Raw genomic sequence first — 144,179 nt, 5'->3', positions numbered from 1 at the left:
TAACGCGAGGACGGAGGCCTCCCAAAGCCCTCCAGAACCTCACAGACAACCAGTCGTTTTCTTGAAAAGTGCTGAGCACTTGTAGGTTCAGCACTTCTGAGAACAAGTCCATTGCTTAGGAGACTTATATGGATCCCGAGGAAGCTCCACTCGTGCTTGCCATGCTCCTGTGTACTTCCATCGGCACCTGTGGGTCATTATTCAGAAGAGAAACCCAGGGTCAATTGGACCTCTAGCCTGACCTTTTCCAGCCTATGGTGTTTAATGATGTTCTTGTGGATGTTTATATGTCTCAAGTCTGCAGTTACTGGAGACTGTGAGACATCTAGTCCCCTTCCAATCAACTATTACACAAATGTTACTGAGAAATAATTACATGGCTCCTCACACTGAAGAGTTCTCAAAACAAGAGTGATTCAACCAACGTGTTTTAATCTTTCAAAATCTCTATGGGATCCTGCTATCTGATGAGATGAATTTCAGAAATTACTGTTATCTTTAAAAAGATAAGCAAGGTCTGTAGGATCTTAGTTATTTGTGAATGATGTAAAATGAACTTTTAATTTAAAAAATCTGTGTACCTTCAGTGAATTGCTCTGAAGTGACCTCTCTCTCTTTTCATGACACGTGGACCACTGGAGATCATTTGATTTGAAATGTGTCCCACAGAGTTGTCTGGCTTGCCAGAAAACAAATTAAAGTCAACAACAGTTAGCAAGCTGGGTATTTACACTGACAGCAGTCCATTTAATAGTATGTAACCTTTTTTTGTTTAATTCTAAGGTTATTATGAAGCAATGACTGCTTTTACCACCAAACCTCCTGTATGCAGCTAGCTAAAGGACAGACTGCAGGCATAATTATGATCAAGCCCCCTCTGTGTGCTTCTTAACTGTGTTGACCTTATGCGTTGTAAATGAGAGCAGATCTTGGCCCTATTTTCAGGCTGCTGACATGCGACTGTAGCACTCTGTGCAGTTCATAAACGGCGGATACCTATTTACGCTGCTACAGCTATCCATTTATACCAAGACCATGAATGATATCTTTTGAAGCACCCTGTGGACAGCTAAGCTATCGTTATCACTAAAATTTATTTCATGCTTTCAGGAAAAAATAGCCCAGAACTAGGTGCTTACAATTCTGTTTCTGTTTGAGGCCAGAAGTGCTGTAGTTTTGACTGAGAAGAGCAGCACTTTGCACACAGCTTTGACCCCCAGCCCATCAGGATCCATAGACCAGGAGTTCCTCTCCCTCTGCCATTGGGGAGCTCCTCAAAGCAAGCCTCACAGATCAAGTCCTCACACAATGCAGCGGCAGCTTCTTCCTTTTAAATTTCGCTAGGATGGTTTTAGCTTCATCTTGCCAAGCAGTTCCAGGCTGAACCTTAACCTTGAGAAAATCACCGGTGTGCTGCAGCTCACCAGGTCCCCCTCCACGCTGCATGCTCCCGCTCCCAAGCCTGCCACTGCTGCCTCCAGGTGTGGCTGCTGCTGCTGCTTCATGCTCGTGTTGCTGGAAAGGAGCTGGGTCAGCCTGCTGGATGCAAATGACTGCCCAGGGTAGTTTTACATGACCCTTAGTATCCAGCAAAAGCTTATCTGGTGTAGTTTCTCTGTGGATGAATCCCAGCTGGTGAACAACAGCTATGGCCAGCATGGTTTTCTGATAAGGTGTCTTGTTTCATTAGTAAGGTCATCATGTCACCTCCAAGAACTCCATGATGAGGTAAAGATTTCTTTTAGCCTGAAAACTGTAAAACATTTTCACTGCCTAGATTCCATCTGCTCCACCAAAATGCCTCCTTCTGCTGGGTTATGAGGCATCTGCTCTCACTCAGCTGCCTGTGTCTTTCTCCTAATCCCAAGATCACTGTGCAGAGGCACCTGGCTAGCCTCATGCAGAGCTCATCTGGGTCCAAAAAACCTTGAGCACTTAAACTCTTTGGTGTGCCTAATCTCTAATGTGCTTGTGGCTCCCTCAGGAGGTACCCCTCGCTCTTATTCACCCTTTGCAGGACAACCACAAGGTTAGAGTCGTCGCCTGGGGTGTGGGAGAGACTGGACTCTGTTCTCTCCTCTACCTCAGGGACGTCAATCCCATGTCAAAATTGACAAATCAAAATTCTCAGCTAAGAGAGCACTATAGTTATAAGGGTACCAGCAGGGAGTCATGCAAATCATCCTGTTGAATCTGTTCCATTTTTCAGAGAAAACAGGCTAGAGATTCCCTGAGAAAAGGAGTGAATGCCTGAGCTAACCTAATGGTTAGGGTTCTCACCTGGGAGGTGGGGTCTTTGCCCCCCTTCTGCCCATCTCTTTATGCATTTTACTCAGTAAGTATGTAATGTGAAATACTCACCAACCCGTGGCAGAGGCTGCCTCCTTCCCACCAGCCTGGATCTGCCCAATATTTTTCTAATTGCTCTTATGGTCTTTAGTCTTACTTTTTTTGGTCTCCTGTCTTAAGAAAAGTACTGCTATTAGGAGAGGCAGCAAAGAGAATTGCTCTGTAATAACCTTGTGGTGTCCACGACCCTGGCAAGGCAGATGACTATCGATTGCTGAAGTATTTGATTACATTAGCTGAGGCATAGCAGCCACAGACTTTGTACTCTTTTCTCCCCTCACTTGCATCTTTGTGACCCCGCTAACAGGGGTTTAACTGAGGTTAGAAAATTAGCAGCCATGGAAGCAAATCAAAATACTTGTATATAGCCCAATATAAAAAAAAGAAGAAATCCCTATCCAAAACTGTTCAAACTGTTCATCTGTATGTCTTTTGTAACAAATTGGAAGCATGCTCAGGAGGTTATACTGGATCTTTTCAGCTGCATAACACTAGGTCAACATCAGAAAGTGGCATTGCTCTGCAGAGTCCTCTGAAGACGTACTGATATACTGCTCATGTTACAGGAGTTCAGAACCGGGCAGAACGAGCTGGTTGCCCCTGTTGTTTTATACTTCTTTCCCACTGAATATCAATCCATAGGTTACGGGTCCAGTCGTCCATTAAGAATTGCTATCCCAGCAACAGAGGAGGGATGGGGGGATGAGTGGCGAGGGCTGCACTCCCGCAGGAGTTTGGGCAGGAGACCCTGAGCCACCCCTGCGGGACCCTGTGTACGGTCTGGCAACAGTGCTGGCTTCTGCCAATTTACAGTGACTCTGCAGTCAAGGCATTGGACTTGAGTGGGATTGATACGGACCCTCTTGCCTGCCTCTTCTGTGGCTTGTTAGCTTGGGAATGGTCTCGCTGCCTCTGCTAGGAAACCTTTGAATTAGCTCTCCAGGAGAGCAATGCAGGGTGTACTAAAGCTGGCCATTTAAAAGTATGCAGATCTGTGTTGTTATTATTACAAGATAGTTGTGTTGCACGAACGTTTGGGAGCTCAGGCCATTCCTTAGTCATATCTGCCCTAGCAGGAGTATATCTCTTTTCCATTGGACTTGGATTTATTAAGATTTCTTTGAAAAAGAAACTTTGTACTGTACATATTGGATTAAATAATTTCTAAAGCAAAGTTGTTCATCATGTGCATCAATATGTATTACAAATTACAAAAACCAGTTATTTTAATTGCAAATAAACTTTTAAGAGCATCAGTTTAGATTATTTCCATTAGAAATTTGTAGGGATTTATGTAACTTGCAGTGAAGCACTTTTTGTTCTAGAATGTCAACAGTTTTAGCATTGACTTCAAAGCCAAACATAAATTTGTAAATAGCAGTCCAGCCTGACAGAACTTCACAATTTTTATTTGCTTGCATTTCATCTTCTTGGTGCAAAATTGGCTGAAGGCTATAGACAAAACCTAACATATTTGTAGCATTTATCTGGTACATTCTGAACATTAAAGACTGATCTAATCCTCACTGAAAAAAAACAATATGAACAAGTATACATCAAACAGAAACTGAATCTTCTCCCTGTATGCCTGCTGCAATGAAAAATGTGGCATGGTTCCCCGTAGCTGAACTTCTAGTTAAAATGCTGAAGCCCCTATGAAGGGATTGAAGAACCAGATTAACCACACCGGTACCTTTCCTAATACCCTCTGTAGATCTGCCCATGTGGCAAGTACCCAGAAGGAATGAAAAAGGAATATAACAAGGGGAAGATTTAGTAGTTGAGGGAAGAGTGGGTCTCAGAGTCCCAGGAAAGAAAACAGGCATCTGCCCTAATGCACACACTGTCAGCATAGGGGGGGAGACTGGGTAACGAGGTTGGGCCGGTGAAGCAAAGCCCCGAGAACAGAATTCCAGTAGACCAGGGTTATCACACAGCAGGGGAAGGAGGAAGAAGTGCCAAGTAGTCAATGCAAACATGGAGATGCTGGCTTTTGTATCTCCTGTGCTGTCTCTGAGAGCATCGACACGTGGGAATAAAGCCAGTAGCCTCCCCACAATGTTCAGAACTTGATTTTAATCTGCGGGGTGAATCCTGTGGTGTTTTTACCTTCCCCTCAGTTCTCTACTGTTGGTATTCCTTGGGTAGCTGAAAGTCAGATCAGCTCTAGAAGCTACTGAATACTTCAGTTTCTCATAGACCAAGGAAGCTGAAAGAAAACATTAAACCACGGTCAGAGCAGTCTGGAGCAGTCAGTTTGAAGGAGACAAGAGGATGTAAAAGAAGGCTTCATTTTCCAGGGAACCTAGAATTAGTTTAACAGTCGTCACCTTATCTTTCGTTATCTGCTGTTGTAATTCTGTGTTGAATTCCTTCTCATCAAGGAAGGGTATTTGGCTTAAAGCATTGCATAGCCTTGCTGCCCTCAAAAACTGTTGATTTAAGCAGGATTTGTTTAAGAAGGGCGGAGTAGGTACTCTAATCGTAATAATATGTGCCAGGGTACATGTAATTATGATAATGTCAGGCTTTCATGTGCTCTCTGAGTCAGTGCTAACTTACATTGAATGTGCTACAATTTATATAAATCATACAAAAATATAATTAACAGAAGTATGAAAACAAGCTGTACCTAAAGACTGGATACTTCTCTTACCAAGGGAACCAAAGTAATAGTTCAAAACCACTTGCATTATACATAATCATTTAATATTATAGGTAGTGCAAATGGCAATGAATTGGTGTTCTCTGTTCTCCTTTGAAAATGAAAAAAGATTAAATAAAATTACAAAGACAACGCACAGGTAATAAATAATCACACACTACAGAATCTTTTTATTTACCTTTGAATATTTAGCACAGTGGATAGTGAGAAGAGAAACGCATACATAATTTAAAGTGGTTCTGGGACTCAGTCCAAAATTCCATGTTTAGGAAGAGCTCTATCAGCTAGACTGGATGACTTGCCAGAATGTGAAATTTGAAAATATCTAATAGTCCTGTATCTCGTGTTCTGTGATGAGGTTTACTTTTGAGTCAAGGACAAAAGGTCAGACCATAAATGCTTTGAAACATACAAAAACAGGATAACAACAATATTTTAAGTCTATTTGTTCTTTTCATTGGTAGATGATAAGAAAGCTATCTCTTTCAGCCTGAAGATGTTTCAGTAAAAAATGGACTTTTGTGACATCTATCCATCCATCATTTGCAGCAGAAAAGGACAGGGATGTTACAGAGAACCAAATTATATTATCCCTGGAACAATTGTTCTTACGGACATGCCACCACTAAAAGTGAAATGTGTGGGCATACTACCCATGATAACTTTAATGGAATTAGACTAGGAAGACTTAAGGAGTATGACCGATGGAGGCTTATGGAAATACGGAGTTCAGAGAATGGTGCAAAATCCACTGGTGAATATATGGTGGCTATTTATTTATCTCCATATTGGCGTTTGAGCTGGCTAGTTTAAAGCTGGCTTAGGTGGCTTTGGCATAAATCTTTGAGAATGTTAAGACATTAAAATGACAAACAGTTTGGAGATGCATTTGGTTCAGCCAATATCATTTATTTTAATACAGTTAAAACTTTCTGAAAAGTAGTATATTACAATGAATATAATACAAGTTTTGCAGTTTCACTAGAACGTGAACATTTTTGTAGATTTTCTTCAAGTCATTTTCTAGTTTTTCATAAAACCATAAAGGTACTTCCCCAGGAAACTCTCCCCACCACAAATCTGCCTTTATACAACAAAAATTTTATTTCAGCTGTGAGCAGAACAACCATCCCCAACATTTCAATTATAAAAAAGAGTAAGTTTTAACTGTAGTTTAATTTTGACAATCATTGTGAATTAGCTAAGGAAATTCTAACTCTGGGAAAGGATTTCCTGACAGAAAAAAAAAAACAAAACACAACTACTGTACATGCGCAATTCAGAATCTTAACTTGCATTTCAAAGTGGTTGGTAAAAGGGGAAACATTTGTATCAACACAGTGCATAAAACCCACTGCATGCTGGTACCATAATGGTATCCATTATGCATTTTCCATTAGACTGATGAATTAGCATCTTCATATAGATTTTCCCCCAAGACTTGCAACATTTCATTTGCATACATACATAAAATGTATATAAAGAATATGTTATATAGTGTAGTTATATAGTACATAGTTTATATGTATAATATAAAATATATATTCATAGAGATTTCAGTCTATACCTGAAATCAATGTCATTGGCTGGTTGCAAAATGCCCAGTCCTGCACGGGATTGATCTAAAGAAGGACATTGCACATTACTGTCCATAAGCTCTATCTCAAAATATGAAAATATCAAAGCCAAAAACTGTTTAATTTCATGGACAGCAAATAACCTGCCAGGGCATTTTGCTATGCCTGTCCCAAATGGCATGTAGTAATACTTCAACTTGCGACCGTTGTGGTAGAAGTCAGTCTTTTCTTCTCCATTCTCACTGAGAAAGCGATCATATTTGAATGTCTGTAATAAAACACACAAAAGAGTTACTTGACATTTGAATACCTCCAAAGACTAGATAATGCCATTAAGATGCAAAATGCAGGCTGGGAAAGAAGAGCCTCTAGCAGTAAGCATTGTACAGTAGCACCAGGTCCCATGGTGCTGTTTTGGAGAGGGTAGCCCTGAGAAGCTCTGGTATGTGGGACATGATCCCAGGTTCTTTGCTGATAACTCTCCTTTTCTGACTTCTTAAAATAAGGATTATAACCAGCATCCTTGTTCATGCAGCAGAACTGGAAGATTTCTCATTCTGTGCCTTTGGGAAAATATTATCTTTATCCTTGTCCTCCCTCAAACCCCCCCGTAATGGTGATCTTTCCTCACTGAGGAAGGCAGTAAGGAGAAGGCGCTCTTGGGCTGGCAGCACTCTTTTTGGTTACACTAAAACCTGTTTTGCAGATAGTGCTTGCACTGACTTTATTCTTTTTGTTGCCTATTACTATGTCTCCGGGTGTAAGAACAGACTGTCTGGAGTACAACAGAAAACCAGCTGTGGGGGCACCCCTGGTAAATGCTCTATTTAAAGGCATATTAGCTTCTGCTAGAGCTCAGAGTTTAATGCACTTTGATAAATACTTACCAAGGGATCAGCATAGATTTCTGGATCAAAATGCAACAGTTGAGGATAAAGAGCTACAATATCATCCCTGCGAATGTTGTAAAAATCATTCTCTAACTGCAAAGTGAAATCTTCCTTGGCAACTCGGAAAATCATGGATGCACTCGATAGCCTCATTGCCTCTTTGATGATGCTGTCTATAGGTAGAGGAAAAGGAACGATTACCATGGAAATAGTATGTCTATGTCCTCGGGGGAGGTCATGCATTTTGAACTATTTCAAACCCATTATCACACCCTGCATTTATTAGAAGAAATATTTAAACAAGAACTTTCTAAATGCCTAAGAAAGTATCTTCCTCATTTCTTTTTAGCATTATTATCCCTTCTGCAGATAACACTGAGAACATAATCCACTTTTCCCTAGAAAAATACTTAAGAGTTGATGCAACAGAATATTTGAAAGTGAGACACGTTTTCACTGTGAGATAAAGAACAAACCAGTCAAAACTGGAAACAACAAAAAAAAGAAACAGTGCAGTGATCAGGATTTTCTGAAACTTCAAGAGGTGATGCATAGAAACCAGTACTCAGAAAAAGTAACTTGAGGGTTTTTTTTTTATTTCAACATAAGCTGATTATATTTTTTTTAAAAAGCAACAGTAGTTAAAGGGTGACATTTTCAAAACTCTCTAGAACTTGGACACTTTTGAAAAATGTGCCTATAATTTGAAAAATATTAAGAAGAACTAAAAGTAATGGTATGAGAAGATATTGCTTCACATCATAAGAACTGGGATATAAAATTTGGCAACGTCCTTTTATGTGATCTAAAGTCATTACTAAGCAAAATATTGTTCTGAATTATCCATGCGTCTCCAATACTATGTTATGTGGGTGTGTAGCTGTATTGAGACATGCTATTACCCATGAAAAAGTGCTATGCATGTGAATTTTGATACTCTCAGTACCACTTGGGACACTGGGAAGACTGATGCTGTTGGATATTGCTAAGGAACATACAGGGTTTTGTTCTAGTTTGTGTTGGCTAATTCCGTAGTAATTCCTTAGCAAGCATTTATGTGGTAACAAACAGAAGACTGTGAAAATTGTGGGATGATTTCTGGTACTCCTGCATACAATAATCATACCTAGTATTGGCATATTATCCAGCTGTTTTCGGTTCAAGGAAATATGTTTGCCATCTAAGCTGATCTTCTCTCCAGCACTTTCCAAAGTACTTTGCACTTCTTTGATAGCAGCTCTCATTGCTTCTGGACTCCTAAGATCGAAAGAGCAGAAATAGAACATAATTTTACACTTAAGAATGCTTTCAAAAGGGAGTTTGCCATTAACTTTCTTCCTGACTAAAATTTAGTTTGTTAGCTGACAAGTACAACCTTCTAAAATGAAAATGTTGCAGCAAAATGCTGCAGTTAGTTACACTTTTTCATGTCTTGGCAAAGGTACGATAGCTTCAAAAAAATGGAAAAGACTCCCAAGTATTTGATTCTGTCTCCAGTGACAAGTGGGACAGAACTGATGTGCATAACCCAGGTGATAAACAGTAATGTCACTAAAAAGCAATGCCAAGAATAAGAAATAAAACAATCAGTTGTAGATTAGGAAATAGCCCCACTGCGGGTAGAAAGTTTAGGAACAGGATCATAGATCAGTTTTATAACATCACTTATCCTGGATGATGTCCTATTACATGGCAATATTCTGTCTAGCTGAAAAGAATCTTCCTAATACTAAAAGTCCACATAGAATCCTTCACTGTCTAGACTTTCTTACAGACACAGAATATATGAGCTATGGTGAAATATGTATAGATAATAATACAGGATGCAATAGTGTCTTGATGAAGGCACAATCAATCAGGGTATTAAAAGACTCCAAGGCCAGAGGACATAAAGCCAATGCATTCCTGGAATGAAAAGTACTAAAGAACCTCAGATATTAGCATTGGCAGGTAGATATGAGGGTGCAAACCACTGGCTAAATAAAAATGTCAGCAATTTAGATACAAATTATAATAATAGAGTTAGTCATGCTGAGGTAGATTATACTCCACAGAGGCCCACTCTAAAATGGATATTTAATAGTATTATCTGAGCTGTGCACTCCTCTCATGAGTAATAAGCTCAGCAGCCGCAGTCTACACTGCAGCCTCAGTAGGATCTATTAACGTATAAACTATTTTGTCTTAAGTATCTGTGAAAACAATAATGAAGCTAAAGCTCATTTTGCCTGCTCTAGTGAGATGATCTAAAAATGTCTGATTATATTGGGAGCCTTCAATACAATTAATGTTCTGACTGCAACCAGCACTTTTAATGTCATATCATATAGATTTACTCCAAAGCTTTCTTGACAAAGTGTAGCATTGCCCTGGAGTGGGTTTTTTTTGGGTTTTGGGTTTTTTTAAGTTTCTACAGAATTGCTCTGTGGTACCACTACTTTGTCTCAGATGACTGAAGGGGGTTTCTGTGGAAGTCCAGAACAACATGCCACGTCTGTTGTAATCAGTAAGCTTTTTTGACACTGATGAGGTATCAAGCAGTGGAATTTGCCTGTATTAATGAACTGGTTTCTGAAGGATAACAAACGTTTTTCTTGTTTGGAAACAAGAGGCATCGGGACTTACTTAAGAAGATAGAACAAGCTCCAAAACGTGGCAGGAATGGTGTTGGCTTGTGAGGCCCAGAGCACTGCCACGTGGGTCTTTGCTTTTTCCATGTCATCGAAGGTTGACAGAGTGTCATTCAGGAACATGCGGAGGGTGACAAGCTCAGAGAGGTTGTCCCTCTTCAGGAGGTTCTTGTGGAGGAGTGCCTCTCCCAGCTTCTCACGTGCGCTGTGGGCACTCTTGAAGAGGTGGATAGGCAGCCCTGCCACGAGGGCTGGAAAGATCCTGTCAAACTCCTTGAAGTTTTCGAGGGCATTTAGGATATGAGCTCTTTCAGTTTCCTGCTTTGATGATAGATTTTTGTCGTGATTTGAATTAAATTCTTTACCAAAAAGTGTTAAAAAGCCAGACTCGAACATCACCTGGCAACAGAATGTATAAAGTCCTTCTGTCACCCAGGCATTAGACCGAAGTTTGGATGTTCTTGACTGCAGCATGACGTATTGTAGGTTTTCCATCATTGCTTCAATGAGGGCATCTAAGGCATTACCTTGAAGGGTTCTAATGAAAGTCTGATGAAAATTTTCAGTGGTGTTTCCCTCCGCTGGGTCAATGCTACCATGCCCAAAAGCCTGCCACAAAATAAATCATATGCATGATAAATAAGGCCTGCCATAACCTTGATGATAAAGTCTAACAGAAATTAAAACCAAAGTATAACTTCATAGCTTACTAGAGGGAAGCATAATAAGGGCTATTAAAACTAGAACTGATACTTTCTCAGTGAACCATAGCAGTTAAGTAGGCAAATGAAAATAGATTCGAATAGATGCTTGCAAATAAATGGGCATGGTTACCTAGACCTTCATTCACCTCCCATTGACATCAACAGGAGACTTTTTGCTTACTTCAGTAAGAGTTTGACTGAGCTCCTACTGTGTTGCATCATTTTTTTAAGGCATTAGGACCAAATCTTCCATAGTGCACCTCCTGAGGAAGGTTTCAGCAAGCTGTATTATCATTTTGCAGATGGTGCTAATTGTATTTCTACTTTAGCAATTTGGGATACTACATGATTAAATAATGTCATTCTCGGACAATCCAAATCACTGAACATTTCCTTTCCATTAAGGAAAGGGAAAAAAAGACCCCAATATTTTAAACCAACAGAAGTGCAGAAATGTGAACCCAATGATATTTCAAAGGCATAGTTATGCTATAGGGATTATTAACTGGGTTCATCTGTCTTGCCAGCAGACACTTTGCATGTTAGATATTAAAACCATTTTTAAAGCGGTACCTTGGCAGACGTAGCAAAATGGAACTTTTTCCAGTCCAAGTGTTTTCCCTGGCGTATCAATGAATGGTATGAAAAAGGGTCAGTGAGGAAATGAATGTATTTCCCTGCTACTCGGCAAGTGAAAATGTGGCCATGCTTCTTCTGCTTTTCTCTGAGGAATTCAAGGGGGTTGGCACCGAACTGCAAGGCGCAGCCCAGGTATGGGAGGAACCCGTTTTCAAGTGGTGGCTCACCTCGTCGCCTACAAAACACAAACAAAAGCTGAATTTAGAAGTATGTATAAAGCTCTCTCCTCCAGGACTACGAGGTAAGTAAAATGCTGGTGGTAGGCCTTTTGTAATGTGAAAAAATGTAAAAAACACACCCAAACAAATTGTATATTAACAAAGAATTTTTTCCCCTTTAAGGAGTAAGCCTATAGTGAGGTCTATGGCATACAAGAAAGAATAATAGCCTGCATTACAATAAACATAATAAAACACAGTTTGATTATGTCATTTTTCTTTTCCCTAGATCAGGAGTATATTTTTCACTTGTTTAAATGCAACATTTTTGCCACTAGCTAACATGCACAGTTACATAATTGTCCTATAAATGAATAATCCATCCCACTAATATTGTCTGATACATTTTTGGGCAGCAGTATTCACAATTCAATTTGAATACCAAGGGGAATAGCTTTTTGAATGTAGAAAGGTTGTTATTATTGGCATATTTCATTTGGACCAGATCCTGCTGAAAACAGTGGGAATTTTGCCATGATCTTCAGTAAGCATAAGAGTTAGTCTTTCAGGCATAGTGCCATTAAGCACATGCTTTGAGTTAAGCATGTGCTTAAAGTGAGGCATATGCTTAAATGATATTTTTTATTCTCAGTCAGAAAACTACTTTCCTGCATAAGGATACCATAGCTGCTAAAATAACTTTCAGATAATACTTTAGCTTTTCTAGTGAATTCCTGATGGTTATTATCTGAAGTTAACTATTTTCACCTTTTTTATTAAACTTTTTAAAGTAAAACAAGAAGATGACTGCTGGAAAATACAAAATTACAATAAGTAAGCAAATTACTTGCCCCTTATGTAAATGTGCCAGTAGGATAAATGCTTTTAAGGAGCATGTATTCAACACAGTAAGGTACATAAATATTATCTGTATTAAACCGTGTAACTGGACATAGACTGAGAATATGAAAATTTTTGTAAGTAGGTATTAAACTATAATTAGATATAAGTAGGTATTAGCTGTGATTACAATGCAGGTAAAACTATAGCCCAGTACTTTAGGAAATCAGAACATGCATATTCATATTTTAATTACCTCATTTATGCATAGATTTGTATCTACAGCTATTACTAGGCATTACCTCACTATTATTAAAAAGCCTGTACACAAAATTTCTGTTGTAAAATAAATCTCAAGACAAAACTACAGCATTGCCCATGCTCTCCTGCATCTGTCCATCTGATAGTCTTAAGATTACACTTCTTTTAGTTACGTACACAGTGTATTTGACAGAAATAAAGGCTAGGTTCACTGAGATGCATTTACAAATATATTCCTTACCTCCTCCTCCTCCCTAGAAGAAACCAAAACCCACAACAGAGCATTATCACTGTTCCCCAGACCCATGGTGCTGTGAACATTTCTGGTAATGCCCAAAAACTTCCAAGTGGAAAACTGGTAACTACCAGTATGGCAGGAGAGGTGACTGAGAATGATACAGAAGACAAGTCACGATTTATATACAGTAGGTGCACCACTGTATCTAATGGCATTCAGTCAACCTAGCAAGCTATTGATTAACCATTTCTGGAGAGAGCCTGTTTTGTCTCTGTTCTGACATCTTTCTGCAGAGAGCTTTGCAGGATTGATGTAGACAGTTGCAGACATAGCCTTGAGCTGATGTCACATATCAGTAGCAGGTCCAAAGTAATCAAACAGCTGTAATAGTTGACAATTTGAAGGTCTGCCAGGTGCTTTTAGATCTATCCTGCAGATTTGCCAATTGCAGTTTATAGTTCAAGTTTAGCAATATAAGAAATGGCTACTGACAGATGTCCAGAGGATTCAGACTGGGCTAAATGGTGGCTGGATTTCATGTTGTCCTTTAGCTGCCAGCCTGCTCATCCCCTCCCTTCTCCTTCTTGTGGGACTGCCCTGGCTCTGGTGTGCCACTGCAAGAGGGAATGGTGGGGGGTTTGGCTGCAGGTAAAGGGATGGCTGCAGTGATGGACTTACTCTTTCTAACAACGTTTCTCTGGTAGAAAGGGAAAAATGGGCTTTCTATAATGCAATGTATAAGAGAAGAAAGCAGGATTAGACAACCATACTGTTTTTTTCTTCAATGTCCTTGGATCACCTTTTACTCTCCCATTTAAATCTTCCGCTTTCTGCCTTTGTTCCAAGCTGTACAGCACCTATTCAGTCAACTTTGCAGCCTTGGAATATCGTCTCTGGTCCTGTGTCAGGAAAACTCTGAAAAATGTATTGAATTTTCAGCACCTAGAGGACCTAGCTCCTTTTTTTTCCCTCTAATTCAGTCCTTTCTCCTTAAATATATCCCTATGTACCCATTTTCTCTTATCATCCACATTGAGTTCTGCAATGCCCTGTCCATACATAGCTAAGTCGTTTCTAATGTGCTGTGTAGGCATATTCCTAGCCCTGAAGAGGTGCCACTTCAAGTATTAGTGGTGCAGAGTGGCCAGGAGAACAACAGGAGAGACAAATACTGCTAATTCAGGGGGAAAATGATCTAGATGGGAGAAGGAAGGAAAGGAGTAAAGAAGACTTGTGTGGGCGAGAGGATTGGGTTAAGTGGGAGACGAACTGCAAAGGGCCAAATGGGAGATGGGAACAAAAAGTCTACTAGCTGTGGGCTGGAGATAATCCAGGCATAAAGTAACTGCAGGAGGTATTGCAGCTGCCCAAAGGTCAGCGCTGGGAGTGCTCCTGGACATGCTCCTGTTTCGTAGAGAGTATAACAAGCTTCTCCTTGCTGTTTCGCCTCAAGACTAAGCTGTGGGGAATAGGAGAGCCCTTTTGGTGTTCAGAAGAGGGAAAAGGGTAATCTGGGATGAATTCAGTACTCATTAAGTAGATATCCCCTCTTGTGTTTCGATTAAAGACTTCAAGAAAAGTTAAGGAAAACATCATGAGGGTTATGCTGCTTCTTGTTTGAAATGAAGAAGTACCATGACTAACTTGCATAGTGAAGGTTGTTGGATGGCCATTGAAAAAAAAGGCAATGGCTATGTTATTTCTCTTCTGATGCTAGTTTAATCACTTAAGATTAAACGTTTTTCCCTTTCTATTTCTAACTAGAGAGACTTCGAACTTTGGCTTGCCCCTAGCATCTGGTATTAAGCCATTGAGGAGGCAGCTCAGATAGCATATAGTGATGTCTCATTAGTCGTTCAGGCCTAATGTGTTACTAAGAGAGAAACTGATGGGTTTTAGTCACGTTTTCAGGCTCACTTTTGTACCAGTTTTTGCTGGTGTCCCTACAGCTGTATGATAAAACAGTAAAGATTTGGACTTTTCACCAAAGTCTGCCACTTCAAGCACTACACTGAAGGCATTGAGCTGCAAATCTGGTAGATGGGAATATTGTCCTGGCTTCAAACCAACGAAGGCAGTGAGGTATGGGATAGCTCTGTGCACATGCCATTACATTTGAGGAAATTTTTAAGTTTCTATACTGAAGAATAAGCTTTTTACGGCATTGGCGTTTGCCCTCACTTAATCTAATAGCCAGCTCCTTTTGTGTGTCAGCTCAATATCCAGTCCCCCACCCCATTTCCATTTAAGCACAGGTATTTCTTATATTTTCCTAGAAAAACTACTCTTTCATCAGCTGTATTTAACCCCTTATAACAGAATTGCTTCATAAAATCCATGCTTTCCCATTTCCTGCTTGTTCCCATTACAGGAAATTTCAGTTCTGGGGGTCATCTTTGACTACCTCCTATCTTCATCCTAAACAAGTGTGATCATTTAACTGTGCTTGTGCCTAATTCTTATTGCATGTGTAGATCTCAGCCTTTTTATGTCCAAACAACACTGAATGAGAAACTTGAAAGCTTCTGTCAGTTTTGTATCTAATCCACAGGAATAACGTTTAACAAGCAACAGATACCTGTGGCTCCTCACACTATCATGTGTTGCATCAGGTAAAGCTGCCAGTCACGCTTGCTTTTTCCTTACATGCTTTGGGTGGTTGTGCTGCAGTGTGATGATAACATCATTCATAAACGGCATCCTGCTGCCACAACAGGAGTAACTTCTCTAAAGCTGCCCACCTTCTTTCTCTTTTTGATTTGTATATATGTAATAGTACTAAAAGTGAAACCAGAAGTAGGCAGAGAACAGAAGCTGCTTGGCAGCCTACCTTAAATAATTGCTCTTTCTGTCAGGAAAATCAAATGTGCCCCCTCTTTTCCATTTAAGAGACCTTTATGTGGCAGCGCCCTTGATAAATAACTATTATGACAGAATAGAGTCACTCTCACATAGTTTGAGGTGCTTCCTAGTCGTAGATTATCTCCCACCTAGTTTCTTAAATAGGCCAATCTGTAGCCCCAAAGCCAGCCAGTACTATAGTAGGCGGGAGCCTGTGACATATGTCCGTGTGATAACTGTGAGCAGGAGAGGTGTCTGCCACAGATACTCCCCCAAATTCAGCAAATGAGAAGTATGAGTCTCCTTTCATTTATATCAGTGGGCATTAGGCTTCCCTGATTTTTCAGCAGCACCAGTTGGGTGCCCTGACTTTCTGGATATTGGCATTCTTCAGTTCCAGACAGAGGGAGACATGACATCTGGCTGGGTCCCATTTCCCACTGCCAAAGCCCAGGCAGTTGTCACCAATCTGAGCAGCAGGGCTTGAAGGCACCTGCTCAGATTGGTGACAACTCAGAAGTGTTGTCCCACTGACTGATTGACAGATATTACATTTTCTGCAGCACATTGTGTGTTGTGTATGAGGTTGGCTTTCTTGCCCCAGCCCTGAAGAGAAAGCCATAGAAGTTATGGATGCAGTCAGAAAAAACACACTCATTTGTTTTGCCTTGGCTTTGTGAAGCAGACTCCTGGCAAAAATGGTAAGAAGAATATTAGTGCGAAGAACTGACATGACTTGGGCTCAAGACTCACCTCAGGCCAATGACACCAGCAGGAATAAAGCACCACATATCTTTGAATGTATAAGTCTTTGTCATTGCAGGCTTGAATATGGGTGTTCATCTCTTAAGAACAGTGGAGAAACTCAGCAATGCATTGAATGGTAGTTAGAAAATGGAAAACATTTTAACAACTGTCATTTGATCTTTTAGTTAAGCTCTAGTGCATACTAAGTTAGAACCAGTCCAAAAAGAGCAATTCAAGAGAACAAAGCAGCATGCTGACATTTTACCCCATAAGATGTGTTTAGCACCCACTTCCACCTCAACCCAGCTGCCCACACCAGCTGAAAGGTCAGCAGAGATACGGCTCTGCTTATGTTTTCAGGGCCAGGACTTGTGTCAAGACTGATGCAGAGTTACATTGCACCACTTTCCCCAAAAAGGCACCAAACCGTTTTTCACCTAGATATGCCCATTGGCTGTGGGCAGAGGCTGCCAGGAGCACTCCTATCTATCACCTCTGCTCCAGCTGGTGAAGTGTGTTTGGTCATGGCCTCCATGGAGCCAATACTGTTCCCAAAAATCAAACGGGCCCAGCTTACTTCTGAAGAGGACCTGCGATGATTCCTCAAGCCTAAGAGAAGCCTTCTGGTTTACTTCGTACAGCTGCTTGGAAACAACTCACTAACCATCCAAACCCCAGCTTCATCTCATGTGTTGTAGCTATATGGCTTTCATTAGTCATGACCCACACATGATATTTAAATAGACAAGAATAGATAGGCCAAGCTGAGGTGAATCATTTTTTCCAGGGTTACTGATGGCTTCGTAACTCGGGATCACTGGTGTGCAGAAGGATGTGATGGAGTTACGAGAGGCTGCTTATTACATTTGGCAGCAAACAGCAAATTTGCACACAAGTAACTATAAAACCTGTTTATTCACTGGAAGTAAATAAGAGGTACACCCTATAGAGAAATGATTGACTTTTTTCTCTTGCGTGTGTTGCGCGAACTGGGTTCCTATCTGTCATCAAGAGATGAAAAACATTGAAACCCCACAAAAACCAGCTCAGCAATGCGAAGGCAGCCCTGCAGTTCACAGAGCAGGAGCAGTCTGACGTGTTATGGCCAGGAGACACAACTGCAGCTATTAAACATTTCTGTGAAACATGTAAAAGCTATCTCAGAAAGGTGGAGCAATATAAAAGGAAAACTTAACAAAAAGTTGCACAGCATAGCTTCCTGTAGCTCAGAACCTTTTGCAGCCAGAAAATTGCTAATAAATAATTATATGTCACCACCTACTGGTAAACCTCTTTGAATGGCACTTGTGCACTGTGGTCTACAGCAGTCATTGAACTGTGCTAATCACTATTTGTTTCTTGTTTCTATAAAACGAAAATGGTATTTATTCTACGTGCCCATGTATTTTTCTTTGTATTTACATAGAAGTATAGCTTTTATGAAAGTTATCATACCACTAGTTTCTGGGGAAGAGTGACTTAGGGTTGTTCAGAGTATGGGTGTTTTGGAGGCTGTGGATTGCTGTCTGTGCTGATGTGCTGGGTGAGACCGCTGAGGTTCCTGAGGGCCGAGCAGAAAACCTGGCTTTTCTGGGGTCACTGTGAATGTTGCCATTGACTTAACAGAATCAGGGTTTTACTCTTCTCCAGCCATGAGTAGAACCTATTTTTAGAGAGGAATGACAGCTGTCATCACACAGGATCCTGTACTGAGGGGACAGTACAGAAATTGAAGTTCCTTGTCCAGCATCAGTGTTGACTTGACACAGCCACCCAGTTCAGAGCATAAACTAGCTGCCGTTATCAAGTGATCATGCCAGAAATGTAGTATCTTCCCCAGAGAGGCTGTAATCCCCAAAACAAATCCAACAGATCCTTAGCTGGGTTCATATTAAAGATGCTGTAGAGAATAATGCCATTCAGTTTAATTATTCAATGATCTACACAATCTATAATAAATTCATACTACTACAGTATCACTCTACAGCTCTATTTTAGCAACTGTCGTGGCTGTTCAAAGGGCACATTTTGTCTACATTGTACTCTATCTTCTGCAAAATTTGTGAGTCATCTGGCTCCAGGAAAGTAGTGTGCTCAGATTTCTTTTCTTTTAATTATTATTTATTTTTCCGTAGATTGTTTGAATGTAGTATGGTAGAAATAATACAGCTCTTTTGTAATCTAATATCTTTGTGATATCTTTGACCCTGTCTTTTTTTTTTTTTCATTACGAAGCACTCTGCACATACAATGCCTTGTATTTGCATTAGGATAATCAACATTGGTGGGTTATAAAGTTGGACAGGCTTGGAAACTGGGTTTATTTGCATCCTGTTTCAGGACAATTGCCCCTGAGCATTTAAATAATAGTATGGACAGATGTTTCCTCTAATGATGAAGTTAATATTTACATATTTATCTCAAGAGTATCCTCTGAATGTGTTCATATATCAAATAATGGACTTTGCTTGTTTACACCTTATCAGTTCATTTTCTCTCTGGAATTTTCTTTGTTCTTTTGGAATGTCAATTCAAAATTTAGTAACCTTTCCATCAAAACTTGGAACTTACAATGCCACTATCTTCCCTTTAATACAAAGCATTATAAACTAAATCTCATTAACATCCTTTCATTTGAATGAGAGTATTTTAATAATATGTTGCATTCTGGCATGACAGGTTTCCTTAAAACTGTAGAAAAGGGAACTACTAAAGCTATGGTTGCTGGTAACAAAGGAGAAAATTAAGATTTAAGTAAAAGTTACTTTTTTCTAGCTATTGCAGAGAAGAAACTGTAAAGAAAGAGAGCAATTATGAAAGCAGAAACAAAAGAGAACTGAGATGGGAACCCAAGCAGGGAAAGGAAATGGATGCAAAATAAACCATGAGGAGTTATTACTGTTCACTCAGTGCAGCAAACTGCATCTTCTTAAAGCAATGCTTTTTTAAAAACTCTAGAGTTGAATCGTATCCTTTGATAACAAAACAGCAGCTTCTATATTAGCCTATTACATCTCAAAGCCTAATTGCAGGCACTCAAAACACTGAACAGGGAGAAATCAAAGCTCAGATGTGATTACAAAAATGATGCAGCTCATCACCACCAAATAATTACTTGGAGAAAGGAAGCTAGGTAACAAGCCAGTAGAAGATTACTACAGTACAATTGTCTGGATATGACAAGCTATTCTGGGCTGCCCCAGCAGATGGAGCAGGGAATGTAACAGCACCTTCAGCCTCTCTTTGCTTTCCTTTGCTTTTCTTAAGGTGCTGCTTTCTCTTTTTTTTTTTCCTTTTTGTTTTTAAAAATAAGAGCACTGTCCTGTCCCCCACATACCAATGTAGCTTACTAGTTGCTCTTTTGCATCTTGTTGCATGGATTCATCTGCCTGAGTTAGCATCCATTAAGTGTAGCTCTTAATTCATGTCCCCTACTTCATCACACTCACAACTCACTTTATATCTCCATTTAGAAGCCATGGAGATTGTGATGGTGGAAGGTCCCTATACATCCAAGCTTATGTCAGCAGTAGCAAGTGGTGTGAGACAACAGGAGCAGATATGTAGAGTGAAATGGTGCTGAAGACCCGATGTCCACTCTATCCATATTTTTTTTGTTTTTTTCTTTTGTCTTCACACTAGCTCTCTGGCCCAGTGGACTGAATACTTGCCAGAAGAACAGACTAGTTGTCGTCCTGTATTGCAAAGGTTTACATCCATCTAAAATAAAAAAATGCACTTTGTGAAGTCCAAGCCTGCCTCACCAAATGCAAACCAAAGCATTATAAGAGGGAACATCTAGAAGGTTTGCTTTGCACTCCTGATGCAAACTAAAATGCTAAAATATGTATGCCCAAGTTTATTTCTACAAACATATGTAAGACCTTCCCCCTTTTTACTTACATATCCAAGTAAGATGCTATTGTGTGTGTCTTGCTGGACATCTACATCTCACGATTGTCAGGGAAAAGATAAAAAGCTGGCCAAGCAAGTCCAAACAAAGGCTCCAAATCAGCAAAGAAGCTCAACCACCAACAAGAAAGCACTGAACCCTTTCACAGATACCTCGGCTGTTGGTTTAGCAGACACCTTAAATGGAGACTGAAGGACAGAAAGAGAAGGGTTGTTTTGCTGTTCTCCCCTCCAAGGCAGCCATCTAGATGAAATCAATCTGGTTTTAGCTTTAACAGACTGGAAGATAGCTGCAAGGCTTTGGCGACATAATAGGAGAAGGCAGACTGGCTGGCCAGTTTGTAAAGGACTGGGCGGACATGTAAGAAAATATTAAAAATAACCAGTGACACTAGTACTTATTCTGTGAGAAGGATGGCATCTTCAGAACCCCTCTGTGGTTTACAGCTATTTTCATCCTCTCTGCACAAGTGCTGGTATCCTTCTGGTCCTGCAGCTTGGGTTTGTGCCAGTTCAGCAAACCTCGCTTCAGGCTGGCTGCGCGCTCCTTTTGCTCCTGAAGCGATCACCCTGTGCAGCGGCATCCCCCCATCGCTGCAGTACAGAAGGGAATCAAAAGGCCACCACCTTACCGGCAGGATGCCATTTTGGCTGGGAGCCAGCTTGGGACCTGTAGTCACAGTGGGGACTCTTCTTTCAGGCTATGGCCATTGCAGATCTAAGGGGAGACAGAGGCCAACAGGGAACCAGTAGTTGGAAACCATCAGTGATTTCCCCTTGATGGTGATTTCAGTGGCTATTATGGCCACTTTGGGACTTGAGAAGTCTCCAGAAGTTTGGGGAAAATGGAGAAGCTGGATTAACAATGCCAGCTGGAAAGGATCCTCAGCCTGGAAATGCTGGGGGCTGCCTGGTGGGCAGAGAGAAGTTATCATCACAGCTTTCCTCAGACAGCTTCTCTCTTGTTTCAGGATCCTCTGTCATTTTTCCTTTGGATCTATATACGAACACAGGGATCGTTCTCTGAGAGCATCCTTGGTGGATTGCTGCTAGCCTGTTGCCTAGGTATGGGAAATTTTGCTTAGAACAGTTGTACATAAATGTGTCTTTTAATGTAGATCCAGGCTTCATTGGACTGCAAAATGCAAAGAACTAGATGAAGTGTGGGGCACACAGTCAGTGTGACTGACTGACCCACATTTTACTCTTCCAAGGGAAAATACACGTGTCCTTCTGCTACTAGAATTACTTGAATATTATATTTTCCCCATCTCTATGTGCTACTTTTTATATTACAGTACTTATTGGAAGATACAAACAAAGAATTGAAGAGCGAGTGCCTTTCTATATTGCAGCAGAAATCTCCCAGTCATAGCTTCATTCCTTTTCTGTGATATATTCCTCTTCATGATCATATTGCTATGCAGCCAAATCTTTTTTCTTTTTTTTTTTTTTTTGCCTAAAGGGAACTGTGGCAGTGAACAATGTCTTCATTGTGCAGAAGAAAGGAAAAATAAGGCATGGTGTTCTAATAGACATAATATGAAAGCAACTTCAAAGTGTGAGGCTGCTCAACTGTCAAGATTAGATTAAAAAGAGATGAGTATGGGACTACATAAACAAGTTGTCCAAAGCACAGCCCACTAGCTTTACATGTGAATCAGCCTTCTGGCCTGAGAAAATTGAATTGCAACTGAATTCAGATGGCTAATTTGAAAAAACTATCTATCTGTGCTGATGTTTAACAAGTAATTCTTGATTTTCCACTACCAGAATTCCTGTAATATCGCATTTTACCCATTTCTTTCTATATGTTTTCATATTATTTTTTAACTTAAATAGGCATAGACCAGAGATCTACCTCTTATGGCTTTGCTTTGCAGATGAAAAGACTTAAACCACAAGTAGAAAGACAAAAATGAAAAACAAAATACACAAAAAGAACACGGTAATGTAGGAAGAAAAAAACTGATGGATGAGGGATGGCAGGTAGATGTTGCAGAGAATAGGAGCTGAGGAAGATAAAGACAAAACACAAGGTAAAAGACAGAAGCATTGAAACAGCTAGAAAGTTTACAAATGGGAACAAATGATTGCTTTTCTTAACAAATTGACAAGTATCGGTGCTCCTGAAGCCATATGACTCAAGACTCTGATCTCATAACTTAAACAGGTTTGGTGTAGTCAGAAATGCGGTGGCAGACTTCCAAAAAAACCACTCCTGAGCTACTGAAAGCATTTGACTTGCTGAGTCAGTGCAGAGACAGCTCCCCAGAAAAGCAAAGGCACGATGCCAACACTAATACATGCCTTCTGATCACTCATGGCAATTCAAGTTCCCACAACAGTCTCCCCCAACATTTTCAGATTGGTCTAAAGACTTCCAGTGGTGACAGACATGAACGGGAAATTCTAATTCTAACTGCTCAGCTGTGGTAATTTGTGACCGAGGAATGATCGGGGATGGAGGGCAAGGAGGTTCAGCTGCAAGAAGGGGTTAAACTATCTGGAAGCAGGAATGCCAGAGACAGACTCCTTGCAAGGGAGTGAAGTTTCCCTGGTGATGATATAAGAAACAGCCTCAGCATGGTCTTGTAGCCATCCTGGAATGGGAGCGCTCAGGGGCCCAAGCTCAGGGGCCACCTTTGGGCAGCAGAACTGGGCTGGGGAACGGACCCGCGGCGGCTGAGGTGCCCCATGCAACCGCTCTTGGGATTGGTACTGATGCAAGTGTATATAAGGAATCTGCTTGTGACGCATCTTTGCAGACTCCATGTAGAACTGCGTATTGTGGTAGGACTCTGCCCAATGCATAGTTCATTACATTTTTCTTTTATATTTAAGCGCAAAGGTGTGTTTAATTCACCTCAAGGGGTACCATAAGAATTCTCCAGCAGACGCCACTGGTGAGCCTTGCTGAGGTGGTTGACATGGCTGTGAGCCCCAGCTCTCCTTCACCTCTTCTGCCAGAGGTTACAGCCCCAGTAGCCAGAGCAGCACAAGAGAGGCACCCAGCCCCATCCCACCACCGCAGCCCACAGGCTGGTGTCTGCTCAAATTTATCCTTGGTGGCATTTTAAGACAAAGCGCCAGGTTCCCACTGAAGCATCAGAGCTCATGTTTCCTCATGCCGCTCTTGCCACAAGTGTTTGTGCCCTGTGCTTGCAAAGTGCGAAGAGGAGGTGGCCGGGGTGCCTCCTCGAGCGTACCGTTTGCCTCATGACCTCCGTGGAGCTTCTTGGGCAGTGGCATTCAGGCCCATCTAAATTCCTGCTGCATTTTCAGTTTCAGCTGACTCCAGTGTATCACTGCAACCCACTAAAGGCAGAACACAGAGGTATGCTCCACCAGGCTATTTTATTTACGCATTTTGAGGGCAGAGGGATCTGTCTGTAGTCCTCTAGTCTGGGTTCATGCTTCATCTAGCCCACAGAGTGTCACATAAATCAAAGACCATAACCTCAACCTGAACCAAACTGTATCTAATGTGAATGTATAAAATGTTGATTTAGAGACACTGAGAGAAAGGAAAAAATACTGAATCCCTGGGGAAGCAGTTAAACAGTAAAAATAAACCTTACTGTGAAATATATGCCTTATTTCTACTATGCCTACCTTCTTTTCTAGTTTTTACAACATGAAAACAAAGAATACAGATTTTTAAACATTGAAATGTGTACGTCAGAGATAGGAAAGAGCTGTTCAGGCTATTTAAGTCTTTTCCAGTGAAGTCCCACTTGTGGATTAGGCACAGGAAGAGCACGGTCACCCCTCCCGCCTGCCCACAGAGAGCTCAAATCCACCCTGTCCTTGGCTCTTTTTCCTGTCTCCTCTCTCCTAGGACTGACTCAGGGTCGTGCATGAAGAAGCCTGTTGTCCGCAGGATCTCTGCTTCATCTGTTGTAAAGGTTGGAAGGTGTCTAATGAATGAGGGGGTGAGAGGAACATCTTACCGCTCACGCCCTGGACCGGCGGGCTGCAGAGTTGGATGCTGTTCCCACCTCTGCCGCAGAGCTCCCCTGCAGTGATAAACAAGTCCTCTCACCAGGCTCTCCACAAGCGGTTCCTGTGTTTTCCTCATTTTCCCGTTGCCCCACAGAGGCCCTAGAGTCTAATTTGCAGAAGTGTTGGGCGCACGCAACCGTGAGTGAAGTCAGGAAGGTGGCGATTTAACAAAAAATCTTCTGTATTCTCACAAACATGAAACACAAGTTTGTAGAACTGAGAGCTCAAGATAATGCGTTATGAGCATATTCCAGTTAAGTGCTTGAATTCCCCGTCTGTATCCTGGGAATTATGGTAGAAAATAAATGAGCGATTGTTTGCACAGCACTCGGACACTAGAGTGTTACTTAGAAAAGGTGGTGACAACATTAGTATTTCCATCTTTAGAGCGGAGTTTGAATAGCAGGCAGGAAATCAGGCATGAAACTGCCAACTGAACAGTGGAAAATTATACACTCACGGAGCACCATCCACCCTGCGGGCTGAGGAGGGGACAATGAAAGCAATACGTTATATTGACCTTAAAAGATGGTCTCAAACATACCTGAACAGGGAGTCAGAAGCAAAGTGCCCCACGCAATTTTAATTCCAGCAGTTTCTCATGTTAAGTACCGTACTGGAGCAAAGCTCCTGTAATGTAATTTCTTCTGTATAACAGGGTTTTATGATGAAATTCTTGTTTCTATATGCAAACTCCAAAACTTCTTGTTTACAAAGTCTAGAGGTGCTCAGTGCAATGCAGCACAGTTACCTAAGCTGGTTTGGGGCGGGTTTGTTCTAGAAATACAAACAATACATCAGGACACTCCCTACACCTGGCTGAGAGCAGGACCCGTTAACTCCCTCATAACTACACCAGGTACAGAACCGCTTTAATACAACTACACTACTTCCAGTACTGACAGGGTGCTATCTTGCACAGTTTGTACATGTTTTGAGTGACCATTGATAACTTCTCATTGTTGAATGGGTGGAGAGTTTCCTAACGGACAAAAGCACGATTTGTTTCCAGCTTCAAAGGAGATGTAAATTTTTGGGTAATGACTGTGTATTATTTTATGAAGATTTTTGCAACTGCTGAGGCTGATACCGATCAGTAGGTGGTTTCTATTATTCTTTGAAAGTTGGCACAAGACTAGTAAAAAACCCAAAAATAGTATATTGACAATGGAAAATTGCCATGGGTGTTCTAATTTAAACAAGCAAAATCTGATAACTTGGCCATTTGTTCCACCTCTCTCAAACAATAGATAATCTTTCTGCAAATACCTCGGGAACTAATCAAGAGCCATTTGGTTGGGTGATTGACCTCTGACTCCTTAGAGCTCCCCAGTCTTGGTGAAGTTCTTAGAAAGGTACAGCTGGGCCCTTCTGCTGCCCCCGCTCCGAACTCGGGGGCAGGGATTTATCTCCCTTGTCCCAGGTCCTCAGTTCATGTCACCGAGAGACTGAGGCATGTGCCATCCCCTTCCAAGCTTTGGTTTCCCTGGGAAGGAAACTCAGAGCTGTGGGTTAGACTAGAAGAATAGCTGGAATTGCCTTTGGTCTGTGTGTTCGAAGGATGAGGGCCCTGAGACATGCCAAACTGCACTGGCTGCACAGATTAGACATAGCCATTTTCCAGCGATTATCTTTCTGTTTTACTATGTTTTGTTCCTACATTTAAATGAACAATAACTTTGAGAAAGCTTTTCGGTACAACAAGGTTAATTTTCTCTGCCCAAAAGCTGTTTCTAGCAAGGATGCATTCTCATATTATTCTTCAAAATCTTTACTGAAATTGTGTTTCATGATACGTTTGGAGGTGAAGATGATGAGACTCACTTTTGTTACCAAGGTGGATGTCCCCCAGGCGGACATGGTGCCAGAGCTACTGCCTGTAACCTGGACTTTGCTTGCTCTTAGATTACGTATTGTTAATAGTGCACACAGAGTATGCCCAGCAAGTAATAGACTATATGAAGCCACTTTCTTTATGATGATGTCCTAGTGAAAATGAACGTCCATCACAGTCCGGTGGGTAAAATCATGAAATGTGCATTGGCAGTGCTGGTCTGACATGCACTGACAAATGCTGCTACTTTGATAGCAGGCTGTCTCGAAAGACTATGACAAGAGATAAAGTAATGCAGAAATAGCAAATAACAACCTAGCTTTCTGAGGAGAAGAGCAGTGTCTTCGCAATGAGAGGGGCATGAGAGGGGCATTCAGCGTCAGACCAAAAGAAAACATTCCCCTTCAGCTGTCAGCACCAGCGTCCAGCAGAATTGCACCACCTGGACAACTGTCAATTGCGCACCTACAATTTCCATGCTATACGGACACTGCAGTGGTCTTGATTCTCCAGGGCGGGTACAGGGCTTCACCGCACTGAACTCATTGCAGGATGAAGAGTAACACCCTCCTTCTGAGCATGCAAATTTTTAAACCTTTTGCTGCACTTATGTTAAAAATCACTTTTGGCTATGCAGAAAATGTAACACTACAACAGCAGTAATCATCTGCTGTTGTTAAACCAGAGGTAGATTCCCTCCCTCCCGGCCCAGAAGGCACCTAACACAGGGGTTTTGTGAACTCCTACCCTAAGCCCAGAATTGCACTTCATATATATTTAATGACCTGTAGTTGCGTGGCTCAGTTGCCAACGGTTCAGATGCTCATGCAGGAAGGTGCCAGGCTCAGTTGATGGTTGGATATAGGAAGAGTAGCCTTCTGAGCAGCCGGAGAGAGGCTGTACCTCTGTATTCAGCACTGCTGCAGCTGCCACCCCAATCCTACGCACCCCTGTGGTGCTCAACCAAAGATGCTGGCAACTGGAGAGGATCAAGAAACTTATGAGGACTGGAAAACATACATTGCAACAAAATTTCTGTTTAGCTCAACTAAGGTTATAATTGCGCAGGCAGCTCAAATGATGAAACAGCCTGTTAGTGCCAGAAGGAAGGGAATCACCCTTCCCTCTCATTCCCATTTCTCCTTCCTCCTCCTCCTTTCTCCGGTTTCCAGTCGCACCCTCCCTTCCCTCGCTCCGGCTGGCACTGGTGCTTGTGAGATCCTTTCGTTCCTGGTTTGGCTCGCTAACCCAGCAGAAAAACATTCATGTTTTTCAGTGGATTTGGTTTCTGCTGGACTAGTGAGTTGAGCTGTCCCATGGAGGAGCCTGACAAGTGCTGGGACTGGCTGAGGACAGGAGAAAGAGACTGGAGGTAGGAGCAGACCTCCTTCCTCGGTGCTGGCGGACTGCTGAACTCTTTTAGTGAACGTGCTGGTTTCTTAGCTGAAGAGAAGCTTTAGGGTGCTCAGCACATTTAATTACCTAGATGATGAACAAGATTTGACAACAGGCAGTCTAGCGCAGAAGGATTTTAAAGACTGAAAACTGACGCTAGAGAAGTTCACGCTATAAATAAGGCAAATGTGGAATAAGTATGGTTAATTGAGTATGAAAGCCTCTTTCCGAGCTCGCTGCGGGACTTCCCTGCCACCGTACACCTTACACCATGGTTTCTCCAGGGGAGCTTCTCCAGGGGATGTGGTCCGCCTCAGGTGGCACGCTGTCACCCGGCTCTGGCGCCTCGCAACTCGCCAACGCCGGGCCGGCAAACGCGCAAAACAAGGCTGACACCAAACAAGTTACCAGAGCGTGCTTTATTACAGGGGGGGAAAGAAAAATAAAGAAGTTGGAAAATGAATAGAACGGGATACTTTTTCCTTCGTGAAGATGGCAGCTGTGAACCAAGAAGGGCAAACGAATGATGAAAAGGCAGTGCCAAAATGAAGAATGCCAGCGGCCAGCCACCGCAGGAGTACAGCGAGGGACCAGCGGGGAGCGTTGCCGGCCGCCGTGGGGAGCGGGGCCGTTTCTAACGCAGCGGGGCCTCCGCCGGCGGCTGCGGGCCGCAGGGGCGGGAAGCCGTGCGGCGGTGACCGGCGGTGGCCGGTGGTCCCCGGCCCCGGCCCCGGCCCGGGCCCCTTCCCCCGCGCCGGGCCCGGCCCCCTCCCGCCGCGGCCGCCGCCGGAGCATGCGCGGGGCCGGGCCAGTTCCGCCGCCGCCCCTGCTCCCCTCATAGCGGCGCTGCCGGGATTTTCGGGAGCCGCCAGCGCCGCCGCCTCTTTCCGCGCTGAGGGCCCCGACGAACGGCAGCCGCCGCCTGGGACGGAGGTAAAGGAAGGGCTGGGGCTGGGGCTGGGGCTGGGGCCGGGGCCGGGGCCGGCTGACGGGGCCCTCTCCCCCGCGGCCCTTTGTGCCGGGGCCCGGGGCGGCGGCCCGTCCCCGGCGGGGTGAGGGGAGGGAGGAGAGGGGGGCTACGAGCGCGGCGGCCGGGCATGGCGGAGCGGGGAGGGGGCGTGGCGGGGGAGGCCGGTGCCGGCTGCGGGGAGAGCCTGGAGGAGGCGGCGGTTTCGCTCTCCCGCTTGCGAGGGCAGTGTTCGTCCCCGGAGCCGGCCGGGCCCTGGGGCGACCGCTCCCCGGAGCCGGGGGGGGCGGCCGCTGCCGGGGGAGAGGCGCTGCCTCCCCGCGGGGCCCCTCCGGCCGCGGCCGGAGACGACAGCGAGTGAATAACCGCCTGCGTGCCTGCCTGTGTCCGCGTCCCCCCCGGTGCGGGGCCTGGGGGTGTCTGCTGACCTGGCGTTCGGGCCCCGGGGCCGTTGCACAAGGACCCTGCTTCTCGGCCAGCTCCCCTCAGGAGCCTCGGGCATTTGTCATACTTTCTTTTTAGGCTGACTGAATATTGCTGCAGGGGTGGAATGGATGTGACGTGCCTTTTCGGGCAAGCGAGCCCTGCTTCGGGTCTGAAATGGAGGCAGCAGATTTCAGAGCTAAATGCATAATGAGAGCCGTTGCTCAGAGGCTAATTAGATAGGTATCGGGAGGGAAAGATGGAGTTATTAGTGGAGAATGCGTCTTGCAAAACAGTCGCCCAGTTCCTGATGTCTCAGCCTGACCTCCAGCGAGTTTTGTCCTGGATCTGCTTTAAAGATGAATTTTTAGGTTTACAGGTTTCTAACTCCTCAGGAAGTGGAAACCAATGTTTCAGTATAGGTGCTGGCTTTTGTGACCTGCTGTAATCTCTTCATGGGCCACAGGCAGAAAACGCTTGTGGGTGGCTGTTTTGTTTTGTTCCTCCCCCCGCCCCAGTATTGGCTGCTGCTGCTTTCAGAGACAGCAGTTGCTACAGGCTGGCCAGGCTTGGGGTTGAGCTGGATCCCACACTGCCTTCAGCTCCGTGGTTTCTGACCCGGATGGTGTTATGGGGGAGCCCATCTCCTCCCAGCCCTGCCACCGAGGGCAGTTCGGGATCCCTCCCGCCTGCAAGACTTCCTCCTGGCAGCCCCGGGCTGTCACGAGTGCTGCCTTTCCACGGGCCTCTGGCCGGTGGCCCCGCACTTCCCCCTGGCAAACGGGATCTGCTGAGTGGGACACGCTGGCCGGGGCCGGCGGTTGCACTTCTCTCCCCGTTTCTCAGTCCCCTTGGCTGGGGTCTTCACCGCCGGGTTTCGCGGGCCGCTAGCTGAGTTACGGCTGTCCCGCCTGCCCCACGCTCTTCCTTCGGTCTTCGCTTTTGCTTTCCTGAACACTTGTGTTCCTCACAAGACGTAGGAATATGGAAATGGTCAAGGACAATTATTCTGGTGTCAGTGTAGATTTTTAAGAGTGAAAAGGAGGTTATAGTGACTCACGTTTTGTGGTAGCCACTCCTCAGTGCCTAAAGCCGTTACAGTGCCTGCTGAAAGTCTTGTTTATACTGTGAATAACATTGCACAGAGGTCGTGAACAAATTCTTCCTGCGATTACTGGTGGTCCCTGACAGTGGCAGTTGTTATTAAAAAGTTATATTTTAAACTAAATACAGTATTTTTGCAGATCTTGCTTTACCTAATGAGGATTACTTGCTACAACTGCCTGTGCAGAAATTGAAAATGCTGTATGCAAAGTTAGGAGCTCGCTGAGTGCGATTACAGTGGTGACAGTTACTCTGGCTGTTCAGTTGGAAAACCAAAAATAGTAACTGGTGAGATTACAACGAGGGACCTGGCCCAGCCGCTCCTTGGTAGCGGTGACAACTGCTTAGGTTTGGGAGCCCTCGGATAGGGAGGGGAGGTGGCCAGGGGGTTGTAAAGTGGTGGGATAAGCTGCTGGAGTGTCATCTTATGTGATCTGAGAACTAATATATGTTTAGCTTTGCTAATACTTTCCTACAGAAAGCACTATGCTTCTGTTTGTAAACTAGATGAAGGTTGAGATTGCCTGTCTGTTACAAATGTCACGGGTAATTGCGTGCAGAGTGAGACTGGTCTGTGGAGGAGTACTAAAGCTGGCCGAGGTGTAAACACGCGAGGGTTTGCGGTGTGGAAGTTGGTCTCTGGAGCCAGGGACCCAGCGGACCCCGTGCTGTGCTCCGCAGCTGCGCGGATGTCAGCGCTCGCCATCTGCAAAATGCTGCTTCTGTGCCCCTCATCACCCTGAAACGGGGTGACTCCATTGGGAATGCGCCATCCTTGGCCTGCCCTCTTTTTCTGCCTGTGTGCTGCCGGGGGTGTGCTGATTTTGAACGTGTGCCAGCGCTTGGACCAGCACCTGAATGTACTAGGGCAGCTGTAGCCTAGAAGGAGATGGCGAGCCTGATGCTGCGTGGGACTTGGCTGGCGTTAGCAGCAGAATGCAGCCTCCGGGCACCGCTTACCTGAGCGAGGGGTTTGCCGGGCTTGGGCTTGCATTTGCTATTACCCATTTTGGATGAGCAAAAGCACTTGATTGTTTCAGGTCAATGCTGGTTTAAAACAGAACTTTAAACTGGTTTTAAATATGTACGTTTAACCTACAAAGCTTCCAGGCTTCAACTATGTTTGGTTTAGTTGCAACAAACAGTCAGAAATGTCAGTGGCTATTAATTATTACAACATAACAGGCCACGCGTTCGCAGTTTAGATCTCTGTTGCACTTAGGGCACGCTTTTTTGAAGTTTTAATTGCGGTCTGATATGATACTGGAGCTGTCAGCCACTCTGCTGAACAAGTAGAGAAGCTGTTGATGACCTTAGTGTAATATGAAGAGACGTCTATTGTGTTACTGCAATATCACATTAGGCATCAGTGTGTGTGTTTTTTGGTTTTTGTTTTTTTTCAAAACAGCTTAGTATCTGCATGCAATGAAGCAGTAGCTCAAGGATTTGTGTAATGTCACTTTTAGTCTGGAATTAGTGTGAAGTTGTTACACTAATAAGGACCTCTAAACTACTCTTTGGATGAGAAAATGAATCCCCAAACTGAAAGCTTTTAGTAGGGCTGCCTCATTAACTGAGTTCTCAGTGACTTGTATAACTTCCAAGACTGTATCAGATTTTGTTGTCTTCTGTTTCTGTCCCTCTTCTCCCCCCTCATTAAGATATTCCCATATGTTGGTGCGAAATGTTTTATTATGGTTTTGAAAAGTTCAGCTGACCTCGGTGAGAATGTGAGTGAAGGAGCTCTGGAAAATGAGATTTCCCAAAGCCGCAGGTGCCCGGCTCTAGCATAGCTGGTTGTCAGCGTGATGCCTTAGAGGATCATGTGAAATTTTTCTTTTTTTTTTTTTTTTTCTTGTTTTCTTTTCCTTGGCTTTTTTGATTTTATTACTTCCTGATAAGTTGTCACAGGGCTCTCCCAACATCACATGAGAGCCAGCCTGAAGCCTCTGTGTGTTTTGAAACTCACCACTGACTGAGTCTGGCTGCTTTGTGATCTGTTACTGCAATTCATGTGTTGCAAATGGACACGGGAAGCCAGTTCTCTTTAGTGGCCTCTTACTGGAACATCAGAACTGATGAAAGTCTTCAGATACTTTGGATAACAGAGTGAAAGCTTTTGCAGTTACGTGTATAAAATACTGTTCCAGTTGGGAGGAGGAGTAGGAGGAGGGTGATTGGATTTTTCCTCTTAACCCTCATCATCATTGCGTCCTGGCCTCCTAAAGTCTGTCTTTGCAATACTTCTTGTGAAACAGTTTCTCTGTATAGGCTTTCTCATTGTTGAGACCTAAACTTTGACAATGCTAAGTATATTAAATAAAGCCTATTACACAAAGGCTATTACTGATAATAGATTAAATGGGTAGTCTTAATGGAATTTATCTGCAGTGCCAGGTATCTGTAGTGCGAAGACTTGCGGGTCACAGATCAACTGGCTTGCAGGTCACAGATCACTTATTTAATGCTCTATGTCTATTTTCTTTTTCTCTTTTATTTTTGTGTGGTGTGTTTTTTTTAAGTTGTAGTCCTAAGTAAATATCTCTGATGGCTAACCCTGTTGTTTGTTTGCTCTCCCCTTTTTTTGTCTTCCCTCTACCCAGTGAGACTGCATCGAAATGTCTCTCTATCCTTCCTTGGAAGATCTGAAGGTGGACAAAGTTATTCAGGTATGGTGGGCTTTAATAAGATGAGTTTTAGTGATGATAATATATCTGATGATATTTAATCCAGGGAAGGGGAGACTTTTATTGTAGGTGAGGGTTTGTTTTACCATCACACTCTAAAAGGGGAAAGACAAACTGTTTACTTTGTAGCTTGATATAATATGATTAATGCTTATTTTAGCACTGTTGGGTATATTTATTTTTTTTTAATATATTCATTTATAGTCATTTGTCTTTTAATGTGTTGATATGTTTGGTTTTTTTTGAAGTGTAGATACTTGGTCTCAAGTAGACAAACATAGTCAGTCTCTTCTTATATTTCAGCTCTGATGTGATGAATAGGTATTGATTGAACTAATAAACCTGCTGTGTCTTACTCCCTGTGGCAGAAAGCTGTCATGGTCAGTTGGGCGCAAGAAAAAAAAAAAAAAAAAAAGCACTGGCTCTTTTAGCGTTATCTGGAATCACAGACTTGTCCTCTAGCTACTTCATGGTAGTGACCAGTTCTCTCAATACTTCCAAGATAATCACATTTGCGTAAAACCCTTTATGTGGAAGAATACTGGTAGCTTTATTATTAGACAGGATGAGGATGAAAAAAAGATCTGTTACACCAAATAATGAAAACCATTTTAATGGATAAAAACTCCATGAGAAATTTGACATCAATGTATTTTACAAGGAGTTTCCTTGCTTTCTTCAGCATTTTAGGTAGCTTCCATTTTTCTTTTCTAAACTTAAACTGGATTCCCTCCCAGTTTAAACAACAGCATTAAGTTATACTGCATTTTAAGGTGGTTGCTGCCTCTGTCCTTGTCCTTCTCATTGGGAAGCAATCAAGCAAACTGCACAGAACAGCTTATTAACTCTCCTGTGCTGTCCCAAAGTGGAGTGCCTCAGTCTCACCTGTATTTGTGTGTGGGGGGTGGGGCTTTTGAAGTTGTGGGTGCTGTGTTGGGATTTCACCTTATTGTGTCTGCCCACCCCATTCTTCTTATCTTACCAAAGTCCTTTAGTAAGTCAGGTAATGCTGAACTGTCAGGTAATGCTGAACTGGAAAAAAAAAAATAGCCTGGAGCCAAGAATGTGCTCCTTTGACCTTTTAAAGACCAACTGCTAGAGTTTATATATTACAATTAAAAATATATATGTGGTCTTTCTGCTGCTTAACTTTCGTGAACACTGAATGAAGCAGTGAGGAAACGGAAATGGGGTATCTCTATGCTGAGTCCTGTAAACCTTGAACCACAGATACATGTTCTGTCATTTTATAGAGCAGGGACTCTTCTTGTACGTTGTCTTGCCCATATGCTCAGCAGGGTTTATGAACTTGGGCAGAGCGCCTTGTTCCTGTGATTATACCTGTAGTCTATTGTGGTGCTTCACAGACAAATAAGTGTAAACCCTATAGAGGTTTCCATAGGGAGCATGACAAACTGTTCTGTTAAGCTAGTTCAATCGTTGGTGACACTGTAGTCTCACAGGTCGGTTTTCTAGAAATCACTTCATGCAGGACAGATGCTTAAAGATGACTGTCCGCTCAAAGTTTAAATTAGGATTTCACAAAGTTCTGCCACTTGTTGAGTAGGATGTCAAGCAAGATGGCCTATGAGAAAATTCATGTGGGGGTGGGAGGGAAGGGAGGTGGGTTACAGATCCCCAGCGTAGAGGCTTGGGTGTTCTTATTGCCATCATCATGGGGAAGATTGCCCTTCAGCAGTTACGTGACAGCATCTCTCTCCTACAGACCATAGTAGGAACTAGGAGGGTAATGAGCTATCTACTGAGTATAGCTCTGAGAGAGGGCAAGTAAATACTGTTGTTGCTAAATACCATTATTTCAAGAGTAGCCATTCCCTTTTCACTGATATTTTTGGTAGCAAAGGCTAAATTATTTGCCTCTCCCAAAAAGTGCATTATAAAAATGCTGTCTTTTTAAATATGTCTGAGAGCACTATTAGGAGAAAGGGGGCAGAGCACTGAAAGACAAAGTCTGTATACACAAGTGATTGAGATTAAAATGACTGCTGGTTAAAACAAACGGACTTGTTACATTAAATATTCTAACCTGTTCTTTTTGTCCAGCATTTGAGTTGGAGGCTATTCTTCTAAATAGGTCTGATATTGATAAATAATGAGTCATTCTGGCTCTGAAACTTACTTCTAAAAGCAACTTCCTGGAGAGTGCAGGACTACGAAGTCTTCTATTTTTAAGCCTCATTTCCTTAAAAACATTAAGTAATTTGACTGTCATGTTGCGTTAGATGATTTATGTGTCCTGTTCGGTGTAATGTTTCACTATGCATTTAGTGATTTCCCCCCCACCTTTGACGTTCAACCTCAGGAAAGCTATTGGGATAGCTATTTCCATCACACTTAACAGGCCTCTGTAAGGCAATGTTTTTCACTGGTCATGATTACACAAGGCCAAAAAGTAGCAGCTGAGGTATTGAGAAGGAAGGAAACTGGCTTACTTTAATGCAGTCTCTTATATTTGTGAGTCAATAAGCAATACAGAGACTAAGGTTAGTGTGTTCACTGTAGTGGTAACTTCTGTAGAAAAATCATCTTAGAAGGTCCATTTCTTTCAGAAGGTATTAAACTAGTAGCATTGGACTGTGTGGAACTGAACTTGCAACCTATAAGGGACTGTGGCAGAACTCATGTATAACGTCTGTAAATGGCGAAGAGATAAAAATGACTGCTATCCAGCTGAAAAAAGTAATCACAAAACACTCTGCCAAAGGCCATGCCTTAAAACTTAAAGTGATAAAGCTTTGTCAGCCAAGTTTAATATGTCATTTAAGGAAATCTTATGCTCTTTAACTTGCTTAATGACAAAACCAGAACACGTTGACAGTAAAACCTTTCTGCATTATTACTGTAGCCTTGTCTCTGAGGAGAGTACCAGTTGATCTACCGAAGTAGTTTGATACTATTACAGCATATTGTATTGCAGCTATTTATTTCAAAGAAAAAGATTGACTTCAGAGCTTCAAGATGAATAGTAACTAGCGTGTACGAGAAAAAACAAAATACTTAGTCTTCTGGCTGCGTAATAAAGATTTCATAGATTTTTCTTGTACAAGATAACATATGTGAGTTTCTCTTGTTTTTAGGCTCAGACTGCCTTTTCTGCAAATCCAGCTAATCCAGCAATCTTGTCTGAAGCTTCTGCTCCTATTCCTCATGATGGAGGTAAGCTCATGTACTGTATGGTATCCTAATGTTCTGAGAAGCTGTTATGAAAGCCTAAAGTTGCAGTACAGTCAAAAATACCTATAAATATGTAATCCTATTTACTAAGGGTAAGACCATGCCTTTCTGGAAAGGCCAACACCCACCCACACGACCCCCCCCCTTGCCCCAAACCACCTTGGTAGAGGTGCTATAGGGGTCAAAATACAGAGTTTGCTTATAAAAGGAAGTTGTGGCAAGCACTAATCCTTCTCCTAACTTTTTGAAACTTTTTCCAAGTGAGCCTAGCATAGCAAGATCTGTTGTTGGTACCATTTGAGCTCTTTTTAACTCTTACCTCAAAAACTTAGTTGTCCTTATTTATTAAGTGTATTTTTTTGTAAGCTTTAGAGAGCAGCATGAGGCTGAGTGCCTTTCCTCTCCATATGAGCTTGCTTAGGAACAAACACACACCAATCTCTGTCAATATAGAAATGCCCAGGAAGGTAGAACTTAATCTTGTCAGGCTATCAATATAAAGCTTCCAGCAGATGTTGGGATCAAATGTCTGGTGGGAAATCCATCAGACCTAAAGCTGAATGACTTTTACCCATTTCTCCTCCTTTTCTCCCATGCACATGTACATCCACGAAGGTGCACAGGTATTTTCTGAGTTCAGAGCTCTGGACTAGTGAGTTACGCCTGGTCTAAGGCCTAAAACCTCTAACTAGCATGACCCGCAGCAGTGCTGGAACAGCTGTGAAGAATGCTGATGGGTCGGATATTAGAGCTTGGTGGGTGTAACTTTGTCTCCAGTTCTCCTCTTGGCACTGGTGTGTCCAAGATGACTTTACGGCAGGAGTTTGTGTCGCTCACCAGAGAGCCACCTCTTATAGATCCTTTCTGGAATAGATACTTACCTGACCTAACCTCACAGACCAGATTTAAGTTTACTTCCGCAGTCCCTTCTTGGCAGCATTCTTTCTGCTGTCCAGAGTTTGAATTCCTCTGCAATTTTTGTGTGTGCTGGCCAAATGACATCATTTTGACATCACCTTGTGTGTGAATTGCTCAGGAGCTGTGTGTGGCTGAAGAGTGATTAATCACTCAATATATCCCAAAGGAAGGGAGGCCTACACCGTCTATAGGATGTGCCAAACCTGCTGGGAATACCTCTGTCCTGGCAGAGGTAGGAGAATATACAACATCAAGAGCTTTTGGATGTTTTCTGCCATTTGGAGGTGTCTCTGTTTTGAATGAGAATGTAATACAGCCAGCAAAGATGCATCTTACGCTGTGGTCCTCAATGAAGAACAAAAAGAGAAAAATTGAGTAGCTGCAGAAGTCTTCTGCAGCGTTATGTATAATCCTAGGGGCTTGGAAATGCAAGCAAAAATAGAAGTAGTATTCATTAAAAGCTTGTTAATCAATATTGTGAAACTACAAGCTGATAGATCAATCCAGAAAGAAGATCAGACAGCTCTCATGTGAGGCAGCATGCAAATGTGACCCCTGAAAGTATTAAGGAGCAAAAAAGTCTCTCTTTTATACTGGAATTCACCTTGCAATGACCTTTGTTCCTTCCCAGAAAACTTACTTTCCATTTCTGGTCAAATGTGGATTCTTACAACAGCTGGTTTTATACATGTACCCATAAATGAACACGCGAAACTTGAGCTTTGTGAACTGGGGAGCCTGCTTGCTTCCAAGGCCATCCCTTGCACCACCTTGCTCTCCGAGCAGCCTTTTTTGTCCCCACTGATTCGGTGAGAACGGTGAGTGGACTCTTAAAGAGTTCTTTAACTGCTGCTTGTTAAATGGCACCAGTTAATTATCTGTGGAATGTCAAGAGCAATATCAAGCTTATTTCCAGAGTGCTTTGACTCAAGGTCTGACAAGTCTGTCAGTTTAACTTCCTTTCCTTCCACTCCCTGTGCCCTGCTCCTCTCGGACATAGAGGAATCTCCTGCTGGATATTTTAAGGGCCGTGTTTGTTTTATCTTGTTGTGAGAAGCATGTCTAAACCAACTTTATTTTGAACCTATGAGAAAATGACAGATACTTTCTTATGAAGACTATTAAAGAAGACTGCACTGTGGACCTTACAGCCAGGAGGCTGTCTTCTGCAGAAACTGGGATCTGCAACATCCTTGGCATGGATGCCTCTTGCGAGTGCTGTCTTGTACTTGGTGGAAGGTCACTTTGTGCATGTGTGCGTGTGTTCTCCAGCATATCTGGTTTGGGGGTGGGAGGGAGAGCAGTTCCCCACTAATTGGCCAAAAGCTTTGGAGCAAGGGCATGCCTTCATGGACTGCAGCACAACGTTTTTGGAACTTATCACCATGGGTCTAATGTTTGGCCTGTAAAGGATGAATTAAGAAAATGAAACTAAAAGTTATCTGTAAGCTCTTTATCTGTACTGCTTGGCTGGTTACTTTTCTAAGCTGGGCTAGAATGACAGTCCTGATTCAAGTGGGTCTTCCATCATAATTTTCAAATTAAGTATGTTACAATAACACAAGATTTGTTGAAGTAATTGAACATATGAAAGCAGTAACTCCTTGTTCTGTTAAACCAACAATTGTATTGATGGTTTTTTTTGTTTTTGTCCTATAGGCTTATACCCCAGACTGTATCCAGAACTTTCTCAGTATATGGGCCTCAGCCTCAATGAAGAGGAGATGCAGAGAAACTTACCAGTGGCAGCAGCTGCTCAGCCGCAGGGTGTAGGTACCAGTCAAGCATGTTTTAGAAAGGAAAAGTATAAAGACTAAATGTATATCTAGCATTCTAGAAGGTAGATTACTATTTGTCTTAAGTACCATACTTGACTGATAAATTTATTGTTTTAAGTAACAGTGCCTATTTTAATCTGGTCTTAAACTGAGCAGTGTATTTCCAGTGTTGGGAGGGTGGGGTGGGGAAGAGCTGGTGGTATGACTTAATTTGTGGTGGTGGTTTTTTTTTGGTTTTTTTTGGTTTTTTTAAATATCACTTTATATAAACTGACATATAGCTGTTTAAAAAAAGTTGAAACTAAGTTTTCTGGCTATTTTGTTTTAATCAGCAACTGGTAACACGACCTTCTACTAATTACATGGTAGCTCCAGTGACTGGAAATGATATTGGAATTCGCAGAGCAGAAATTAAGCAAGGCATCCGTGAAGCAATTTTATGTAAAGATCAAGATGGCAAAATTGGGCTTCGCCTTAAGTCTGTTGACAATGTAAGTATAGAAGCTTGGTTTTGCCTATAGAGATCTTACTGCTGTATTAAATTAGTAGTGGAGTTGGTGTATGGTCACAAAATTGTCTTCTGTATAATGCTTGCTTATCCATTATCAGAATTTTAAAATCCTTCATTAGATCCATAACTAGATTTCCAGCTGTCTGGCCTAGGATCTAAATTTACAGTGGCAATTTATGTCCATGTGTTTTATAACACCTGAAAAATACTTTTAATTTTTTTTTCCACTTTAGAGCATGAAATTGTCCTTGCAGAGCTGCTGTGGTACTTGTTAGCAGTTCAAGACTTCTTGTCTCTATCTTTGTGGAAACACTGGGCAGTACTTAAAAGTTCAGCAGTATGCAGAGAACTGCCCATGGCTTAGAAGTAGCTCCTCTTTTATAGGTTCTTGCGGTGTGTTGCTGGTGAGAAAAGTAAGGGTAGTGAGGGTGTCATCTTACCTACAGGTAAAGAGTAATTTCAGAGTACGCTTTTTTGAGTTTCTCTTAACGTGAACATAGCTGCAGGAAGATCCTTAAACCTGCTCTGGAGGGTCTCTGTTTCAGTATGTTTTGATTCTCAACATGGAGAATGCTACTCTGTTCTTTTTGGTTTTCTTTGTTTTGGTTTTTTTTGGCAAGGCCATTTAATCTGAATGTTTAAAAAAAAAAAAAATTGTATTCAAAGTTTCATGTAGGGTTAAGGTGCTTTTTGTATTTCTCCTAACCCAGGAAATGCTGGGGTTTTCTTAGAGTAGGATGGTTTTTGGTTTGGTTTTGTTGGGTTTTTTTGTTTGTTTGTTTGTTTGTTTGTTTTTTGTTTTTAATGCCCCCCAGAAGGTATTATCTACAGTTTGCCTTGATATGCTTTACTTGGTTTTTAGGGGTACTTTGACTAGAAATATTTTTTAACACCTCAATTTTTTTACCTGAGGTGCTAGCAAGTCATAATTGATAGAGTTGAAAACTAATGGGGTTGTGAAAGAAGGAAGAAGGAAAAATCTGCCATAGAGTTCCTAGCATTGCTGGTCTATTTCTCCAGCTATATATAGACTCTGTCTGGCAAAGGAATTAGGAGTTAAATGCACAAGGAGATATACAAATTTACCACTAGTCTGTCTTGATCCAGTTGTTCAGGTTTCTTGCAAAAACAGAATAGTATTTATGCCTTCAAGTAAGGCTTTAATGTTATGCTTGTGTCTTTAATGTCTGGAGATCTAGACAGAACAGATTTGCCCATTTCCGAACTTTATTCTAGCATTAATTATCTGTCAGTCTCTTAAAGACATCTAGAAACAGATTGAAATTTCAAAAATGCCTCTTAAGGAGAGATAATTAGCAAGTCCTTCTGTCCATTTTGTTGGTATTACATAGAGAATGGGAAACTTTAAAGGGCTGTGTGTTCTGTTACTGGTCTTCATCTTTAAGGAAGAACTGCCTCTCCCCCTGCCCTTTTTCTCTTTTGTAGGGTATATTTGTCCAGCTAGTTCAGGCAAACTCTCCAGCATCCCTTGCTGGTCTGCGGTTTGGGGACCAAGTTCTGCAGATCAATGGTGAAAACTGTGCAGGATGGAGTTCTGATAAAGCGCATAAAGTTCTGAAACAGGCTTCTGGAGAAAGGATTTCAATGATCATTCGGGACAGGTAAAGTTAACTGCAGATATGGATTGTCGTTATCCATCTTGGAATAGTTCTGTGGGGTTTGTGTCTCCCCTTGCTTGAGCAGGAATGCAGGCATATGACAAAATCTGTTTGGTCATGTACTTCAATAGTAAAGATCCTCAGAAATGTTCCCCCTTGTGGGGAACAGTCAAAACAGTTGTTAACTTGCAAACTTCCAGTGCATGCTTGCCTGGGCATGATGAGCCATCACATTTTCCAAGGTAAACTAATGAGTGATAGCACAAGTCAAATTTAAACTCTGAATTCAAAGACTTCCGTGCTTTTTTTGGACACAGCTTGACCTTAGCTTATACTAATTGAAAAAGCAATAAAAGATGGTACCAAAGTATTCGCTGTATTTAATGAATACATTTGCATTTTTATTTAGCATGATAGTTTTCTTGTGAACTCTTTTGCTTACTGAACCACTATAGATTTCTAGTTCTATTAAATAATGACCTTGTGGCTAGTTGTATGTAGTAATAATAGGTCAGATTCACCATAAGGTCTGTAGGCTATGAGAAGACAGATGATACGTGATATGACTAGGTATACATCTCAGAGCTTTTTCAGTGTTTATTCTTGTTTAAGAACCAGGTTTGACCCAGTGGAGGGCATGCTACTTCTATCAGGGCAGCTACTTCTATCGTGTATTGAATTGAAATACTGTGGTAGTAGATTCCTTGCTCTGTCTACCACTTCTGTGCCCAGCTCCCCACCCCCTTCTTGGATTTACTAGCTTTTTAAGACACAATTTAAAGGTTTATTGTCTGTAAAGCAGTAGTAGAAATGTTATTGGGGAAGCCTCGTCCTCCAGAATCCTGTGGCCTACCTCCAGTTGTTAAAACTGCCTGCGCTATTTTATCTACCTTGTAATATTTGTAGAGAAAACTTAGTTTTTAATGGACATTCGTGTTCGGTTGGTTGTTATGGTGGGTGGGTGGATGTTGTATGGGATTTTTGTATTATTATTAATCCAGATGGTGAAATGTCTGTAGAACAGGAAAAACATGTAAGGTTTATAAACAAGTATATATCACTATAACAATATTAACAAAATGAAGTTAAACCCAACTAGTTTTCATTGTAGTTGATATATGAGTCTTTTAGAGTACAATTACTTTTTGTAAGTCAAAGATGCTGAAATAGCGTGTGGTTCTGTCTGTGGTTTAGTAGACTGAAAACATGATTTTTCATTTTTAATGTCTTATAGGCCTTTTGAACGAATTATTACTATGCATAAGGACAGCACAGGGCATGTTGGTTTCATATTCAAGAATGGAAAAATAACCTCAATAGTGAAAGACAGTTCTGCTGCGAGAAATGGACTTCTTACAGAGCACAACATCTGTGAAATTAATGGCCAGAATGTGATTGGATTGAAGGTAAAATAAGTAGTATGTGGTGGGTGTGGATAGCTGTGAGCTTTTTGTGTCCGTATAGTAGTTGTGTTTTGGAGAGGGAAAAGGATTGTAATATGCAGTTTAATCTTCATAAAATAAAATAAGAAAGCAAGTCATGAGAGGTAACCTAAATTGATTGGAGAGACGTGTATGCTTTGAGGCTTCTTTGCAGTTTTGTATCTGTAGGCAGGGCAACTCATTCTCTTCTTCTCTGCCTCTACCTGGCTAGGCTGGCCCTCGGTTTTTATCTTTAGTCTAACTTTGCTGGCAAAACAAAGAATAAGCTTCCTCCTGTCAGCCTGTGTCAAATTCTAGCAGGAATTCTGTGTATAACGTCTGTATCCCTTCTCTAAGTTCATGCAAGATACTGATAACCAAACATCTATGAAGTAGTATTGCAGGTTCAGCGATTTTTGCCCTGAAGGTTAAATACTCCAAGCAAGGAGTTGTGGGTCTCTTAAGCTGCATGAAACATGTCTAGAAAAAGCTTTTGAACTGCTGCTTTGTTGGTCAGGTTTGGGTATTGTTGCTCATATGACTTCTTGTTTAATAACAGGACCCGCAGATTGCAGACATCTTGGCAACAGCTGGAAATGTAGTGACCATTACTGTCATGCCTTCCAGTATCTATGAGTATATAATAAAGAGGTAGGTAATAAACAAAGCAGCCATGGTGTTAATTATAATCAAGTTGACAGTGACTGTTTTCATAGGTTAAATAAGATGTACTCATGATTAAGACCTAATTACAGACTTATCACGAAGGCTGGAGAGCGGGTGGGGGAAGTCTGAAAATTTGCTTAATCTGATGTTTTAGTCAAACTGGCGAGTTTTGGTTCTGTTTTTAAACTAACCATATGTTAGTGATGCTCCTTTTACCTTTTCTTCTCTCGAAAACCCTTTTTTAAATGTAATTTGCGTGAACTTGAGTTCGTGAGAACTTTCAAGTGCATGGATAACTCAAGTATTTGTTACCTTGTAACTAAAATTCTAAAACTTAACTAATTCTGGTGACTCAACCTGATTCTTGGCAGGATATAGTTGGTTTTTTTTTTTTTCTAATCCTTTGGCAGCAGTGGCTTTCTACAGCTAAATCTCTCCTGCAAAAATATGTTTTTGAAGTTGATTAATAATGCTTCAGGTATAACTGAGTCTTTTTTTTTTTTTTTTTCCTCTCCAGTTGGCATGCTCTTTCTACAAAACAGTTTTCATTCTAACAGCCACCTTTCCCCATGCCCTCCTTCCCTCATACTTGTGATACTGCTCTGCTTGCACACATGCCCGCATGCTGAAAGATGTTGTTAACACAGCTCGGTTACTGATAAAAATGTCGAGTATCGCGGGCTTCTCTTCTGTGTGTGTGGTGTGGTGCAGCTTTCTGTAGCAACATATTTGTTGTCACAAATGGTGGAGTAAAAGGCCAACTTTTAAATTGTATTAAAGGGCTAGCAATGACAAAGATAGAGTGATCAGAAGCTGTAGTGGTCTTCTACAGTTGTCTTACAAAACTGAATGCCTTTTTCCTTTTGTTTAGGATGGCAACTAGCATTATGAAAAGCCTGATGGATCACTCTGTTCCCGAAGTCTAAACTTGCATCATGTATGTGTGTGTACATGTATATAATGATGATTCCACTAAACTTGGGCTATTATACTCAGTGATTTCTTTCTTCTGCACATGAGCCTTTCTGGAGGCTGAGAAGATATGCTGCATCAAGCATTTGCATCTATAATGGCTGGGAATGTTACAGTTCAACATATCTCGTTTATTCACAAACTGTAAAACTTGTAGCCTTATATGCTTGACAAATGTGAAATTCCAATTGTGTTATGACTTCTTTTCATAGGTCTTTTATTTAGTTTACTACTACTATAAGCCATTGCAACTAAAGGAACCAATATCACTTGCAAAGTTACGTGTTGTTACCTAGAACAATGCTGCGCTTTGTATGTTGAAGACAATTGAGTATTTTTACTGCTTTCTGTTTGCAAGAGTAGATTTGAAATAGCGTATTAGAAGTATGGCTAGTACTAGTTAATTTTTTGTTCTAGTAAATATTGTTTACACAAGAATGCCAGCTAAGCTGAATATAGCTAAAGGCATCATTCAGTAAGTAAGCATATTATTTCAAAGTAGTGTACAGATACTCAAATCTTTTTATTACTTGTTATACAAATTGTAACTAATATGCTTATCTCTCGCCTTAACCATGTTCTTAAGGATTCAGAAATAACCAAATAAATGACTGAAACTTTAGATACTCTGTGTGTATGTGTGCGTGCGTACTTCTTAACATGAGCTAAGACAGGCTTGTTTAGTTGAGGTCAGGTTCAACCAACAACAAAGACAAGATAGGAAATACAGTTTAAAATAGCTTTCTAAATAAGCTTACTGCCTATGATCTTGAAATTGAAAGGGTAGAGCTGGGATACTTTAGACAAGATATGCTTAACTCTTTTCATGCCTTCAGCTTAACATGCGGGATAGCAGCCTAGCTGTTCTACAAGACACACTAATTGTGGCAATTTCATTTTAAACCTGTTTGCAGCTTGCTGGGTGTACTGGGTCTGGTTGGGATGGAGTTAACGTTCTTCTTAGCAGCTGGTATGGCACTGTGTTTGAGACTTGTGACTGAAACGGCGTTGATAACACACCCATGTTGTTGCTCTTGCAGAGCAGTGCTGGCACAGTGTCAAGGGCTTTGCTGCTGCTCACTCTGTCCCCTAAGCCCAGCGAGCAGGCTGGGGGCGGCCAGGAGGCTGAGAGAACACAGCTGGGACTGCTGACCCAAACTGACCAAAGAAAAGTTCCCCACCATTTGACATCATGCTCAGCAATAAATTGAGGGGAGTCTTTCCAAAGTAGCTGTCGCTTGGAGACTGGCTGGGCATCTGCCTGCTGCTGGCAGGTGGTGAATGATGGCCTCTGCATCACTTCTTTTCCTTTTTTTTTTTTCCTCCCTCTTTGCTCCTCTTCACTTAGTAAATGGTCTTTTATCTCAATCCACAACTTTTCCCAGCTTTTGCCCTTCTGATTCTGTTACCCATCCTGCTGTGGGGCAGCTGAGTGAGAAACTCAGTGGGGCCTCAGCTGCTGGCTAGGGTCAACCCACCAGACCAGGTCATAGGCATGTTCAGCTGAGCCTTTAAGTTGTTAAGTGATCTGAAGTTAAATACCAGCTTTGGTGAGTGATTTCCTTTTTTTTTTTTTTTTTTTTTTATGCTCTGTTCCATGTTTCAGCTGTGCGATCTGGGATTACTGAATGTCAGAGTACTGTTAAGTTTAGCAGGTAAGATCAGCTCTGCCTGTCAAGAAGAGTCTGGCTTGTACCTTCCTCTTTCTCAGTTATGGTAACTGAGGGAAAGCCATTACACTCCTCCAGGCTGTTGTGGTGATCAAATTCATCCTGGGAGCCATTTTAATGGGGTTGTTTGGTTACTAAATGATATGTCTCTGGAACCACTGCAGCAAGCGCTTAGGGCAGTAATTGGTGATTTCATGTAGCGCTGGTATGATTCAGCCTCATGGGCACAGGACCTGTGGCCTGTAGCAGTCGTCTCTCAGCTTCTGGGCAAGCTCGTTTGCTTAGCTCTGAAACCCAAACGCTGTATTCTTGAAATGCTGACCTCTGCGTCCAACAAGTTTCCACGTAGGAGCAGATGACTCGGCAGGGGCCGGTGGAGATCCGTTGGCAATAGCAGAGGGGTAGAACTTCAGCACAAGTACTTGGTGTTTTCCTTCCAGCTGTAGCATGTAGCAACCAGAAGTGAAAGAACTAATAAAAAACCTCCTGTGTTCATGCAGAAACTAGCTTGCAGTGAAGAACAAGCAAGCTATGGTTAAATGTATGTACACAGATAGATAAACTTTGAGTTAAGCTGCAAGAAAATATTGGTCTGTGTGTAATTCCTTGCATACATCTGACTAAAAAACCCCTAAGAGAGTGATGATATAACCTAGTCACAGGGTTAACTTGGTGTGTCCCCCCCCCCCCCCCCCTTAAAAAGCTAAGGCTGCTTTAGGCAATGAAACAGCTGGCTGAGGGCTCTGGTTTGTGAGCATGTTTTACAGCAGAAAGCAAGCCTCAGCTGCCCTGAAGAGCTATGCATCGTATGCATCCATATTTAACCAAAAGAAAGTTAAGGGTGTTTTCTTTCTGAGGTAGCTTAAGTCAAAATTCAGGGGTCACAAACTTCAGAAGCATTTTCCTCTGGTTTAGATCAGTTGGGGGCCCCCTGTGACAAAGGAGCACAGCTGTGCCCAACATTTTGGCAAGATGGCATCAAGAAAACAAGTGTGAAGGTGCGTAGTTTACTATCCCTTAGGTAGTTCCTTTGCGATTTTTCAACCATATTGAAGTATAACTTGAGTTGCAAAATGGCCCAGGAGCAGGAACAGAATACAAAAAGAGGATGTGCTCAAAGGTAGTAACAGTGCAACTTTTAAACTCGGCTGGTACTGTAATGCAGAAAACCTAAGCCTTGTGGGCCAGCGACAAAATACAATAGGGTGGAAGCAAGCAACAATAGGCACATTTAAAGCAACACATAAAAAGCTTTTAGCATAAGCTAGAAATCACCTAAGATGCTTCCAGGCAAGCATAGAATGTGGGTTTCTAGGCCACAGACATATTTGGGAAATAAATATAATGAAGGGTAAAGAAACAGGGCAGATCCCAACCATTGTGCTGCAAGATTAAGACTGTTAACAGCAGGCATGCATGATATGGCTTAATCTTTTGCCACGTGTCCCTTTACCACACACACTCACTGATGACATCATAAAAATTCAGTTATTTGCTAAGCCAAGTGAGTAATGCAGCTAGAATGCTAGTTTGCTTTAACATGTCATTACCTTACAGAAAAGTAAGTTCAAGCTCCAGCATAAGGAAAAGGGGAATGAAAAAACCAGCCTCTCACCATAAAACGATTGTTTTACAATGCTAAGGAAACAGCTGTGCCCTGAAACAGGTGCTTGGTGTCAAACCCAAGGCAGGATGGCTGCAGACAGAGGACTGAATTTAGAAGAATGCTTGTCCTGGACACATTGACAGGGCATCTTATACCAGCAGGAGAGAATACCATCAGAGAAATTAATATTGATCTTGGGTCACACTGGGGCAACATCACAACTGCAGATGCTTGTTGCCATTTAATGACTATTTCCAATCTTTAACTTCAGAACAGCTCCTTGCAGGAAATCATATCCTTAAGTCCTACAGAGAAAGTAAGCCTAAAGCAATGCTGCTTTGTCACTGGGTTAAGACAACAAGGGACTGGATAAACCCAGGAGCTGTAGCTCTGTTTAAACGCTGTATTTAAATTCCATCTCAAAGATGATTTGAGTTGAAAGAGGTTAAGAACACCAAACAAAACATGAAGACGGTGAAGATGATTATTAAGAGGATAGTAATAGAAGTGATGAAAGGTAGTAGTAATAGAGCATAAGACTAATTTCAGGCACTTGTAAGGGGAAGATTCTGTCGGCCCATTATTACCTGTATGTGTAACTGTTCTCTGTTAGGGGATCAATTTTATGCTTGGCTTCATTTGAGCCATTAGTGCTGGTTTTCAATAGGAAAAAGCAATATAGAATATGTTCTTGTTCTTCTCCATGCCTTTGCAAATAGCCACATTTGGAGACTAAACAGAGACTGACCGCTGCTCAGAACAACAGCTGCCTTAGTGTTCAAAGTAGTATTTACCATCGCATGTGTCTTCGCTAGGGAGAAAGGCTGACTACACGAGAGGTACATACATTATGGCATGAGACATGGCACTAAGTTGCAAGCATCCTTAAAGACTTCTTAAGAATGCAAATGCTGCTTCTCTAAAACCAGTTCAAACAGCAAGCTATGATGCATTCTACGTAAATCAAACAATGACTGCAAGTTAAGAGCTCTTTAATTACAGAAAAATAGGTCTTTAATTTCATCTCAGATATCATTTTAGACAAGCATTTTCAGTATGATAGTCCATGAAAAACAAATGCGTACACTATGGAAGTTAAGAGCTCTCAGTGAAGTCACCACAACATAGAAAGTTGTAGCTGAACAAAGCTTCCTATCTGGTCGAACTTCAGCAGCCATCATTGCACACAGTTAAGTTCCTTTAAAAGGTTTGGTTTAAAATAAGAGTTCATTTAAACGCTTGGAGGGAAAGGCACTTAGTATTGCAGTTTCCAGAACATGATTTGTTTGTCTTCCCCTCCTGTAATAACACTGTTGCACTGTTCATTCATCCACATGGACATTACAGCACCTGGGGGAAAAAAAAAAAACAACCAAACAAGTAAATCCAAATGTAAATACAAGTGGTACTCGAGATGATGGAACAGATCTTTTTCAGGAGAGTCTAGGATCATCTGATCATTAGTTTGGACAACACTGACACCACATATGCCAAGAAGAATTTTAGTAGGCTTCTAGGTGGCGGCTCTTATTCACAGTAATGATCTCATGCTACATTGCCTCAGCTGACTTTGGGTAATACGGGACAATGTCAGAACGCAGATGGCACACTGGGGCTAAAGGCTTCACGGGGATAAGGGGAGGAGGTTTCTCTAGAAAGTGAGATTTTTCACTCTGCCATTTGGACTTCTCATATTCAAAGTGTATTCACATTTAGCATAAGCCTAGAAGCCCACTTCTAAAGATTCCTCTGGCTACAGAATGATCTCTATACAGGTCAAGTGCCAGAGTACAAGCTTTAGTAGGTGAGTTTGAAATAACTGTTCATGAAGGCAGCCTTAAAAGCCAAACTGAATAAAACTGATACAGTTTTTCTCCTTCACACATTTTGGTCGCTACTGAAGACTATATAGGTATTTTTAAGAAGCCTTTAAATCCCCATCCAAAACAATTTCTCTAGTGAACTTTACTTAATTTGTTGTTGGACTCACAGTCTGGATGGACTTTGACAAAGTATACAACACAGTCTATACTACACTTTATCAGGGCTATGAGGTAGAAAAATGTTGACTTTTGTGATGTTGTGTGAATTAGAAAAATCCCGAGTCATTTACCTTTGGTCAGTCTTGTAAACAGCAATATTCCTCCATTGTTAGGAAATCTCCTAGGAGGCTCATGCGGTGTTCCAGATAACACCAACATCACAAACAGCCCACTGAGTGAGCAGACAACTCTCAAACTTTTCAATACTAACAGAGCTGGAAAATAGGAATCTTCCATTCGAGATTCTGAATAGTTCAGGTGTACCTGTATGTCCTTTGATTCTTTCAGTAACTTTTCCTCCAAGAATGTCCCAAATCAGTAATTCACCAGACTGACTTCCTGATAAGATGGTATTTCCATCCCATTTGAAGCACCTGCAATAAGTCTGAAATCAGTTCACATCAAGCTTTTGCATAATGAGCGCTAAACATTTCCAAACTGACTAAGCCAAAAAGAATTTAGAACAGCGGTACAAAACTGAAGGAAGCTCTACCCTTTGACACAGCCTTTCTGGAAAGGCTATTGCCAAATTATTTTAAAGGGTCATGACCCAAACCTGCTTCTCTGACTGCCCTAGACCCAGCCAGACCTTCCCCTGGCAGGAGGATGAAGCACATTCCCGTAACAGAAGAGGCCCCAGTCAGCTGTACATGCATATGGTACCCAAGTGCTCTCATGAACTATCACTTTCACTTCTGTCACTTCATCACAAGCACTTGAAGTGCGAAGAGGACTTTCAGGGAAATAACTGAAGAAAAAAAATATACATACACATGCATTTACATATATATTTATGTATACACCCACACACACAAGAAACCAACAAGTGTACTCCATGTATGGCTGCTATATTTTTACTCCAGTAACTGAGTAAGCATTCCATCTGTCTACCTGATAAACCATAAAGAACTGTATGCATTTTGGTTTGTGAAAGAAAGTGATCACTCTTTAATTATAATAGCCCATCTTTTGTTAGATTATTGAAACAAAAAGGAAGCATTGCAAAAAATAAATAAATAAATAAAAAAATCAAGATTATTGACAGAGATGATTCAAGTAAGAGAACCGTCTCCTTGTTAGAAATTTCAGTAGCTCAGCTGCTGAGCTGACATTAATGCTGACATTAATGTTGTTGTTGAAAAAAAACCCATGAGTTATTTACTTAGATACTTGTTTGGGTTTGTCCCAGTTTGGAAAGCTTGACTGTAATGCACACAACGTGATAGAATGTCCACCTTTGCACTTTAAAAAGTAATTCACTAAAACCAAGTTGCCGGTATTACTGCTCTTCCCATTCTGCTATCACCAGCCATCAAGCATCTCCACAGTTCACTAAGTTGGCCATGCAGCTTCATAATCTCTATGTTCTCAGAATTACCTCTGTGGCTCATCAGCGGTTACAGAAGATATAAGCATTCCAGTTTGTACATCTATTACTTTAAAACAACAGTCTTCTCCTGTGCTGAGTAGATGTCTGCTGTCTGTACAAAAGAAAAAAGCAAACAAAAGAAACAACCACAAAAAAGCATGTTTAGACATTCAGTTCTAGTTACCAAAGCAGTCTGCGATACAGCATGTTGGATGTGACATTGCCTGACCTATTTATTTATAGATAATTTACTGTAAATGAAGTCTCTAAGCAAGCAAATGATAAACAAAATTGGTTTAGAGTCTAGACCACTGGTTTACAGTCTAGTATGGCCTTGTGTGCAATGAATAAATTCTTTATAATGGAGATGCATGTCAATCCAAAACATCTCACCATCCCACTTCAGTAGCAATTCCAATAACAAAGGTATATTACATGATATCAGGAATAAGATTCTCTTTGAAACTCCCAATGGTGCGTATTAAAAACTGAAATCCAACGTACCAGGACTAAAAGCAGCATCAAACACAGTCCCAGAATGACAGGGCAACTGGTGCAACACTGTTGCTGTAGTAACATCCCAAACACTAATGGTACCCTCTTTGGTTCCAGATGCTAATATAGTATTTGCAGCATTAAGGTCGATTGTATTTACCTAGGAAGTTAAACATCCCATGATTTTTCTATTCTTTCATTTGAGCCATCTTGAGACAGCTTTTAAACACACACAAAATGAGCCCATTATCCACAAGATGGTATTTTATTTACGAAAAGCTTTTACATTTAATTCAGCAACATCTTTAATTAAGTAAAATTATTAAAAATCCTGCCTATAAAAAGATAGGTCCCTCTGATGATATTTTAAAATGCTTTTTCTTTGCAGAATCAGAAATGTAAACTGACATTTCAGACTACTTTTAGTACACATACTCTCCATCTAAATGCAAGACTTGACCCTTAAGGGTAAAATTCTTCTTTACACTTAAAGAACTTCCTAGCAGTCAGTTGTTTCCAGTTCTCTTGGGTACAGTTCTTAAATGTTATTAGAACTGTTTCAGTATTTGCCTATATTGTGACCTGTTAGAAAACTAACTATTAAGAAGTTTAAAACACAGTAATTCTAAATATCCTACTAGAGTGACATCAGAGGCTATAAATAAAAGTGTGCAGTTACACATTTATGATTCACTGCACACAATATCTTTATATATTTACAGTGAAATTCAATAATATATTTTATCGCATGCTAAACAACTCAAAGGAATTATTTTTTATTTTCTTGCCTATGGCAAAGATACATTAAGAAGAAGCTGTAACAATGAAAATACATTAGTTTTCAAAAACAAAGAAGGAAACAAAAAAACCCCAGTACTCCCTGTCCCCCCTGGAACTTTGTGCATACAAGCTGAGCAAGACAAATTAAGAAATCTCTGTTTATAGTGTTGCTTCAGTCCCCAGGAGTGGATGCTTCAATCAGGGAAGCAGGGGACACTGGTGCAGGACACACCAGACAAAAAAACCAAAACAAAACAAAACCCCCTACACACACACTTCCCAAAACAACACCCTCCCCCCCGCCCCAGCCCCTGACCCAATCCTTGTGCTTTACCACTAGATCTTGACTTTGATTTTAATGAGCAATTAATTTTCGTATTCTGAGATGCTATATCTCTATCCATATACTTACACTAACATCATGTTCTAACTCTGCAAGCAGTTCAAAGCGGTGTTTCTTATTGCTCAAGGTCTCTCCAGGAACACAGTGCCACACCTACAACACAGGTATTTAAGTTTGCTCAAGGAAGCATTAGTGTAACTGCATGGGTTTCTTCAGTACTGAGTTCTCCTGTTACAAGGAGGGCCGCTTGCGTTAACTGTGCGCCTTGCCGACGTGGCAGAATACAGCAGCAACAACAAATGGCACCTGAACTTGTTTACCCTTAGCAGAGCCACATATTAAACATGACTATGCTGATTTCAGACAGCTTACAGAAGCCTACCTAAGTACAGGTATATCACTGCACTGTATGCATACTTACCAAAAGCCATACGCAGAAGGCTTTGGGAAATTCTTTCCTGTCTCTAACTTCCAAATCATCTTTCCACCTAACTGTAGGCATGCTTTTTAGATTAGGAAGCTCCTGGTCCACTTAGATGAAGAACATAAGCTACGAAACCACTAAACGTAAACATTTCAGAAGCCTGTTCCACTCAAACAGAATCACCAGCCAAGGTCACAAAACATTCCAATTCCTGCAACAAATACAGTTTGCCTCCAAAACCCCCACATTTAGAGTAAGTTAGAATGAATTAAATTTCTTTCAAGTAACACTTTAGCTTTGAAACACAGTTGAGATGAAGCTAAATGAAGGAGATATTCTAGAAATAAACCTGCTGTGATACTAGCCAAGTTATTATTCTAGTACAACAGGTACATCCACTCCAAAGCATTTGGCTGGCTGAATATTACAAGGTGCTAGCTATAAGCAGTTATTGAAGTATAACAAATCCATATACAAACCTTCACAGTGGAATCCCAAGATGCAGAATATAAACGCCCATCATGCCAACAGATCTTACTGACTGCATCATCGTGTCCCATTAAGATGTCTTGCTGTCTTCCAAATGCAATTGAATAAAAATATCTAACAGGAAAAGGTTATAAAAGCATTATGTCTTCAGAAAACTTGGAAGTTTTTTTCTAACTAGATGAAAGTAACTTTGCTTCTACAGTTTCTAACAGAAATCTACTGAAAAAAAAAAAAAGAGTAGAAATATAGACACTGCGTTTTAACAATGAATTTCTGTATCATTATCTAAAACCATAAACATAACGACCAAGGCACTCAATGTAATTCAGTAAAGTCAATAGGAAGCAAATACACACATGTGATTGTCCCACGAAGAACTTATGACAGTGGTATCTCCTGGTAAGATTAGACAAGATGACAAAGCCTGTAAGAAAAAGAAAAAAAATAAAAAAAAAAGGTAGTATTCAATTTCTCACCCCAAATCAAACAGAAGTACATTAACATGCTTTTGGAGAACAAGAAGCATTTTAATCTTCTATACACAAAACATACAGGTGTTACATGAACACTAATCATGAAAAATCTTACAGGTTCAACATTGAACAGCAAGAATATTTAATTCCTGGTAAATATAAAGGTAGCACTGAAGTTCAAAAACACATGCAGAATTGATGGATCTCCTTTTTCAAAATGCTAGTATTTCAAGGACATGGTATGTAATTCTTCACTCAGGAGAAACCGGGTCAGCTCTTCATCATGTAAGCTACTGTCAATTCTAGATGCAAACAGCTAAGAGAAACTAAAAATGAAGGTTTCCTTTGATGTTTGTTCTCCATGACAGGTACTTATCAGCTCATCTCCTTCAAACAATAAATTTAACTATCTAATTCCTACTATTCTCAACAAGAAATACGCTTTACAGACAGCTGCTCAGTTACATTACCATCACTGGAAGCAGCAAGGAAAAAAAAAAAATCAGCCCAGTGCTTCTTTCTACTAGATGTTCATGTTTTAGATCTGTTCTAAAAAAAAACGTAAGCTGCTGGACTGTAAAAAGATTACTGCTTTTACCATTGCTGCAACAGATCAGTGCTAAAATTACAGAGAGGGGAAGAATAAAAAAAATTAAAAATAAAATAAAAGTATACAAGGCCTCCTCATGAAAAACTGACTTTTGGCTTAGGATTCAGCAAAGAGCTCCCTTCTTACAGTGCCAAGAAGCGACATTCCTAAGTTTGCCTTGGCTAAAGCATTAGGAATTGCTGTATCCAGATTCACCCACTAGCGTGTGCCATGGCAGGCCATAGGGTCTTGATCCTGCAACTCACTTGGGGACCTGTTAGAGCATGCTATGCCTTCTGTCTGGGCAACCCATTTGCCTTTTTTGTTCCCTCTAGAGAAGAGGGTGCAGAGAGGGCTGATACATCCTTGTGTCTTGCCTCAATAAAGGACTCTGAACATGACAATTGGGAGTGAATCTCTATGATCCAGGCCTGGCCACAGTGCTCAAGTACAGAAAATCAAATATAGAATCTCTTTCCAAGTTCTGGTTTAGAAGCAGGGGAAAAGGTTGTTCAGAGGTTACTGAGATCACTGCTCATTGAAGAAAGATGGCTCAAACTCACCCAGCATAGATTCCACCCCCTGTGCTTGGTTTTCCTCTACTGGCTGACTCACAGCCTTCAAACAATTGGGAGCAGTAAGGCAATGCTGGATGAAGGCACATGGGCGGAATTTAAGCCTTCTGATTTTGGTCCCAACGGCAGTTCAAGATTGTTCAGGAAGACTCCTCTGCTCATGCCAGACTATTTTTGCCTACCACAAGCCCTTCCCTGGATAGCAGGGCAACTCAGAACAGAGCTAGCACCGAAGTGCGACCATTTAATGCTCTCTTCCCGCGTTCGCAGAATGCACTCTGTCTCCCCGGAGGCCTGACAGAGAGTCTCAATTCACTGTGCTAAATTATTCACACACGATACAATTGAGTAGGCTGGGGAAGAAAAGAGGCATTGATGTATGCTAACAGCCATTTCTGTGAGTAGCTTTCAGAAGATTCCCAATGACCTCGCTTTTATTGTGACTGCAACTTACCATGTTTGAAAAGGACACACTTCTCTGGATTGTTTTTGATTCTTTGGAAAACATCTTCAGAGTTGAATCTGGGGATAATGGACAAAACAGACAGAAGATAAAAGGACTGTTATGTATTATAGAAGCTAGTAATTTTGCTCCTGTTTGAATATTCAAATATCTTACTATGAAAAGCAGGTATATGTTTCTCATAGTCTTTGAGAAACTCTTTATACAGCTTGTGACTGAGCCTGGAACTAGCCTGTTTTGCACCACGTACAAATGGACTCCCCCGTGCCCATCAAACTCTAAGAGAACTCTGGTATCTAAAGGGAGAAATTACCACCTTCTCAATATTGAAATCCTTGAGTCAAAGTGATCTAAAACTTCACAAATTCAAGTACTTAAGCTATTTCATTACAGGAAATACATATTTAACTTAATTTCTATAATAAGTGACTTGCAAAGGTGACAATCCAAAAGCCAAACAGAAGTAGCCTTTACATATGAATACTGAAATTCTCTCAAACAGTAAGAAGGAATTGAACATGAACTGAAAACAAGAATCTTGCATTTGGCAGAAGATTAGGGCCACTCCTTTAATGACTGTAAAAAAAAAAAAAAAAAAAACAACACCAAAACAAATAAAACCAGAACTCAATGATTCCAGAAATATCGCATTTAATGTTGTCTTCATTTTGCTCTCAGTGAAGACGTTCATGGGATTCAATCTTAACTACATTTCAGAGTTTCATGCTATTTTGTTCACGAAACACTAACCTGCGTTTACACTGCAGGTTCTAGTAAATACCTCTGCAATAATACTTACCCTGGGATGTAGTAAAAACAGAAGACCCATTGCAAGTGACTGCTATTCCAGTAATTGCCCTGTTTAATACAAGTAAGTTAATAGGTGATTTCATAGGTTTTGAAACTTAACCATCATACTGTAAATTGACTATAGTTGAAATTTGTTATTTTATCTCTGTAAGACCTAAGACATTCAAGAAGATTAAAAGCACTAGAGAGGTGTGTTATATGCCTAGAGACAAGAATATACCTTGATATAATACGTGCAACACCAGTCAGGTTCCCCATATTGTTCTGCAAGAACTTCCTCCTCATCAGAAAGGACATGCCCATGTGAGAGGATAAATAGTTTCACATTCAGTCTTTCCAGTTTGGGATTAGCTACAAAGAGAGTCAGGAACCTGCCTACAAGCAGATACTGAATACCTCAACTGCCAGGAATCAGAACTTGCATGTCTTTTCTCTTCAAATTTGACATTGGCAAAGTCACTATAGTCTAGAAATTTAGACATATGTCAGACAGTTAGTTGTGAGGAAGCACAGAGCATTCTGCACAGCCAAAATTCTGTTATACAGACCTGCTTCTATTTTTTTCTCAGCAGTCTTCAGGAAAAAAAAAAAAAAAAAAAATCAGAAGCTGAAATTCAAGTCTGTTTTCAGGATCAGGATTTCCCTAATCCTAACAACCTGGTAGCAGAGGCCTTTTCTCACTACAAATATTACCTTGTTTTCTGGACAAGAGAATATTTCTTTTCTAGATTGGGTCACCAAGAAAGGAGTTGCACTCAAGGTAGTAAGAAATCCTCCTACTAGTCCAGCCACTAGGACAAGGGATAGGGCCAAAGGAAAATCTGTTCTTTAAAATCTATCTGCTATTGTTCATTGGTAGGTCATTTCAAAGTTCACCTGAAGTGCCCCTGCTGAGTCATGGCTCCCTAGGAATCCATCAGGACAGTAGTTTGGTACCTGGATTAACTGAAAACCTATAGCTGGAGACTTGGCAAACTGCTCACACAGCAGCAGCTCGAGGTGTACAGCAGTTAAACTTAAGTGGTTTAACCTTTCAAATCAAATGGGATGAAAAAGAAGTTAGGTCCTCCTGGGGTTATAAGTAAATAAATAAATAAATGGAAGTCTTTATCTGGCTGCTGCTATCACAGTTTTAGAGAAGGATAATCAGTATCTGCTTCAGGTACTGAAATGATAATGAACTTAGTTCTAGATCTGTATAAGGAACAAAAACGAAATGAACAAAAAAAAAAATTAAGCGACAAATACCTTTTCTGGATTGATAACCCATCATACACTCAAACTCATCTTGTGTAATCAAATCAATGAGCTGTCTCACAAAGAAAAGTATTTACCTTACACCCTAACCCATCATTCAGATTGACACGCAGATACGCCCACCCCCCCAATTAAATGAAACAATTTTGTCTGTGAAAAGAATAGTACCTACTCTTTGTGAATTTTATATTGCTCATCTAATTTTAGTTTGGCAATATTGTTCCAAGCAAGTGTTATACTTTCTTCTGTCAAATCTTCAAATGATTCTTCATTTGGAGAAACTGCAATAAAAGGCCACCATAAAGTTTCATCACAAATAGAAAATAAAAAGATGGATTTCAAATAACTAGGTAGATGAAGTTGCAAACATAAATATGAGAGTACAGAAATCATGTAGAGCTCCAGGAATAAAATTTTTGGCTAATGCAGAGAGTGACAAGATCACTAATTTTTTCCAAGTCTCTTCCTGAATGCATAGGCTTACACAGTCAAAAATACGATTTTAGTTCCAAAACCAGGGCTTTTAAACTGGAGACTAAAGAATATGTTTCTGTATGGAAAAACCAAACCAAACCAAAAAAAAAAAAAAAACCCCACAACTTTTCTGTAGAGATGTTTTGGTGTTCCATTGAGATGTCAAGAGCTTTCCAAGTGGAAAAGTACCAGGAAAGCAATCTACTGCTACAATACACCATGTGCTTTTATTATTCTATTGCATTCTGTTAGGAACGTCACTGCTTTATTTCACTGCACTGTTGCAAAAGTTAAGGGATAAAAAATGTAACAAAATTGAGACAACTAGATGTCAATTACTATAAAAAGGCCAAACCCAACAGGAACTGTTGATCTGTGAGTTAATGACTTAGGCAGCATACCACCACATCTATTTAACATATATGAGCATTATTATCACCATATACAACTTTCAAAGCCACTCTTGCCATTTGGATGCTACAGATTGCCATGCTAAGTAGCACTCATCTTCACTTCTCTGCTTAAAAATGAAAAGCACCAATAGGTAAGTGAATTAAAGACAATCAACTGAGAAAAACCTTTTCATGTGACACCTGGGCTAAAGATTCAGTCCAGTTTATAGGAGGCCACTATACATATGCCGCCAACCAAGAACCACATAGCCGCCTGCTTACCCTCCCCGACCCGGTGGGATGAGGGAGAGAATCAGAAGGGCAAGAGTAAGAAAACCCGTGGGTTGAGATAAGAACAGTTTAATAATTGAAAGAAAATAAAATAATGATAATAATAAATTGTAGTGAAAAGGAAAACAACAACAACAAAAAAAGGGGAACAAAACCCAGGGAAAACAAGTGATGCAACCGCTCACCCCCTGCCGACCGATGCCCAGCCCATCCCTGAGCAGCGATTGCTGCCCCTCAGCCAGCTCCCCCCAGTTTCTATACTGGGCATGACGCCATACGGTATGGAATAGCCCTTTGGCCAGTCTGGGTCAGCTGTCCTGGCTGTGCTCCCTCCCAGCTTCTTGTGCACCTGGCAGAGCATGGGAAGCTGAAAAGTCCTTGACCAGTGTAAGCACTACTCAGCAACAACTAAACCGTCAGTGTGTTATCAACATTATTCTCACACTAAATCTAAAACACAGCGCTATGCCAGCTACTAGGAAGAAAATTAACTCCATCCCAGCTGAAACCAGGACAACATATGATGAGGACCATAGCATCTTAGTTTCAGAGAAATGGTCTAAGTTCCCCATTGAGCAGAAGCCTGTGATGGCATTACATATCCTTTTCTTGAAGAAAGTTAATGAACATTGTCCCCACAGTTTGCAGGAAAAACAAAGTAATTTCTTTACAGATTTTCCTTCAAGTCATGGAAGAGGAAAAATACTTGGATGCTTAATTTAAGTTCTTAGGGTTTATTTAGACCAAGCCAATCGATCACCCCAAAGACATCCCTGTTCAAAAACTGAACAAATCTTTACATCATTTAGAATGCCTGCAGATATGGTCATTGAAGATGCTGTCATATCAGCTTGATTTTGAAGTGTCACGAAAGGCCAGAGATGACAGCCCTCCCACGGCTTCAAAAGCAGAGGTTGAACAGTCCCAGAGGACACCACTGGAACAGAAGGCAAAATGCAGAACAACGCCTGTGTTTTCAAATTTGAAACTGATTCTTGCCAGTTTTTCTGTAATAGTTAGTTCATGGATTTATTTTGAGTTGGGTTACAGGGAAAGTGGCCAAGAGAGTTGTATAATGAGATCCTGCGGCAGAAACATACAGGACGTCTCAAAATTACAAATCCATTACATCATCAGTTTATCTGTTACTCATTTACCTGGAGGCTCAGTTATGGAAACACTGTGACTAGATGTTCGAGACAAGCTTTTCAACTTCGGTATTATCCTTCGGGGATGAGGACTTGTAAACAACTGTTTTGGCGTCTGTCCAAACTCCAAGATTTGTGTCAGCAGAGCTACTTTTTCATTGGGATCCATAATACTTTACAAAAACAAGACATTTAATTAAGCCAAGTAGGCAAGCACTTTTTTTCCTCCCGTCCCCTGAAAGCATGGGCCTGCATATGCAGTTACTACAGCACCATAGGCCATCACAAATTCTTACAGAACAGATTTACCACAGATGTGATGGACAGTCATATGACAGTTTCATAATTTTGTTTATGTATGATGACAGTATGCTCATCAATTAAAAAATTAAAGTGATTTCACGAAAGCCAGACTGAAGAAACGTTCAAGTAACAATCTTTCAACGCATCCCAAAACTGAGAACCTGATGCTGGTTCTCTGCTTATTTGGGAGTCTAAAACAGAAGAGCTACACCATTCACGTACACAGCACTTCTACAGCCAGCAGAGAACCTGGAGGGATACTGAGAAATTTAGCTAACTGCTTTAACAAAACCATTCTGATTCTTGTTAATTACCTGTTTAAATCCACTCCTCCTTCATAAGTTAATGGGTGAAAGACTGAGGGGGGAAAAAAAAAGTTTATTTGTACAGTGTAGATATACAAGGTTCATTTTCTTTGTCTTGCATATCTACTGTAAAAAAAAGTTGTGTTTTCTTACTCAACTTGGTTATATTTAAGCAACTAAACTATTTCAGCAGGCTATAGAGTTTGAGATCTTGTGTTTTAATCCTGGGTTTCTTACCTGAAAAAAGTTTAGGATTCTAAGAGACTCAGAGAAAGTTTCAGAAGAAATCAGTCCTTTCATAAAGGCAGGATGACTTATTTAAGCTTCATTAAATACCTTCCACCACCCCCAATAAAGAAAGAAAAAAAGGCACAGTTGCATAACTGGATCTCTGGTTATCTTCTAGACAGGTAACAAAATGTAGTAAAGAATGATCATAAAGGTCTACCCATTCACCTGTTCATTTGCTATCAGGACAGCAGTTGCATAGTGAATTACCTTGTGGCCTCTGCATAAAAATGCTTTATCTTTGGACCTGAGTTCATTCATACACAGATCTCTTCTGTCTCTCTTATCTACTCAAGTGTCTGCAATTCGTTATACTAATAAAAATCCACATTGTGCAGAAGCAGTACACTGTGCATAAAAAGTGCTCTCATTTGAGAGGTAAAAATATAGGTGCCATAATTTAAATGCCAATTTACCATATTCAAAGCCTCTGGCACATTGTAATTGACACTTATGGTCACAATATGATTGGATGCCAAACCTGCAAACCTAAAATACAGCCAATCATGATTTAAGGACATGTGGGGAAGCATATTAGAAAAAAACCAACAACAACAGGAAAAAAAAACCAACAAAAAACCCCACCACCAAACAAATCACATTATCTCACTCTGGAAGTAGAAAGCACTGACTACCAAAATGAAGAGTTGCATATTCCTTCCCTCCCCACTGTTGTAGCAAGGTTTTCTTTTTAAACTTATTCTTTCTTGTTAAGTGCAAACTATCTCAACATCGTCTGTTACTTGTAATCCTTCAAAAGGATCAGGGCTTCTGGAATAAACACCCTGTAAATCTGATCTGCTAATCTTCCTCTATCAAGAGGACATTTCCTTACTAGGGAGTAACATATATAGCTAAATATCAGATTGCTGAATAGGTTAATCATTGATACTACTATTAGGTCTTGATACATTAAACACATCACCATAGCAGTCACATAATAACATCCCCTTTTCTAAGTATTTACAATGGCTACATACATGCTCAGAATAAAATTGCAAACAGTGAAACTTTCCACATGTACAGGAAAAGGCAGTAGTATATATGAACACAAGGACAAACCTAGTCACCTACATACTTTTTCCTTCCTTCTTGCTCCTAAAGAGCTATAGCCCATTAGCCCCTTCCCTCCCTTGCCAATTCTCTCAGGAGGAGGGGGAAAATTGCACTGAAATTCTCACACTGCAATTACAGTGTAGGAAAGTTAAATACACATTTGTGTGGAGACCCTATGGACTCCCATTTATAATTGGGAGACACGACTTCCATACTACATTACTACATCATGCTGTGTGAGCAAATAACAGCAATGCTGTAAAATCTTCTTGCCTACCGTCTTAAGTACATCTTCAAAGATGCAAATCACCATGAAGGCCATAGATTTTACTAGGTAAGACACTATTTTCAGTAATGAAGAGCTGCATTTCCTTTAAGGATCAAGCATTCAAAGCATAGTTATGAATGCTCAAAACAAATCAGGCATTACAGATATGCTGTTATTTACCATTCCTGACTAATTAAAGCACACTTTTTTTTTTTTTGCTATTTCTATAAAGCGTATATTTACCATTGTGAGCTGCAACTGCTTCTCTTCCTTTCTGCTTGTAGCCAAATATTATGTCAATCCATTCATGCAGATGTTCTGATACATACTGACTTTCTAAAGCCTCTTGGCTCTTCTGAAGAAAGTCATCAGGACCTGGCAAGACAAAGGTTAATTAAAGGAGCAGATACGCCATTCAGCACTGGTATCCATCTCTGTTCCTCTTCCTTCTTGAAAAAGCAACCAAACAAAAAACCCCCAACACCCCATACCAAACCTCAAATTTGCTATAAAAATTAAACACAACTATTAATTATGTCAATGTTTTAAAGAAAAAATTCCTTCAGAAGGAAATAGAATGGGCATTTTTGAGAGAAGAACCACCATCCCAGGAATCTAGATCATCTTGAATTAATTCATAATACAAGAAGTTTAACTATTATTACCTGATGCCCAAGGGGGAAGCTCTACATCTTCAACCATCTTTCCACCCTGCCTTTTTCCCAAGTCCAACTTCAAACTGTTCACTAGAAAACTAGAATCATTTTCATAAAATTCTGGAATCAACTAGAAGAAAAGGGAAAAAAAATGTTTTTATATTAGCTTAGCTTTGATCACTTAAGTAGAATACAGTCAGTAAAAAGTGAAAGTTATCAAAGTTGATATGTCAAGCCCTAAAGTTGGTAGTAATTTTTCCAGGCTTTCTTCTCTGACAATAAAGAAGCACTGGAAACTTCCTCCCGTTATCCTTCCAACTACTTTTAGGCTTCTTGACTACCTACAAGGCAATTCTGTAGGCTAAATTCAGAGTGGCATAAATATTTTTGACATGTAAGGTGTGACATATGAATCCATAATATCTAAGAGTATCTTCAGAACTCTCATTGCATAGCTACCTTCTCATTTTTAAGACATCAGGTAAGAGTCAAGACAAAAATCTAGCATAAAACTAGAATGACGACAAAAGTTTCAGAGGTTAAGTCAATTATTTAAAGACCACCATAGCTAACCAACCTGAATTCCGTTACCATTAACTATGGACTTCTTTAAAAAAAAAAAAAAAAAAAAAAAAAAAAAAAGTACTGCTACATTAAACTCCTTTATCAAAGAAACATTATTTAACAGCACCCACTATCTGACAGTTAATCATTCTCAACATATAAAAAATATAACTTGTAGAATAAGGCTCAAAAAACTAAGATAAAACTTCTATAGTGTAACCTCTCCAGATGTAGTTGTAATATAGCCAAATCCTTCAAAGATTCCAGCAGACGATACATAAAACTGCATCTTTTCAGTCTTAATCCACTCTGGTAATTCCCACTTATTCCAATAACATTCACAATGACACTTCTGTTAAACTAAAAGCCAGAAAGCAGACACAGACAAGCAATCATGGAATTACAGAGAAGGAAGAAGATAAAAACATTAAAAGATTCATAAAATGCAGTCAACCGCCTTGAAAAACACCACACAACTAAAAATTACAAACAACAAAACAAAAAACCAACCAAACACACCCCACCCCAAAACTCTCAAGTCAACAGGAGACATATGAGAACAGAAAGCTTAGCACAGATACCAAGAAGTACTTGAATAATTTTCCAGCCATTTACCTCTTTGAAATCTGTGGCACCATCCAAACAGTTTTTCCAGGTTTCTGAAAGACTAGATAACACATGTCAATCACACATTTGTTATAAAATAAATAAATAAATAAATATTTTTAAGGCTTTGCACTCCCTTGATGCATATTTGAAAACAAAACCAACCTAGTTACAGACAAAATGTGAACAAACCTGTTGAACATTCTGTCAGCGTGATCAAACTTTCCATTCTGCAGACAGAGCATGTATTCTGGAGCTAAGGAGAGAAAAAAAATCATCAGCTTGCTCCAAACCTTGTCCGCTTTGGAGGTAACTGCTCAGAGCGCATGTAAAAGCTGTCTTACCAACTCTAACGAGATAAAACAAAACATAACCCGGAGATGAATAATGGCTCCCATACATGAACTTAGGCTCCGGCATTTCCTGATAACGTGTCTGCAATATATGAAGAAAGAGAGGTCTATTTAAAAATCAGCACTCCTGCTACATACTTTTTCTTTCTTTTTTTTTTTTTTTTTTTTTTTAAAGACAGATATTAGGACTACCCTCAAATTTTTTTCCTAATGATAAAACAAACTCTAAGTTCTAATAACCACACAGCTTTAATCAGATCAGTAAATCAATATGGCAAAAAAGTTCCTATAACTTATCATCCAGAATTATCAGGTTTTCAGCTTTTTTTCTTCTTTCACTTTCACACATAAAACTGCAGTGACTCAACTTCAAAGGACTGCAAACAAAGACTTCCTTTTTGTCTTTCACATGAAGTTTAATAAGAGTACCTTAATTCAACCTGGAGGATTCCTTCCTGTCTTAAACTCCTATGTCTTACCCCTAAAACCTATCATAATCTAAATAAAATTACTTTTACCACAGCAAGTATGAGGCCGCTAACAGTTTGAGGAAACAGTCAGATCTTAGAAAGAAAACTTTATTTACTGTTATTGAAAGCATAATATTGATCATGTTCTTACCCCTCACAACCTTAGGAAGCTTAGAGTCATAGAATCATTAAGGTTGGAAAAGACCTCCAAGATCATCGAGTCCAACTGTTAACCTAACTGCCAGGTCCACCTCTAAACCATGTCCCTGAGAACAATGTCCACACGTTTTTTGAGCACTTCCAGGGACTGTGATTGCACCACTTCCCTGGGCAGCCTGTTCCAGTGCCTAACCACTCTCTCCGTGAAGCAATTTTTCCTGATATCCAATCTAAACCTCCCCTGGCACAACTTGAGGCCATTTCCTCTCATCCTATCGCTTTTTACTGGGGAGAAGAGACTGACCCCCACCTCACTACAACCTCCTTTCAGGTAGTTGTAGAGAGCAATAAAGTCTCCCCTCAGCCTCCTCTTCTCCAGGCTAAACAACCCCAGCTCCCTCAGCTGCTCCTCATAGGACTTGCTCTCTAGACCCTTCACCAGCTTCATTGCCCTTCTTTGGACACGCTCCAGCACCTCAATGTCCTTCTTGTAGCAAGGGGCCCAGAACTGAACACAGTTTATGATTTTGAAATATTTAATCTTTTTTGTCAATATAATGCAGTTAGTCTGGCGATATTTTTTTTTTCTAATGCTTCATTAAGAAATAATAAACGTTCCAAAACACTAAGTAAAGTTATGTTCTGTAAATTATTTTGGAATAATTAACTTACCATAGGAGACAATGATTTTATACACAGAATTAAAAGCCAACAAAATGAGGACCTTCTAAGCCTGTAACTATGTGTTTGCTTATGAAAAGAAAGCCTGCCTACTTTGAAAAACGGAACAAGTTTGTGCACTATTATCTGCACGTGGAAATTTCAAGTTGGTGCTCTGATCTCCATGGAGCCAGATTTCCTTCCTTTGAAGTACTCTCCCTCAAATTCAGCATTTTTCTTAAATGGAAGTCCTTACGATTTATACTACTTTGTCTTGTTTAATTCATACACGAATTTTAGATTATGCATTTAATACCATTGGTCTTGAAGTTTTGTATTTCCATATGTGTTTAGAGTATCTCAGTGACTGCCATACAAATGCAGTTACAATAGTTAAATTGATTTGGGGATTTTATTTTAAAAGTGAGGTAAAACATTTAAAAGCATATATGTATGAAACAGTAGTAAGAGAGAGGAAACATACAAATAATTTAAATTAGTACTGACAAAATCAGTACTGACAAAATGAAGCTGAAAATAAATGTGGCATGTTTATAGGTAGGTTTGTTTCTGATAATGTTTATAGTTAGCTTTAGATATGTACATAATTCCGAAAGCTTGTTTGACAAAGCTCCTTTTATTGCCAATATGTACAAGGCCACAAATGTGTAGTACATAAAAGCCAAGATATACATACCAATAATCTATCCAGCCTTTCCTTATTCAGGGCACCAATTGGTTTACTAAGGTCACGGAATGTTTCAGGCTTTGTCAGATCTAAAAAAAACATAGTTAGACTCAATGCATTGATTCTACTAGACAGGAATGTACTCTAATCAATATTAAAAACAAACAAACAAACAAACCCCTAACAACAAACAGCAACAAAACAAACAAAACCCAACAGAGAACCCCTCCAGTAATTTTCTCTGCTCCCTAACTGCAAAAGAATAAAGTCTTACTGTAAATGGCTACTCATCATCTTCCTTTCAAGCAGACATAATCTCATACCTCTTGCTTAAGAGGCAGTAGTTACATATACATGATAGCTATTTTAACTAACATCACGTAGTCAATACAGGTCCTGCTACCTGAGGCACAAAAGCAGCTGGTATCGTCTTCTTCCTACTCATTAACTATTCTGCCAGGCTACAGCTAAGTTCCACCAAGCAATCAGATTGGAGTGTTTGAGCAGGTGCTGATGAACACCAAGAGATTCCCCTACTCCACTCCTTGTAGAGGTACACAATCATCAAAAGGACAAGCTTCCAAGAAAAATTCCACAAAGACCCTTAATCAGGGAGCCTATTTAGGCACAAGCCTTGTTAGCCTCTTCCTTTCAACTTGCAATGCTAAGAACGGTAAAAGAACACCTGGATTCTATACATTTCAATGCATCCAACTTGTTCCATAAAAAGCCATTTTACTCATTCTTTTGCATTTATTAGAATCACGTAAAGTGTTTGCTCAGTACTGTAGATTTTCAAAGTGACCAAGCAGATGCTTGGTACATACTCTGCATGTGAAGAGTGAAATATTAAACAGAAAAAGGAGAGGGATTTTGTCCACTAAACTCCAGAGTAAGGGTAAGCGCACAAAAAAACATCCTAGATCACTAATGCCAGGTTCATTTTGATGTACCATGAACTTTACACAGTATAAAACCCCTCGAGACATTTCAGGTTGGACATGATGCACTAACATGTCTTTTTGTAGACACATACCTAATACTGAACTAGAGTAGTCTGCTATGATCCAGGGAAATACAGGATATTGGGAGAGATCGTTGCAGCTTCTATCAGCCAGATTGTTGAGATGAAGAAGATACTGGTAATTTGATATATGTCCTCGCTGCCATTGCAACATATAACTTTCAGCTGTATGCTCTGTAACATGATTTTCTAAAATGAAAGACAACATTAAGGTTTTTGAGGTTTGGAGTTCCACCCCCCAGTTATACTGTGATTAACATTATGCAAAGCACTATAAAATAATTAAGGGCATAGTTGTTTAAAAGAACAAGTCAGCATTAAGGGGTAACTTCATGTTTCAATAGCTACCATACTTTATACTTTTGTTTTGTTTTGTTTTTTTTAAGATCTGTTCAAGCAGGCCTAAATTGCATTCAACAAACAAATAAACAAAAAAAGCCCGCAACATGCAGAAGTAGTGCTGAAACACTGGATGGGAAAGAACCTGAACATTTATGGAGGTATAGAAAAATATTTGCAGACCACGAACAGCTCTCTCGGCAATCAGGCAACCTTTAAGATTTCAAATTTCTAGAAGTAGTTCTGCTAGAGGCAAGAAAAAAATTAAATATATTTTCCTACTGGACAACTAAGGATGCCCACTAACAATGATTTGTGGAAAGAAGGCATATATGTATGTCAATAGGATTCAGTTTCAGAACCACTGAAACAGAGACTAGAGCAAGATAAAACTTGACCACCACTTAAGAAAATAGGAATTATGCACCTGGAGCTTCTGTTTGAAGCATTAGTCAGGTGCTCAACAAATTCAAAACTGCACTACTCTCTGCTCAATAGCTATAATACAAAGGTATGCTGCTGGACAACAAAGCCTGAGAATATTGATTTCATTCTGTCCCTCCACCTTAAAATGAAATTAAAGGGTTTTCTTTGTTATCTTAATCTGCCCTGTGTGTGGCAGGTTTATCAAGAGAAATGGGGGGACCAGGGGTAGTTTTGCGCGGGGGGGGGGGGGGGGGGGGGGGCGGTTGATGTTGATTTCTTTTTTTCAACTGTTCCTTCCATTGATTCAGTTTACAGCACCTTGGCAAGTGCCTGAAACAGCAGAATTGAAGGACTGAAACCGCGGCATGATGGCAAGAAACTGTCCAATCACCAAGTCATCACAGTGAAACCACATCCTTGCCATACAAAGCATTATACAGCACACTTCTCCATCCTTGTTTTACTGCATCTGTGTTACAGGCTGCTCTTCCTCCTGCTTAAAAGTCTTTAAATACCTTTTACCACCATTTTCTGCTGAAGGCTACAACACAAAGCTAAAGAACTAGGATTTCTATGGAAGACCAAATTATTCAAATATTTTCACTACAATTATTAACCAGAAGGAAAGAAATTTGGATTAGGATGTGGTGGGCCTCTATTTTAGCTCAGCATAGGCTGGAAAAACATATTCCAACCCTCCCTTCACCTTAGTACCTTAAATTCTACACATAAAAAGTATTAGCACCTTCAAAGAGAGGATATTCTGCTGTCAGAGACAGCTACTGAGGTGCTACAAACACCTTTAGTGAAAGGGGTCACCCTTTTTTTATTTCTAAGCTCCAGCAACATCATCATCTTCATCTGCACCTTGAAATTTCATCTTTGAAAGTTATCCAGAAAAAAAAGTCTGAAGCAGGGTAACAGCATGCAGTTATTTCAACAACAGAGACAATCACATCAGAATCTATTTCCTTTTCAAAAGGAAAATCTAAAAGACTAAAATGATTCTCAGGGGAAGCGATCGTTCCTTTGTGGCCTTTCCTCTTTGCTTTGTGAAGTGGGGAAAAATGTCAACTGATATTTAGGCAAATTCATTAAAATAGAACTAGAGCTCTGGTACAATAACAAAATAGTACAAAATTTACATAAACACTTTCAACATTGGCAGTAAACATGAGTTTCAATGTTTCAGTTGCAGTAGCATTACAGAAAAGCTTAGCTTTTTCTTCTTTTTTTTCCCAGAATACATGCTAGCCTTTTAGAAGGTTTCTGTTCATAATCTGCAAAAGACACCTATCACTTTGTAGGAATTAATGCATACCAGATGTAACAGAAATGAAAATTTAACTGTTTCAGAATGGTAATTTTCATCAACCACTGCTAAGACTGAGGAAAGTTCAGGTATTTATGTGTGCACTGGAAATCCATCCGTTACAGGAACTTTCTCAATAGGATTTTTACTTGGACTTAACTGGGGGCCAGGGGGATCCACCCACAAGTCAGTCTATATTCTTTCGGCAAGACGCAATTTAGCTGAGTGGATCTTATTTACCCCTTGCTTTGAAGATAGTGTTTTGTGTGGGGTTTTTTTTGTTGCTGTTGTTTGTTTCATTTGCTTGTTTGTTTTATTTTTTTTGGGGGGGGGGGTGGGGGTAAATGACAGTGCATGCAGTTGCAAATCTGAAGAATTAGTTTCACCTTAATAGTACTATCTCAGCTTTCATATTCAGCTCTTCAAACACAAACAGAACATATGCAACTTCACAATATCCATTCTGAACTTTGCTTACTTCTATCAAAAAATTTTAGGGCTAATACATCTGTTGATTCTTCCCATTCTTCCCACAAGTCAACAGAGCAAAACCCAGAAAAATTGCCCCTCGCAAGGTACTACGAGTACATTAATAAATAAATACTGCAAACCTATGTATGTTGCAATAAGGAAATAGAGCTCATCTCGATCTTGATAGTTGTAGAATTTCAAGTAGATGTCAGAACATAGATCATTTTCTGTGCAAAATACTTCAAGTCCCTTAGAAGTTAAAGGGAGGGAAAAAGTAAACGAGAGCAATTACTGATAAGCTGTAATATTACCGTTTTTTAACAGAATATTCCAGTTACTAATATCTAAAACTTAAGACTCTAAACTGGGTAGCAGTTTTGCCCACAAAGTCTAACATTTTGATCCTTCCCATTTCCAATCATAAAAGCATTCTGTTTGCACTCAACTGAGCAAATAGCTTTATAGCTGTCCATAGATTGGTTCTGTCTGGATTGATTAAGCACAGGTAACACACATTTTTTTGTCCTAAGTGAACGGAGCGAGGCAAAGAGTTAAATGTTTATTTAGTTTAAATGTGTTTTGAGACAAAAATTTTATTCAAGACTGAAATTTCAGTGCAAACACTGAAAGCATACAATTGCAGTTCCACTGCAGCACTCTCATCGTCCCTCAGTCATGTACAGCGGGACTCATCACTCCACATTAGTCTCAATCTGAACCAGTGATCAAGCTCCCTCCATGAATCAATCCAGAGAGAAAATACACCATGAGAGAGCAATTCATTTTGTCCCAAGGTAGGTGTTTGAGATAAATGGAATGAATTGCTCCCTGGAGGTACTCCCTTCTCCCTTCCCCCTGCACTGACTGCTTATGAAAGAAATTTTTCATCCTTGACAGAATTCACTCTTACTGTTTTCATCTTTTTGACAACACAGGGAACTAAACCCCTTAAAAACCAGAAAGGATCTTTGAGTGCTGTTCACTACTTAATCCAGAGTTTTTAAAAACATGTAGCTTTTACCTAATGATGCACACAATTTCAGCTGGTCATTTTAAGAAATGATATATACAGCAAGACACTTAAAAAAAATAATGTTTGAGCTTACCAATGGCATTAGGCCATGTCTTCTTTTATAGATGCGCCGCACATTTTGCAGTGTTATTTGTACTACTGGTTTCTGTGTGGGGTGAGGGAGGGGGAAGAAAAGATGGAGATATTCCAGAAGGTATATGTTCTTCTACATTAACCTCTCCAGTCAATCTGAAGTTTCTCTTGACTAGAGACACTAGCAATATGAAAACAATATCCATCCACGTCATTTTAGCAGTGGAAAAATGGTGCTAAGCAGTTACGTTAAAAAGAAGAAGCTTGTCTTTGCTGTTGGTTCTTGTTGAGTAGCAAAGCAGTTTAAGAATAAATAAAGAATAGTGTATTATCAGCCGAGTCTGTCGCCAGTTACAATAATCATGCAAGAGAGGAGCAGAACACAAGAAACTACATTGAAAATAAGGAAGCCATTGAGCTGCTGGGCAAACTGTTTGCCAATGGTGGCACCTGGTGGACGGAAATGGAATGGCATTTTGTCATCTTCAGCTGTGAAACACGTTTTCCTTGTCTGGACATACTTTTAGTATATTAGTGGCCTGCTAAGACTATCGCTGCTATTTCTGTGACAAAGTTCCAAAGCAGTAATCTGTGACATGCACTCAGTTTTCCTCTAGAGAAAGAAATGATCAGTTTCATAGAAAACCTAGCTAAGATCTTCCAATATAAACTAAATTTATATAAAGCTCTCACTAGGTATGAACAGCATCACAGAGTAAGATTTAGAAATTTATCTTAAATGAAATGCTACAAAAAGTGATCTTTAAGTATTAATAGAGAATGAGCAAAGGACATTTTGTGCTTTGTCAGTAGGAGGTCAACTTTAAGCAAGTTAGCACAGAATAAAGCCTCAGAAGTAGAGATACACTGAATGCAACAGAGCAGCACAGATCAAAGAAAACTAAGGAGCTTCTGATTATAACTGAAAATAGAGTCTTCTTGGAGATGTGCTCCATGTGCATTTAAGAGGAATAATACAAAAAATGAAAACTGTCCACTAGGGGAGCAGTGTGCTCATATCATATGCAAGACCATCTACGAGGCACTTACAGGATATCCATTAAGAGGCTGGAAGTACAAGTTAGCATCAGTAACACACACATGCCCTGGATTAGTCACCAGTGGTGTCACCATTTCTGCTTTACATTCCATATTCAGCGTTTCAGAAATGCTTTGAAATCTACAAGTGAAGAAAGGGAGTCAGTTTACCTCCAGTTCTTACTTAGGTAGAGCTACCCTTAAATTCTTTAGAAAGGTTTTAGGTTAGCTTATAACCTTGGGACATCAGAATGGGGACTTCACTAAGCCTATTTTAGACATGAAGTTCTTTGTTGAGAACTCTACTTTAACAGGCACTCCAGAAAGGAAAGTTGCTATGTTCTGCACCAGTCTCAGAGCAGTTAGCCAGCTGGCTTTTCTATACAGAGCTTTATTTGGCATATACTGATGCCCAATTTGCAACAAATTCACAGATAAACAGAATAGTTTGGAGAGATAAAAAAAGTAACACGTTCATCCTCACAACACAGAATTTCCCATTCTCCATTCCTGATAGTTCAGAATACAAAGAAGATAACTCTCTGAATTAGAGAGCTTATGCTGTCCCAAACAAGCACGTAAGTACTGATGCAGTAGACTAATCAACCAACAACAGTAGAAAGTGATTAGAAAGATACCTGTTTTTATCAAATGAAGTTCTAGCCAAGCGTGATTGCAATATAGCAGTTATCTAAGGTGGAGGGAAAAAAATATGGTCTATGATTGAAATGCAATTAGAATTTTATTATTAAACAGTGATATCAGAAATAATCAGATACTTACCATGGCAGCTTGATCTCCCATCTTATCTAGACAAGAAGCCCTGTAAAGCTAAAGAACAATGAGCTTTAAGTGAAACAGCACAGAGATCTCCCACACAGCTCAGAAGGCAATAGAAACTGGGGGGGGCTTTAGCATTCTTGGTGACAGAGTACTAAAAGAGCTATTATTATTTCTTTTTAAAGTAGGACATGTTTGTTCATTGCTACTGTCATGTTATTACTTTATCTATATACTACCACCCTGCATAGTAAAAGTTAATATGGGTAGCTTACGACAGCTGTCAGAATTAGATGCTGTGTTCAACTGGTACATTTCAAAAATAGATACTCCAAGAATTTCACCTTGAGAATAAATTTTTAAAGAAAGCTCTCCATTAAATGCCAAAAAAAAAAAAATATGCTGTGAAGAAGTGTGTAGTGATATCAGATAACCACATACCTGATGTAGAGTTTGCACAACATCTCCTAGTTTCCCAGCAACATCCAGTTGGAAAAAGTGTTCTGTTGTACCCTAAAACCAAAAGCACATTTACTACAAATGAGTTTAAAACAAAGCTCAGTGAAAAAAAGTTAAAATTAAAATCAAAATACTCTAAAAACTGGTCAAAAGTGTGCTATCAAAGGTTGCAGTATACCTAAAACATTCCAAAGGCAGATGTTAAACCTGATTTTTTTTTCTTTACAAATATATTTTCCCTGCGGTAAGGTCTTTGTGCAGTGTTTAGTCTGTTATTTAATACAATGCAACATAATAGCTGTGAAGTGAACAAATTAATATAGTGTAAACATCAGTAGATGTAGAACTAGTACCTGCTCTGTCTATTTTAGTATCAGGTAAACACATGTAGAACTAGTAAATGACATGTTACATTTAAACAGCTACTGCGTATCTTTTAGACAAAAGATACCAGGCTATCAAATCTTCAAAGTCTAGGCTATAAAAGTTATCATTCTCTTCTACATAAATAGCTTTGAGCCAAAAAGATCCCAGATCCAATCAGAACCTGTTTTGACTAGTCATGTATACAAACCTCACTAACACACCACCCAGCGTATGTGGCATACTCATTTTTTCCTCTACAAAGTTCTCCCAGCTTTCCTAAGTGTTGTTTCATAGTACATATTTCTGGTTTTGACTTAAGTATATTAAAAGCATGTGCATGGATCAACTGATATTAACTCTTACACATAACTCATATTTAGCAAAGGTGGTGGGATCCCTTGCTGACCCCTGAATGTAGTACAAAACTGTATCAACACATTTCTGTGGGGTTTTGTAATTTCTCAGGCTAGACTTTTAAAAAAAAAAAAAAAAAAAAAAAAAGACTACATCAAGACATTGATCAGTGGACACAACTGGATTTAAAACTGAAGGAAAGAAGACATGGAAATCTAGATGATGATCTTCAGTGTAAGGTATGTGATCTAAGCTGAACCGACAGCAATCCAAGAGGAAAGCATGCTTCAGGAAGCAAATGGAGCTGGAGTAAAGGGAGACAAGAAATTAAGTAGCAATTTAGATAAACGCCTTGTAACATTTCACCCAGAGCACCATTTTTCTTCAACAGGGAAATCACAGCTCTCAGAAATCCTAGTGGATGGTCTACAAGGATTGCTTACAGCCAACAACGTAAAAGCTTTTGTGAGCGGTTCTCTCTGTACCACTCCTGCCATATGCAAAGACAATAGCTCAGTATTTTGTAATTGATCTGAAACAATCAATGCAAGACATGGAAGATAAAATGTACTACCAAATTCCAGCACTCAGTGACACATCTGGAACTGGCAATGATTCAAGTAGAAGATATTTAGCAACAACAGAAAGAAATCCTGAAATGATTGAAGGCAAACTAGATTTCTTGTTTTAATATGCAGAAACATAGCTGCACTTCTGTGAAGTAAATCGTAATGGTTAACTGTCAAGAATGTTTTAGGTATGAATGAATCTTGACTTAGGAGAAAAAGTGAAAAGCCTTCCAAACATCCCTTTTGATTCTTTTCTTTTTCACTGTGTTGGCAATGTGATAAGATATTTGCATGATACATAATAAATCTTACACATGCAGGCAAAACAGAAAATAGAAGGACTAGAAGAGAAAACAGGTTCAACACACGAAGAATTACTGGCATAAAGCAAACAAACGAAGAAAATTTTAAAATACTAGTTTAGAGACAGATCTAATCATAAAACCAACCCAAAGCAGTTGTTTAGAGAACAGAGATCATCTCTTGCCTCTTTGCTGTTCATTACAACAATGCAAATTTATGGACTCCATCATTCTTGAAATTTCTTACTTGAACAAATATGTTGAGACAAATATTTCTGTCTGTTTCAATTTTTGGGCAAATATGGTGTTTAATGACTCTGCATTTTCATTTTGTGTTTGTGTCTTAACCCATTTCGCATTCCAGGTGAAAAACTCCTACTTCTATGCCTTGAAGCCTCCAGGCTCAGGATCAGAGCAGATCCACCCCATCAGCAGAAAGCAACCAGAAGTAAGCTCCGATTTCTGCTGTGAGCAGCCTTATCTGCCATTTCTTTGAACTGTGAAGCACTCAGCTGGGAAATATCAATTAGCAATCTCACATCTTAGGTGTCAGCAGAACTGAGGAGAAGCCATTTAGCCAGGATGCAGTGTCCACTGAATACTAGCAGCCAGCTGACAGCTCTGACTGTTGAGCCCACAGAGCTGCACATCAAGGTAAATAGCAAGTGTCAAGTCCGCAGTACATCCTCCAAGAAATATCACAAACCCATTATGAAAGAATTCAGACACTAATTTTATCAATATGCACAATTACTTTTTTTTTTTAAGCTTTATTGTCATATTCCTCAAATTATAATTATCTTACTCTTTCAGAAATGAGAACATAAATCCTTGCAAAACATTAGTTTGCTAAGAATAGTGAAAAAATATATACTTACTCTTACTGTTTTATAGGGTGCAATAATGTTTCTTTCTTTAATGAGAAAAACCTGAAAGAGTAAGAGATGTTAAAGTTTCAGTCCTTAAAAAAAAAAAAAAAAAAAAAAAAATCAGAAGTACTGATAAAGACAAAGCTAAGAACGCTGTTTAAGCAAGCAAAACACCGGGCTGCAACACCCTGCTTTAGCTACCCCAGATAAACTGCAGAAAAACAATGACCTTTTATAGCAGCTAAGTGCAAGAGAGGCAAGTGTCCAATTTAGCTCAGAAGCTTACTTACTTATGTAGTTTATTAGTGGGTTTTTATTCTAATCATATGATCTTCAAGGAGTTGCAGCATTAAAGCCAATACGCACAGCCATCCGTCTTAATCCCATTCAACGGAAGGATCCTCCCCCTCTTTTCTTCTGGTGGCTCATGCCCTTTGGGTTCTGTCCCGATGGGAATTTCCCCACAGGGGCAACTCACAACATAAACTACTCTGTAAACCTTCTCAAATAAACGCCTTCTTCCCCTGTCAAACATTTCGCTTCCAGTTCTAACCGCCATGAAGACCAGATTTCCTCTCTCATCCAACAGCATGTTTTTCAACAGTTTTGTTTCTCTGATGCTATTCTCACATCTGACAGGATCTTCCCTCCCCAAAACCCACATGAACCTACTCTCCTTCTTCAGAACATTCTCACAACTCCTATAGAAAGACTTGACTGGTAGCACATTGGTTTGTAAATATCACCTTACTATCTGCTGTCTGAAAGAAGACAAGCCAAAATAAGTCATGGTTTTGCTCTGCAGGGAAGGCTCAAACTTGTTAAATCTCAGGCCTGAGTGTAAGACTTGGGATTGATTCTGAACGGCACAAAGCACACTGGACAGCACTACCAACTGTCTTCGGCTCCATGGCCCAAGAGACTTGGCCGATCAAAGGGCCTTGTCCAGTGCCTCGGTTTGCTTCCTACAGCTAGCACACCTGTGGTTCTACACTCCACGGCATCGCGGCAGCAGCCTCAAACCAAGAGTAAATATTAAACTTGCAAGAACAGGTGCTGTACCATTCTCTAGCCAGAAGCCTTCTGGCTGGCACGTACAGCCTTCCCACATCCCGCCGGCTGACAGCAGAGGCAACCTTCACCACACGACCGCTCAGAGCACCGTCCAGCCAGAAGAAAGCGAGTGGTATGCTTCGAAGCTTACAAGCTCAGCATGCCTCTCTAAGCGCTACATTAAAGAATAATGGCAATTAGTGCCTTTCATCTGACATCAGCATGTACAGACCTGAATCAGGCCATATGAGAATAAGAATCAGACACCTGCTTTACACTCAGATCAGTCTTCTGCAGGATAATTAAACATTTTTCTACACTGAGAGCCACAAATTACATGAGAAAGTAGGGGGAAAAAAAAAAGTAAGCAGAGCAAAAACTTTAGCATACTACATTTATTTCCTATTTTGGAGCATTTTTCCCCAATTTTATCTTGAGAAAAAATACTGAAATAATCTCCAATTATTATTTTCATTTGCTGTATTTTATAGCCATTAGTTTTTAAGTTGCCTGTTAGGTAAAGCAAAGCTTCTTATCCAGATATGCATTAACATTTTTTTTTTTGAGTCTGAAAAGGCAAAGATGTTTCAATTATTCGTACGTGCAGTTTCCTACGAGGCAGAAATTCCACTTAGAAAAAATATTTATCATTAGATCATAAGTACAACTAGCGAGTACTTCACACTCAAAAGTCCCTATGCCTTTTATACAAAATACCAGCATTTATCATGCCACCCAACTATTTCAGAACATTTCCCCAGTGACAGGAGGACAAATGGCAAGCTACACATGGGAGGGGTGGGGAGTGGGGTGCTAACCACACTTGCCATTTTAAAAGTTAATTCTCCTTTCCTATGAGGTGATTTTAGAATCATTTGTTCTTCAGAACATATACTAATGATGTATGGTGGAACAATTGAATGGAACAACTAGAAATACCTTTTTTAAAAACACTCAATACACAAAAAAACCTGCCAACACAAGAAACCTTCTCTACACAATACTCTTCACAGAAGCAGTTTCAAAATGAAATTAAATATACTGATTACTTTAACACAGTTCACAAACTTCTTCAGCATAGATAATATTACATGCTTGAGTTCGTTTTTGACTGCAGCATACTTAACTGAGCAAGGCTATCAATTTTAGGTATCGCTAAAGACAGATTTTACAAAGATGCTAGGATGTTTAAAAGGATATTTCCCACCTCATCTCTGTTCTTTCCTGAAATGAAAACATGAACATTTTTTGGAAACTTTTACAGCTTTGGAACATCTATCAGCTGCAATTTATCAAAGCTTGAAGTATATTCCCTTGGTTAACATTAAGTATGAACATATCCAAGTTAATCACAACTCATGATTGAAACTTGAACCCAATATTTCAGGACAGCTACTGAAAATTATTTGGTGGACATACAGCACAGTCCAATGTTTTCACAAAGCTGAACCGCAAGGATCAAGATGGCTCTACTATCACCACTACATTCTGCAGAAAGTAGGATAAAGCAATATAGCAAGACCAAAACAAAGATGATTAATAACCAGTTTAATTTCAGTCTATTCTTCTTTTTCATTCAATTCTGAAATTGCCCTAAGCTCCATTATAAAATGCAGAGTGCAAAAAGTTCACTTTATCAAATTAACGACTTAATGAAGTCATTAACATTTTGAAATTTCCAGCATCAACAGCTTCACATTAATGCTAAGTTTTTGATACTAATTAGTTTTGTTTCCAGTTAACCCCCCACCCTAAGACTCCAGCTTTGAGAAAGACAGCATTACAGAACATAACCTCGCTCATTTATATGTCAACAATCTGTTATATGCTGGTCTTACCTGGTTACACACAACAGAAATCCCTCCAGATGTATCCCTAAAATGTAAATAATATATTTGAAGAGATGGGCGTTTCAGCTTTAAAAGGAATTAAATACATATATACAGTAACTCAAATTCACGTACCGTGTGAAAGGGTTATTTGCTTCATTATCTTCCGGGGCTTTTATACTAATGCAGTCTCTCAATGGTATCTGCAACAAGTATAAAAATACATACTCCCCCTTAAAAGCTTTTTAAAGAGAATCTTAAGTTACTAAGAAATTGTAAGTTCACACTGCTTACCTTGATAATGGGTTGGATATTGTCATCAGGTTCAAAAATGATTGACTTTGAACAGATTTTTAGAGAGCCTCTGAATTTTCTGAAAGGAACAATAAAAAAGAAAGTAGTTGTGTATGTGTCAGAGATACATGAGACTATAATGACTCCAGTAAATGAATGTATGTAAGAGTTTTGTACCTCTCATCTCTGCAACCTTTATTTGTAATATGATTAGCTGTATGCTGTTCGAAGTAGTATTCTTCCAGGTTAAGAAGAAGCAGTGAAAACCTACAAAAAATAAAAATGATTTATTCAGAAAGAAAACAACATAACAGTTAGTATTCTTAATGAAATATATCAAGTGTTTGGGAAGTCTTCACTGCTTTCTGTGCTATGCCCCACACCCCAAGAATCAACTAATTTAAATTAACTTTTAAAAAGAACAAACCCATATGGAAAATTTGTGTGCACATGAAGAAGATTGACTGATGCTCTTCCAACATATATAAGGTTAGATATTTGATTCTGTTCATATGTCTCAGGTGGGAACTATCCTAACATAGCCAGGCTTTCCTCCCAGTAAACATTAGTTTAGCCCTGATCAGTGTATGCCAGTCAAAATATGCAACAACACAAAAGGAGGGGCAGGAACTAATCACTTGGAATGGAGGAGATTAGGTCTTTCTGAAGCAACGCCAAATTATATTGGTCTAAAGTGTTAAGTGAAAACACGGCCATGGCTTTTACAACACGGCTGAGCCACTCAATGGATATCCTCTGAGGAAGCATTCATTACCTTCCTCTCCAACCACACTTCTGCACTTCCCCTGTACCAGTGCCTGTTCAACCCCACAGGAAGCCTATTTATGGACTAATCCAATAGACAAACCTCAACAACAATAAAAAAAAAAAAATAAAAATTGAAGTCTTCTTAAGTATTTAATTGCAGGATCACAGTAATACCAGTGCTGGTATGAGGTAAATGCAAACAGGTTAGGTTAGATATAACATGAACTGTGTTCTCTAACGACTTAACTTAAAAAACTGCTGCAAGTGATTAAAACTCACCAACTTTACTAACAGGGTGAATAACATGGTCACCTATGCGTTTCAGCTGTGGGGAATGCCAGTGGGTATTGGCACAGCAGGAGGAGCAGAAACATCATATATCACTTCAGCTGGAAGTACAACAGCTTGTTTGTGTGCAGCGCTGGTCTGATCTGCAGAAGTACTTAGTACTTATTCACATCCACGCTTGGAGCTTTTTGTACTGTGTTCGTGATGTGCTTCACGAGACAAGCCCATGACAATGCTAATAAATGCCAAGTGTCCCCAGAGCAGTATTCAAATAGCAGTAAACATGTCAAGAGTTCACAAAATGAACTGAATGTACTGAATAGCCTGCTCGTTAAGAAACCATATTTCACAATAGAAAAAACAGCATTATTGGAAAATACATCTTGTTCACATAAGATTTGTGTTGTATCTGTTATATTAACCAGAACATAACAATAAAGGTTTACTGTAACTACAAGTAACAGTGGGTCCATATACTCAAAACTGCTTTGAGTCCAAGACATTTTGTCCTAATGCTCTGCTGCTTCTTCAAAATGGCATTATCTTTACCTCTCCTCTCTTGAAAACAGGTATTTTATGATGCCATTAAGAAACAACTGATGTTAAAATGTTAGAAAACATATGAATTAGAACAGTATACACTATACAAAACTCCTTAAGAAATTTCAACACACATCTCAAAAAGTCTCTTCAGCCTCTACCCCAGTTGCTGTTACTGTATGGTTCTTTAATATCTCTAGTTTCCGATGGGGTTTTAGGGGCTTTGCCTTCATGTATCCTTTCCCAGAAGACGTAACTTCCGTTGCCTTCTGTTTCTCACGGAAGTCTGTTCTTCAAACTTACTGAGACCTATGAAAGCATGTCCTATCAACAAGTGCAAACTGAATTTCCAAGTTTCTGAGGCCTTGGTGCCTTTGAAGGAGCCAAATCATTCTTTTCAGATTTATTTTGATCACTCATCTCTAGGAAGCTAAAATAGAAGGCCTAGCTCTGCATTTCGAGGGAAAAAATCCTCACTAGGAACAGTCTACACGCTAACTTCCACACAGTTACCATTAAATCCATTTTTCAACACATCATCCAGTTGAAATCATCTGGGACAAACCTAAAATTTCTGGGATTTTGCAAACTCATATCTAGCAACTCCTATCACATTTTGATTGAAAGCTTTTTAATATAGCTACATTAGGATATATAAAGAGCAATTCACCATCAATGTTTTTCTTTCTAGTATGTATAAGCATATACGTTACTATCCACAAGCCAAAATATTTAAATAAAAAAAAGTTAAGAACAAAGATAATACCCAGATTTGTTTGAAAGAAAATCTACTGTCTTTCCTCAGGGAACAGACACTATTGACATAGGGAACAATCAGCTTCACAGCTATGACATTCATGGTCCCATGATTTTTCTTCCAAGAAAACTGGTAACGCCTGGTTGATAGAACACATTTCTGAAATTCTTCATTCTTGGGCTCTTTCCTTTGTCTCTACCTATTCTTTCGACAAACTCCCGACATTATTACACTCTTTCCAAATTCAGCTGTTGGCAGCACTGGTAATTACTAGACTTTCCTTTTAAGTTTTTGGTAAATGCAGGAATCCTTCATATATTCAAGATAAGCCATGTTTTTTACATCAAAACATTGGCTCTGTTATTCACAGTACCTACAACATGCTTACATAAACCAAGAGAGTTCTCTTTCAAATTTTTCAGGATTTCAACCATCCCCTAGAAAGTGTTGTATCTTTATACTCAGCACCTTATGCATCAATTCACCTTCTCAAGATCAGAAGCTGTGGGCTACTGGGAAGGATCTGAGGTACACTTTCCCTGGCATAATCCTCACTCCTGCTGAATCAGATGATTTAATGAAAAAAATAACGCACAAGGTATGCACAAAAACTCAAGATAAACTCTTCATATAGGCTAACTAGGTACTGTGGGAAACTGTAAGTTTCTTCCTTTCTAAATACAATATTTACTAGCACCATCCAGTTTACCCTTTTGCTATTAGTCTCTCTGTGTCTCTTCTGCACAACTACGCACTATCCAGTTTTACAGAGAGCATCGCTGCAGAGCTCCTTCCTGGAGACCAGTGACCTCCTGTGCCATAATCTCATGCTCAGTTTCTGATTTCAGCTTTGCTGTCTCGAAAAAGGGTTGTATTGCTGGCAGCTGTTAAAGCAGTTTTCTCCAAACGTTGTACGCATCACATAGGCCAAGCGCATTTTCCACATTTTATCTCTCCCCCCATGCTCTCCACAGAGCCTTCCAGGTGGTTCTGCAGTCTCCTCCAAGCATTTCTGTGCTTGTCGCTACTCTCCTACTTGCAAGTCCATTTACTCTAACTGCATTTTCCTATATTTTCAGTCTGCTATGAGTCACTTCTGCAGGCAGACAGAGTCAGACATCAAATCTCCACCAATACAATCGCCAATCTCTACTCTTCTCAAGCACCCATTGCAATTGGGATGAACTTACAGTCTGTCCAAAGATTGTCACAAAACTGCACCTTTCAAAATTCCACCTTTCTTGGCCATAAAGTATCCCTCAAACCACATGATTTCACTGTCTGCTTCTTCACCAGGACAAAAGAACGTATGATTAAAGATATCATTAGCTAAGAAGAAATATTGCTATTCTTTTTCCTGGAGTCCAACTGTTTGCGTAGACATATCAAGTCTATCTTTAGCTTTTTTTTATGATACTGCCAGTGTGTTCCAGCTCCCTGGAGTTTTTCGCATCTCCTTTTCTCTTGCTGTTCTGCTCTGTCATGACAATAGTCCCTCTTACCTTCATTTCTACAAATATATTTTCAAGTTCTAGTTATGATACCATAAGTAGAACTGAAATTTTCAGACTTGCATCTCAACTACTGGCTAACAAATCTAGACCACTTCAAGTTACTGCTAATTATGAACTTTGGAGATTATGAAGCGTGATCTCTGGAATAACCTTCTGGAATTTCTCAACTCATCTCCGTCCTTACTGCTTAAGTATTTAAATTTCATTTGTCTGTGTTCATGATCCACGGGGCTGTCAAAAAAAGGAAAAGTCAAGTTTAATCAGATGTTACTAGAATACAGTCAGAGCTTTTTATCTTCACGGAACAGACTTCTTACACATAAATAAGTAGAGCCACTGATAGTTATTGCATCAACAGGGTCTCTCTTGAGAACCATCACTGCACAGGATGATACTTCAGGCTTGCCAGGAGGTTTAACAAGTATTTACAGATAGCAAAGGAACAGATCAATCTCTGCTATGTTGCATGAGTAGGCAAACACAGTGTTGTGAAGGCCTGAAAAAATAGGAAAACAATCACAATAGCTATACAATTAAAGCAATGGGGATCTTCAACATGCAACTAAGCAGTTGGACTTTAGCCTGACTGTCTTGCCAAGAGCTAAAGAAGGTATTCCAAACACACTTGTGATATCAAGATGACGGACATACAAAATTTATATACTATCAAGATCTAAAATAGTAATTTAATTCTTCTGCGCATGACAGGAAGAAAACAACCCAAAAAACCAACAAATAACAGTAGGAAGAGAATGCACGATACCTTATATAAGAAGCTGAATAAATCTCTAACAGCTGAGAACTGTATTTTGGTCTTCAGCCACTGAGCAGCTGTACTGTTCCCTGTGCTGAGTACTTAACAGCACACGCTGTAAGCCTATGACTTACCACACTGCCCTGGAAGAACAGCCTGGATCACAAAGCCAATGACAAGTCAAGTAAGACTAAGCAAGTCTGTTCCCAGTCTACCCTCCCTTGCCTTCAAGCCTGACCCCAAGACATCAGAAAATCCTCAACCTCAGCAATTAGTCAGGCAGACTGGTCTTCCAGTGAGAAAGACTGGATAACTTCAATAATGCAATTGGCTCACTCCCACCCCGCGCCCCCCCCCCCCCCCCCCCCAAAAGAAACCTATTTAAAAAAAAAAATCATTTTCCCCCCCAAAAGTAAACCATAAGTATTAACTGGGAAATGCACAAAAATACTATCATATCTAAAATGAAAGAGTTTTCTTTTTTGGTCCTTTTAAATTATCAACAAGAACTAGTATCTGAAAAAAACAGTTCTGGTTCTAACACACACAGTTGTGGTTTTTAATAAAAATCAAAGGGATCTTCTACATCTGCCTGCTGCTCTCAAACTTTGTATTTCTATAATATAGTAATAATCAAATATCAGAAACTATTCTGTCTCAGGCAAACACAAAAGGATGAAGTTTGAGATTTTTTTTTATCATGAGCAAGGGGTTCATTTTAATCCATTTTCAAAATGTATAACCCAATTGTTACTTGAAACTTCCCAAGTATAAATGATTTAATCAGCGTTTATTAAAAATGTACTTAGAGAATGGTAATGCTACATCTTCTCTGGAAAGCAACCCAAATATCTGTTGATGCAAAATCCTTTGAAATCAAGCAATAAAATTCACACCTTAAAGTGTATTACAGGAAATTTTTATGCTGGCTTCCTAATAAAGACACGTTTCACAGGTTTATGTTCATAAATTTTGTGGTCACCATGCTATTTAATGGCTTGCAACAGACTGAGGAAGTCAGTAAGCCACAGTCATGTCTTCAGCGATCATTTACCATTTTCTCTTGTATATTGAACTTGACATACTAGACTACTTAAAAAAAACCCAATATATTATTTTGCAAATGACAAAGAGACAAACTAGACAAGATTTTCAAAGAAAGCTCAAACCCCATGAAAGTACCTATAAGGGGTGAGAGTTCGAAAGATGTTCAATGTCTTATATTATAGCTTCTTAACAGTCTGGTCTTTATCCTCAAAGTCTCGCCAATAGCAAACAACCTTTCAGAAAACTTATGAGAAGATGATATTTTCTTAATACATGTGATCATTTGAAAATTGGAACTTAAGGGAAAAAAAAAAAGCTTCAGTAGCTTCACTGATCCAACCTAGCCCACCACTTGCAATGCCTCAAAAACTACTTACAGTTGTGGAGACCATTCACTTCCGACTGAAAAAGCTATCACATTAGCAGATAGATCAGAATACCAGCTTCTGTTCAGAGCTGTGGAGTTTCCCCAGGACAGTTTTGTACTGATTTAGTAACCTGAATCGGTCCATGGAAGGGAACATGAAGTACCAGAGACGGTGCAATGTGAAGGGGTCGGGGCAAGAGCAAGGTGGCCAGGAAGGAGACCTTATCCTTTGGAAGGCAGCAAGCCTGCACAGCAGCTCTGCTGTCAGAGGCACTGGGGCAGTTTCACTTTCCAGGATGAAATGAATTGATAGCCACCATCACCACCAGGGCAAAGCCTTGAGCTTTAGAGTGGGTGGAAGGGCACTTAAGCTGTTACATCTTGGGTTTAATGCAAACCCTGTATTCAAAATCAACAGCAGAAGCAGCCTGGGGGGGAGGGAGCATGGAAGAAGAACATACTAGGTAAGGGAACATCTTCTATTATAACAACTCACATAGCTGAGGAAAAAAAAAAAAACAAACTTTAAAGAACATAAGGAGTTCCCCAGGTCTGAAAGGGAAAGAAGATTGTTCAGTCAGTCACAGTTGTGCCTGTCTGCCTGGGGGTGCATGTTGATGGGGGCAGGAGGGGAGGCAGTGGATAACCAGTGTAATGTAGTCACACACACCTCCACACCCCCCCAGATAACTTTAATGAAGGCTCTAACAGCTTTTGTGTTGGAATATCTTCAGTTCCCACCCAGTGTTATAAGTATACAGTACCTGGTGGAGTAAAGAGTTAATCTCTTAATAGCGTATGACAGAGCTGTTTGAGCTTAAAAAGGTTGGCTACACTTAAGGGGAGAAGTACATTAAAGCAGGCTAATATAATTTTGCTTGAAGACTTATTTCAAATTCCTGTCTCTGTCTTGTCCCAGAAAAGTTATATTAAGAAAATCTGAAAAATTCATATGGAAGTGATGTGGAAGGTATTTTCTTGTGAAGGGAATCAGTATTACTTTGAGAAGCAGCTTCGGGGGGGGGAGGAAGGCAAGCACCTTGCCAAGAAAAACAGAACTTAATCTACAGCAGCAGAAAGATAGAGGTGACACAGGTAAGGCTGGTACACGAACAAAGCAGCAAAGAACTCTGGTTGCTCTCTTTTAAATACAAAGTTGAAAGTGACTTGTTTATTTTTGCCTTTTTCAAAAAGCTCCCATGTAATTGCCACTCAGAAAAGGGCTGAGGAATATGAGTCAAGAACACACCCAAGACGCATAGGAAAACTAGGCACAACACTAAGTAGCAGGAAAACACTTGCAAAACTTGCCCTCATATGATGTCATCCCCTATACACAAGGTTTGGGAACTCAAATGGCACCCAAACATTCCTAGCGTTGTTCAGAGCATGCAACAAAGCAGTGAATCCCACTTTACAAACTACAGCCTGGGGTTTATAAGCCCTGCCAAGGTGCTATAAAATATCCTCCAAATAAAGAGTGTGTTGTCTCAGGCTTAGTCTACTTGAGAATTTTACTGTTACTTTGCTTGATGTGCATGTCCCTCTACACTTCAGTTTGAAAAGATCTCATCTGAGATCCAACAGTACTGGGGGAAAAAAAAACCCAAACCAAACCCCAACAAACCCACAACTTATTTTATATACCTACCATCTGAAGCACTGGACTTGTTCAAATTGGATACAGGAATGAATGTGCAGGGACCAGTGTCTTAGCAAAATCCCATTTATATATCCCATTTATAGAGGAGGTACCCGCTTGCTCCTGCTTTAAATTCTTAATCTGTGATTGAATTCTTACATTTCCATCGCTCCCTCAGGAAAGCACATGCTGGAAATCTACTTGGACACAAGAGTTTCAAGTGGCTGATCCAACACACCTTGCACAATCACTTGACCCAATACTGGAAGTACAATCCTGATAATGGAAGGACATCACCAGGAATGAAAAAGCAGGCCAGCCCAATCCAGCAGCAGCCCACAGCTATGTAAAACCAATTCTAAAATTAAACTTCCTCCTAATGACAGTAAAATATCTACAGGCCAGCTGTAGGACTCATTTGCTGAAGTCTGAATAAAAGCCTTCATTATGTCTATTTTGTCCCAAGAGAGGAAGATAAGGCTACAAATTTTAAAAAAAAAAATACCCAAATGCCCAAGCAACTATAATGCAAAAGATCCATCCACAGGACCTATGTGCTGCCAGTGGGTTGCTTCGTATGAGCGATGTTCCCAGCAGAAGAGATGAACCCCTCGAACAGGAGGCTGAGCAGCATGCAAGAGAAACCAGCAGAACTGGTTAAAGTTCATTATAAAGAGCCGCTGTATCAAGCCTTAGACTTGGCCATCTTTGGGCACACTGCCAACAAAGAACTCGATTTGTAAAGAGAGCAACAACCTGAGCCAAACACCACACCATTTAATGCGAAGTTTTGCAACTAAAATTGTTTGTAAAAAAGGATTCCTACTCATGAATGCTGAATATTTTAAAGATTAAATTATGTAAGCACGCACACAGCATTAATTAAAAAGGGACATAATATCTCATCTTGCTTTACTCTGAACACCTGGGCAAAGTGAAAATAGATGTCTACCAATACAGATGAATTTGAAGGGAAAATTCCTGCCGGAATGAACCCTGCTCAGCAGGGACATGGATTCATTTAATCACATGTAAAGTAAAACCTGCTGCTTGTTCTCAGTGTGCGCACACAGGACATTTCAGTATTCTCTTGTTTTCTTCTAGGAAACTGCATACAGTCAGAAAAGTAGGTTTATGTAACCAGACATAAAAGCAGTCCAACTAATTAGTTAAGAGGAAATAATTTTTTTCAGGTCTTCCTGAATTAAAACTGATCTGGTCTTCCTTTCCCCCCAAAGCAACAGCATAAGAAGATTACCTTTTACCTACTAAGTTTCACAGTGCTCTTAACCAGAACTTTCGTAGGTTACGTTTTTGTAGAAAGCAATGTACAAATAACAACAACAAAAACCCCAAACAAACAAAAAAACAAAGCATACATGAAATGCAGTTGCCACAAAGTTTCAGAGAGTCCCATTCATCTCACTAGGAAATATCTACACCAAGATTACGTAAACTAAGAGAAGCTTTGAAGCAGGAGTTGGTGTCTCTGTAACAATTACCCAGCAAGAAGGTGAAAAGAAAAGCTCTGAGAGGCTATCCCTTCAACTAAGTGCTATAAAGAGCTTTTTTTTTTTTTTTTTTGTACTGTTTTAAGGCAGGACTATAAGGAAAATGGGAGACAGAATTTGATACTTCTCATTTGATATTTCAGAGCCCAAAACCTTTTAAATCACTTAAATGTTTTTAAGATTTCCTTATTTAGAAAAGCACAGGAAGAGAGGAAGGGGAAAAGACCTGATAAGGGTACAAAATATATACAAATTTACTTTTATTTTACACAAATATCAATTGTTAGGCAAGGGGAAGAAACAGAGAAATGAGTTTGCAGATATTTAGATAGGAAAAGCTACCAGTGCAAATGAGAACAAGACTCATCTTTCATGAAGTCCTCAAACTACAAACTCAAATAATAAGATTCTAAAATGCTTCCAAATATGAGCAAAGAAAAATATTTCTCATTAGAGGCTTTCAGTAACTACAGATCAGTAATGCTGACAGACGTTGATATGTTGGTTTTGTTTTCGGGGCTTTTTAGAAGAGATTTAGATCCCACTTGGGTTCTTTGGGACAAGTCTGATGAGTTTTGGCCTTTTTCTCAGCTTCTCAAAAAAAAGGGAGACTATTTACAATAAATCCATAACAAAGTTAATATAGTCATTCTTCTAGCTTTTCCTATACTTAAGATGTTTTACTTCAAAATTAAAAATCCTTCTCTTTTCCTTCTACACAGGAGGTTTATCCATTCTCTCTGCAGCCCCTCATACATAACTGAAACCACAGCAGCCCCCAAAAGCAGCAAGGAAGAGATATTCAATAAAACAAAAAGCGATCCAGAACATGCCCATACTTTGAAAACACTTCAAAAGTTGCAGTAGCCTCATGGGATGAATAGCTATGATTCAGAATTTATATGGACAAAGTGAGACGAGCTCTTTGTCATGTGGTTTTGTCACCAACAATAAACAGAGCCGCGTAACCGGCAGCATCAGGAATTTGCGGAGGGCTCGCACTGTCGGGCCCCTGGGCCTGCTGGCTCCCCGGCCACCCAGCGGGCGGCAACTGGGGAGCCCTGCTCCCCCAGAGAAGACACCCGCGTCCCTCCACGGCATCGCCCTCGCTGACCTATTGCTCTCACTTTACTGAGATTGCCTACATGGCAATATTAAGATCGCAGTGGGGTTTGAAACTTTGTGACAAGCCAGATGCAGATAAGCAGGACACTAGCTAAAAATAAGCGAGTAAACACAGGATATACTCTGGCACGTGTGGTAAGCCGTTCTTGCATGTTCAGTTAGCCACAGGAACACAAAATAGAGATTACAGTCAGAAAGCAGGAATGGGGTAATTGAATTTAACACTTTAAAGAGCTGTCACAGAGTCTGTAATTTCAGGGCTGACAATACACTGATTATATAATGTTCGAGAAAAAAAAAACCAAAACTCCCATCTATAGTGATGCAGAGCTGTAACTCCATGCCACTAACACAACTGCAGACAAACAAATAAATAAAGATCTACCGCCGCTATTTTCACGCAGTTTAGGCAAGGCGAGCGGCATTCATATTTTCCCAAGTCTGTTCTACAGCCTTTTCAGCCTGAACTCTCGGACTCATTAGCCACCTGATTGAAACAGTAACAACAGCGAGGGGGAAGCGCGGCACAGCTGCCGGCCTCTGATCCCGGCGCTCCGCCGGGGCCGGCTGCCTCCCTGCAGGCGGCCCCGCCGCCCGCCGCGCCGCGCTCCGCCGGGCCCTGCGCCTCCCCGCCGCGGCCGAGGGGGCAGAGCGGGGAGGCGGGAGGGGAGGAGGGTGCAGGCCGGGGCACCGCGACCCCGCGCCCCCCTCGCCGGCGAGGGAGCGGGCCAGGCCGGCGCTGCGCCGCGGGAGGCGCCGCCGCCCCTGCCGCGGGGGCCGAGGCCGAGCGGGGGTGGCCGGGGCAGGGCCGCTCACCTCTCCTTAGAGTACAGCTCCCGCTCCAGCCGCCGCTTGCGGATGAAAGCCATGGAGCCGCCCGGCCGAGGTGGTGGTGGTGCCGCCGCCGCCGCCACAGCAGGCCAGGCCAGGCCGCGCCGCGCCTCAGGGAGGCGGGGAGAGCGGGCCGGCCCTCGGCCGCAGGCAGGCAGCCGGTCTGGCGGGCCCGGCCGGGGGCGCCCGCCCCGTTTATACCGCCGGAGAGGCGGGGGAAGGTGGCACTAGCAGCCGGGGAAGGGAGACTGTCGGCAGCGAGGGCTCTGCGCCCTCGCCCGGGCTGCGGCGTTTCTGCGGCCCTTTCAGGGCCTCCGGAACGAGGGGGCCTGGGCTGGGCAGGGGCCGCCGGGCTGCCTCAGGGGGGTCCCGGCGGGGCCCTCACCGCGGGAACGCAGCCGCCCACCCACACCCCTCCCTCCATCCCTTTCCTTAAAGCTGCTGCAGTTTTATTTTTATTGTTGCTGGCACGGAGGTGCCACCCGTGTCCGGGGCTCACGGCAGCGGGGGCTGGGGGCCCGGGGCGGCGGTGGGCCCGGCCTGCCGGCGGCCTCCCGGGGCGGCCAGGCAGCGTGATGCCCGGGCCGAAAGTCGTCTTCGTGGGCACACGGAGGGAAGCGCAGGCTTCATTACATAGCGAAAGAGTCTGTTTACATGCATTTAAATAAAAATTGTAAATTGAATGCCATTGCAGTGAGATTCCTTCTGCCCATAACGTGTGTGTGACAGATGCTGCCCGGGCAGGAGATGAAGTTCTGCCAGGTGTGCAAAACCTAAGAAAAACTCTGTGGAAGGGGGAGGTAAATGAAATCCCTTAGTTCGTATAAAACACTTTGGTTCATATAACTGCCATTGTATCGGAACAATTTATAACGTGTTTACTGACACAATCTCTTGTGAGGTAGAAAAATACTGCTATTTGCATTTTTAGAAGTAAAAAAATTGATTCACAGAGGGGATGTAATTTTTCACATAGGAATAAAAAGAATTATAGACTTGTGGGCCTCAAGAGGTTGTCTAATCTCTGTGCTGAGGCTGAATCAGGTATATATGTTGATCAGCGTTACTCAAGCATTTTCAATTTGTGGACCCATAAACAGGAATGTGAGAAGTGTTGTATATACTGAGAAGAGGTTTGCTTTTGCTAATTGTCTTTCAGGTACCTCTTAGGAGTCGTTCACAGAATCTAAGGAGGCGACAGATCACAGTTTGAAAAACACTGATATCATCCGCAAGAACTATTTGTCTAATTGATTTTTAAAAGCACCTATTTGAAGGAGATCTGCAACACTTGCCTGTAGCTGGTACAAATGTCTAACAGCATTTATGAAGACATATTTGTCCAATATCCAACCTAAATTTTCTTTGCTGCATTCCTTGTCATACTGCCAGTGGAAATGGACAATATTTGTTATGTTGTTCATATATGTTTTAATAAATATCTTTGTAAATGTGTTTATTTATACAGTTGTTTATATATTTGTTTGTATGTGCAGGTATGTATATCATCTTTGCATAGACTAAACAATTTTTTTCACTTTTTTCACTTTTCCTCACAGACTGCAATTGTAAATGATTTATTCTTACAGCTTTACTCTAGCTTCTTTCCAGTATGACTTTTGTCTTTATCTTAAAGTATAAGGCCCCTTATAGCAGTCCAGTTGAGTCATCAGCACTGACTAGAGTGCAGTAATTATGTCCCATGTATTACATGAAGGAATGTCTATAACTGCATCCTTTTCTTCTTGTGACAGAAACTTACTTCTGCTCAGAAATATTTTCTAACATTTTGCCACCTAGTTCTCCCCATTTTATTTTGTACGTTTGAGTTCTTCTCAAGTGTAATGTTTTGCCTTAGCCTTGATGATTTCATCCTGCTAACTTTAGACAGTTATCCAAGTTATGAAACTAGTTTTGAAATCTGATTCTGTCTTCTAGTTCCCAGGTTGGTGAAAACCAATATTTTTTCAATATATCTATATTCTGTTGCACTTTGCAGATCACTAATGGAAATATTGAATAGAACTGAAATGACATCAGATCCTTATGGGATCTCACTGCAAATGCTCTCCAAGTTTGATTTTTGCAAGCAGCATGCCATTTGGTTGGTGATTTCATGAAAACTGTATTTCCTTTGCTTTTTCTTTTAAGAAAACTGTCATGGGACAGTGTCTAAATTATACTAAACTCAAGATCTATGATACTTACTGTTTCTCTTTTTTCTACTGAATCAGTGAAATTGATTGTAAAAAAGGGCAGTAGATTAGTGTCAGAGCATCAGTTCCTGACAAACTTACGTTAACTTCTTCGTCATGGAATTTCTTCCAGCATATCCCTTGGGATCAGGATTAATCTGGATAGCTTTGGACCTGCTTTCCTTAGATAGACACATTTTATGCTTTTCTAGTCACCTTGGACCTAAGTAGTCTTTTAACAATTCAGAGATTATTTTTGCTATATTATTAAGCAAAATTCTTCAGGCCCTATTAACTTGAATACATATAATCTAAATAGTTTTTAACCCATTCCTTCTCTAAATTCTATAGTAAGATAAATTTAACTAAGTATCTGGGCACTTCTAATATATTTCCAGAACATTTTCTTGTTGCCTTTTATACCCCTTTTTACCTGTCACTCATTTTGTACTGTAGGCTTTGTGATTTTATTCTTTTATTCATATTCTTTTATGTTACTCTTCAGTTATATCCCCTTATTGTGCCTTTTTTTTTTTAAAATCGTTGAAGAGCTCTTAATGTGATGTTAGCACAGTCTACTTAAGCTTCCTCTGCTTCCTTTTGTTCACATCAAGATAGCTTGCTATTGTATGTTTAATTAAAAATGAGTCTGTTGTTCTCTGTAGAAAATCTAGGTTAGCTTTAAATGACTGAGCTCAGGCCTAGACCATACAGAGAGGAGGTTAATTAACTCATATAGAATGGCATGCTGTTATGATAAGCCTGCTTTTAGTACCCAGCCTAGCTTGATTAAAGCTAGCTTAACTATTTCTACATAACAATGCAACCCATAGCTGGCAGTGCAGGCGTGCTTTTTCTTCCTCTTTTTCTTAGAGTAGGGAAGTCTATTTTGGTAAAATGTGTCATCATCACTTTCACCCGGTTTACCTTCTGCCTTTAAAATTAAAATGAGCTCCTCCCTACTTGTCATGCAGTCTGACTTGGTAATGCCTCTTATAACTTCCTCTGTCCGTGAAGCAAAAGATTGTCCCTAAAATATTACAAGAACTTGATGGACCTTTTATGTCCTGCCATATTGTTTTTCTAACTGGTATTAAAGTAATTGAAATCCACTGTTATCCCATGGGCAAGCTCTTTGAATACCTTTATTAGTTGCTCAGAATAAGTCAGAAAAACCATCAACTTCCTCCTTTTGAATACAGCTATAGTCTACTATGAAAAATAGACCCCAGTCATGGCATACTTTTTCTTCCTGCTTTTCGTTTTCACCAAAAACAGTATCTTTTGTCTCTTCCTGGATTCAGTACAAAATGAATCATCCTCCCTTGATTTCCTACGCCCATTTTCCTTACCATTCTTACATACAACTACCACTGAAGTGTGCCACCATATCTCTGGGAGGCTACTAAAACCACATTTTTTCCATAGGTTCACTAGATCCATGGCATTTGACTTCAAATATCCCAAGATGTTTTTTATGACTTTCTTTTCTCTCTTAATGCCTACTTCTTTCTTCTCTCTTCCTCTCTAAGATTCCTTATTTTTAGCTCTTTATAACTGGCCTCTTCCAAAGTCCCTTTCTAATGTTGTTAAAGGGTCACCTCCCCACGTCTGTGAGTCACTGTCGTCAAATGCTCTTTCCTGTCCTTGTTGAATGGACATAATTTCTTCCCAATAATACTTATGGAACCATACCCCATGGTCAAGTAGTTCAGACCCTCTGCCAAACCATCCACAAAACTGTGCCGTTAACCCCAGTATTTGTCGTGGAGTGGTCAAAACTTGATCCTCCCGATATAGGTATTAGTCTTTCTTCTGTCAAAGTGCTGTTATAATCCCGTCAATCTGGCTAGTTTCCTCCATTCTAGATTTGTGCCAGCGTCTTGCTAATGATGTCCTTGTCTTTGCTTGTATTTTCCAGGTAAGCACCCCTGCTCATTTTCCTTTTCCTGAAGAAATTGGTGGAGAGCAAATAATTGAAAGCATCAGAATGACAAGTCCTAGAACCATTGGTTAATGGTTGGACTCAATGATCTTAAAGGTCTTTTCCAACCTAAATGATTCTATGATTCTATTATATTTTCACGCCAGTAGTGCCACCTTAAATAAATAAAGAGTTCAATTCAGGCAATGCCCACGTATCAGCACAAGCTTAAAGATGTACATAGATTTTTCTTTCAGGAACGAGGGAGTACATATAAATGTATATTGCCCAATATATACATTAATGTCATTGTGAATACAGGATTCATGTCTCAGGTGTGGTATTATACTTACTGTGCCAACAGTTTTATTAGGAAAGGTTTTTACAAGAGTGCGTTTCTGGCAGATATTCTTCAGGGTATTTATCCAGTAAAGCTTTGTCTTTCGGGTACCTAAAAAGCTTCACGAAATACAATGCTCAAGTGTTCCATGTCAATCAATTCTATTATATTGAGAATTTTTAGACATGTTCAGAATAGGCTTAGCCTCAATTGTTGAAGTCAGTGGTGAAACTCCCGCTGAATTGTTGGGAGCATAAAAGACTCCTGAGTGTATTTCAAGGATTCATCCAATAATATATTTATTCTGCAAGGTATGTCAATGGCCAACGCATGACACATTAACCAAAAGCAAAGCTAGTAAATAATACTTTAGCTTATTGTTATTAGAGCTAGTCAGAAAACAGAAGCACATTTTTTTCATGGAGAATAACATAGTCATCTCTCACTGTTTTTCAGTGACATTTAAACTATTTAAAAGAAGTTTGCAGTTTTGTAAAGTTAGCATTTTTTAAAAGATACAAATGAATGTTTTACTTTCGGCAAAAGTTTAGGGCAGGCTAAATTCTGCAAAGCGGATGCTAGCTCTAAGTTCTTTGTGGCATACGCTATTTTTTCATTGTATGTGTACTCACAGCCTAGAATAATAGATCCTTAACTGGTACATCTTGCTTCTACCACAGTAACAATAGTAGAATCAACAACATCAGCAACAACAATAATTAGACGTGCCATGGCTTACCTATTGCCCTGATCTGATCAATGACTTGGAGGTACATGCAGAAATTCCACTAATTTAAAATTAATCATATAAAGTTTACTCTGATCATTCCATTGCAAGCTCTGGTGTGAACACATTTAAACTAGTTTGTAATCAGCTTATTCGTACTAAATTCTGCTAAGTTTTTTTTGAGCTAGTTGCAAATCAATTTATATGTGTACACAAAGAAGTTTGTAAGCATTTAACTGATTTAAAATCAATTTTAATTAAACCAATTTTTGTCAGGAAACAAATGCATAATTTACCATTTTACCTGGAGCAAAACAATCCTATAGGCAGATTTGCAGTGTCAGCATTTGAAGCTGTTCTGTGAGTGAAATTGTGAAGGCAAGGAAGAGAGAATTTTGTGCAAGTATATACTCAGCAATTTAAATTGACAATTTTATGTAAGTAATGTTTCTAGTGAAATCCCTCCAAACTACACCCATGATTAAATGGAGTACTTGACTATAAATTGTTTTGATTTTAGTACTCATTGAAGGATTAGGTAGTTAATACATCTCCTTTAGGTCTCTATATTCCTTCGCTAACGTTACTAACAGCTCTTTTTCATAGGTTAAATCATGTGGAATTTGAGGGCTGGATTCTCAGCCCGATTTGGTATACACTGCTCAGACAGACCCCTGCATTTCATTATGGCAATGTCCTGAAGAGGACTCATAAAGTAGTGCAGGGTTTATGGTAATCCAGAAATAATCTGGTCCACTTTTATATATCCACACTGCTGGGGAATACTAATTTAGTCTTTTTAAACGTATGGAAGATTTAAAGATCAGAGACGAAATTTTAACAGAAAAGAGTGTATTTACTTTACTAAAACAGGTTTAGAACTCATCCTAACTATACCGGAAAAAACAGCTGATTATGTTCATCGAGCAAGATCCCTCCTCACACCTTCGGTGTCCCAGCTACTTTATGAAGCTGATGACTTGGCTTCCTTCCAACACCCATACATACTTCATGTCAGTAGATGCATAAGAAGCATTCTGCTCTGCCGTATAGCTACTAAATATGGTACCACAAATGGTAATTTGAAAAGTGGATGAGCGGTTGAATCATTTCTCTGGATAGCCAGTGTTTTAAGGAAAGGCCTTTTAGTAAACTTGTTACGTGTAGTCCACAGGTCAATGGAGCTGTATTTCATATAATAGTAATGAAAATAAACATGGATAGTGATGGTGAGAGAAAACCCAAAAAGTCTCGGGGAGGGAGGGAGCATCTATTGAGGGCAGATAAATCATGCAAAAGTAGTATACAAATACAGCCTTACAGATTAAACTCTGATTTCCATTTTATCCACAGTGATAATGTATCACTTAAATGGAAATTTAAAAAGTGACTTGTAATGTCATTGGGTTTTCTCTGTTTTCGTATGGGCAAAGTTGATTTGTTGGCAGAACATTAGTTTGCAGATTCATACATTGTTTCATTTCTTTCCTTGTGAGGAAGTGCGTGTGACTATATGTTTAAGAATATATATGTATACAACTCTATGGCAAAGGGAAGTTTAAATCCCACTCTATAAATGCTAAAATCACAAGTTTCCCTTTTTTGGTCAACAGGTTCAGCATTCTGCTAGGAAGTACCTTCCCTGGCAGGGGGTGGTTTGCTTAGATGTGGGGGAGGGAAAGGAAAGCAAAAGAAGAACTGAGATGCAGGACTGAACTGTTTAATTTGCTTAGGTAGGTTGCCTTTAAACCTTTTAAAAAGTTTCAGCTAATAATATTTTAAATGCCTATATTTTTTCCATAGGTAATAGTCCCAGGTACGTTAGGCTATTTTTTATTAACTACTTCTACTCTGTATCCAACAGCATTCTTGCTGCAAAGAAGAGCTGTGATAGAATAATATTCACGCTTCCATTTTAGTTCAGTAAAACAAATCCATAACATAGATTAATTTTCAGACATACATGCAAGCATGTAATATTTCTTTCATATATATTCTAAATTAGTGGTTGACTGTGTCCTGCTTTCCGTAAATCAGAACCCAGTTCAGCAAAGATAAAGAGCAAGCCTATGATAACATAAGCTCTGTATAAAAGCTAATACTGTGTAATGAACTGGGGAGATACAAAATCAGCTCAGCCAAAGCCTGAATAAACAAATTAGACTGCTTACTCTATATTGAAGAACACACAACAAATGTATAAAGGCCCTTCCTTCTTCATTCCCATCTAGAAAACGTGACACATTTTGTATGATGTGTAATATGGATATCCTGTGAATATATTTCTGAATGCAAGACCAGATTTTTTCTCAACTGGAAAATGCTTTCTCCTTTGCTACCAGTCAATAGAGCTATATTTTATTTCAGAGCAGCTGGAGAAGTGACAAAGGAACACAAACAACTCTTCTATTCAGAGCGATTGTTTAGAACAGAATTTCTTCAGGAAATAACTGTACTTGAGGCACTAAGGATGGATTCTTCTCACCTAAATTTAGCCAAATATGTAAGTTAAGCCTCTAGTCTGGGATAGTCTTCCATGTTTCTGCTGTACATCATGGAGAAGGGTTGGTGATTCACCATTCTTATCTCAGACTTCAAACCTAAGGAGAATGAATTGCTTCCTGTAGGACCTCCGCTCACTGTGAAGAGAGTCCAGATGACTGTCTTAAATTAAACATTCAGTTTTAAGGTAACTACAGCTGGGTAAAGTGAGCCGTGTGCCAGGAGCTGTTTTTCAAAGCAAAGTCATGTATTAGGTTACATTATTTGTTAACAGCAACCCCAAAGTTGCCCCAAATATTAAAGTCACTTATTGCCATATCGTACACATGCAGGAGTAACTTCCAGCACACTTTAAGCATGTCAAAATCTCTGTGGCCGTGCTGATCTCATGAGTTACAATGATCAGGCATGCCTGGACAGGCTGTCCACCAGGCACCATTGCGGAGGGAAAGTTCACCAGAGATAAAGCACACTGCTCTTATAGCTGCTTTGTAAGTTGTGCTTTTAATTGTAGTGGAAACATAGCCACTATCAGTTGACTGGTTAGAAGGAGAGAGGAAAAGCAGTCTTTTGCATTTTGAGAGGACTGCTTTTAATTCAGGAGCAGAGGTGAAATTCTAGGTTCTTTTGTGCTCTGAAAAATTTCCAAACCCAAGCTAGTGCTTCTGCTCGGTACTCATAAGCATATGGTAATTTTTACAGTATCACGTATAGAGTTCCCACTTGGTATGATATGAAAGAGAAAAATCCAGTATTTGATAATGCTGCCTCATTATAATAGCCTGACTTCAATAGCCTTCCGTTCAAAGAATTGGAACAGAATAGGGTGTGAGAAGCTACTTAGGACTACATCACTCAGCAATATGCAGAAAATAAATTGAACAGCTCCTCATTCTGTATGCCTTTCAGTATTTAAACATTTTTTAAAAATTCCTAAAGGGAGAGACCATTAATGGAAGAAGCTGTTCAACTTCAAGGTACCTGATCACTTCTTTCAAAAGGATATTGGAAAGATGGTTTAGACACTGAAGCAGTATTTGGCTTGTCATTCTTGGGTGGTAAAGATTAAAGAGTTCGTATGTTGCAATGGGATACTTTAACTAAGAATTTTTAAAAGTCTAAAGCAAAAGGCACCTACTCTTCTTCTGAGGTTTTGAGCCTGAAATCTGTTGCTTCAAAGGAGCCTGTGTGCTCAGCATCTCTAATGGTCAGGCATTAAAAGATGCAGCACTTTGGTTGACAACTTAAGCAGTGAGCTGTGGTGGTTTGGGAAGAAGGGAACAGAAGGAAAAAAAGCCAAGAGTATGGTTTATCATCACTACACAGACCACCACATCTGTGTCCAACAAGTGGGATGCATTCTTCTAGCCAGCTGTACCTGGGAGTTGGATGTTTTTGACTCTGGTTATTTCCCTTCCTCTGACTGTAAGGATTTGTTACCTCTTTATGTAAGTAAACAGTAAATTTTTTTGGGAAAGGGAGCGTCTTTTGGTTGTATTTGTATAATATGTAGCAGAATATTGTGGTCCACAACACTGAATCAATTACACCAATAGAGCTACGTTAGTTGTTGATGATGATGGCAACTGGACCATGAGAAAGTCAAGGAAACCAGCAAGACCCCAAGGGTCTAAATGAAGTTATGAGACCATAAGCAGATGCCATTAGCAAAAAGAAATGTTATGATGGACAAGGTAAAATTCTGCCTGTAAATTATTGACGGCATTTGGTTGACATTCAAGTTTTCCTCTACTCTACTATAGTCAATCACTAGAGCAGTATCCAAACCTTTCCAGAATTTGAAACCTTGTAATTTAGGGGTGATGTTTAAGTTAATTTGTCTCTTAAAAATGTTTTTCAGTTTTCGTCAGCAAATGCATACCTCTTTGCAACTGGTACAGATGTTCCTCTGGCTGATCTCTGCTGCTAGCTGTGCTCTTGTCACTGTCACATGTCTCCACATATGTAATAGCTCTTTTCTCCACAACCTTTTTCTAGAGACATTAAGAAACTTTGTTAAGAAGCAAATAGTTTTTAAATTAGAAATTTTTATAACTTCATAGGGAAGTGAGAAACAAAGCAGGAGGAAGTATAGTGAAAAGACAGGAAGTTATCACACATTTAAATATGCATTTAAAATGTAGATAGTGTCTAAATATATGAACACTGATTACACAGCTCCCAGTGCACTTAGGACTCTCCCAGCCAACACATGAAACCACTTTAAAAGCCATTGGTATGTGCAGAGCTTTCAACTCTTGCAGGCTTTTCACAAAATAGATCCAACTGTAAACCACAGGCTCTTGTGAAATAGCAACACCACAAAAGTTTGCTCTTCCTTATATTTCATCAGGAGCTCCAGCCACAAGTGCTAACTGTCTACACATGATACAGGAATTAATTTGTAAAGGGGGGCATGCGGTGAACTATGAAGAAAAGACTTTTACAAAATCACCTATGGTATTATTTCTGCTTTTGGGACTACCAGGTAACAAGCACGATTTGTAGCGATACTCCACTCTGCTCTTGACCGCAGCAAGCCCTGACGGGCCACTATTCTTGAAACTTGCGTAGCACTCGCCAAGGCGTGACCTGGGCTTTTTAAAGTGCTTGTATTCAGTGTCCTGTCCGCGGATGCTCACCTCTGCCAACTTCTCCCTTCGCTCTCAAATGTGTTTATATATTGCAAAGTGTTTGCGTTGCCTTTCTCCCAGGGCGTAGGGCTGACGTTCGCCGGGCGGCTGATGCGCAGCTCCCTCTGCTGGTGGAGAATCAGTACGACAGGAGAACAGGCCCTTGCCTCACCTCCGAGAGTGGCGCTTCTGAGATCGGTTCCACCCTAAGGAATCAGAAACTCAATTTGTATTTAGCTACTACGCTAATGGGTGTTTGGAAATGAATTAGGGGTGTTTTGAAATGAATTGAAATTTTTGAAATGAATTTTTGAAATGAATTTACATATATTTTAGACAGATCAAATATGGAAAAATAATTTATAGAACTGTATTCTTAGAAGTTTGCATTGCCTATGCTTGTTTATTCAAGGTTCGATCATATAATAAGTGGACATATTAAAACTTAAACATTTTCCTTGATGTATCCATTTCCATCCATTTAGGATGCTTCTTTCTGACAGAGCTAGGTTCTGCATTTCAGAAAACAAAATGAGGATTTATACACCCAGTTTATGATGTCTTTTATTAAAAAAAGCCACTATCAGAGCCTTAGGATACCATCAAGTGATAAAAATTGTCATAAGTTTTCACCTAGGTGAGATTTCCTATTGAATTCTTCACAGCACAATTTCACCCAGAGAGGTGAGTGAAGTTCTTCAACCCTTATAACCTGAGAAAACAGAGGAGGCCTTGATTTATTAATGTACACCAGAAATTCTGAAGCTAACTTTGGGATTCTTATTCGAAATGCCCTAGAAGTAGACCATCAAAAGCCTGTGAAGCTATTTCCCTGTACTTATATCAAAAGGATAACAGGTCAGCTTTCCTTAGATTAAAAAAAAATATCTGAAAAAAAACAAAGTAGAAGTGCTGTTTCACATTTTTGGTCACTTGATGGCACTAAACTAACACTGTATACATATTAATCACCAATAGCATAAGAATATTTCTATGCCAGTGTATTTTGTTTTAAGGCTTGGCCTGATGAAAGTGCTTTGTTTTGTTGAGGGCAGATTTGAGACAAAAAAGAGATTAAAAAATAAACAAACATAAGACCAAGAAACAGTTGTGAAATCTGGCTGACTGTGTTCCGTCTGTCTTGTTAAAGTTCATGACATACTACAAATGGAATACATAGCATTTCTGAGCACAACAAAAGTCAGTTTTCCAACATAGCATGCCAAAGACCAAACCAAGCCTTCCAGCGTCAAATCTGAGAGCAGTATCTGTAAACTTTGGACAGGGGCATTTCCACCAAAATGTGTGGCCATCAGGTGGCCGCCTACATGAGGCAGAGTATGCGGACATCCTGGCCTTTTACATGTCTCAGTATCTACGGGGAAACTGCCAATATTTCAGGGATAAATACTGGGTTCATTGTGTGAATGCAGAGGTGAAGCAAGGGAGAGCTTTGCTTGGATGGTCTCAGTCATGTAATAGGAAGCTCCTGGTGTGACAGATGGCTGAAGAAGGGATTGCAGCCCACTGTGTCTCCCAGTAAAGGCACCTCCTCACAGTCTGTCCAGCAGAACATCTGTATTATCTTTGTTTGTACTGAGAAATTTCAGAACTGAGAAATCTTCAGCTAAATGGAGCCTTTTTTGGGACTTTTCAGGATGTGAGCAGAGTAGTAAGAGAACATTTTTATTTGATTGTCAGAAGTTTTGAGCCTTCAAAATGTTTTCCCCTCCTACAAAGGGAGAAAAACCAACATTTTTGAAAATTTTCACAGATCAGCAATCAAAAATGCTTTCGTTGGATCAAAGAAGATATTTTATTCTGATAGTGCCTTTTCTCTGGATATTTTCAACTTCTTTTTCAACAGGAAGTTACTTAGATTTCATAACCTCCAAAGGTTTTGAAAGATTTTTTTACAAGCTCCAAAGGCAACCTCTTATTTTGGAAACCTAAAGCAGGATATTTCAGCAAGCTGAAAAGGCGGGGAGGGGATTTTTTTTTTTTTTTTTCAAATGGGGATTACATTCAAGCCTTTCCCATAAATAGGTTTTAATGAATCAGTAAACACAACAATTTGTGGCACAAAATTCCCAGGCAGCTCTAGAAATGATGCTGCAGATTGCAGCCGCTCTCCCCCCTTTCTCACAGCACTCCTGAAAGAGCAGTTGTGACTGACGGAGCAGCGCTTGCACAGAGGGACTTTCATAGAGCTGAGGATGGGAAATCCCATGACGCCACATGCGCCTGTCCTAGCCTAAGGGGAAGGAAATGCGGTCATTGTATCTTAAGGCCAAGTTTTTACTTTTGTTAATTTTTACAGTTAGAGCCTTTTTAAAAATGTGTTTCCATTCTTTTTTTATTACCTATTACATTTTCATCTACTTGCAGTATGGGCGACCTGGATGGTACTCATCCTGACGTGAAAAAACCTCCATGACTTCACCACTTCTGGAGCACTGGAACATGTATCTGCAGTTTTTTTCATGTTGTCATTGTCTAACTGCTGCAGAGAGAGGGTCATGATGGACTTCACTTTCTCATATCCTGATACTTTCCTATCTTCAATGATTCTACAACTATCGAGAAGTATGGTGCTTTCTGGGAATTTTGTGGACTTTACAATGGCTTCGGTTAAGTGGAAGATTTGCAACTTGCCAGCCAGTGAATCCATTTTCAAAATTTTGGTTGGATTTGTCATCTCGTGTGTCCTTAACCTTGTTAAGCTTGAGGAAGAGGGTTGGCCAAAGCATTGTGGTGATTTCCACAGCATGCAAAGCCAATTTCTGCCCTCCCTTCTACTCATGAAAGTTAATGGCTTTCCGTAGGAGGTAAATGAGGACAAATCTGGCTTTCTTGCCTTAAAAATACCTTGTTTTCATGGCTATCTGATTATGTACTCACTAAATTTAATCCAACTACAACAAACTGAATCTGTTCATGAAGTTGGATAAATGTGAGCTAAGCTAATATAAACCATGTGAAAAATCACACTGTTCTATGAGGTACCAGTCAAACAGTATTTGAAAAATATATGGAAATATAGAAATATGTATGAAAATCTTCTCAAAAATAATAGATGCAGGTCTAGTTTTCAGATGCAGATCTAGTTTTTGCATGATAAATAAAAGCATAAGATCTCAAGCCTAAATTCAAACTCTCAAACTCACTGCCAGAGAAACAAAGGAGAGAAATGAAGAAAAGCTCAAGAAATCCTCCTTTCAATATCACACACCGTGATATAAGTTTTCCACTATTACATGTCTTAGTCTCTTATGCTTCCCATACAAGTGCTGGAATCACATAAACAAAGCCTGATTTTTTTATAGGCTTGGTAAAAAATAATCATCATTTTAATTACATGTGAAGGTTTGATTATGGTTGTATGTATGTAGCTCAGAAACTGCCCTCTCCTTATGTTGCTGAACTGTGATCATTTTCCAAATTTTCTTCTGGTCATACAGCATAAATTGAGTTATTTCTTCTTTTATAGATTTCTAAAGGGCTTTAAAAACATTGTAACAGTAATCAGTCTGTAAAGATTTGAATCAAAAAACTGGCATTTGCTGAAAGGACTATTAGAGGGACTTTCAGAAGACGGACACAGGGAGACTCAGTGGGTGTGCCTGGCTGAGGAGTGAGTTTGCTGGCCGAAAGGCATGGGCACTGCTGCCTTGTCCCCCCTGTGTCTTCATGGAAACTCACGATCTTTATTGAAACAGATTTGCATTACATATTTCTACTTGAATAAAATGGGTTAAAATGCAGAGATGACTGTGACTTAACAAGAAACACTCCTGGAGACTCCTAAGGGGACTTCTCATGTCCACTCACTCCACTACGTATCCCTTTTAGCCGTGATCAGCCATTAGCTACCTAATCAGGCAGATCCACAGCTCTGCTCTATTCAGTTCTATCTTCTCTTGTAATTAAGTACACTCAGATATGCTAAGATGTATGCATCTGACAGATGTTTAGCTTAACTAACTCCTCATGGCAAACAATTTTAGTTATAGGCCTTACTAGTTGGAGAATATGCTCATCAGAGCTTCATAATAAAACTAAAGATAAAATCTTGGTCTCAGTGGATAGGTTCATACTGAATCTTGAGGGACAGCCCTAGCAAGGCTCAAGTTTGCAGCTCATCCGTCCAGCAAACCTGGCCCCAGCAGCGGCCCCTCCAGAATACACAAGAGCCTGCATAATAATTGGTTGCTTGTTAGATGCAAACATTAAATATAATTAAATACAAGGATTTAATTAATAATTAATAATTAAATTAAAGGAAGTGGAATGCAAAGGGATCAGCAGGGAAAGCAATCCATGGGTGTCAACAGTTAGGGAATGCACAGATCTGGGAGTTCAGTGTGGACTCAGGCTGCTCTTGAAAGATGCAGGCATTGAGACTGATGGCAAAAGTCGCCTTGCTGTCACCTTCTAAATCTGAACATCCTTGCGTCTGAGTGTAAAAGAGGGAGGGAAATCATTGTGACCTCTTCTGCCTTGCAGAGACTGAAGAGACTCTGTCCATATGATTTTGCTCATTCCCTGCTCTGTCAGTATTTCCATCAACTTCAGTAGAAGTCTAAATCGGGGAAGTCCAGCTTTAATATCTTTTTATGCCCACAACATTTCCTTCACAGAGCCTAATCATTTTCACAAATTCACAGGCTATATTTTTACTTATAATAAGAGAAAAAAACGTTTAGTTACAGACTTCAAACAAACTATTAGTGCATGAATACTGAAGGCTGAATTCAATACAAAGAGAAAAAAAGTTGCAAAGCCAGATACTAAGCTAATGCAGCTTGGCGTAGTTCCCCTAACATCAGTGGAGCTCTGCTGATGTACCCAAACTGAGAATCTGGCCCATTAAAATTTAAAAGTAAAGCTACAAGTACCTACAAAATTTGAACTTTGTACTTTGAAATACAAGGCAGACACTTTATCGACGGATCTGTACGGTCTTTGGTTAAGATCCACTGAAATTTAGACATATTATTTTTGGCCACTGGAAAGTGCTCATATTGTTCCATGAAACAAACATGTTGTGAATTCAAAAGACAAATTAATAGAAAAGTTTAAAAAAATAATTAAAATAAAGGTGGCTATGGAGTTCACACAAAGTGCATCCCTTCATCCCAAATTAACAGCTGTATGCATGAAGATCTGCTCATGAAGTCAGGCTTAGTTTAGCTGTATTCCCTCAGAAATTGTGTGGTAACAGAGGGAGCGAAGATTTTTTCCCCCTTCTTTGCTAACTGTTCATTTTCCTTTTAATCTCTTAATTGCAGTCCTGAATAGCACATGCAATTTTGGAAAGGCTTCATCTTTACCAGAGAGCTGGGTGTGTTGACTGTGCAGTACCTCAGCGATACCCGTCCCCTCTGCCTTGGCAGCTCCCCTGCCTGCTGAGGGACCTCTCTCCTCTGCAGCCCCACGTACCAGCTCTGGGGGAGGCTGCGGGGTCCCAGCAGAGACCACAGCAGTGGGCAGACAGGCACAAAGGCTCTCTAAAGAATATATCTCTGGAAATGTTATACAGGTAGGATGAACTGACCTGCCAAGCCATGGATCACAGACTGGGCACGTCTACGAGGCCATGCACAGCCCCGTAACTCAGAGCTGATAAAAGGAGTGGTTTTCTCATCATCCTGGGTTAAGCATGACAAAACGGGACTTTTCAGTCAGCAGTGGAAATCAGGAATAATTAAATCCAAGTTAATGGTCTCAGGTGGAACACCAAATAGAGGATGTACGTACCCAGATAAACATACATGCCCAAATCCTGCATTCTTCATCCACTGGAAGCCATGGAAGTGTTTAACACACATCTAATGTGTGTTACATAATGGGAGTCATGAAGGAAACTCATACTCTGATCATCCGCACTGCTTGATTGCTCAGTAGCCCACTGGCATGATTTTGTCCTGTGCCAACTACCATGCTCTGCCATAATGATCAGATTCAGTTTTGGGGTTTGGAGGCATTGAGAACCATTCCCAAAAGGGCAATATGAACAAGAATGACAAGACTTGGCTCCCTCCACCCTTCTTGGTTCTCTAAAACTGTACTAGCAGCTTTAGTACCCTTAAACATGTCAGCATATCAAACCCAAGGCATGAAACAGTAATTTAATTTTCATGCTGCAAAAGCACTGTTTTGGTAAGCTGCAATGTGCTTTCGTATTACCATGAACATTTTGAGCACACGCTCATACAATGATAATGATATGTTAGAGCCTCAGGGGTACCACACCGGGCCTGAAGGAGACCTGAAGGACAGGTGGTACCTAGTGTAAACAGGATCAGGCCAGGCCGCTTTGCTTCAGGGCCAGATAATGGTCCCTGAACAGGTGTTATTTAGCAGTACAGCCATAGTCACAGCAACTGCAGTATCGGGTTCAAAAAATGAATGTTAGTGCTGCAGAATAACTTATTTCTGTGAACTGAAATGCCGCCTCACAGAACATAGGAGGTACAAGCATAGGAAAGGTCTTTATCCTCTACATGCTTTAGGTAAGAACATTAATGTAAGGACATAAAAATAAACTAAAATATCAAAGTATAAATCAGTCTGCCATGTGTTTTTCATTACAGTAATTCTTTTAAATAATGTCCCTTTAAAAAAAAGTCCTCGATTTTTAGACAAGGGCAACTCATTGATATGCTGTATTACATCTAACAAACCTGAACACAACAATAATAAAGCCCCATGTTTTATTGGCCAGAATGCGTAATGCAACCTTCTCCATCTAGAGAGGTTCCTCTTTTCTCACTGGGATGAAGTCAGAATATGAAAAATAAACTAAGTGGCAGCTCTAAGAGACCGGTGCTCTTTCTCTCTTGTGGAAGTTAGAAAGACAGAAAACAGGAAAAGCATCTTGCAAGTGAGAGATGGCTATTTTTGAAAACATTAGGTACAAGGATGTTTAAGTCCAGATGACCATTACTCAGCTATGCTCATACAATTCCTGTTGCCTTAAATATGTAGTTAGTGCTGGTCTGTGCGGTACAACACTTACATATTCATGTTCAGTTATTGAGAGTAAATATTCTTGAGACAGACTGCCCAAGACTCACTACAGAAAACCCATTTCAAGCATAGCTGAACAAACATTACAAATCCTGGGCCAGGGGAGACACAAAACATCCCAGCAATGAGAAATATATATTCATAATGGCCTTAAGATACAATGCAAACTTTAAATTAGTTTCTATTGTGATGGACATTCTAGTCTAAAAGGGTCAGATTTTCTTAGGAATTGGGAAACAACCTGAGACTATGGGACTGCTCCCCATGGTGCAGGTCTGATGAAATGATGTTGACATTAACACAGAGCCAAAGTCACATTCTGCCAATGTAAAGACAAAGGCAAAGGCTCACTAGCTGTGTTAGACAACTGGTTTGGGCAATAATTTAGCTAATTGCTGCATGCATATGTGGAAATGCGCTTAGAAAACGACAAAATTCTGTTTGACATTTTATCGAAGATCTGCCACGTTGCAAGAAAACTGTTCTTAGGACTACTGTCTGCTCTCTCCATCTGCAGCCCACATACAGTGTGGGATGTATGCGGGAAAGTGCATAGGGAAATTAAACTTGCTAGAACACTTTCTCCTCTTAGGGACAGATAAATAGGTCAATATTTTCAAGTATTGGCTCCTAAAGTTGGGCACCTGAGTCCCCAGTTCATCATCTAATTTTAAGATTCTTAGTCCTGGTTCCCCCAGTGAATTTGAGAAGAATTGATGATATTGTCTAAGGATTAGGTGACTGGTCCTTTATTCACCCCATTTTTAAAAATTCAGACACGCTGCTCCACTGGAAGACGGCTCACTGTTCTGCAGATTATGCATTTGTAGCAGGTTGCATTTGGCCTTCAGTTATTGATTACAAAAAGTTGGAAGCCTCTGAGTTTACATATTTAGGTTTAGCTAAAATAACAAAAAAAAAAAATCTTTCTTGATACTGTACAAGGCAGCAAATGTTAAATTAAAAAAATTCCATTTGCCATATGGTCTTCAGGTGATTTGATGTAATTCAAAACAGGCATTCAGTAGCCTAATAGTTTTACCGTACCACAGATGTGTGCATTCCCTTGAAATATATTTTTAGTTTGCTTCTCAGGCCTTGATTCTTCTGCTGGCATTAGAAGCCCAATTACAGAAGCAAAGCAAATTCCAAATTCAGTCCACAAGCCTACATTATCAAAACCCTCTCCACTGGAAAAATATTCATGTCAGGCTTGAAATACCTTAATCATATTTCTCTTCTTCATTCCCCAACACAGTATATGAGGATATGATGTAGAAAAGCTGGAAGCTACCCAGGAAAAGCTCTTCCCTGTGTTGTCCGAGTCATTTCAGAGAACTGTGATTTGAGTCTGAGCTTAGGCTCATGGGTTCGCAGTTTTAACATGATTATGCACATGCATGACTAGCACCCACACTCGAGTGCACATACTGCAGATTTTAATTCATGGTTCCAAACACATCTTAGTTTGTTTTGTTGCTGTCTGAAGCAGCAATGATAGCTCCGTGGGAAGCTTTAGGTAAAAGGGTTTTTTTTCTTTGCTGCTTTGATTTCTTACAGTAACAGAAGTATTAGTGTGAAACCTTTGAGCTCAGATGGGAAAATTTTCAAACTGAATGACTATGTTTTCATAGACTGATGAAGTTTAGATACCAATGAAATGTGTGTCTGAAACCTTAGATGAGCAAGTCCACTTCACTTTGCACGGCCATTTGTTTGGGCTGCTGTCTAGCAGTTGATGCACGAACTTTTCCTCTCCAATCTACCTCACGTAGATCTGACAGATTAAATAGGGGAGGTAGTAATTCCACAGCATGAACTTCTTCCCTAAGTGTGGCCAATGTGAGCTAAGCAGTCTGTAGTTGACAGATACGGATATTTTGTTCTGTTTTAACTGTATGGATCAAAGATTAGCATAACAGACCACAGCTGGCAATCCCCTATTAAATCATGTCTTTTCTATCAGTTGCTCACTACTTTTCCCAGCATTATGTCCATTTATGTACAGTATATATGTCTGATGGTTTTGATTTAAATGATTGGATTTTAAATGAGATTCTTTCAAAAGCCTGGAAAGATGATGGAGCCACTGGTTCTTTAAAAGATTTTCAGACTCCCTGCCAAAACGCTTCCAGAATCACCATTAGTGAAGTGGGACTTCACACACACCAACTCACCAGGGGCAGTAGTATATATTAAAACCGCTTATGTTGTTGTTAGCATGGTGAAGGACTAAGCACGCTTTATGAGAACTTTATTGCCAGAAGGCTGAGCAGACAGAGCTGTAGTGGAGTAGCAGCACAGGATATGTTAGCAGAAGAAGGGGGACCACACTTCATGAGATATGATGTAGACTCTTGTCTGAAATGATCTGTTGCTTTGCTGAGTTACCTGTGTTGCAAACAGTTATAAGCTATCACTGCTCTTTTTACCTTAGCTTTTATTACATTAAAGCTGACATGGGTAAGGCTACTCCTTCTATAATCATACTGTCACGTTGCCACTCTGTCACACCACAAGAGCCAGTGCATTTTAGACATGCACAGTGGGCACAACAATTTTTTTGGCAGAGTGGCCGTTCTCTTGGAGAGTCTGGCCAGGAAGAAGGTGCTGCTACCACCTTCTGCGGCTCTACTTTTCTATGACAAGGTTACCCACCTAGTTGACCAAGGGAAGCCAGTCGATGTAATCTTTTTTGGATTTCAGTAAAGCTTTTGATAGTGTCTCTCACAGTATCCTCCTGGACAAAATGTCCAGCACATAGCTGGATAAACACATAATGCAGTGGGTGAGCAATTGGCTGACGGGTCAGGCTCAAAGGGTTATAGCAAATGGGGTTACATCGGGCTGGCAACCAGTCACTAGCAGGGTTCTGCAGGGATCCATCTTGGGGCCAGTGCTCTTTAATGTCTTCATAAATGACTTGGATGCAGGACTTGAAGGATTACTATCTAAGTTTGCTGATGACACAAAACTGGGAGGAGCTGTTGACACTCTCAAGGGCAGAGAGGCCCTGCAGAGAGATCTGGACAGATTAGAGAGCTGGGCAATCACCAGCCATATGAAGTTTAACAAGGGCAAGTGCCGGATTTTGCACTTGGGACATGGCAACCCTGGATGTACATACAGACTGGGGAACGAGAGGCTGGAGACCAGCCCTGCGGAGAGGGATCTGGGGGTTCTGGTCAACGGCAAGTTGAACATGAGCCAACAGTGTGCCCTGGCAGCCAAGAGGGCCAACCGTGTCCTGGGGTGCATCAAGCACTGTCTTGCTAGCCGGTTGAGGGAGGTGATTTTCTCGCTCTACTCTGCACCGGCACGGCCTCATCTTGAATGCTGTGTGCAGTTTTGGGTGCCACAGTACAAAAAGGGTACAAAGCTACTAGAGAGTGTCCAGAGCCACAAAGACCGTGAAGGGTTTAGAGGGGAAGCCATAAGAGGAGCGGCTGAAGTCACTCAGTCTGTTCAGCCTGGAGAAGAAGAGACTGAGGGGAGACCTCATCGTGGTCTACAGCTTCCTCGCAAGGGGAAGAGAAGGGGCAGGCGCTGATCTCTTCTCCCTGGCGACCAATGATAGGACCCAAGGGAACAGCAGGAAGATATGCCAGGGGAGGTTTAGGTTGGACATTAGGAAAAGGTTCTTCACCCAGAGGGTGGTGGAGCACTGGAACAGGCTCCCCCGGGAGGTAGTCATGGTGCCAAGCCTGACAATATTCAAGAAGCATTTGGACAACTCCCTCAGACATATGGTGTGAATTTTGGGGTTGTCCTATGCAGGGACAGGAGTTGGACTCGATGATCCTTGTGGATCCCTTCCAAGTCAGGACATTCTATGATTCTATGATTCTTACTCTCTTTGCAGGTTAGCAAGTACAACTAGGAGCATCTTAACTACTCAAAGGTGCCAGGATAGCAGCTGTGTCCCCTGTTAGGACCTGAGAGCAGAAAAGGGAGAGCCCCTTCACGCTTTCTCACTCTTGTGTGCGTATGGGTAGTTATAAGGCTCTTGACGTGGGAGGGGCATGAGTTGTGAATCACCAGGAATGCTGCTGCTAGGTGTCACACACTCCTTTTTCAGCGCTAACACAGGGATGCTTACGGGAACTACAATGAAACTAAACACTTATTAATGAGATCACAGTTCCCAGTTCAAAGCAGGTGAAACAATAACTACTTAGTTTGAGCAGAGAAAGGTAAAAGGTATATGGCACTTATTAAATAAAAAGTACAAAATTATACTGCAGACATGTTGCTTCTTGCCAAGCTCTTGTGGTGTTCCAAGAAAAATTAATAACTGACCTACTATAAAACCCTGTTCTCTTATTACTTTCTTGAAGCTTTCATCAAAAATAGATATCTTGAGTGTGTTGGATATTTCTGGTTCTTTTGATGATTTGCTGTAACGTTAATCTCCACAATGTGGTTGTGTTAACACCTTCCTGCTGCTAAACCAAATTTCACCTTCAGACACAGGGGGACTGAATTTTTAGACAGGGATAATCCAGGACTCAGCAGTAGTGGATTTTGGAAAAGTGAGTGAAATATAACCCAAGCTGGGCTGACTCGGTTGGCAGGCTGAAGCTGAGACAGCTTAACAAGAAATGAGTCTTTAAAGATCCTGTGTGTCGATACTTCAGTAGTATGTTACTTTTCTGAAACTTCCAAGGTACATTATAGGGACTGTTTCATGGCTGCAGAACAACAGAGTTTTTCCTTAGGAACAAGGGAGGTCCATCTCAATCGATTCTAGCCCATCAGCTGCTCTGACACCATTGATCATTGAACCTATTAAAATGGCTGCAGATTCCCTTTTCTTCAAGAGCACATAGAAATTAGAGTTGAATGTTTGCTCACATATTACAGAGTTACAGGTACTACAGTGGTATGAATTGTATAAGTCTGATGATAGATGGATACGCAGGCAGATAAACATAAGAATGTTCTCAGAACTTAAACAAGACCCTCAAAAGTTGATGCCATCGGTATGCATATGACATCAATTTGATGTAGGTGAACCTCTCCTCAGGTTGCAGTCTGGCTAAGGGAGTGCTTGGATGAGGCTCAACTAACAGAGCTGCAGGATGTTCACTGGATAAGAGCAATTCCTGAAGGGCACAAGGGAGATGAAATCTGAGCTATGGTTTTCTACAGCCCTTGCAAATGAAGTGGGAAATCTGTCCAGTTACGAGTACCTTAGCTCTAGTTACAGGAATAAACTACTATGGTGGTCCATTGTCATGGGAGTGTAACTTTTCCTTTCAGCTCTTACAACAGTTCGTTATCCCATACATATATACACATATATGCATGTACATGCAATATATAGCAATGTGTTCTGTGTCAGCCTCTGCTTGGAAAAAAATCTAAGCAGAAACTTCAACTAGCAAATGTTTTAACAATGTGTTTATTTTATGTACCTTGTTTGTTTGTGCAAAAAGGTTCTTGCATTTACTTATTCTTTGAAATAACTCAGACTGTCCTTTGACCTGAAAAGCTCTTCGGCTATGCCTACATTAGCAAATGTGCAGATGAATAGGAGTAGATCTGCAGATGTTCATCTTATATGCATTTCAGAAGGTGTTACTTTGGGCTAATTCTATTCTGGTCATATGGGCTGAATGCCTGTTAGTGACTGGAGTGCACTAGGTGTGCTGCTGGAGTTGTTTGGTTTTTTTGTAAAATCATTTCCACAAGTGTCTACAGTTCTGAATGTCTAAGCATTATCCTTTAAACATTTGACAGACAGGTCTCAAGGAGCTTTATAAATCTTTGCAGTTCCAGAGTGGTTGAAATAAATGCTGCTATCATTGTTTTACAGCTAGGGAAAGCAACATACTGAAGTATTGCATAACTTGCCAACAAAGAAAGTCTTTGTTTGAACCAGGAATATATGCCATGTCTATTGACTTCCAGCTAATTTTTAACTTCTCTTCAGTAGTTTAAATACAGTCTCTTTCAGAACAACAGATGGCTATAGATTTGTACCTCAACCTGTGCAAAATAGTATTGCTTATCACTTAATGGACAAAATGAGCAAGAAATACCTAGGCTACTTTGGGTTTGTTCTTTGTGACCATGTGATGTGAAAGCAAATGACAAACACAGCCAAAATAGAATGGTATTTCAGTCAAACCACATTCACTTTGTGGTACTCTAAATATCTATGCAACATGCAGGGTTATATAAATCAGGCATGCAACCTCTAAGCAAAGATATTCACCAGCAAAATGTTGTAACTGTCTTATTTAAAATGAATGAATAAATAAGAACCAGACTGTGCAATACATTAAGACAGATTTTCGACTTTGTAAACAACAGTGACATATCTCTGATTCACACTTATTTTTATGAAAAAAACACCCCTTTGTAAATCTTGTCTAGGTTAAAAATATTCATACGGGAACTTTTTGTCTTCTGCCAAAAGCCTGCCCTCTATTAGATCAATGACATTTCCTTTGAAAAACGCATCTGGCTTCTGAGACTACAGTGTCCATCAATGAAATTCCTGGTTGCGAAAGAGCAACAAGAAGGTGATATAGCAGATAAGGTTACTGACATATCTCCAAGTAGGATTTCCTCTGTGGCAATTTTGAATAGTCAATTTTGAACACTTATAAAGAGTTTCACAAATAGACAGTGAAACTTTATTATCTTCAACTGGTAAGGAGACAGGGTATTGTAGAGTAAAATAGATGGCTACCCCATTCAATCTATCATTCTGCCTACAGATGTGTTCGTTGTCTGATTGGAAAAGTTTACAAAAAAGAGTCTGCACAACAAAACCAAAATACACCTGGCCAGTTATGAAATGCTGATTTCCTAAAACATATTCCTTCCTGACTTCTGTAAGTAATCCGTTTATACCAAGAAGCATGAGGTTTCATTATACTTAATTATCTTAGCGTAATTATAAATGCTAATGGTCACATAATTATCTAGATCTTTTTAAAATCCAATCACTCAACTCACTATTTCACTCAAAAGGTCTCTTGGGGCTGTAAATCCCATATTTTGCATGAAATAATATTTCCTTGAATTTGTTCTTCATTTAACTGCGATTAATTACATCATATAACCTCTTCTCATATTTTGGGATAGAGAAAGACTGGATGCTTGTCATAGTTGTATATTAATATCACTACATTTCACTGCTCATTTTATAAGTTAAAACCATAAAACAATACATAAAAACCTAATGAATGAGTTGATGACAATCATAGAAAATAACAAGCTTTATAAGCACTATTACAACCACTACTTTAATTCATCATGCAAGCAGTCCTATTCAAAAATATGTCAGGTCTGCAATCAATCCAAAGTCAAAGTATGTAGGTGAATACCGAAGAGATGAATCTAGACTTTAGGACTGTATGATAATCCCAATGTGCAAAAGGCACCATAAAGAGGTCCTGCACAGTCTGAAACTGTCTGAGAGGTCTCACAGACCCCAAGACCCCAAAACACTTAAAAGGCTTCATAATCACAGATGGATAATTAGCACTTTTTTACTCACTTTTTCATTTTAATGTCTCAATCCTGGACAGCCCTCCATTGCACCATTGTAGGTAACAGGGTGTTGCCATTGATGCTGGTGAATGCTGGAGTTAGACCAGCCCTTTCTCCCCTGGCATGGCTCACTGCTGCTGTCACCACTTAATTCCAGTCCATCCCTGCAGGTCATTAAAATCATTACGTTTTTCATTTCGGAAAACCGTCTCTTGCCATAAAGCCCACTATGGGGTCTCTTTTCTTTAATTAGCGATACGGGGAGTAACGCACCTGCACCAAGCAGAGCAGGGAATACTACTTGCTGTCCTGTGATCTTCGTTTTTCCAGCCTGCAAGTGCTGTCCCTGATCTTCACTCTTAATAGCTACCTTAGCTGTCATCTCCTCCTTCCTGCGTTCATATGTCTCAGCAAACAGACTCCTTGTCTCCTCATCCTTCAGCATGCTCCATTCTTATCTCTTTCACAGTGTGAACCAGATCTCCCTTCCAAAATGTGACCTTCAGCATCTTTTGGAGTGTTTGCACTCTTATTCCACCACCTGTTGAATGAAGACAGCGACGCTCACATATGTGCTGCAAGGCTTTGCTGGTTAGGCAGAGGCCTAAGCTCATACTTAAAAGCTTCACAGGTCCTCCAGTGCGCTTCATTTTCTTGTCTCACACTGGCATCTAACTCTGCATCACTGAAGTTAATGATAGCATCCATTAATATAAATTCAAGCTGTACACCATAAGCCTGGGCCTAAGTGTCAGTAAAAATTCGATGTGACAATTAATAAAACTGTAACCTATAGGTCCTACAGCTGGATTAATGACAGTACTGGCAAATGAAACTAAATAACAGTAGCTTAGCTGTCCCATTTGAAAGCAAGGATGCACTGGTCCGGCACAGAATTGGGAGACAGACTGCTGTAAGTGTGAGACTCAGACACATCAACGATCTGTGGTGTGATGCAAAACTATCAGCAGTACTTTGGGTATGAAGGCAAGTGTGGTTAATATTCTGCAGATTTTAGGCACTGAGAAAATGAGCTCTACTGTGTTGCCCATTTTGATTTCAGGTTAACATAGCAGTGTTGTGCAATTTTACTGCTTGCTATATTGCCTGAACAAAGCAAATCCAAGCAATGATTTTATCATCAAGACTAGTTCTTGGCAAAAAGAGGTCAAGGATCTTTAGCTGTTTAGAAAAGCATATCTCAGAGGATAAATCAAGATTTATAAGGCTCAATACTCCTGCAACCAGCTAGGAGTTTATGTTACATTTCAAGAGTATCCCAAGTTTTTCATCCTGTATTTTCTCCCTTGTTGTCCGCCCTTCTCATGTTTAATAACTGGAGTCACAGTTATATTTTAAAAATCACAGAATCACAAGATTAGCTGAGTTTGGAAGGCACCTCTGGAGATCATCTAGTCCAAACCCCCCTGATCAAGTACGGTCAGCTAGAACAAGTTGCCCAAGACTGTGCTCAGCTGGGTTTTGAGTATCTTCTCTCTGCTCTGCTCTCCTATCTTGTAGAAAGAGAGATCACATTTTTACACCCATAGCCCATGAGACATCTGGATGCAAAATTTTAACTTAAATCCAACAGACAAAATATTTGATCACAGATTTAATGTATGATGGTTTATCACTGTTTTTAATGTGATACAGTGTTTGCACAGGTTTTTGGAATCCATGGTGTCAGCTATAGATCCCAAAGCACCTATTTGAAGAAGAGCCTGCTTGTTATTTTGTTTGTTGGCATGTAAAGCTGTAACACATGAATAAGGATTATGTGTATGTGTGTATGTGTGTATGTATATACACATGCATATACATAAATACATATGCATATTTATGTGTATGCACATATGTATACACATATAAAAGGTGTTTCATTTGTGTGCATGTGAAAAGTATTAGCAAAGCCAATTCTACTGCTTTCTCCCTTTCATCACAAAAAGCCCATTGTTCCCCTGTACGTAAAAGCACAGGAAAATACACAAACATCTGCCCAGCTGCAAATGTTGAAACAAATAAACACTGAAAACAGTAATAAGCAATAGAAATAATTTCATTTCTGTGCTTTGAGTAGCACAAAGGAAAAAATAGCCTTTCTTCTTCTGATGTGTTGTCGTTTAACCCCAGCTGGCAACGAAGGACCACGCAGCCACTCACTCACTCCCCCCTAGTGGGATGGGGGAGAGAATCAGAAGGGTAAAAGTAAGAAAACTCGTGGGTTGAGATAAAGACAGTTTAATAGGTAAAGCAAAAGCCACGCATGCAAGCAAAGCAAAACAAGGAATTCATTCACTACTTCCCATCGGCAGGCAGCTGTTCAGCCATCTCCAGGAAAGCAGGGCTCCATCACGTGTAATGGTTACTTGAGAAGACAAATGCCATCACTCCAAATGCCACACCCCTCCCTTCCTTCTTCTTCCCCCAGTTTATATTCTGAGCATGATGTCATATGGTATGGGATATCCCTTTGGTCAGTTGGGGTCAGCTGTCCTGGCTGTGTCCCCTCCCAGCTTCTTCTGCGCCCCCAGCCAGCTCACTGATGGGGTGGGGTGAGAAGCAGAAAAGGCCTTGACTCTGTGTAAGCACTGCTCAGCAATAACGAAAACGTCACTGTATTATCAAGGCTGTTTTCAGCACAAATCCAAAACATAGCCCCATACTAGCTACTGTGAAGAAAATTAACTATCATCCCAGTCAAAACCAGCACGTGATGTCAAGCAGGCTGCAGAACAGTTATGTTAGCTAAAAAGAAATTATTTGCTTATAGACATCATTCCGCTATGAAAACTGCAAGTTAATAATTAAAATTGGAGTAAGCAAAGTCAAATAAACAGCACCAGAAGAGCTATAAAACATACCATTGATGAACAATGTCATTATTATCATGCTCATGAGTACTTCCATTTGCAGGGATGATGGGTCAGGCCCCCAGGTAAGTGAAAGAGTATACATTCAATTGAAATCAGTGTACCTACTTTGGTTGCATATAGACTGTTGGCTGTTCATTCCCCTACTGCTTCTACCCTTCTTGATGTGGTTACTAATTAAGCTTTGCAGCTCTCATGGCTGATGAAGCTGATAGAGTGAAGCAGGGAACAATGGTAAAATGTAACTGAAAATGATAGCATAACTGTAAATCTTAACAAACTTTGTGATAAAAATTGTCATGTTGAGTACTCATATAAATATAGAGTTTCTGAGAATTCTTTCAGATAGTTTTTCCTTGGCCAGCATATGGCATCTAAGAACATCTAGGAGCAGGTGTCAGCGATCCAGCAAGTTTTACACGACAAAGAAATTGTAAACCCTTTGAAATTTATGTATCCCATGTGTTGATCACCACAAATGGTGATAACCATAGTGCCTTCTTTACAGTGAGCAAATCTTCTGCACTAATAGTGTGATGATGTAGTGACTAGACGACTTCTTCCCAGAGGCAATTTCAGCACTGGGTTAGGAGTTATTTAGGAGAGTTTTTTCCAAACATCATTTTCAGTTCTGAAGAGGCATTCAGCTTCATTCAGAAGTTCTATCACTGCAGCTACTTCTGATCAACTAATATCTAGTCAGAATGCAAAAATTGCTTTCTTGACACAGCATTTCAAATACACACACCTCTTGCATAGCTGCACTGGCTCCACTTTTTTTTATTACGTTGAACATAAGATACTTCTATTTGCCTTCATGACTCCCTCCAAATTCTCTTCATTTTAAGGTCATCAATAAACTGATCCCAATCCCAATAATTTGTTATATTGCACATTGCCTATTTGTTATGTTGCATGAATGTGCATGAATGTACAGTTTGAGGAAGCCAGAAATACAGAACTAAGTAATTTCAAAAAATTAAAAAAAAAATTTAAAAAGTTGTAGTAAATAATTGATATGAATTATTAATTGCAAATGTTTATGAACATTGTATGAAATAGCCCAGAAGACACATTTCCCAAGTGAAAAAGAAAAGCCTAACTCACTCAAACAAACTTGCTTAAAGAAAGGATTAAAATTGTCCCTCTGTTTATTGGGAGAAATAGAAAAGAGAAATTGCTAGTAATAAATATTAATCATAACTGAGAATTTTTGAAACAACCACAAATTAAAGAATAATACGATTCTTTCTGAAGTTTATTAATGCAAAAATGGTAAGTTATGTCAGTCCAATAGTGCTGTAAAAAAAAGGAAACATTGCTATTTGTATGCATGTACAGCATATAGTGTAGAATATGTCAGTGTCAAATATGTACTCTCCAGTTGTAACTGAAGAATATGTTAGAGAACAGCTGTGGAAGAAGATATTTTCAAATCAGCAATCTGGTCATCCCATACCCATGAGTTTTAAAAGAGCTGGCAAAGGAACTCAATGAACATTAATGCTGAAATTTAGTCAGTCTCAAAGCACTAAAGAAATTCCATCAGACATTTTTAAAAGTTACCATTGTATTTTAATAGGTAAGAGGAATAGTCGAGGCAATTACGGGCCTCTTCCTGTTCAAATAATAAACAGCTGACATAGAACAAGCAAACCTGAGTGCTAATATAGTTCTGTGCTACAGTTCCTTTTAAGTGCTAATATAGTACTAATCTAGTTAACGGCAATTCACATGCACAGATGGAAAACAGATCCTGTCTGACCAACGTGATAGGTTTTTTCAGTGAAGTTGGGTGATAAACATAATGATGCTTGACTTTTATAAGTTTTTGACGGGGTTCTGCACAACTGTTGGGGTGAAAGCTGGAATAATAAAAAGAAACGTGGCACATTTAACTGATAGAAAGCTTTCTAACCGCTCCTTGCAAATGTGGGGAACATGTTGGGCACAGATATTTCTTCCCACTGGGAGAGGATCTAGAACTATTTCATACCTCTGTCATTGCTGATTGTGTCTGCAGATGAGAGGGAGACTGTAGGAAAGGTGAGTGATGAAGAGGAAGGGGTGACCTGCTCCATGTAAGCAAGTCTTCTTTTTCAGTCAGTCACATATAACGTCACTCAAGTTAGCCCGCTTTGTGCAAAGGGAGTCACGAAGTTGTGAAGAAATAGCTCAGCTCAGTACAAGTGCTTATTGTGTGGCAGTGGGCTGCGGTGCTGATGTGATCCTTGGACCGTAAACAGAGTGATCTTAAGAGCTGAAAAATTATATTCCCTTTTCATTTGGCATGAATCTGACTGTTACTGCAATCCTGTGTTACTGTTTTCTCCACAGCCTGAGGAAAATGTTAACAATTTGGAGAGGATTCAGGGAACAGTCATGACAGATACAAAAGGACAAGTAAACATACCTTGGAGAGAGAGAGGGAATGCAAGAGCTCTGTCTGTTTAGTTCAACAAGGAGCAGATAGGAGGATGCCTTTGGTCAGACCCTAGAGCTGACTGCAGGGGGAAAATAGGTCAGAATAGAGGGTTCTTTGGCTTGGATGTAAATGCATAACAAGATCCAGTATCAAGAAGTTGAGGACACATACACTCCGTGGTAGTTAAACACTTTAATTGTTTACCAAAATCTGTGGTGAAGTCATCTGGAAATATCTCAGTTATCATGTGTTCTTTAAAGTGTGTTTCATTACAGGCAGAAATCAACACAGTGAAGTCCTATGGCCTATATCTGAATGCTGATCTCTGAGTCAAATCCTACCCACAATGTGCTTCCTTCCAGTCCAGCATATTTATTTCACTGTCTGGCAGGAGGTGAAAACTCACCATTTCGGTACCTTCTCCTGCACACAGAGAGCCTCTTAGAGCCAGGAGCTGTTATATTTGCATGGGATAAGCAATTAGTACTGGAGTCATCTCTCCTAGGCCATCTGCTCATGGCTCAGCATTTAGGACTGTGCCTGCACCTGCACTGGAGTGTAAATCAGATAGGCTTCTACAATACAGCAAGGAAAGCAGGTTAAGTGATCACAATGTTATCTTCTGTCTACATAATCTTTGAGTCTAATTAAACAAGACTGCGTGACTTTATTTAGTATCATTCTTTAGCAGGACTGTGGATGGCATGCTAAGGTCTATTTAGTTAGTAGTTAGTTAGAGGCAGCCTTATTTAGACAGCTTAAGAGCAGAACAACCTTACACACAACAAAACACTTACTTCTTTGTTATCGGAGTGCACTCTGAGTGCACCAATGGGCCTTAGATGCCCTTACCAGACTTAGTGCCCTGACAACATTTTTCCTGATAACTTTTCCTTAACCATAGCTTGGGAGATGATTTAGATTCAATGGACAGACCCTTTCTGGGAAAAAAATGCCTTTAAATCTCCTTCACTTCTATCTTTATACTTCCGTTGTTTTTTTCTTTATTTACTAGTTCCAGAAAGCATTTTATGAGAATTTATTTTCCTCTCTCAGTGTCTGTATCTGGTTATCACCACATATAATCTTTGTATAGCACAAGCATAATAGTATTTTAGGCAGTTACGTTAAGAAATTTCTGCTAGTTATCTAGTCCCATCAAATATGAATTTCAGCTAAACACTTAACTGTTGGAATAAAAGAAGATTCTTTCATAATTTCTGTTTTCTGAATATTGTGTTCATAGTATTATGTATTCTCCTCAGCTATTTATCTGTACTGTTGTAAAGCCCAGCTGTTCAAAAGGCAGCCGGACAATAACATAGTGTTGCTTCTTTAAATCACTCAGATAGAGGCACAAAGGGTGGCAAACACACCACATCATTACTTTAGTAAATGCTGTAATCTCAGGAGGGTGGGAAAGGATCTCTTGAACAGTTCTGCTCTTTAGCCAAAACTGGAAAAAGCGTTCAGACTGAAAATTGAAAGGGATGATTGCACTGAATTCTGCACAATTTGGGAAGGGAAGAATTGATGTAGGTGGAAAATTGGGTTGGATTCCGAGTCCAGCCTAATTTTGAAGTAAGACACTACAGTCAAATATTGTGATAGTGCCGTCTAATCCCAAGGGCACCTGCACATTTTACAAAAATGGTTCTTCAGAGCTAGAGCTTCACTTCAGGGACATCATCTCCACTGCTTCTACTGAGGGATGTCTTTTAGTCCTGTGTCTGGGACATTGTGCCATGGGGTGGGACAATGGGTTGGTGTCCTCTTTGGAAATGGCAGAAAATGAATTCAGGTTTTCCGCTTTCTGGCCAGAAGACTGCTGCTGCTGCTGTCACCTGAGAAGAGGGATTGGTGCCTCCTGTGTCATTTTAGAAAGTGGCTTGGAGAAAACCCAGGGAAGTTGGGAAGTGTCTCCTGGCAGCACAGAGCCATGTGCCACAGGGCACGAGATGGGCAGGACTTCAGACCTGCCTCTGTCCTCAGCTTCTCCTAGCAACTACCTGAACTCTCTCAGGTTGCCAGCTGCTGTGCAAGCTGTTCTGAGACACCTAACTTGCCCTGCGACTGCACTGAGTGCTTACCTGCCTAACTCCACACAAAGGCTTTCATTTCAGGAGTCTAGACACATAAAAAGTAGGAACATAGTTTGGCAAGCTGCTGAGCTTTGTAGCCTCAGTCTCCCTCTATACCTCATTAAAAGCACTGTAGCAGAAATTATGCTTGCTTGCTGTATCAGAGTGTAGCTTTTGTGCCGTTCAGGTGAATAAAGTAAAGCCTATAAATGGACAACATTTGTTAATACTCTGTGAGGGAATGCCATGCTGGCCATGGCCCTGAAGTGAATGGCCATGCCATTTCCTCAAATATACCAAAGGGCTTGAAATCTTTAGAGCTCTAATAGAACACAAACCAGAAAAGCTAATTCATTGCATGGAAAAAATTCAGGCCTGCCCTTTTCCCACAGTTGTTTTGCTGGATAGATCCTTTGCTCCAATTTTGCTTTTTGTTCCAGCAGTTTTCAGAGGCTTCCTGGGTTCCCCGAGCCCCATACACTTTATTTTTATGGAGAAAACATGAGTGTCCATATAATGTCTCACCTACTAATCATGTTGCTTCTTTCTCATGGTGATATCAGACTGCCACATCATAGTACAAATATGTAACAAAATCTCTTTTGTGATTTTTTCTAGACTGTGCGATATTCAGTGTGAGCAACTTCCTCACCCTAACCTTTCTGAGATATATGGATGCCCTTCAAGAAGGCCAGGGATTAGAGAATGATCAGCTTCATCAACCCACCCTTTGTAGACTACTGTCTACATCTTGGAATTAGGTTCATGTCCTATCATGACTAATGCTTTGCAAATACACAAATTTCTACATTAATTCTTTGCCCTTGCTGCAACACCGAACCACGTGCTGTTTGACAGACCCTTGAGCACAGACACGGTGCAGCACTGTCTCTCGGTAACAATACCATTAGTGCATGTGGCAATGTCCCCACTGCACAGCCAGGGAGTTAATTTTTTATTGAAAACTACAAATCTCTTTATTTGGATCAGGCTTGGATTAATTTGTCAAACCAGGCTCACAGGGCTGGCTATTATCCTTTCCAGGGGATGGTGATTAGATCTGTACATAGGTTGGGGGTCTAATCACTGTCTTATACAGTAATAATAAATATTATAACCTTCTTTGCTTTATGTTTTTCTAGCTGTGCAATCTGTCAACCATTTTATCTTCTTCACTAATTAGGCTGGAGGCTTTGGGGGAATTATACTGTAACTCCTAAATCTCCTTCCTGATTAGCTCCGTGTTTACCTTCATCATTTGATTTGATAGTTTTTACTATTATTTTAATACAAAAGAATACAATTATTAATACCTTTGGTGGGGGCATTGGTACCTTGACTGTATAGCGATGGTATCAACTGCTACCCCCCTGCTGTGCTTTCCCAATGCTGAAAGTGGCTTTAAATGTCTGTAGGAGAACTGCTTCTCGGTGCTTCCAGTTAGTGCTTATAAGTAGCTGTCAGGGGGACTGCTTTCTCACTTGCATTATGTCTCCAAAAAACTGATTTTTTTTGCATTCTGTTTCCAAAAACTGATTTGTGTGGTAGATATGGGCATTTATCCCCAGTTGAAACACTAGCAATGGGGACTGAAAGGCTTCTTTATGCTGCCAGGAGAGGAGCTTTCAGCTGGAGTGGAGGCACTGCCTGCTGGACTGCATGGTCCCTGAAGGAAACGAGATCCATCATTTGGATGACCATCAGTTGGTGACCATTGGATTTTGCCCTTTTTTGGGAAGTAGAGGAAAAGTTTCCCAAACAAAACTTTTGCCCTCTTTCATTGTGAACTGAGAACTGTAAGCAAGGGACCACATAAATACTCACTCTTTGAGGAATTGTAGAAGGTGGAAAAAGCACTCTGAGAAATGTTTTCTAATTTTAAATTCTGAGGTTATGAAAGAAAGTGACAGACTACACACAAAAAAATTTGAAAGAAAATATTTTCTATTTTGCTGATAATAGCTAAGGACAGTGTTCAGATGAGGTAAGCAAAGGGTGCTCTGGAAAATGGGCATCATAAAAATGCCCCCTAACTTGGGAGTTCATGCCCAAAGAATCAATAACTTTCTCAAATCAAATAACTCCACATATTTTCTTTTTTATTTTTTATTAAGAAAACCCCCAAGAACTACAATCCAAACCACGAAATTAAATGCAAAACCACAAAGTCTGCATAGGAAAAAATTAAAAATTCAAAGGATGCAAAAATTAAATTTCTTACAGAAATAGTGCCTTGGCTGCAGGGGACATTTACAAACTCTTCTGCGTTCTCTTTTTCTGGTTAAATGAGTATCTTAATATGCTGTATTGTTTTTGCATGGTCAACAGCTATGGTAAAACATACTTCAACTATATTGCAGCCAACTAAAAGCTACTATTGAAAGCTTCATTTTTATATTTCCTGATTCTTTTTTTTTTTATTTTGAACTGTGGAAACTTAGCATAATATTACTACAGCTGCTTGGATTTAATAAGGATCTGAAATGACACAGGATCAAATGAGTTGTGGCAAAGCCCTGTAGGTGATGCTGGTCTCCTTTACAGACAAAGGAAATGTGAAGAAGTGCGGGAGCACGGGATCATGAAATCCTAGTTTGGGGAGCTTAGCTTAATTGTGAGCTTAGAAGTACCACTGGAGCCAGGGCCACCAGGCAAATGAAGGGTTTACTCTATCCTAAAGGATACTTACCTCTGATAGTTCCACTAGCAAAAAATTAGGGTTGGTAGGAGCAGGGTGTGGGAGATGAGGGGGCACAGCTGGGGTCATGGGGGTCTATGTTAGAGCCAGTGTCAGTCTATGCAGGAGACACTGTCCTGTTTTACTCAGAAGACAGAGGAAGGAGGAAAATGAAGGTAGTATTTCAACAGGATGGCGTTGAGGACAGTGGATACTCCAGTAGATTTTAGAGAATTTCTTCCTCAGGTCCAAACTCTAATGGATTTGTAGTAGCTTCAGTCAGGGCAGCTTAGGGTGAGCTTGGGGGTGGACTAATACTGGAAAAGAAAGAGGAGAAAAAAAGTTCCCCAGACCGGCTTGTGTGTACTCTGCCCAGCTCACTGCCTGCAGCAGGGGCTGAAAGGGAGACGGGGAGCCAGAGACGGTGCCTTCCTGCAGGGGAGCAAAAAGAGCATCTCTGGGACCAGACAGTGACAGCAGGACTGTGAGCACAGGAACGGTGCCAGAGGGGGCAAGCCAAAAGGAGCTGAACGTTCAAAACTCTCCGTCTTACTGCCTTGACCACAGCCAGTCAAATCTAGGTGTTTCCAATAAAAAAAAAAAAAAAAAGAAAAAGAAAAAAGGAGAGAGATTGAACCACCTAATTCTCAGTGTCCGTGATAATGAGGTTTTGGATAAACAAACAGTTTTTGGAACTTAAGCTTCTTAGAGCATTATGGAGAAAAAATCCTCAGATGTCACTGTAATGTGTCCGCTTATTTTTTTTCATGCAATATGTCATGGAAGTGCAGCGGATGGCTACTCTTGAGTGTAGTTCAATAGACTAGCACACTGAGATGGCCAAATGTGGGGAAATAAACATCTTAGTAAACTCCTTGGCATGTGACCAGTATTGAGTATAAATCTGCAGAACAAGAAAGAGCAGCCTTTTGTGCCTCAAGATTATTTTTAACTTGAGCTTTCAAGTAGCTATCAGAGATTACCTCTCATCTTTCACAGCATGAATTTCATGTCCGTATTGTTAGAAAATACAGAACAATATGGAAAGCACGAAGGAAGAAAGGAGGAATTAAAGTACCTAAATCAGTTGAGTCATGGCTGAAATACAAAAAGGATTTCTGAAGGGTTGAGATTGAAACAGTAATGAAAAAAATCCCTCATCTATAGCTATGGGGTTACTTACTACAGTGTTTTTGATGGGAATTATGACAGGGTTCCTGGGGACTCTCTTGCTTCAATTAATTAAACTCACACCGAGAGGACTACTTCAGCCCTGCAATGATTATTTCTTTTTTTCATGGGAAAGTAGAAAAAGTGATTTGAAAAGAATTTGTTGAGCCTTTTTTTCCATTTTCTGATGTTGAAGGCTTTGAGCGCAAAACAGAGCTCAAACCACAGACCTGAGTCTGGGAGCTGAGCATGAGGTGAGAGGTGAGAGGCACGGAGGGAAGGGCAGTACTGCAAGCAAGAATGGACAAAATCTCTCGAATATCATCACCCCTCATATCAATTTGTTCTCCTTTCTTATTTCTTTTCTGTATTCCTACTGCTTTTTTGCCTCTTCCCCTTAATTCACTCTTGTTTCTGAGCTGCGATATGCTTTTTCAAGAGAAATAGCAAATTGTTTTGCTTTGTTTTGCTTATTTATTTTATTTTAAAGTGAGGCAAAAGGGTAAGTCTTCCTCTCCAGGGAAAAGTGAATCACACTAGCTCCTGTGAACACTAGGCAGAGTGATAACTAACTCATTAGAGCCGTATGGTCTTTCAAAACAGTCTGCTATTCTCTAAGGTATCAGTTTAACTCATATAGGAGACACCACTCCCCAGATTTTGCCCCTTTTCCTTTTCTCAGAAGAAAACCAGGTTATTTAAAACTATCTTCCTTTTTGAAATGAGTCACTACTCAGCGCTACAATATTCTTTTCTCTCTTTGAAGTTGGACATACGGTAGTGCATGTGGTAAGTATGAAAACACCACTGGGTGATAAGAAACATACAATTAAGCCCATGAGTGATAATGAACAGATGCTTCCCTCCCACAAATGCTTTCTCATATCAAGTGAAATCTGGCTGCAAGATTTTATCAATTCTAGGAGTTTACTCAACTTTAGAGAAAAATGTGACCTACCTTGATAATATCCCATATGGTTATCTCTTGCCCCAGGGCTTTTACCTCTGTGGGTAAGTTCTTGTTGTTTCTGTTAAACTGATTTTTCCGATCTCGGCAAAATTAAAAACAAAATGGCATGTGACTCCCTGTGGGTTTACAATAAACAAAGCCAGAGCACACATGCTATCTGATGGTGGATCTTTCTCTACACTTTTACTAACTACTGAGATCTTTTTCCTCTAGTGGGAGTGGGCAAAGATAAAACTGACACATTTGTATTAGTAACATAGCAAGGACATGCTGGCGAAATTAGTTTGTCATCATATTTGATCCAGGGACGGCCAGGATAGGATCCAGCAACGATCTGTCTTTAACATGTTGAAACTTCACTTTGCCCTCTGGGATAACCACAGCTATTTATTATTGTACGGCAGGAGTGCCTGGGCAGAGGTTGGGTACTTTTGCACTGGGACCTGTGCAGGTCTCTAGCAGGCGGGATAGCTGCGAGGCCTCGCAGCTGCGGGGTGGCCGCTGTGGCTGGGATGGCAGCGTGGCACCGGGGCGAGCGTGGTGCTTGCCCCCACCTGCTCTCTGGCTCTGCCACTGCCCTGCTGCAGAGCCACCAGTCAAACATTAACTTCTCTGCATACCTCTTTCTTCCTTCCTTTTTACCTGTCCCGACACTTTAGATGGGAACATCTGTAGGGCAAAGGATGCATTTCATCATGTGTCTGTCGAGTGCCAATCTTGGCTGGGGAATCTCAGCGCTCCTGTGATATGAATAATAATTCCAATAATAAAGGCAAAGGCTGACCATCTGTCTGCTATTATGGTAATGTCTTGCTCCGTGACAGTAGGTCACTCTGTGCAGCTGCTCCTCTGGCTCATTCTGTATTGGAAAAGACTACTCCAGCTTTGGGCTAAGTCTCCGTGGCCTGAAGATAGAAAAGGCCTGTGGTAGTGCTGCCTATCCTAGGTATGGAGGCTGAAAAGAAACCTGTTGTTAGGGGAGTATCACTTGGGGTTGTATGCTGTGATACTCAGCTGTGAGCAACAATTAAGCCACTGGTTTCACCCCCAAAGTGAGCGATGGTCACTGCTCCCAAGTGATCATCTTCTCAGATCACTCCATCCATGCCTGTCTGGTGTCCAGATAACATGCTCCATCCCCAAAGAGTATGAAGTCTCCTGGTTTTATTCAAACATCTATGGGTAATGACAGGATCATGAGTTAGTAGCAAACCTTTTCACATCCCAGTCAGCTCCAGATCTGGCTCCTGCGACGTGAGCCAGCGCAGCAGGGTGCTGGAGTGTTGTCCCTGCCCACCTCACTCCATTTGCTGCTTGCAGAATTGCAGTGTTCCTGGTTGGCGTACAGCAGACTCTTCAGTGCTTTGGGATCGAGATATCACTACAGCTGAGAGTCACAAAACGAATCAAAACATAAATTAGAAATTACTTATGAGCTGCATAATTTATGTTGATCAGAGTTTTCAAACGTGGCCTTTTTCATATTATAAGATGAAGTGTAGCTCATGTGATGATAATTCACATGGCTGAGTATAGTGCTACTGATAATAACACTCAGCAGTGGGAAACTGTGAAATGCTTAGCCTCACTGTTTATCTGTTATATTCTCCCATTAGCTGGTTTATTTTATTCCATCTAGGGTTTGCTTTAGCTTGTACAATATGTTTGGCACAAGCTACATTAAAAAAGTGCTATTGCATTTGCAAAATGATTTTTACTGTCTCAGAGAGATAGCTTGCAAACTCAAAACTGAAATTAAAACTCCTTTCCCCTCATATCTACATACAACTCCAGAATAGACAGGGACCTGAGCATAACTGGATGAGCAAGAAAAATTTCAGTAATCTTTCCAGCATGGTATGCAAAGACTAGGATTGCTGTATGGCTGATGCCCTGCTCACGGTGCTCACCAGTGTGTCTGCAGGGCCATTTCGTCCCAATTATTCCCTGGGTGAGGCACAGAAAAGGTGCAAGGGATGGATATATCTCTAGCTATGCTGTAGCTGGAGGCACACACCGCAGGGAGCCACCCTGGGCCCTCAGACCAAGCAGTTTAATGTGGTCCAGCCCCCCCCAAACCCAGGGCCAGCCTCCCCTTGGTCAGGCTGGCTGCATCCGTACTGCACAGCCCTCAGCCCAGGGTCCTGGGCTCTCCCACGGTAATCTGGAGCCGCAACACACAGATCAGTGTGTGTGAAGGGTTTTTTTTTTTTTTTTTCTCAAAATCCATGATGGAGGTTTTGTAGCTCCCTGGAGCGTATGGCAGGAAAGGGAGGCTGTGTATGGCCATCGGAGCTATCTCCTTGGGGGTGATGGGCATGTGGGGATAGTGCTGGAGTACCGTGTAGGGCTGGTGCCATCTCATTTGTTTTCAGCAACAAAACTAAGGGGTTTCCACAGGGAAACGGGCCTAAAACCACACACAGGCCTGGAGTGAAGAGGAACTTCATTCCAAGAGAGAGCCCAGGACTGAGCTACCAGTTAAGCAACACAGATATCAGGGCCCAAGAGTGAACTGGTGAACTAAGTTATTTGGCAGTGCTGATATACCCTTTAAATCCCAAAGATGTGCTGAAAGGGAATACAGTTTATTTACCTGTGGGTTTTTTTTTACCACTGATCAGGCCATACTTGCTCATATCCAGAAGTCATCTCAGGCTATAATTTTTTAAATCCCTGCGGAGACCTTGCTGCAGCAGTGTCCTCAGGAGAAAGGCAGGTTCTCTGCATGGCCCAAAGCAGGTGGAGCATTCACATGTCATATTGCAAATTGGATGCTTAGTCCTTTGGGAGCACTTCCTTTGTGTGAGGCAAATTAAATCTCTGGCTTCTCTGAGGACAAGGAAAGAAGACTCAGTTTTCAGGACAAAGGGGAATTTCAACCCTCTCTTGAAACACAGCTTAATTCATTTTAAGTGTTTGCTTCTGTGCCTTTACCTATTTTATCTCTTTTCACTTTTGAAAAAAAGCATAGCATGGAATTAAGGCATTCTTTCAACACCATTCTGTGCTTGGCTTCACTCATATGTTTCTACAAAGTTGTTTTTCTACTTTTTAATTCTGTTGCATTCAAAGCAATGGCAAAAGCCGCTTTAGTCTCAATGGTAGAAGATCAGGTCTTACTGGAGGAACACCTTCTCAGGCTTCTTGACTTGCATGTGACTCTCAAGAGGAAATTTTCTGATTCATTTTGGGAAAGGCATGAAAATCTTGAGATAAATTTCTTCTCCTAAACAAGATAAAAGGAACCATTTGGAAAGTAACCAATGCAGGCAAATCAATTACAACAAATTATTCATATGATGAATTCCATTTTTTTCTGTTTGCAAATATGTACCATGAATCTGATGTTTAGAGAGATGAACTAGCTGTTTCTTGATATGCAGCTTATTCATGAATGGTTCATTGTAATTCAAGTCATAGCTTTTTGGAGGGCATGCAGGTCATGGTTTGGGTCCATTTCCCTGACTGGATGCACATTATTCTTTTAGAATCTGTTTCCCTGGTACAAATATTCATTATGACAAAAATCACAGTCATGATTATTTGCTGCTATGATGAGAGTTGCTTTCCTTAGAGTATGGGGGGAATGAGAGGTCTGTTCACCCAAGGCAATGTGCTGAAAAACTTCTATGCAATTGGAATACAATTCTATACAATCTCAGCCATGGAGATGGTTCTTACTCTGTCTCAGACATTTTGCGTGTAATTCAATGGTCAGGTTTTTAGGTGTGACTGAAATAGTTGGCAACGGCTGATGACCCAGCTTCAGTTGACTTCGAAGCACAGAGAGGGGAGTGGAGATAAGAGCAGAAAAGTGCTGGGGGAGATGGATAAATGAAGAGGTAGCGTAGTACTTTTGCCTGCCTGCCATGTTGGCATGTTGATGCAGTATTGCTGGGTGTGGAAATCCCCCAAAAGGTAATTATTAGACTCCTTACCAGCCTGTGTGAGGTATCTCCCATACTGCAGGTGTCTGCTGTGCTCCTGGGGCTGGTCTCTGGGAGGGCAGGGAGCAGGGCCAAGGCATTTTGGTGGAACGGAGGCGCTGAGGAAGGGACGGGCTCTGATCTAAAAGGAAATTAAGTGCAACCTTTAGCTGCTGTCACATGGAAAGCTGAAGGTGTCATCAGTTACAAAAGGAATTCACAAACAGATCCACATCTCACAGTCCAGTAAGGAGCATCAGATGGGACAGTTACCCACTTCTGGTGTAACAATCGCTCCATAGTGGAGATCTCTCATCCAGCCCTCGGTGCCCACGGGTGCAAATGCCTGTGCCCCAGCTACAGCCCATGGCTGTATGTGATGTGCTGATAGCTGTTTGGATTATTTTGGGAGGAAAAAAAAAAAAAACAACAACACAACACTCCCATTTGCCATTTTCCTATCCAAATTTTTCTCTTGTTGTGGGAGGTGCACCATAAAAATAAGCTTTGGATCAGCAGTTATTTCTGACCCATGGATTATGTTTACTTTTGTTTGATATCACAGGGCCTTGTGACTGTCTTGGCCTGGCTTAGATTTTCCTGGTGCTGTTCATTGAAATGTTTTATTTTCCACCATTGCCTGTAGGCACTGACATGGATTAGCCTTGGCAGCACCACGCAGGGGGCTTACACACCCTGATGCTCACTAATTACAACCTCCTGAACATCCTAACAGCTATAATAATACAGTGATGTATATATGAAGTCACGGTCTGTCAGTGTATTGCCCCTGTGGTATAAATCCTGCAAGCAATATACTCATGACTGGAAATCCCCTTATTGCATGGAGAGTTTTGTTCTTTGGAGCCGTTTCTATTTACATATGCTCAGGTTCTCTGAATGTCCAACAGAATGCTATACTGCACAAACCCATGTCGTGAAGACACATAGGGATGTTATTGCCTTTCTTTTCCTCTTTTCTTGCTTTTGACTCCTTTACCTTCTTTCTTCCCATAGCTACTTGCCAACATTTTTTCTGGCACAGTAGGTGAAGGACCAAATCCAGGAAAACACATGTTTATTTGTTTGTTTTAAATCTCTGTGTTAACAGTTAAAGCATTTAACTTGCTAAATACCTGTCAGGGTCTAAATATGAGTTCAGCCACCTAACTTCTAGCATGTGAATTGCTGATTTACTGGTGGTGAGGTGCAGTTCAGGGGAAGAGGGTAAATGTAGTCCTAAGTGAAACCCCTGCACTTCATGCAGTGCAGCTGTAGGAGCTTTGGTCTGTACACTTCTTCAATCTGCTGATCAACTCTTAATGGGCAGAATTACTTCCTAGTGTAGTGCAGACATTGGTTTCTAGGCTCTCCAAGTGCTGTAGAGAAGTAGGGAAAGGACAGAGGAGTTTTGTCCTACATAGTATGCACCTTGGAGGTGCTGAGTATAGAGGGAGGCCAGCGCGATCAGGTTCCTAACAATGTGCCTCCATCAGGTGCTAGAGTTAGGTCCTAGTGCTCTGCATGACTGATGGGCTGTGTGCTGGATACCACTGAGCACCCAGAGAGCTCTGCTGAAATGGGAGAAAATGGCAGATAGTGTCTGTTCTGAATCAACCATGATGACCATGTTAATGAAGAGATTCTGGCGTTTCCCATGTCCTGCTCTGCTTGGTTCCAAATGAGCTCTTTGAATGATAAAGAAAGACCTCACAGAATTAAAATTACTCATGTATGCCCTCCTAACATCCCCTCAGCATGTGCATAGCAGAGCCACATTAATTTCATTGCTAGGGGGAATTCCCTACCTCCAGAAATGGGATTGGATTTGCCTGTAATAGCAATTAGGGTTTCCAGTAGTGAACTGTCTCCAGTTTTCACACACTGAATGTATTCTGCAAAGTAATGCCATCAAGACAAAAAAGGAAGATAAAGGGTCTGCATCATTATGTCTGACAGAACATATACACTACTTTTGCAGAGATTGAAATAATCATAACTAAGCTCATGGAAAATTGCAAACACATAAGGTTGTATGAAAAGATGCATAAATCAAATTTATGAAGTAATTTTAATGCACTTTTTTAGACATAAATTCTTTTAGAGGACTCATCAACCACATTCTGGTATGAATCTTATTTGACTCTAAGAATTATGATGATTAAACTATTATACACTAGTGAAAACTTCTCCACTTCTGAAAAAAAAAAAAGTTAAATCCAAGCCTTGAGGCAAAAATGTTAAAAATAGACATTTTTTTATATGAAACCATTTGCACGAATGAAACTAATAGGTTTTTATCTAAACCATCTGGTGGAGGAAAAGCATTAAAATGTAAAGTCACGTATTGAAGCCCCCAGAGACTTCTTTAGAGTGCTATATGTTAAAAAAAAAATACAAAAAAAGGAAAACTCTATATCTTTTCCTTCATTTATCTGAGGTCTTGCTCCCCAGAGTCCAAGCTTTAACCAGTCAGCTTTGCTTTGGCAACCAATATACTCCCGCTTGTCTTTGCATGAAAGTTGCACTCCCAATAATGCAAACTAAATTCATTTCAGGAAGGTGATCAGTGGGTTAGGGTTTATGATTTGCTTGGGAGTTTTATTTCCCCTTAAATAAACCTCTACAGGAAACTCAGATACAAATGACGGTCACTTTTACTTTTTTTGTACATGTAAAACCCAACCGTGAAACCACAGTTTAAAATAGCGCAATTTACTGTAGTACATGAGGTGTGTAACAGGAAGTAACCAACAAAGACTTTCGCACTCCCTTTCCCAATTTGAGGCCAAATAACCATGATCTGCTGGGCTTTCTTTCTATCCTATGCATAGAGGATTTGGTGTGAAACAGAATCACAGACTGGCCTGGACTGGAAGGGTTCTCTGGAGGTTTTCTGGTCTACCTTATCCCCACAGCCAAAGCCAGTGCAACTTAGGTGGGCCTCTTCAGGGCTGTCCAGTCAGGTTTTGAATATTTCCAAGGACAGAGATCCCACAGCCTCTCTGGGCTCCTGTGTCAGTGTTTTCAACTTCCCTCCTGGTGATTTTTTTTTCCTAGTATGTAATCAGAATTTCCTCATTGCAACTTGTGTCTGTTGTCTCTTGTCCTTCGTGCGTCCAGAAAGATTTGGGCTCTGTGTTCTCTGTAAACACCCCCTAGGCAGTTTCAGACTGCAGTAAGAGCTCCTCTTGGATTCCTCTCCTTGAGACTAACCAGATCCAGCACTCTCAGCCTCTCCACCTGTGCCCTGTGCTCCAGCCCCTGACCGTCGTGGTGGCCTCCACTGGATTCACTCTAGTGTGTCAATGTTTCGCTTGTACTGGGATCACTTTTGGAAAGACTCCCACCTCTGGGCTCAGGTTCCTTCCCAGTCCAAAGGTGACAACAGTATGATTAGAGATGATAGCCTGTTTCTGGCTTTTGATCAAATTGTTCTCAAAAAATTATCTCTTGAGAGTTTAGAAATACTCAGCCTTGGAAATCTATCACCCTTGTACTGCAGAAGCATGACCTTCCTGCAAAGACCTCATTGTGCAACTGCTTCCAGCCTGTTTGCAGAGGGCAACTTCTGCTGGGGACTCAGTGGCAGGACAGTCCATTCAGCTGTCATGATGCTCTCCTTGTGGGTCCTATGGAGTCTCCTCGGTGTGCAGATATATGTATATGTATGGTGCTTTGTTAAATCTGATGTAGAAAGTCATACAGGTTTACTTTGCTGGGTTGTAGGGAGAAATTCTGCAAAAAGAAAGAGAGAAATAAAGATGTTTGAGGGGTTTGAACAGTATAGTCAAAATTCCAGTCTCTTGAGCTTTGAAATTTTGATACAAAATTCCAGGAACATGAGACCAGAGATTATTTAGACATCTCTCTTGTTATTTTAATCTTTTTAAAGTTAGTTTACAGTTAAGTTTGAAAATAGCACTCAGCTGTACACATATGACTTAAAAGTGGAAAACCACTAAAGGCAAATAAAACCTGGAAACCTCCCCCTATTTATTATTTGTAAAATCTCACCTGAGTTAAAGCCGTCCTCATGGATCTGAGCACTGCTTCACAGTTGTTGAACTTCAGTTATGACTAAAGCAGAAGACTGTTTTTGAAAACTCTCAGATCTCACCTACTCTTCCTCTAAATTACTCTGTGTCCCTGGGCACATCACTTACCTTCTTTGGTATTCATCTCTTCAACAAAACCATGTAACACATGCTTGTATGCCAGAGGAGTGGAGAGGCTTAGCTCATTATTTCAGAACTCTGAGCAGAAGTAGATATCAAAACGTGAAGGCTTACTCTACTAATTAGGGCATCAGATAGCCTTATTTATTCAAGTGATGACATGCTTTTGAATGAACTTTGGAACGGCATGTTGCTATCTAAGCTTTGCTACATAGACAGCAGGAAAAATCTCTCTTGCATCTTCAGTATTTAACAATACAACGGCACTGATGGCATAAACATGGATTCAAGTATTTCATTGTGAGGAAATCTGGTAATACAAAAGCAACCTGCAGGCTTTGTGTCTGCAGAGGGCTTACGTTGCCGCAGTTGCTGTGCTTGCACGGGAAGGTGAATTGCCCCTCTGCCCCCCACCCCCCACCCATATTGGAACAGCTTTGGATTTTTTTTACTTCCACTGAAACTCGGCATTTTGGGAGCACCAAGGTCAGCCTATGTGCTGTGCATAGAGCTGGGAAGTTTTTACCTCTAGGTATCAAAATGTAAGAAGCCTGAATATTCAATAGAGGTTTTCTTTTTCTTTCTTTTTTTTTTTTTTTTTTTTTTTTTTTTTTTAAAATACTGGAACCTTGCAGATTGTAAGGCAAAACTTCTTAGAAAGCTAGCTTAGAGCAGCACTGAAACGTGTGATTCTTGGAGCCTTCAGAGACTTCTGTATTACAAAATGCGTGCCCAGCCTGCTGTGAAACAGTGGCGCATGGAATATCACCCGCTTACACGTTTGACTTAGCTAAAGAACATGTGTTTTACAAAGGTACCCATCCCTGATCTAACATCTTTTTTCAAGTGGTTGTGCATCCACTGTGCTGCTTGGTAAATTCAGAGTTAAAAGGAAAAGTACTTTGTTTCCAGTTTGAAATTTTCTGACCTAAACTTCCAGCCTCTGGACATTGCTATGAGTCCGCTGGTTCTGCCTGCTGTGTGAGCTGAGTGTCTGCCGTCCCCATCCTCCCTATTCAGCGGGCTGGCGGTCTGGAAAACGCTGATGTTCTAAGGGTTACTGGATTACAATTGTTCTCTGAAAACAAAATTCACATCTGTTCTGACAACTTATTTCAGCCTGATGCAACTTGAAAAGGTCGAGATTAATCCCAGAAAATCAGACTTCTATTGGAAAGGCCAAATCAACTTTAATTGTAACACATGGCTATTTGTATTGGCGTTTAGCTGCAGCCGTTTATCCTTCTTTCCATTGGTATTATTTGTTTCTGAGCTAGCTACTAAAGCCTAAAATGCAAGCTGAAATGTTTTAAGTAACGTAACAAAAATCACAGCTGACATCTTTCCTTTTACAGGTTTCCATTGACCCAGGGTATTTTGTGTGCGTGGCTTTTACGACTTTTGTTTATCAGCAGTCTGGAGAAAAGAAATCACAGAAGAAAATGTTGGCTCATTTTATAAAGATTAATGGTGTCTACTCTACTTTCACACACCCTCCTAGCCTGTTGGCTTTTTCCATCAGAGCCTGGGGGGCTGAACCACTCGCTCTGGAATTCTGCCTCCTACCAAACTTTGATCGCGGGCGCTAAGGGGTTTAAAACCCCTTCGCATTACAGCAGTTGCAAGCTGTGGTTTTCTGCGTTGGTGAGGTGACTAACAGCGGCAGGCTCCCCTTGGCATGGGGGACAGGTTGGTGGAGCACCTCTCTAACCACCCTGCCGGCTGCCGGTAGCTGCTATCAGCCCAGCCATCGAGCCGTCAACTGACATCTGAGCTCTCAGATCCCCTGAAAAGTGACAGGATGAGAGAGACTCATTTGGCAATACTTTGCTCTTGCTGTTTGGCCTGGAGAAAGATACTCAAAGTGGTAAGATTGTTTAGCAACAGCTGGCAAGCACCCGGGTGTGAGCCTGATTTTCAGACATGACAGGCACTTACAGGAATGTTGCCAGATACAGCTGTTTAAAAGCCTTAATAAACAGCAAGTCAATACTAATCTTTGCCAAATTAATCTTTTCCTTGACAGCCCATCAGAGCAATTATGCTCAGACTCGTTGTAAACACACAATTGTCAGAGGGTAAGGATCTTCTCCGCGGTATACTGCGGATTTTTGCACACAGCTTGTTTTCCAAATAGGAAGGTTTCCTTTTCTTTTCCTCTTCCTCTCTTTCTTTTTTTTTCTTTCCTATTTTATTTTCTAGCCAATTACATGTTTGCCAGCTTGGTATTAGCCTGAACGAAATTTCTTTGTAAAGTGTCTATCGCAGCAAGCCCTTAATACAATGTGAAATGATGACAGTCGCAGGATCCATGCAGATGCACATTTGCTAGTGGGTTTCTCTAATTAGGCAGTAACTGTGACAGACTCTGAAATGTTACAAGTCATTGTTCTCACTTGTCCTCTTGTCAGTGGAATAAGAACTACATTTGAGTTGTGATTTAATGTGCTGCTGGGTAATAATAAAATACATGACTCTGCAAAGGAAAGCAAATGCTGTCTGTGAGACCTGACACAAAGCACCTCGTGTTCTCCGAGGGGCTCAGCACCTCCTGCAGCACTGCCCGCACACTGCTATACTCACTAAATAATATTTTATTTAAATGCAAAAGGGCTTGAAGACACTAGATAAATAATTAACAGGGCAATGGTTGTATAGCTATCTATCTATATATGTATCTATGTGTGTATCTATGTATGTAGGTAGGTATCTATCTATCTATCTCTGCATCAATACCTGTATCTATCTATATCTATATCTATATCTATATCTATATCTATATCTATATCTATATCTATATCTATATCTATATCTATATCTATATCTATATCCATACCTACATATCAAGGGGAGTTCTGGGGAGTAACTCCTGTATGGGTTACATACAGCTCTTTAGCTGCTTCTCACAGTGTGTGCAAAATAAGGATTTTTACCTACTCCGTTTCCCCAGAGCACAGAAAGAAATCTCTGTGGATCTGCCATGTTTACAGGATCAGGTAAGAAATAGTCAGATACAGTCTGGGAGATGGTAGTTCAGGTTGAGATGAAGTCTCAGAAGGTTGAGGAAGGTGGTAAGAGCATCTTTTACCTTCTGGTAATGAGCTCTTTTACTGTTGGGTTTCCTGCTTACAGAGGAGCCTCGCAGGGAATATTTGGCAGAGACACCACTGCAATCAGGAACGGGTATTTGGTGAGAGAGACAGAAGTGGGCACGAATACATTAGGTTTCGTTGTGAATGGCTGGGGCCCTCCATGAATACATTCATTACTTACTGCCTGTGGATGAATGTGGGGGGAAAAAATCCTACAGCGAGTCCCTTCAAAGAGCTTCTTTGGGTCAGAGGCAGCAGCTGGAAGGGGTTTCTGCTCAAACCTCTGAGTTCGGTGATGGAGAGACTGGGACTCGCATCGCCGGAACGGGGCAATCAGAGAGCTGCAGTAAATTCAAAGGGCCTTTCCTTTTCAAAACCTCTGCTTACCTTGGTGCAAGCAAAGGGGATTTACATCTTCCCAAGTGCCTGTGTTGCTAATCTTGCATTTTGCCTACCATTTTAAAAAAATCATTAAAAAAAAATAATTTTAATTAATGGAAGACATTATTTCCCTTGGTTTCTATCACTTTGACAGATGTCTTTATCATATTTAGTTGCTGTAAATATATATTTACGTTGCTTTAATGTGTAGGTTGTTTTGTTCTTGTGTGCTTTCTCATTATCATCATTATGACAGATGGTGACTTACAACCAGGGACTTGGGTATATGGGTTTCTGTGGTGCCTAAGCCAGAGAGCTTCAGCGAAGGATGGGGCAAATCTTCATGAACTCCAGTGGAGCCTCACCTGCTTACAAAAGGATCTCAACCTTTTAGGCTCCATCTATTGACAATTTGTATCTGTCAATACGCAGCTGAAAACAAACAGCAGATCGCCCTTGTCCGGCAACCATTGCTTTTTTCCCAAGGTCAGACATGAAGAACTGACACTTATGCATCGAAGTTGGATCTTTCCTTTGGGACAAAGTGGCTTCAGTATAACCCTGGCCAAAACTGCTGCTCTTCCAGTATAGCTGTCCCATCCAAACAGAGCCCGGACACAAAACCACACTCAAACCACCGGACGGGTAAGGTGCTGCACGGTAAACACACTGCAGGGTTCCCTTCTTACAGATGAAGAGACACCAACTAGCCAGAGGTTCATACAGAATAAGTATTTTATTCATGATGTATTTTTTTTTTATTTACATTAAAGTTTTCTTTTATTTTGAACTCTGCTTGGATACTGAAATTAACAACTTTATGTGACTGCGCACCTGCTCTAAAAGAAATGGAGATAACACAGTTCTTTTCCGTAAAAGAAAAAGGAAAACTGCCTGTCAAAATCAAAGCTGATTTTTCTCATCCCCAGTAATTATCTTCTCGCTTTAGAATTAATATGAGTGGAAAATGTAGTTTACTATAATATAATAAATAGAAGACATTGGGTAATTAGTAGTGCTGGTATATTTCTAAAGTACTAAACAGACAAACAATAAACTGTGAATTTAATCACGAGTTCTCATACAGTTTCAAGACAGGAAAATTAGAGCTCTCAGCTACAGTCATTTGAGTAATCACATCTGATCTGCATTATTTATTAGTTATTACATGCCAAGTGATTCCGATTGTACATTTCCTGAAATCATTCCAAAGCAAGAATACCTTTGTTTCTGATTTTTTTTTAAAGAAAAATCAATGGCATTGCATAACGTGCATTTTATCCGAGTTGCTTTCTTTATTTCACATAGGAAATACAAATCAGTGGTACTCTCCATTAATTGGACAGGCATCCGAGATGAAATCCTCCAGAAATACATTTTCAGAGCTATCCCTGATCCAAAACATTGACAAAATACCTTCTTTTGGAATTTTTTTAACCCTTTCCCTGTGGCTATTGAACTTACCTTTCACTTTGGGATGTATTTGTGATATACTCCCTAAAACTCTGTAGGACCTTTTGGATGTATAATAAAATGGCTGAAGCATATTTGGTAATATTTCTGTTGGTAATATTTTTATTCCTTGACTAATTAACCAAAACTGATGAAGTTTCAAGAAGCAGCATTATGCAGTTTTATTCAGTTAGTTTTGTTGGTTCAAGTCTTAGTTTTGGGCAACTTCCTGCTACAATGCTTTAAAAAGGGAATTACTTAAAATACCATTTTTTTTTTCTTCCTTAACAACCAAAGAAATACAGAAATAAGTATTGGTTACCTTCATTTTCTGCCAGTAAAGCAGGTTTGGTGTTATATATGTCACTGTAAAAACTAAATAAAGTATTCACATCAATTGTGAACAATTTGTGCCAGCAAAAGTTAAAGCGTCAAAGAAACCTCTTTAAAATGCTAACAAATTTACTTACAAACACCTATATTTATTATTTCATAAATAGGCGCAACAGGTTCCATAAAAAAGATTAAATACAGACACAGTATGAAGAAACAATAATACATAGCCATATGTAAAGGTTATAATTTAGCTGTCTCCAATCTGTTTCTGCATCTAATAAAATATCAGGTAAGCATTTGGCAGTTTTATACATAAAAGGACTTAAATGATGTTTACTAACCAGTACACATAAAGTGATTTTTTTTAAAAAAAAGAAGCATTTTTTAGGCAGTACAAAATAAATGTGTTTGCTCTTTATCAACATTAGGTTTTTTTCCTAGTTTTTTGTGTTTATTTCATGAGACAAAGCCAATATTTTTAATTAATATAATTTGGGAATATTTTACTTTTTTTCTCCAAATACTTTGAAAATATAGAACTATTAGTCAGTTGTTTAAAAATGAAGTAAAAATATGAATGTTTGCCAATTTAACCCTCATTGTGAAATCAATAAACTGGAATGAGCCAGTTTCAATTACAATTACCTACAAAAACATTCACATTTTATACTCTAGGAGAGTGTAACATAGATGCTATTTACAAACTTGCTATGACTGCTACATCAAGCCATTTAAAAAGTCTTTAGTAGTTTCATATAAACACCCATTATGAAAAACCAATGGAAAATCCAGGACTTTTATCCAAGACATCTACAGTTGCTAAGGCAGTTACTATCGCAGCACTTCACAGCAAAAACCAACATAAAATCTGAATGGTCCAAGTTTCCTTCAGGGAAGAAGAAAAGCAATGTCCGTTAAAGGATCTCAGGGTAGGGGTGGAAAGGAGAAAGAAAGAGAAAAAATGGGGGCTAAAAAAAAAAAAAAAAAGAAAAAGAAAGAAGCAAGACTATTTTTTCCAGAGTGGGTGACCCACAAGCTCAAATAGTCCTAAGTGCTTAGCAACTTGTATTTCCTAATAAAATGCAGAACTGCCTTGACTGCATAAAGCAATCCATGATGAAAAGACTTCCCTGCATTCCTCAGTGGAAAGGAGAGGTGTTTCAGATTTTCAGGTAAGGTAGAGTGCTTTGTCCCTCTGCATGCCCCTGTTCAAAGAGAAAAAGAACAAATGTGATTTTTTAAAAAATTTGTCAAATTTTTAGTCCTATTGTTCCAAAAAAACCCCTGCAACTCTACTGCATGTCATTAATTCCAAGCATATCACTGAAGTACGGCTGCATTGCCATGGTAATAATAAGAAAAACCCTAGTGCCATAGTGGCGTGTAGCAACCTGGAGACCACATCTGGCTCTAAGCTACACAGGCCTGGGACATGGGTGTAAGCTCTCGTTTGGGATCACCTGCGCTAGCGGGTTGGTAGCACTGACTATTTCTCCTTCACAAATCACATAAGTACAGCTGAGGGTTTAGCACAGGTCTCAGAACGATGCTCCATAAGCAGCCTATATGATGTGGGCACTTCTCTTAGAGGGCAAGAGAGCTTACTTACATGAACATGCGTGCCAGCCATTGATATCTCTGGCCTGTCTTATTTACTAGTACAGACATAGCCAAACGTGTTGGGCTGGCAGGTTCAGGTAAGCATGAGCAAGGGAACACCAGAAGTTTCCGGCAGAGCCAACTAGACCAACTCTCTACTGGAAACCAGGCTCTACAGGAGACCTTCCGCCAATGCACTGTGTCTAGCACACTTTTACATTCCGTTCTTGCTGGGTTTCAGCTTCAACTGAAGCATACCAGTTCAGAGCAAAAAGTTTCTAATTCGGAACAGTCTGTAGAAGTCAGAAAAAAAGGTATCATTTAAAGCAGAAGAAGCGTCACTGATGGGGCTTGGTTGACCCTGCAGAGATTTTCTGGGAGAGAGGTTCAATTCTCAGTCTCCTGCTTCCTTGCCAAAACCCAGGCACCAGCTCTGTTCTTCCACAGCTTTACAGCTTACTTGGTTTGGAGTCTGGGAGCAGCACAGAGCAAGCTCCGCTGCACTGGCAATTTATGCCAATGCTATAGCAGAGATAGGTTAAATCCATGCACACAGATTCACAAAGGCATATCTACACAGGGTATATACAGGGTCTGCTCAGAGAAAGCTTCTGCTGAGGGAAAGTTATGCCCAGTGAGCACCTAGAGGTCACTGCTGGCAATGATTGCACATCGCTTTTTCCAGAAGAGACCAGGAGTCAAAGCCACAGGTGGCTATGGCCTGCTTGACAGAGGACAGTCTATTCAGAGCTCAGTTTAAGCGAGTATAAAAGTCTGTGGGCTGGGTAGGCTCCTATAAGGTCCTTCAGCACAGATCAAGACATTACGGCGATACAGCACAGAAGTGAGACCGTTCTGCTGAACAAGCGGGCAAGTCATGGGGCAACAGTGATAGGTATGGGGGAAAGTGATGCTGCTGTGCAGACTAGTTAAAGTCTGCCTCAGTGTCAGCAGGTTCTCGTCAAGGTGTTATTCTGAACTAGTAACCAAAAAAAGATTTTTGTTCAGTTCTAGTTTGAGTTCCAGAAATACTTTAAAACAATAATGCAAGTGTAATTCTCAGTCTGAGTAAATGCAATGGGTGAAACTGGTCTTTAGTTCTGCTTTGTGTTCATTTGTCTGGGCTGGATTTGACACTTTAGTAGCAACCAAGAGCTTTTATCTGCGTTGCCTTGGGCATTCATGCCAAGGTCAAGGGAAGGTCAGGCTGGTGGTCATGTTCACAAGGCACAACATCTATCATTTAAAACTCAAAAGATACCTTCTGTTCAGAGTCCTAAATGTTTCCAGGCACTTCTCGGGCCAGTAACATGGCTCCACAAAAACCATGCTGCAGAGGAGCTGAGGGTTTGAAGGAGCTACTAACCTTACGGTAGGGGCACAGAGCTCCTACAGGTATGGTGTTTTGTTTCTGGTTACAGTCATGTGATCTTCATGCCATTGCCTTCCATGTATCTTGTATCCCATGCATCACCCCTGCATCTCACTGATGTGCGTTGTCATGACCCAAACTAGTTGTTTACACTGGCAGCAAGCTCTCCTCAGTACTGGAGTACTTGGAGAAAACAATTCACACCATTTGCCTCTCAAGTAGGAGGCAGTGATCTTAACGCTTCTTTCCTGCACCTTCTCCCTAAGATTTCAGTTCTGATTTTCTAAGGAATGGAAGTTCTCTAAGACCAAAGCGTATGTGCTGCAATAAGGTGATAACAATGTCTAATAAATGTATGTATTGAAAATTTGTTCCCCCACAACAGTCTCACTGCTAAACAAACACAGTGCACTTCTGAAATACCATAGGGAAACAGGCAATAAAGCCGTTTCCAAAGTCTCTATCAGATACTTGTGTCATGAATGTTGCTCAACACAAGGTGGCATTCACTGGCTGCTTACCCATTACTGCAGTAGTCATTATTCCAGTCCACAGTCTGTGCTGGAGGATTTCTGCACCCTGAACGAACATACTCCATTGCTTGGGTAACAACTTGTGCAGCTGTTGATGTTGGATTGATGATATTCTGATAATCAGGCTGAAGAGTAAATCCCTAGAGGAGAAAGCAAGTACATTACAATGTATGGAAACCAAGCAACAGGTTGGGTGCATTAAAAAAAAAAAACAAAACCAAATGATGTGTACTGTGAAATGGTAGAATACTTCTTTTCCAGGTGTATTTTAGGTTATCAAACTTAAAATAGGAAAAAATGTGTAGGTGCTTTCTAAGTTTTAAAATCTTTCTTTGGTTTGAGAAATGAAACACTGCCAAATCGTTGTTAGCTATTACACGGTCACAGGATGGAACTAAAAGGGACAGAGCAGGAACAATTCAAAACCAAGAGAACAACTCAATCAGCACTGGGGCAAAAAGGTCTGTTTGCTCCTTAGAGCTTCCATTTAGATTAAATGTAAGGAC

At 40.4% G+C, this 144,179-nt stretch overlaps 4 protein-coding genes across 4 annotated transcripts in view; 1 reads left to right on the top strand and 3 right to left on the bottom strand.

Moving 5' to 3' along the window:
• Window positions 1-6,559: 6,559 nt before the first annotated feature.
• Window positions 6,560-13,034, bottom strand: CYP7A1 (cytochrome P450 family 7 subfamily A member 1; the record flags this gene model as incomplete). Its single annotated transcript, XM_082310778.1, has 6 exons — window positions 6,560-6,859; window positions 7,479-7,654; window positions 8,608-8,738; window positions 10,107-10,720; window positions 11,389-11,629; window positions 12,955-13,034. 6 exons carry the CDS (start codon window positions 13,032-13,034, stop codon window positions 6,560-6,562), a joined length of 1,542 nt encoding a protein of 513 aa, XP_082166904.1.
• Window positions 13,035-28,504: 15,470 nt separating this feature from the next.
• SDCBP (syndecan binding protein) lies at window positions 28,505-44,572 on the top strand. Its single transcript, XM_082303997.1, has 9 exons — window positions 28,505-28,618; window positions 32,783-32,848; window positions 35,965-36,043; window positions 38,639-38,748; window positions 39,090-39,248; window positions 40,715-40,890; window positions 42,122-42,293; window positions 42,868-42,959; window positions 43,846-44,572. The coding sequence occupies exons 2-9, from the start codon at window positions 32,798-32,800 to the stop codon at window positions 43,898-43,900; spliced, it is 894 nt and encodes a 297-aa protein (XP_082160123.1). The 5' UTR covers window positions 28,505-28,618; window positions 32,783-32,797; the 3' UTR covers window positions 43,901-44,572.
• A 3,723-nt stretch (window positions 44,573-48,295) lies between these two features.
• On the bottom strand, window positions 48,296-89,890 carry NSMAF (neutral sphingomyelinase activation associated factor). Its single transcript, XM_082305772.1, has 31 exons — window positions 89,732-89,890; window positions 78,780-78,869; window positions 78,603-78,681; window positions 78,444-78,511; window positions 78,318-78,354; window positions 75,436-75,486; window positions 72,949-73,020; window positions 72,511-72,558; window positions 72,366-72,418; window positions 71,740-71,869; window positions 70,691-70,762; window positions 69,725-69,833; window positions 67,049-67,225; window positions 66,022-66,101; window positions 64,027-64,117; window positions 63,875-63,938; window positions 63,692-63,743; window positions 62,522-62,642; window positions 62,100-62,231; window positions 60,254-60,296; window positions 59,646-59,809; window positions 57,504-57,612; window positions 56,064-56,122; window positions 55,256-55,323; window positions 53,521-53,588; window positions 53,155-53,278; window positions 52,321-52,404; window positions 51,138-51,288; window positions 50,643-50,745; window positions 49,529-49,638; window positions 48,296-48,572 (listed from the first exon to the last, which is right to left on the bottom strand). The coding sequence occupies exons 1-31, from the start codon at window positions 89,782-89,784 to the stop codon at window positions 48,478-48,480; spliced, it is 2,757 nt and encodes a 918-aa protein (XP_082161898.1). The 5' UTR covers window positions 89,785-89,890; the 3' UTR covers window positions 48,296-48,477.
• Window positions 89,891-141,337: 51,447 nt separating this feature from the next.
• TOX (thymocyte selection associated high mobility group box) overlaps window positions 141,338-144,179 on the bottom strand; it is a gene marked incomplete at both ends in the record, with an annotated part of 221,351 nt that continues 218,509 nt past the window's right edge. The window contains 2 exons of the mRNA XM_082332632.1: window positions 141,338-141,374; window positions 143,662-143,813. Coding sequence (XP_082188758.1) covers window positions 141,338-141,374; window positions 143,662-143,813 — 189 coding nt within the window. The remainder of the gene's footprint in view (window positions 141,375-143,661; window positions 143,814-144,179) is intronic.

This window comes from Platalea leucorodia (assembly GCF_965183815.1).
Source record: "Platalea leucorodia genome assembly, chromosome: 1".
NCBI classification, from domain to species: Eukaryota; Metazoa; Chordata; class Aves; order Pelecaniformes; family Threskiornithidae; genus Platalea; species Platalea leucorodia.
This window is presented reverse-complemented; position numbering and strand designations above follow the sequence as displayed.

Coding starts and splice junctions, on each gene's coding strand:
- SDCBP (XM_082303997.1), top strand. CDS start 32,798: ATGTCTCTCTATCCTTCCTTGGAAGATCTGAAGGTGGACAAAGTTATT. Junction 39,249..40,714: donor GCCTTAAGTCTGTTGACAAT/GTAAGTATAGAA, acceptor TCTCTTTTGTAG/GGTATATTTGTCCAGCTAGT. Junction 42,960..43,845: donor TATGAGTATATAATAAAGAG/GTAGGTAATAAA, acceptor CCTTTTGTTTAG/GATGGCAACTAGCATTATGA.
- NSMAF (XM_082305772.1), bottom strand. CDS start 89,784: ATGGCTTTCATCCGCAAGCGGCGGCTGGAGCGGGAGCTGTACTCTAAG. Junction 69,834..70,690: donor GACATGGCCTAATGCCATTG/GTAAGCTCAAAC, acceptor TTAACTTCTAAG/GGACTTGAAGTATTTTGCAC. Junction 59,810..60,253: donor GGAGGAGTGGATTTAAACAG/GTAATTAACAAG, acceptor GTTTTTGTAAAG/TATTATGGATCCCAATGAAA.